The 140674-nt window shown below is 41.4% G+C and overlaps 5 protein-coding genes across 5 annotated transcripts; all 5 read right to left on the reverse strand.

Moving 5' to 3' along the window:
• Nucleotides 1–57846: 57846 nt before the first annotated feature.
• LOC133440398 (zinc finger protein 665-like) lies at nucleotides 57847–71086 on the reverse strand. The gene is made up of 3 exons (XM_061717657.1): nucleotides 71024–71086; nucleotides 70158–70414; nucleotides 57847–60357 (listed from the first exon to the last, which is right to left on the reverse strand). Exons 2-3 carry the CDS (start codon nucleotides 70341–70343, stop codon nucleotides 58975–58977), a joined length of 1569 nt encoding a protein of 522 aa, XP_061573641.1. The 5' UTR covers nucleotides 70344–70414; nucleotides 71024–71086; the 3' UTR covers nucleotides 57847–58974.
• Nucleotides 71087–75700: 4614 nt separating this feature from the next.
• LOC133440754 (zinc finger protein 432-like) lies at nucleotides 75701–82705 on the reverse strand. The gene is made up of 4 exons (XM_061718071.1): nucleotides 82646–82705; nucleotides 81058–81120; nucleotides 80812–80917; nucleotides 75701–77397 (listed from the first exon to the last, which is right to left on the reverse strand). Exons 1-4 carry the CDS (start codon nucleotides 82703–82705, stop codon nucleotides 76364–76366), a joined length of 1263 nt encoding a protein of 420 aa, XP_061574055.1. The 3' UTR covers nucleotides 75701–76363.
• A 5480-nt stretch (nucleotides 82706–88185) lies between these two features.
• LOC133441184 (zinc finger protein 10-like) lies at nucleotides 88186–88764 on the reverse strand (the record flags this gene model as incomplete). Its single annotated transcript, XM_061718584.1, has 1 exon — nucleotides 88186–88764. A coding segment is annotated over one exon (579 nt), but the record flags the coding sequence as incomplete, so codon positions are not given.
• A 12262-nt stretch (nucleotides 88765–101026) lies between these two features.
• On the reverse strand, nucleotides 101027–121200 carry LOC133440396 (zinc finger protein 37-like). Its single transcript, XM_061717656.1, has 6 exons — nucleotides 120981–121200; nucleotides 110070–110500; nucleotides 109638–109712; nucleotides 108464–108526; nucleotides 108217–108322; nucleotides 101027–102467 (listed from the first exon to the last, which is right to left on the reverse strand). Exons 1-6 carry the CDS (start codon nucleotides 121150–121152, stop codon nucleotides 101518–101520), a joined length of 1797 nt encoding a protein of 598 aa, XP_061573640.1. The 5' UTR covers nucleotides 121153–121200; the 3' UTR covers nucleotides 101027–101517.
• Nucleotides 121201–127210: 6010 nt separating this feature from the next.
• On the reverse strand, nucleotides 127211–134526 carry LOC133440755 (NLR family CARD domain-containing protein 3-like). The gene is made up of 6 exons (XM_061718072.1): nucleotides 134340–134526; nucleotides 131955–133737; nucleotides 129826–129999; nucleotides 129348–129521; nucleotides 127936–127982; nucleotides 127211–127805 (listed from the first exon to the last, which is right to left on the reverse strand). Exons 1-6 carry the CDS (start codon nucleotides 134524–134526, stop codon nucleotides 127279–127281), a joined length of 2892 nt encoding a protein of 963 aa, XP_061574056.1. The 3' UTR covers nucleotides 127211–127278.
• Between the last annotated feature and the right edge of the window lie 6148 nt (nucleotides 134527–140674).

The raw sequence follows: 140674 nt of genomic DNA on the forward strand, positions 1-140674 counted from the left end.
GACCAGTTAACAGTTTGTCTTTGGACAAATCCCCAGGGAGTGATGGTCTTACTGCAACTTTTTATAAACATTTCTGGGATTTATTAAAGGAACCATTCTCTCCTCTCTTCCTCCCACCAGAAAATGTTTGTAAGGTGGAGGAGGACGGGGTTTTCAGTGACCAGCACCTGGATAACCTGGAGAGGATCTGCAGCCCGGACCAGGAGGAACCAGGGCATCCACAGACTACAGAACTGGAGGAAGACTCCAGCGGTCAGGAGATGAAGCACGAGGACGTAGAGGTGGATGTCTCATTGGTCAATGTCCCTGATGTGAAAGTTGAAAATGGTGAACCAGGACCAAACTGTGGCCAGCTGCTGTTGCACACTTCTCCTGAAGCTCAAAACAAAGATGAGGAAGGGACTGAAAGTTTACGCTCAGACTCCAGTAAAACTGCAGATCCGGAGCCAATGAGACGACACGGTGACCACGAAGATGCTGCTGTCCCGTCAGACAGCAACTGTAAATCAAAGATGACCAGGACCCACACGGGGAAGAAGGTATTTTCTTGCAGCACTTGCAGGAAAGAGTTCAGTAAAAGTTGTAATTTAATGGATCACATGAAGATCCACACTGGTGAAAGGCCGTACCTGTGCAACATCTGCGGAAAATCCTTTACTGAATCATCAGCTCTTAAACGGCACATAACCACGCACACAAACATTATTTTTGGAAGATTCTAGGTTTCAAAGACTGTAATAATTTACCTTGTTGACTAATTAAGAAACATTTTGAGTGGATTTCTTTCCCTCAAACACTCAGAAACACAGCCGTGATACCGTTTGCATAATGTTACACAGGGAACAACCTGCCATCAAGACATTTCTGAAAATATCTATATTTTTCCGTTTTGCAGGTTTCTACTGAGGAAATGCCTCCAGAAGATTCTGGTGTTACAAAGTCTTCCTCCACAATTGAAGATTTGGAACAGGTATATATTGATACTTTTAATAAACATTGTACATTATCTGACTATGAAATACTATTTTCTGAATGAATAGCAGCGGGGTGCAAAAAAGATTACTGTAGGTTTTAATCTTAACTCGCACACTGTGCTCGTAAATTATTTCTTCCAGTTCGCACATATCCATTTTTTGGGGCAAGTGAAATTCTCGCTCTGTAGAGCCCTGCAGTAACGTCACATTGGACTACCAAAACAGCCAAATCACTGACCAAGTGCAACACTATTAAAATATGCTCCGTTATGTCCATAGTAAAGCAATGCCAGAATAATATGGAATACATCATATATGTGCCCTCAGAAATATGCACATATTTCAAAATAAATTATAAATATTTGATAGTTTTACAGTGCATATAAAATAATAAAGTGTTATCAATAGCCACATAAAGTGTTGATGGCTATGCACAATGTCAAAACAAGTTATGACCAAATACATTTTGTCCACAAAATGGATGTCATACGGTGTGACACTAAAATGTGTATTTTGAACGGGCAATAATTTGGACATCTTAATGATGACTAGGACCACGCCCAACCAGGAAGTTACAGTAACATCTCTGGAGTGACCAGCCCAGCCCCCGGGTCTGGCAGTCAGAAGGCGCGCCGATTTTTTCCAGTGGTCAGCCGCGGTACTGCAACAAAAAATCCCATGCGGCCCAGAAAGCTTTTTTCCCATAGACCGCAATCAGAATCAGAATCAGAATCAGAATCAGCTTTATTGAGTCAGTTTAGAAAACTGTTATTGACTTCGGATACACCGGCGGCGGCACTGATGGAATTATGCGCCTGTTTTCCAAAGGGTATCCCAAACACTGGGATAGGGGGGGAGGAGAAAAAAAATACATCTTCACATTGAATATCATACAATATCAAGTTGCAAAAAAACACCTCGCAGACACGAAGCACAGACATCACAGGACTTGCATGTGGGTGATTGGGGGTGGGCAAGTCGGGGGGGTGGTCCCGGCACAGTTCATCCAAGTGAGGGCCGGGTTGCTGGCGCTCAAACCCGGACGTCCTTGTCGGGAGGGGCTGATAAGAGAGGGAGCCAGGAAGGCGGTTGGATGGGGAGAGGGAGGTGTGTGTGTGTCAGTGTGTATGTGAGAGTCTGTAACGCGGTAAGACCGACGACCTACCCACGTTTTCTGTTCAGCACTGTAGCCAGGCTGACAAAGAGTCACAACTCTGTTGAGCCGTGCATTCCTGCAGCTCTCAGTAGTGAGGACTTTATGGGCTTCTTCAACAGTAAAATCGCGAGAATTAGAGAAGAAATCAACCAGCCGGTTGTAGGTGTTTCTTCAGCTTTGGCGACTTCCCTAGGCTCTGACTTGTCTCTAGACTGTTTTGATCCTATAGACCTCCCTGAGCTGACTTCACTCGTTAATGGAGCTAGGTCAACCACATGTATGTTAGACCCCATCCCGACTCGTCTATTCAAACATGTTTTTTCTCTTATTGGTACGACAATACTGGACCAAATTAACCTATCCCTAAGTTTAGGATATGTACCACAGGTTTTCAAAGTCGCAGTAATTAAACCTTTACTTAAAAAACCTTCTCTTGACCCAGACACCTTAGCTAATTATAGACCAATTTCCAACCTTCCATTTGTGTCTAAAATTCTGGAAAAGGCAGTTTCAAGCCAGTTATGTGACTATTTGTATAGAAATGATCTGTTTGAAGTCTTTCAGTCAGGGTTCAGAATGCATCATAGCACAGAGACAGCACTTGTTCGAGTCACGAATGACCTCCTTATGGCCTCAGATAAGGGATTAGTGTCCATACTGGTTCTACTGGACCTCAGTGCTGCTTTTGACACTATAGATCATGGCATTTTACTGCACAGGTTAGAGCATGTTGTTGGGATTAAAGGGACAGCTCTATGTTGGTTTAAATCATATCTATCTGACAGGTTCCAGTTTGTTCATGTACATGAGGTTTCTTCAGAACAGTCAAGGGTCTGTTATGGTGTTCCGCAGGGTTCAGTGCTAGGGCCAATCTTGTTCAGTTTATACATGCAGCCGTTGGGAAGTATAATCCAGAATCACGGCATACACTTTCATTGTTATGCTGATGATACGCAGCTCTATTTGTCTATGAAGCCGGATGAAACAGAACCGTTAGTTAAACTTCAGGCATGTCTTAGGGACATCAAGGACTGGATGTCCAGAAATTTCCTGCTTCTAAATTCAGATAAAACAGAGGTTATCATTCTTGGTCCAGAGCATCTTAGGAAGGGATTAGATGGTGTTGCGATGGCTTCCAGTGCAACTGTGAGAAATCTTGGTGTTATTTTCGATCAGGATTTGTCGTTTAAACCATATGTCAATCAGGTTTGTAAAATAGCCTTTTTCCATCTCCGTAATATTGCAAAGATTAGGAAAATCCTCTCACAGAGTGATGCAGAAAAACTAGTTCATGCGTTTGTATCTTCTAGACTAGATTACTGTAATGTGTTGTTAGCAGGATGTCCAAGTAATTTGCTGAATAGGCTCCAGCTGATCCAAAATGCAGCAGCACGAGTACTGACAGGAATTAGCAGGAGAGACCACGTCTCTCCAGTGTTAGCGTCGCTCCATTGGTTACCCGTAAAATTCAGAATCCAATTTAAAATTTTATTACTTGCGTATAAAGCCCAAAACGGCTTAGCTCCGCATTATTTGCAAGACCTGATAGTGCCTTATGTTCCTGTCAGAGCTCTCCGTTCTCAGAGTGCAGGTTTACTCGTAGTTCCTAGAGTATCTAAATGTAGATTTGGAGGGCGGGCGTTCTGCTATCAGGCACCATTACTTTGGAACCAACTTCCAATCTGGGTTAAGGAGGCTGACTCCACCTCCACCTTTAAAACTAAACTTAAAACCTTTCTGTTTAGTAAAGCCTATAGTTAGTGTTTAGTAAACCTCTAGCTGGCGTTGGTAAATCTCTAGGTAGTGTAAACTTTAGTGTGTCAGAGTCGCTCCTGTAGTTTCTTGTGCTGGCCCCCCCTTCTCCTCCCTTTTCTCTCTTTTGTCCATGTTGCAGCATCCTTTGCCGGACACCGGAACCTGCAGATGGTCGTGGGTGGCTTGTAGCTTGCATTACGGAGCACAAGTCTTTCCCTGACCCTGCACCCCAACCTGGGACTTGCTGATTGGGCCGGAGCTTCGGGAGCTGTGTGCTGGCCTGCGGTCCCCACCCCCGGTCATCCCGTTGCTGCTTCCACCTGCCTGCTGTGCTGTTGCCGTCCCTGACCCACCAGTCTGGCCCTCGGCAGGAGGGTCCCCCCTGATGAGCCTGGTCCTGCTCAAGGTTTCTTCCCTCCTAAAGGGGAGTTTTTCCTTGCCACTGTTTGGCTTAAGGTTTTTCTCCCACTAGGGGAGTTTTTTACCTGCCATTGTTTATGTAATATCTGCTCGGGGGTCATGTTCTGGGTATGGGTCTCTGTAAAGCGTCTAGAGACAACTCTGTTGTATTAGACGCTATATAAATAAAATTGAATTGAATTGAATTGAATTGACCTTTCTCCCCGAGAGTAGCCAAGCGTCCTTGATGTTATCGAACAGCGGTACAGTTCTGGGAGTCAGGATCCTCAGATGTTTTGGAAAGGGGGAGGGTTAGGTTGGGTGCAGAGCGTCATGTTTACATTCCTCCCGGGAGATTATAGCGGAGAGGCTTGCCAGCCACTCCTTCAAGGCCAAAAACTAATCAACAATTTGCAGGCAGCTCGGTAATTTTCCGTCTGCTTTTTCTTCTGGATCCTGGATAAAAGAGAAGCCTCTAAAACTGTTCACAGGAACCTCCAGCTGTAATCACCGGCAATTACTAATCTTTGTATTCTATATTTTTAAGTCATGGACTTTATATCCGTCAAAAATGTTTTATAACGGCCAGAAAAGTCAAAGAAAAGTCTCTTTCTGGGCGTGACGTCACGGCTGACATCACAGCCGTGTCCGTGCATTCCACAGATGTTTTATATTAATATATATTATGTAATTATATTATATTAATACATTAATAATATATGTAATACTATACATGTAATAATATACATTAATTTATATATTATATTAATACATATTATATTAATCCTCGCGTCATTGCCCCGGGGCATGATGGGAGGCCCCAGAGCATCATGGGAGGTGACTCAACTGCGCATGCTCTATGGGCCGCATAACGCGGAAGTAAACCCGGAAGTCAGAGATTTTTTCGGCGTAAGCGCTGGCTGAGCAGAATGCATTAAAATGAATGGGCGGCCATTTTTGACGTCCCATCCAGTTATATAATAGATCCATGGACCAGCCCCCCAGTCTGGCGCTCAGAAGGTGTGCCAATTTTTTCCAGTGTCCAGCCGCGGTACTGCAACAAAAAATCCCATGGGGCCCAGAAAGCTTTTTTCCCATAGACCGCAATAGTAAAAGAGAAGCCTCTAAAACTGTTCACAGGAACCTCCAGCTGTAATCACCGGCAATTACTAATCTTTGTATTCTATATTTTTAAGTCATGGACTTCATATCCGTCAAAAATGTTTTATAACGGCCAGAAAAGTCAAAGAAATGTCTCTTTCTGGGCGTGACGTCACGGCCGTGTCGGTGCCATTGATGTTGCCCCGGGGCATGATGGGAGGTGACTCAACTGCGCATGCTCTATGGGCCCGTGTACACGGAAGTAAACCAGGAAGTCCGAGATTTTTTCGGCACATGCGCTGGCTGAGCAGAATGCATTGAAATGAATGGGCGGCCATTTTTGGCACTGTATCCAGTTATATAATACATCCATGGGAGTGACTTGCAAATTCATGAGGTGAGGTCTGTTTTTTTATGTTTAGTTAAAAACCTGTGAATCTGACAAAACCAATAGTGGTAAATATTTTGTGTCTTACGGTGTGACAGTATTTGCATAGAAAAAATAATATTTTTCTCAGATTTTACTCATTAATTCTTAATAATCACTGCTGCTATGTGGCTAATTACATGCTAGCTATAGGCTAGCAGTTTTTAGTTTGCTAATAAATTAGCTAAACTGATCAAGATGTCATACGGTGTGACAATGTGTCATGTGGTGTGACAGGTTTTCCAAGTCACACCATATGACATGCCTGTCACACCGTATGACATTCACTTTATTTTACATGAATATTTGGTAACTTTACAATAAGGGTCCTTAATGCTAGTTAATACATTATTAAGCATTAATTAACATTTAAAAATATATTAAAAATCATTATGTATTAGTAAGCAATTAATTCATGTTTATTACTAAAAGCTAGTTCATAAATTATTAAGCATAATAATGTAATTAGTTATCATTATGTATGCATTACTCTTAATTAGTTATTATTAATTATACATTAGTTAATATATTAATGCTTAATAATGTGCTAACTAACATTAATTAAAGAACCCTTATTGTAAAGTGTTACCGAATATTTATATATTTAAAATGTTTGAGAGAAAAAAATATTATCTATATGATGAATAATATACTTTACAAGTTTATATTTAATGCAACCATGTTTTACAGTTGTCCATACTGTTCTAAAAGATTTTTTTCCTGCATTTCTTGTCAGAGTGAGGCAGATATGTCCAGCAAGGAAAGGACACGCAAGTACAGGGAAAGACTGAATGCAGACCCTGTGACGAGAGAGGATATCCTCAGGGAAAGAAGAAAAAAGTAAATAGATTATGCCAGTTCACATAGGACAGACACAGGAGAGGTTGAAGGTCTCTAGGCCACAACCAGCATAGTAATAGCATAGTAATATTGTGATTACTATTACAACTACTTACTACAGTATGATATTGAATCTGAAATTAAATGTTAAAAAATCTTAGTCATTGTATATTTTCCTTTAACAGGTATGAAGAGAAGAAACAAAAAGGAAAAAATGACCCTCGCAGTGTCAAATCACTTCCTCCTTCTAAGCAAGACACATTGAGGGAGAAATGGAGAAATGCACAAAGGACACACAGAAAAAGAAAACATGAGCTTGATGCTGTAATGAACTTGACCCCTCCATCTCTTGAGGTTTCACTAAATGAAGATGACATTGCACCACCAATAAAAAGCTCCACACCTCCAGAGCCTTCTGTCTCTTCACATCCCTCCACCACTCCTCCTGCAAAGCCCCCTTTGATGGAAAGTGCTCTATAAATTAAAATTATTATTTCTATTATTACAAAACAAATTTTAAATGTCATGATTGATGTGATTAATGTATAAATTTGACATTCTAATTAACTGTTTGCTACAAAGGTGTCACTGTCATTCATAGCTCAGTGTTGTTCTGTTAATTCATTCATACACACTATTTTTTATGTTCATTCATGATTGATGTGATTAATGTATGAATTTTACATTATTATTGAACCATTATTTGGAATTCATATGTAGCCTGTTTCCACAGTTGTTTTGTTTTTGTATTGAATACATATAAAACACTTTTTGAATTGACATATTGTGGTGTGGTGCAGTTTATCATGTGTGTGACAATCATGTCATTTGGTGTGACACTCATGTCATTTGGTGTGACGTTCACAATTTTGAAAAAAAACCCCAGCTTTGTTAGTGATAAATCATGAAAATATCAATAGAACACAAGGGAATTAGTATCAGCAAGACTCTCAAGCATTTTCTTACAGTTGTCAAAAGGTTTACCAGAATTAATCTAAAGTATCTTGAAATATTGAGGAGTGATGTCCTCCTTTACATGATGGTATAGAAAAATAAACCAAAATATACAAAATTCTCACAAGGAAATGTTAAATATCAAAGCAGTAATGATTAAAATGTTTGATGAATTGAATTAGAAAAAATATAAGTACTCCATTTTCATTTTATATGAAATAACTTTCACATCACACCGCATGACAGTTTAAGGCACAGATATAGCGAATTCATGAAAAAAAATGCATATTTCAACACTAATCTAAAAGAACACATATATATTTGGAAAGTTAAGAGTTATAACGACACAAAAAAATAATTTTCAGGGATAATATTTGAAGTTTTTGAAAAAATACTTTTTTTTGGCTTATTCGTCAACCACCCATATATATATATATATATATATATATATATATATATATATATATATATATATATATATATATATATATATATATATATTATATATATATATATATATATATATATATATATATATATATATATATATATAATCATTCAAAAAGGTGTACTTGAAAACAGGGTTTTGTTTCTGTAAATCATATTTGTTTGTATCTGTAACCGTAGTTTTGTAAACTTGTACATAGTAGTAGCTATTAAATATTTAGCTGTATGAAAGTGAGCTTGCAAGTGTCTGAATGCACAGACTTGTAAAACGGAGTTTGCACACATGTAGAAGTTTACGAAACTAAGCTTACAGATAAATGCTTGTACTTAAATGTACAAGTTTGCAAAACTATAGTTACATGTACAAACATAAATGCACAGCTTTACAAAACTATAGTTACAGATACAAAACCCTGTTTTCAAGCACTCCTTTCTGAATGATACAAAAAAGGTGCAACCAAATCATGTGCTGGTGCAACCAACTTTCTCAGTTGTCGCACCAGTGGACAAGTTAGTCTGGAGCCTGTGCAAAACATTTTTGACCTTCTAAAGCTGTATTTCCACACTTATTTTCATCCTGTCACTTAATGGAAATGAACAAATGAACACAGACAGACCACGGTGTGAATTTTGAACACATCTGCTCTTGTTCTCTATCTTAGATGGACACGGAGAATCAGTTCTGCAGTCCAACTGAAATGGAGACAGTTGTCAACAGTGAGAGGGTAAGTTGAATGTAATGTAGACATTTGATGGAAATGTGTTTGTTTTTTTAATACTTTTAAGATAAATACATATGATTCTGAAATGTCTTGCTGCTCAAACTGTCTGGTAACAATAAATGTTACAATAAAAACATTCCAACAGTGTCAGAAACATAGCCTGGTGTGTGCAACTGTCTCCCCCTTGGACAAGTGTCTCCAGTGTGTGGGACCTGTGTCCTCCCTCAAGTGGCTTGGCTATAAATGCAGAGGTGAGATATTAAATGAATTGGCACTGTCTGGTGAAAGGTAGTAGGTGTATGTGCTGTGTTCTGTGGTACGATTAACCCCTCTATTAACACCTATGGAGAATGATCCTGGTACAGCATAGGCTACTGTACCTACTATTGTTTCAGTTTAACTATGGTGTCATTATCAAATTGAAGACAGCTACCGTACTTCACTTTCAGTTTAACCCTTGTACTGTCTTCGGGTCAAAATGACCTAATTCTCCTGTTCCTTCCTTCCTTCCTTCCTTCCTTCCTTCCTTCCTTCCTTCCTTCCTTCCTTCCTTCCTTCCTTCCTTCCTTCCTTCCTTCCTTCCTTCCTTCTTTCCTTCCTCCCTTCCTTTTTCCCTTCCTTCCTTCCTTCCTTCCTTCCTTCTTTTTTCCCTTCCAGCCTTCTTTCCTTCCTCCCTTCCTTCCTTTTTCCCTTCCTTCTTTCCCTCTGCTCTCTCCTTCCTTCCTTCCTTCCTTCCTTCCTTCCTTCCTTCCTTCCTTCCTTCCTTCCTTCCTTCCTTCCTTCCTTCCTTCCTTCCTTCCTTCCTTCCTTCCTTCCTTCCTTCCTTCTTTTTTCCCTTCCAGCCTTCTTTCCTTCCTCCCTTCCTTCCTTTTTCCCTTCCTTCTTTCCCTCTGCTCTCTCCTTCCTTCCTTCCTTCCTTCCTTCCTTCCTTCCTTCCTTCCTTCCTTCCTTCCTTCCTTTTTCCCTTCCTTCCCCCTGCTCTCTCATTCCTTCCTTCCTCCTTTCCATCCTTCCATCCATCCTTCTTTTCTCCCTTCCTTCCTCCTTTCTTTCCTTTTCATTCTTCCTTCCTTCCTTCTTTCCTCCTGCTCTCTCCTTCCTTCCTTCCTTCCTTCCTTCTCTTCCTCCTTCCTTGACCTGAACACAGCACAAAGGTTAACTATGGTGTCATTATGAAATTACAGACAGCTACCTTACTTTATTAGAGTGAGATTGATTGCAGTGTGTGTCATATATGTCATCTAATTCAGATTACATAAAGATGTTTCATTCTGCCTTATTGGCACTGACCAGTTCTGCGAGGGTCGTACTGTAGGTTTTCCTCAATCCACCTTGTTCTCCACTTGGATGTGCGAACATTTACATCAATAAGTGTCAGTCAGTACGTTTACATGCAGCAAAGAGATGGGATTTCTGATCGTATCAGATAACGACATGCAGAAGACCGGATCACTGGTCTGAGTTTACATGCTGTTCAGAGATCGGATAAATGGCCAGAGCATGGCTGACTCCGTGACGCTAGGTGGCGCTGTAACCATGGTAACCATTTCAACAAAGATCCACCTCCGGTTGACCTCCACTTAACAACAACAAGAAAAGACGTCGTACGACGACCGGGTCTGATTTGTTGTTCCGAGTTTGTTCCCTTTGCTGCCGCTAACCTTGCGAGTGGCGCAAAAGCCACAATAACAGAAAATTTACCTGAAACAGGTGCAAATTGTCACATTTTTCTGGTGTTATTTTTCTGGTGATGACTCTAAATGTTGAAATAGCAGTAAAACCACATTCATTGATGAAATGACATACGTTTTCAGTTGTAAGAGCTTCCTTCATTTTTTTTGCTGTAACACACACTTGTATTTCATGCCACGAATAAAGTCATTTCATTTGTAGTTATGTGTTTCACTTTTATTACAAACAAAGAGCTAGATATTAGTGTTGGTGTGTTACATTTATTATGAACAGATACAAAATGGTATACAAATCTTAAACAAAATATCAACATGTACAAATTTGAAAAGGGTTTACAAATTTTAAACATTTGTATGTGCAAATTGTAGAGGTATCAAAAGCTGAACTAAAAGGAAATATCTTCCCATGTGTAGAGGTTGCGGTAGACAGGCTTGTGGTTGGAGGTGATTGGCCGTGAGGGGCTGGATGGCGACATCGCCTCTTTGCCCCTGCCGCCTCCAACCAGGTCTCTGGGCACTTGTCTCTGAAGACAGAATTGGTGTAAAACTTATTACATGTCCTAACGTGGGCATATGTTTAAACATAAAGAAGCATTGGTTGTTGCAGCCAGCATATTGCAGAACTTACCTGGTAACTCAGAGTTCCTCTGCAGCGGGGAACTGCTCTACCATCGCTGCTGTTGACTCTCCCCCATCTCTGTTGCTGCTTCTGCAGAGGGTTACACAAATGAAAAACGATTTATAGCTTATTCATTTTATCTCAGATATATGGATTTATTTTGTCTAGTGGTCAGAATAATCACATTATTGGTTCCATATTAGGTTCTTTGCAAATATAATCATGACTACTTTCATTAAACTGTGTTTTAGGTACTTTGATTTATAAACAGTCACACCGGGTTCATTTTGACCCAGGAAAACAGCTGTGATTGGTTTTAAATCAGTATTCTGATTAAACCTGATCAGTGTGTTATTATATAAACGCATTTTCATTAAAGTCAGACAATAATGCCCAAAAATGTACTGTAAAGTTGGAACGCAGTTGGATAATAACACATTTAACACAGAATTAGGTTATAATTTATGTAATGTGTTATTGGTAGTCAAACCTAACACACCTAACCCCTCACCCCCGCCCGCTTGACGGTTAAATGTAAATGTACAAGTAAATCGTTATTTAGCAGACGCTTTTATCCAAAGCGACGTGCATAACATACAGAACAAAACATTCTTTGAACAAAGGCAACAAGTTTTAGCAACTAAGTAACGCACCGTTATTTTGATCTGCTCCGGTGTCCCCGGCCTCCGTCCCCCTTTCACTTCCGGGTGAATCCCCCCCAGAGGAAATTCTCGAGCATGCGCAGACTGCAATATCCGATCCCCCGTATACATGGCGTTAACATTCCAACTGCAAACCGGTTATCTAGGTGCTGCAACCTGATTACTAAATGTCCGACATAGGTCCGAAGTAGATCGGGTTCAGGTGTTTACATGCAGTTTAAAAGTCCGAACAATCAGAAACCTGCATGTAAACGTACTGAGTGAGTCGGTGAGGTGCTCAAACTCGCAGTGTTTCACTTTGTTTTTTAAATCAGTCACATATGCAGCAACAGTCTCTGATATTCCTTGCACTTGAATAAAGAACAGGTGCCTCAAATACGTCACACTGGCACACCTTGGCTCACAATGTTGGCGGAAAAGTTCTTTCAATGTATCATAGTCATCTACGTCTTCATCAAAGTCGAAAGTGTTGTATACCTTTTAATTGCTTCGTCCCCAGCCACATATAGGAACGTGGCTCTTTTCACTGATTCAGACTTTTCGTCGATTCCGCTGGCGACAAGAAACAGTTCAAATCTCTGCATCCAGACTCCAATTTTCTGCTAGATTTCCTACAGTCACAGTGCCACCTAATGGTCACACAGAGTAATGCACTTGTTTTCAAATATACTACATAGCTGAAGGGGAAGACAGAAGGTTCAGGACAAACTTTAAACCTCACAAATACAACCAAACAATCAACAGTGGGAAACACTTTTGACTTGTTAAAGTCCTGTCTTTTTGTAATTCCAGAACTCCCACAAGAAAATGTTTGTAAGGTGGAGGAGGACGGGGTTTTCAGTGACCAGCACCTGGATAACCTGGAGAGGAGCTGCAGCCCGGACCAGGAGGAACCAGGGCATCCACAGACTACAGAACTGGAGGAAGACTCCAGCGGTCAGGAGATGAAGCACGAGGACGTAGAGGTGGATGTCTCATTGGTCAATGTCGCTGATGTGAAAGTTGAAAATGGTGAACCAGGACCAAACTGTGTCCAGCTGCTGTTGCACACTTCTCCTGAAGCTCAAAACAAAGATGAGGAAGGGACTGAAAGTTTACGCTCAGACTCCAGTAAAACTGCAGATCCGGAGCCAATGAGACGACACGGTGACCACGAAGATGCTGCTGTCCCGTCAGACAGCAACTGTAAATCAAAGCTGACCAGGACCCACACGGGGAAGAAGGCGGTTTCTTGCAGCACTTGCAGGAAAGAGTTCAGTAAAAGTTGTAATTTAATGGATCACATGAAGATCCACACTGGCGAAAGGCCGTACCTGTGCAACATCTGCGGCAACGCCTTTATTAATTTATCACGTCTTAAAAACCACATAACCACGCACACGGGCGAGAAGCCCTACATCTGCAAAACATGTGGAAAGAGTTACAAGCAACGTTATCACCTGGTGATTCACTCCAGGACCCACACTGGCGAAAGGCCGTACCTGTGCAACACGTGCGGAAAAACCTTTACTAATTTACCCGTTCTTAACCGCCACATAGCCACGCACACGGGCGAGAAGCCCTACATCTGCAAAATATGTGGAAAGAGTTACAAGCAACGTTCCAGCCTGGTGATTCACTCCAGGACCCACTCCGGCGAAAGGCCGTACCTGTGCAACACCTGTGGAAAAACCTTTACTAATTTATCGGATCTTAAACGCCACATAACCACGCACACGGGCGAGAAGCGGTATTTGTGCAAGACATGCAACAAAGGTTTTAGCCGCAGAATTTATTTGCTGAGTCACATGAAAAATCACCCGGAGGAGAAGTCTGGTGACTCGTGACAAATGAAGTTCATGTTGTCGTCCTCCGGGGGCAGCTGTCCACTCCTGTCTGACCCACAGAAGAAGAACCTGCAGAAGTCCAACCACCACCTCCTGTGGCTGATGAGCCTAATCCCCTCCCCACAAGGGTTGCAGGTTCAACCCGGATTTATGCTTCTCCGTCAACTTGACGCAGAGTGAACAATGTGGTTGTGTACTTTTTTTTAAAAAGTTCTTTATTGAGGTTGTTTGAATCCCTGTTCCTTCTTAAAATCGTTATTATTTATTGCTGTTGGTAACTTGCCGTCTCCACGGTGCAAATAAAGAGCTGTTAGTATTTGCTGAAGTTTCTTTAAACGTGACCGTTTATTTTTCTTCATCTACAAAGCCTCTCTCATGTCCTTTTTCCCCGTCTGTTTCTTCTTCACTCACATTCTCTTTGTAAAGTTAATCTGCAGCTCCATGTTGTTAAACTCTCTCCATCTACTCCGTTCAGAGGTTGTATATTGTGATGTTATACATAGTTTGGTGAAAACTGTAAAAGGCTTTATACATTTTAAAATCTGAGCTGCGCGTACATCAGATTATCGTGATAATTCATGGGACAAACTAAGTCAAAACTTGTAATTCAAATGATCCATGTTGTGTTATTGTAACTATAAGTTACAACATATTTGTGTACGTTTTTCATATTATTTAAATAATATGAAATTAACAATATTATTTAATCACATGTATTAAATCAAGTTGTACTAGATTTACAACTCGTCTGACACATGATTTATTATAAAGCTGATGTTGAGATCCGTGTTGAAGCTGCAGATCTGCAGGTTGGAGAGCAGGAAGAAGAGGGAGGATCATCGGGATCAGATTCCAGGAAGAGGACAGACTTTGGATTTAACCCTTTTATATCAGACATCCGTTTAGGAGTAAATGTCTTTTTACCTCAACTCATATTTAGTCAGAAATAATCATGAAAATGAAATTAAGTTTTCATTTTAGATGGATGAATCATTTTATTGCTTATAATTCTGGAATATAACACTCTCCATATGTAGAAAGAGCAGCAGTGCCCCCTGGTGGTGAGTTATAAAATCTCTACATAAACCCAAGAGTGAACAATCTATCGTAATAATAATAATAATAATAAAAACAAAAAAGACTTTACACTGCAAAAACTCAAAATCTTAACAAGAATATTTCCAGTTAAAATGTCTCATTTTTGGTAAAAAAAAAATCTCATTACACTTAAAACAAGACTGATCATTGGAAAAAACAACAATTTTCACCTGTTTCAAGTAGATTTTCACTTAAAATAAGTGCAAAAAACTGCCAGTGGAACAAGATTTTTTTGCTTGTAATGAGAAGATAAATTTTGTCCCACTGGCAGATTTTTCTACTTATTTCAAGTGAAAATTTACTTGAAACAGGTGAAAATTGTCAAATAAGTATTTTTTCTGGTAATGACTATTGTTTTAATTGTAATGAGATTTTCTGACTAAAAATGAGACATTTTAACTAGAAATAAGACAAATATTCTTGTTAAGATTTTGAGTTTTTGCAGTGTAGTGCAGCAACAAGAGGAAAGTTGTCAGTGACGCAGATTATTGGTACAGCCTGATCAGTACAACCAGCATTTAGCTCAGAAAACAATGTAGGAGCTCTCCATGGTTCTGATGAAGCTCTCTATGGTTCTGATGGAACTCTCCATGGTTCTGATGAAGCTCTCCCGGGTTCTGATGGAGCTCTCCCGGGTTCTGATGGAGCTCTCCAGGGTTCTGATGGAGCTCTCCATGGTTCTGATGGAGCTCTCCATGGTTCTGATGGAGCTCTCTATGGTTCTGATGAAGCTCTCTATGGTTCTGATGGAGCTCTCCCGGGTTCTGATGGAGCTCTCCCGGGTTCTGATGGAGCTCTCCATGGTTCTGATGGAGCTCTCCAGGGTTCTGATGGAGCTCTCCAGGGTTCTGATGGAGCTCTCCATGGTTCTGATGGAGCTCTCCAGGGTTCTGATGGAGCTCTCCATGGTTCTGATGGAGCTCTCCAGGGTTCTGATGGAACTCTCCAGGGTTCTGATGGATCTCTCCAGGGTTCTGATGGAGCTCTCCAGGGTTCTGATGGAGCTCTCCAGGGTTCTGATGGAGCTCTCCAGGGTTTTGATGGAGCTCTCCATGGTTCTGATGGAGCTCTCCATGGTTCTGATGGAGCTCTCTATGGTTCTGATGGAGCTCTCCATGGTTCTGATGGAGCTCTCCAGGGTTCTGATGGAGCTCTCCATGGTTCTGATGGAGCTCTCCAGGGTTCTGATGGAGCTCTCCAGGGTTCTGATGGAACTCTCCAGGGTTCTGATTAGGGATGGGTACCGAAACCCGGTTCCAATTTTGGAACCGGAACCGAAATCCAAAAATTCGATATTCGTTTAAAAATGCGCATTTCGAATCTTCATTTCGAATCCTGGGAGTTTGTTTTTTTTTTTCTCTCTCTCTCTCTCTCTCCCCCCGCCCCCCGCGCGCGCTCTGAGTACTACGTGACATCCGCGGCTGCGCTGTAAGTGGCGGGGCCTTCGTCCTGCGGCGTCCCCGCTTCGTCGGGCGGGGTTTTCGCGGGGCGGTGTCCGGCACCGCGCGGAAGGCGGACCGGTGGGGGGAGAGGTCGGATACGGCGGTCGGCCGCCGACGCGCGCTCTGGACGCGCGCCGGGCCCTTCTCACGGATCTCCCCAGCCGCAACGCCCGTCGGGGACCCGTTAACGCGGCCCCCCGGCAGGTCGCCTCTAGGGTTACCACCTTTCAGAAATAGAAATAATGAACGCCTGATTTCAGCAGTGCAGGCGCCAAAAAGGGACATCCCCAAAACTTCTAAACTGCATAGAAATGTATTTATTTTATATAAAAAAAACTAAATGCTTTGATTTAAAGTGCTTTAATAGCTTTGAACTGGCACGACTGTACAGACAGACAGCCATATAGCAACTGAAATATCCTCTGCTGCTATCTGTACGTCCACATCAGCCCAGATGTAGAATATAGCTACAGGCAGTACTCGAGTAGAGGGGGGATGAGGGGGGATGGCATCCCCCCTGAAATAAAAACGGTCTAAATCATCCCCCCCTGAAATAAAAACGGTCCAAATCATCCCCCTGAAATAAAAACGGTCTAAATCATCCCCCCCTGAAATAAAAACGGTCCAAATCATCCCCCCTGTAAAACTTCCATCCCCCCTTTCCATCCATTAGTAATTTCATCAATGAATGTGGTTTTACTGCTATTTCAACATTTAGAGTCATCACCAGAAAAATAACTTGACAATTTTCACCTGTTTCAAGTAAATTTTCACTTGAAATAAGTAGAAAAATCTGTCAGTGGGACAAGATTTATCTTCTTATTACAAGCAAAAAAATCTTGTTTTTTCTACTTATTTCAAGTGAAAATCTACTTGAAACAGGTGAAAATGGTTGTTTTTTCCAGTGATGAGTCTTGTTTTAAGTGTAATGAGATTTTTTTTACTAAAATGAGACATTTTAACTAGAAATAAGACAAATATTCTTGTTAAGATTGTGAGTTTTTGCAGTGATCCATTTTACTTATCCTGTGAAGGACAGAGTCATATTGATAAGTTCAGAAAAGTGTTTTTTATTGTTGTGTTTTGATGTATTTGATGTAAGCCCAGTGGATATTTAAAGCTTACAGAAGGCTGCATTTAACTGCTGCTATGTCATTCCTGCAGTATTTCTGCAGGTGTTTTGGTCACTGCTATTTTTTGTAATATATTATATTATTTGTAATCAGCACAGGCAGGCTGAGGGGAGACCACTTTATATATGTTAAAGCAAGAAAAAACCTGGTTTTCACAATAAGTGCAGTGCATAGATGACGGGGGAATATGAACTGGCCTGAAAAAAAAATTTCAGGCCAGTTTTTTAATCCCTGGTATCGGAATCGGTATTCGAAAAGAATCGGAATCGAAATGAGGATTCGAAATAGGAATCGGATTCGATGAAAATGCAAACGATACCCATCCCTAGTTCTGATGGAGCTCTCCAGGGCTCTGACAGTCTCATGAAGGGGGTGGGAGACATTGTCCATGATGGAGGACAGCTTAGCCACCATCCTCCTCTCCCCCACCACCTCCACCGGGTCCAGACTGCAGCCCAGGACAGAGCCGGCTTTCCTCACCACCTTGTCCAGTCTCTTCCTCTCTGCTGCAGTGATGCTGCAGTGATGCTGCTGCTCTAGCAGACACACCATAAAAGATGGCCGGAACACGTGAGCAGTGATTCCCATCCTGCTAAAGCCATCCTGGAGGACTGTTGGGAACATAATAAATCAAATATTATGAGTTTTGCGTGGGTAGGAAACACAAGCAGAACAAGCAGGTTTAGGTCATATACACTTCAGTCCGACAGTCCCATATTCACGTACTCCTCCCTGGGTATTCATAGAACCGTCAGTAAACTTTGACATACAGCAACAATTGAAGAAAAGGAACAGCCAGATTTCCGAGGGAAGGGTAGCTGAAAGTTATCTGGCAAAACACTTTTCAGACAAAATATTAATTTTCACTGATGGGTCAAAGGACCCTGATACTGGAAGAACAGGAGCTGCAGTTTTCATTCCACACTACAAAACACATATCAAGAAAAGAACCACAGACCATTTATCAGTATATACATTTTAGCTTGCAGCTATCATTTTAGGCTTGGAATGGATAGAAGAAAACAACCATAACAAAACAGCAATAGCATCAGACAGTTGGGCAGCTCTTACAAGTATTAAAACCATGAAGTCATGTAGGCAAGATCTTATATATAAAATACATAATCTACTTCACTGAATGCACAAGAGGGGGTTGACAGTTTGCTTCATTTGGGTTCCTGACCCTTGTAGGGATAGAAGGGAATGAAGGAGTGGATATTCTGGCCAAACAAACACTCAAATCACACACTGTAGATACAGAAATTCCATTATGTAGGGCAGAGGGTAAATCAATAATCAAGAAACATGTGGGGAAAGTGTGGCAAGAATACTGGGACATCCAAGACACGGGAAGACACATTTACAATATACAGAAAACAGTTGGGTTGGGAAGAAGGAGGATCAGGAACCAGAGGGAAGAGGCAATCATTACACGACTCAGGATAGGGCACACAGGACTTAACAATACACTGCACAAAATAGGAAAACACCCTGATGGCAGATGTGACCAATGTGGGCAGGCTGAATGTGTTCAGCATGTGTTGTTGGATTGTGGAGGATATGAGGTGGAAAGAAGGACATTAGCAGCAGCAGCAGAGGAACCAGGACGGCTTTAAATGTGGGGAACTTGCTAGGAGCAGAGTCAGGAGTTATGCTCAAGCATTTGATGATATCTGAAAGATACAGGGCTACTGGAGAGGATTTGATTTCCTTATTTAGTTGTTGTTTTATTTTATTCATTTATTTTATTTTGTATTTTTCTTTTCTTATTTATTTTCTTTATTTTGTCTGCTAGAACATTACATGTCTGTGTGAGAACAGCCTTTTTACAGTTAGTCCTACTCTGAATTAGGTAAACTAGTTTTACTTAACTTATAAACTATAAGCATACTATAATTTTAAAATTGTAAAATTTAATTTGTGTCTGAGGTTTGGCCCGTGGGGGGGCGATTAGTTCCTACAAGAACTTTATCCTACTGTAAATAAAGAAACACAGCTGTTTCCAGCAGTATTTGTTACCTGAACTCATCACCAGGTGGAGGAGCAGAAACCCCGACATCAGCTGGAGAACAAACATATTTATTACACTGCTGGTAAAAACCCGACCGTCTGTTTCTGAGTTTTTACTTTCAGTTTTGCAGATGAAAACACACGAAGACCCACGAAGACCCACGAAGACCCACGCAACAGCAGCGGAACTGATGAGCAGAGTCTGGTTCCTGACGGACGGACAGAGGAGGAGGACGGACGGTTCTGTTGTTTCCTTTCTTTTTCCTCTTCAACAATGTCTAAGGTGAATCATCTGAGAGAGTTTATCGGTCAGCGACTAACAGCAGCTGCTGTAGAAATATTGTCAGTGTTTGAAAAAAGCATCTTGGAGTATGAAGAAGAGCTCGACCGTCAGCGCAGACTGTTGGACCTCGCCTGGAAACCTGAAATCAGACTCCACAGAGTCGGTACGTAACCCTGGAAAGTTGAATGAATGAACACATGAGTATGACTCCTACAAGATCCCTTTGTTTCCAGTTAAAAGCCGTGGTGATGAAGCAAACCAACTAAATGGGAAACTCCCCAGCTCAAGCAGCTGCTGATGTGGGATTCGGAAACATCCCGAACTAACTTGTTGTTCTGTTTACTTGGTGCTGCCTTTCATGCTCCATTCACACTCTGGACCAGACTGAGATTTCACACTTTATGAATGAATGAGTTAATTTTTATTTCGAACATGTATATAAAAAATAAACATTAACATCTTCATATTCACATATGTTGGAAAAAAGGAGTAGGAAGAAGTCTACACTTTTTCCTAGTTCCTACCCCTTTATAACTCTATGAATTTACATTATTGCTATTATTATATCTACACAATATCCATATAAATATAGTCTATATAAATACTATGTAAAACAAGCCTATTACTACATAATTATCCATATAAGTATATAGAAAATATAAATATTACAGGAATATTATATCAATATATAGAAAATACAAATATTTTATAAATCTATATAAATATACACTATATAACATATATATATAACACATAAATATCCCTATAAATATATATATGCTACATACCTAATAAATATATAACATATATTACATAATTATAACTATCCCTCTCAACATATAATATATAAACTTAAACTTAAACTTTATTTATTTGTATAGCGCCAAATCATACAATATAAAATGCAACACATGGTGCTTTACATGCAGAATAAAATAACAATAAAAAACACAATTTAAAACATTCCATACGACCCCACCCCCCACGCGTACACACACACTCACTCACACTCATATACATGTGCACACACTCACACGCCCACACACACACACACACACACACACACACACACACACACACACACACACACACACACACAATAAGTGGACTGGTGACATGGCTTAGCACTAACGAGCCAGGTGAGGAAAACACTACCTATGGGTGGCCGTCCACACCGAGAGGCATCACCGACCACGACCACAAGGAGCATCGCCACAGAGACCCCCCCAACCCGGACAGACCGGGGCAGACCCACACAGAAGGTGGAGCCCCCCCCCAGCTACCCAGGCCTGAGGGATCCCCATGACGACACCCCCATGGGCGGAGCAGGCACACCTCCCAGTGTGAACGACCCCCCTGAGGAAACACTGGAGCTAAAAACTAAAAGATTAAAAGAAAGTAAGAAATGCCTAAAAGTGTAAAATTTTAGAGAAATATATATAAAACTTAAGATGAATAATAAATAACATAAAGTAAAAAGTCACTAAAATGGATTAAAGTTTTAGAGATGATAAAAGAGCTAAAGAAGTACACACAATACATAGCTAAAAACACTAGGTAAATGAGATCAGATAAAAGCCAAACTAAAAAGGTGTGTCTTGAGCCTCCTTTTAAAAATATCAACATTCTCTGCGGTCCTGAGGTTCTCTGGCAGGCTGTTCCATAAAGAGGGGCCATAATGGCTGAATGCAGCCTCACCGTGGGTTTTGGTCGCGGTTCGGGGAATGGTTAAAAGGCCGGTGCCAGAGGACCTCAGGGTCCGTGAGGGTTGATACAGTAAAAGCAGATCAGATAAATAAGATGGCCCAAGACCGTTAAGACACTTAAAAACCAGTAAAAGAACCTTAAAATCAATCCTGAAACGGACGGGGAGCCAATGCAGCGATTTTAAAACAGGTGTAATGTGCTCCCGCCCTCTGGTCCTCGTCAGCACGCGAGCGGCTGAGTTCTGTAATAGCTGTAGGTTCTTAATACTCTTTTTAGGAAGACCAGAGAGCAGGGCATTACAATAATCTAAACGACTAGAGATAAAAGCATGCATTAGCACCTCCGTGCTGGCCTGAGAGAGAAACGGGCGGACTCTGGCTATGTTCTTAAGATGGTAAAAACCTATTTTCGTAATATTCTTTATGTGTGGAATAAAAGTGAGCTCAGAGTCAAAAATAACACCCAGGTTCTTTACACGTTGCGAAGGTTTAAAATCTTGTAGTTTTGGTAAAAGTTTCTCTCTCTGGCCTTCAGGACCAATAACTAAAACCTCTGTTTTGTCCTGGTTGAGCTGTAGGAAATTATCTGCCATCCATGACTTAATATCTAAAATACAGTTAAAAAGCTCATATACTACATAAATATCCACATAAATATCTAAACATATCTTAAGAAAGTATAATATACAATTTTTCCCTATTTTATTTGTTTCTCACACTCATTACCCCATTTCCTCTTCCATACACCTGTTTATAGATATTTTTTTGTATCTCTTTTTAAACAGATTTATGTTAGTACTTTTTCATTTCCAGCTCCAAACTGTTCCACAGAGTCTCCACAGTTCCATATGCACATGCTGCACATTGTTGTTCCTACTTTGTTTTCTTTATGTTTACTTTATTTCACAAAAACATGAAGTTTACAAATTATATATCTGAAACAGAACATAGAAATCACATTTCATGCCAGGGGGGATACGAGTGGTGCTGCCTTTCATGGTCCATTCAGACTCTGGACCAGACTGGTATTTCATACTTAAACTTAATCCTTTATTTAGTAGAAAAGATGCAGATCACAGTGGCTCCGTGTAGATTTTTTTTTTTTATTCATTAATTCAGCACAGTATAAAAAACAGAACAAGTAACATACAAATGTAAAAAAAAAAGATTGGTAATGTGCTAGGCTGAGGCAAAAAGCCCAAGGGGCTTATACGAGGCCTCTACCTGTAAAATACAGCAAAATATTGTACAAAGATTTAAAATATGCAGAATACATGATTGCAGTCTAAAAACAAAGACAAAGCAAATAAACAGCAGCATGAATAGAATACATGGTATCTACATGATTAAAGAAAAAAATAACAAATCTAGAAATATCATTAGGTAATTTGATCAATTAAGTGTGTCCTGAGCTTCTGTTTAAAATGATTGAATGAAGTAGAGGTAGACGAGATTGCTGTAGGTGTTCCATAACTGTATCTGATGGAGAACTGACACAAACCAGTACGGAACTTCAGGAGATTTAAATGATTAGCCTGTCTTGTATTAAAATGGTGCATATCACTGTTGAACTGAAAAAATCTTTGCATGGCAAAGAAAATGAAAGTGGAAGGAACAATACTTTGAAAATAAATTGCAGGTTTGATATGTATTTAACTTAAAGATGGGTAAAATATTGAGTTGTTTCAAAAGAGGGGCATAATGAGCAGACCAATTACTGTGTGTGGCAATCCCACAGAATCTTTTTTACAACATATGAAGTTTATGAAGATCTGTGTTGTAGCTAGCTCCCCCAAATAATATTACAGTAAATGAGATGGATATATCAAGCTATAATAAAGAGTTGGGAGACAATTTTCATTCACCAAACAACGGAATTTGCCAATAATACCAATAGATTTAGATATTTTTTACAGACATGGTTGATGTGGTTTTTCCAGCTTAAACTTTCATTGATAATTACACCAAGGAAGGTTGTTGATGTAACCTGAGTGAGTGGGTCGTCTCCTATAGGACAGGACCGGTGTTAGATTTACATATTTAATAATATACTCTCTTAATACCGACCAGTTTTCTTGGTCACAAATATGCTTAAATACGTTTACTATGACTAAAAACCCAAACTTACAACTTATACAGTACAAAGTTCTTCATAGAATACATTATACTGGACAAAGGATGTTCCAGATGGGCTTTGTCACCTCTAATATGTGTTTACAGTGCACAGAGAACACCCCAGATAATTATATGCATGCTTTATGGTTCTGGTACACCGGTACAGAGTTCTGGAAGGAGATTTGTGAGGATTTATCCACATGGATCAACTACAAAATCCCAGTGTGCTCCACGGTATGTATATTAAGTCAACTGGGGAGACATTCAAATAGAACCTAATTGGACAAACCGGGTCCTCACTGCCTTATGTATCGCAAAGAAAACCTAGTAAATTGGAAACAAAAATCCAGTTTATGTATCAACTATTTTAGGTTAAATCTTTTATCAGATCATATTAGTAGTGAGATAATGTCTGCCTCCACTGAACAACATTCGGCTGAATTGAACTCTCTCTGGTCCCCGATTATTGGCTTCGTTACCTAGTGGGGGCGGGGGGGGGTGGTGATCTCGTGGCCCTTGGGGTTGGGGGTCGGCTTGGGGGATCTGGGGCGCGGGCCTCTGGTGGCCCCTGGGGGGCGGTGGGTTGGGCGGTGGGGGCCTGTCCCTGGCCGGTGGGGGGCCTTGGGGGCCTATGGGGGGGGGGGTTACCTCATGGCGGTGGGGGGGGGCTCGGGCGGGGGGCTGTGGCTAGGGCGTCCCCGGGTCTCCCGGGGGGGGGCTGGGGCCGTGGACGTGGGGGGTCCCACTCGGAGGGCCTGGCCCTGCCTGGGTGGGGGGTGGCTGTCTGCGCTGGGGGGGGCATTGCTGCCTTGGTCCTCCTTAGCTGGGCGGGGGGCCGCGTGCCCCTGCGGATGTGGGGACTCCGTGACCCTTGGGGTGTCCGCCGGGGTGGCCCCGGGGGGGGGGGTGGTGGGGCCGGGTCCGGGGATCGGGGCCTCCCCTGACCGGGGGGTGCACGGCGGGGCGCGGCGGCGGGGTGGCACATTCCCAGGTGGTCTATGTCTTATGTTGTCAGTATGGATGGGGGGATGTTGGGCCGTTTCCCCCTCCGTCTGGGGGCTCCAGCGGCGCCGAGGGCGCCCGTTGGAGGTACGGTGGGGCCCTGGCCCGGCTCGGAGGGCCGGCCCCCATCTACTGGATGGCCGGTGGGGGGGGCGCGGGTGTTTGGTACCAGGGCCGGCTTTGCTGGTCCTGCTTCCTGGCTTCGGCCTCCGCTCCCCCTCCTTCCCCCCTACACGATTCATACGCACATAGGCGAGGGGCGGGGGATCTGGGTCGTAGGGGGCATTGTTCCGTGTGGCCCGGCACTCCCGCCTCACGGTTTTAACAGCAAAGTAGACACTGCACATTCAACACTTAATAAATACATTTGACAATGACAGTCGTAGTTCGGGAGGTGGGGGGGGGGGGGGGGGGGGGGGGGTCGATGTCAAATCGTCTTTTGTTTGTGGGTTTTTTGTTGCAGATTTCCAGAGCTTGACGTGTGTTTCCGTGTGTTCCTTCTTCCTGGATTGGCAGTGGATGTCGTCCCCCCACCCCCCGCCCCCCCAAAAAAAAAAAAAAAAAATGACTGGGTTTGTATGTGTATATTTATGTATGTGTACGAATATGTATGCTTATATATATGTATATATATTAAATATAGTAATAATGCACATTATATATACCTTTGGTTTCTACCGTCATGGTATCAATCATTAATATGTGTGCAGACAAGGTAAAAAAAAAAAAAAAAAAAAAAAAAAGATTTACAATATCCTTTTTTTTTTTTGATGCAAGTATAATGAAATTAGATTTTTTTTATATTCAGTGATTTTTGTTAATATTAAACCATTTTGAAATGTTTTGTAAATCATGGTTGGCCTTTCCCATTAGAGATGAAAATCATTATGTGAAATAAATAAGTTTCTATCATCGGCAAAAAGTACAGGAAACAAGGAGTACAAGGCTGCAGCCAAATCATTTATATGAATCTAAAACAACAGGGGCCCTAGTATAGACCCCTGCGGGACCCCGCATTTTAAGGTGGCCCTCTCTGATGATTTACGGTCAATGATGACAAATTACTGACGGTTATGAATATAATTGAAAAGCCACACATGAATGATTCCAGCAAATTCATAGTGTAGTAATTTTTGAAGAAGAATATCAAAATTAACTGTGTCAAAAGCTTTGGATAAATCAAGAAAGATTCCCAAAGTGTATTCATTTTTATTGATTGCAGTGTGAATTTTATCAACCAATTGAAGTAAAGCCATTTCTGTAGAAGGATTTTTCCTAAATCCATATTGGTGTTTATACAGTATATTACAGTCTTGCAAATGTTTCATCATTCTGTTATAGACCAATTTCTCCAGGATCTTTGAGAAACACGAGGGAACAAAAATAGGCCGGTAGTTACTAAATACACTATGGTCTCCAGATTTGTAAACAGGGACTACTTTGGCCATTTTGAGGTCATTGGATATTATTCCAGTTTCTAGAGATTTGGTGAAAATATGGGTGAAAGGCTTAGCAATTGAATGTCTAGTTTTCATAATTAAGTTAGATCTGACCTCATCATGACCAGCAGCAGAGTCTTTCAGGCACATCATTATGTCCAAGATTTCCTTCTCTGTAGGAGGCTTGAAGCTCTGAATAGAAGGATGGGAACCTGTCAGAAACTCAGATGGAGACCCGGCTATAGGAGTTATCCTTTCTGAAAGAACTGTACCAATATTGACAAAATAATTGTTAAAAACATATGCAATGTCAGATGGGTCAGAGTAGACTCAACAAATTGAGATGGAAGAGTGGCTGTAGACTTATCCATATTTAGAAGTGGTTAATGACTCCCTAGGTAGTTTTTATGTTATTAGAAGCCTCATTGAATTTGTCGGAAAGGTACTTTTTCTTGGCAGTTCTAACAAGTTGATTATAATTGTTACGAAATGTCTTATAATTTTCTATATTAATTGGGGATGAATTACTGGTGAATTTCTTATACAATCTATTCTTAGCTTTCAGAGACTTATGGAGATCTGGTGTAAACCAGGGTTTTCTAAATGCAGAGACCTTGTTTGCTTTTGGAAGGAAGAGGAAAGCACCTGTTGAATACAGAGTTGAAAGACTTGAAAAATAACTGATATGCTTGTTCAACATCATCATGGGTGTATCCATCATCCCATAGGATGTCATCAACCTGCTTCTCAAACCGGTCAACATTTATTTTGTTATACACTCTATACCTTAGAACTAGAACTAGTAAGATGTGAGATGACACTGGCAAAAAACACGACGGTTGGAGGATGTTCATATAGGTGTTCTTTTGCAGTACTTGTAGTTAGATCGTTATATATGACGCGGAAGAAGCCATTTCTAGAACAACAACTTTATTCTTCAACTGTCTCGATACCAACGCAGTAACACAAGAGTACAGTCACAGTGCCGCCTAATGGTCACACAGAGTAATGCACTTGTTTTCAAATATATACTACATAGATGAAGGGGAAGACCGAAGATTCAGGACAAACTTTAAACCTCACAAATACAACCAAACAATCAACACTGGGAAACACTTTTGACTTGTTAAAAGCCTATCTTTTTGTCCCTTTTTGTAATTCCAGACCCCCCACAAGAAAATGTTTGTAAGGTGGAGGAGGACGGGGTTTTCAGTGACCAGCACCTCGATAACCTGGAGAGGAGCTGCAGCCCGGACCAGGAGGAACCAGGGCATCCACAGACTACAGAACTGGAGGAAGACTCCAGCGGTCAGGAGATGAAGCACGAGGACGTAGAGGTGGATGTCTCATTGGTCAATGTCGCTGATGTGAAAGTTGAAAATGGTGAACCAGGACCAAACTGTGACCAGCTGCTGTTGCACACTTCTCCTGAAGCTCAAAACAAAGATGAGGAAGGGACTGAAAGTTTACGCTCAGACTCCAGTAAAACTGCAGATCCGGAACCAATGAGACGACACGGTGACCACGAAGATGCTGCTGTCCCGTCAGACAGCAACTGTAAATCAAAGCTGACCATGACCCACACGGGGAAGAAGGTATTTTCTTGCAGCACCTGCAGGAAAGAGTTTGGTAGAAAGAGTATTTTAATAGAACATATGAAGATCCACACTGGCGAAAGGCCGTACCTGTGCAACACCTGCGGAAAATCGTTTAGACAATCATCAACGCTCAAGAACCATAAAATGATCCACACGGGCGAGAAGCCGTACCTGTGCAACACCTGCGGAAAATCGTTTAGAAACTCAGCAACGCTCAAGGAACATAAAATGATCCACACGGGCGAGAAGGCCTACATCTGCAAAATATGTGGAAAAAGTTACAGGCAACGTACCAGCCTGGTGGTTCACTCGAGGACCCACACCGGCGAAAGGCCGTACCTGTGCAACATCTGCAGAAAAACCTTTACTAATTTATCGTATCTTAAACGGCACATAACCAAGCACACGGGCGAGAAGCCCTACATCTGCAAAACATGTGGAAAAAGTTACACAGAACGTTCCACCCTGGTGGTTCACTCGAGGATCCACACCGGCGAAAGGCCGTACCTGTGCAACACCTGCGGAAAAACCTTTACTGAATCATCAGTTCTTAAACGGCACATAACCACGCACACGGGCGAGAAGCGATTTTTGTGCAAGACGTGCAACAAAGGTTTTAGCCGCAGAATTGATTTGCTGAGTCACATGAAAAATCACCCGGAGTAGAAGTCTGGTGACTCGTGACAAATGACGTTCATGTTGTCGTCCTCCGGGGGCAGCTGTCCACTCCTGTCTGACCCACAGAAGAAGAACCCGCAGAAGTCCAACCACCACCTCCTGTGGCTGATGATCCTAATCCCCTCCCCCCAAGGGTTGCAGGTTCAACCCGGATTTATGCTTCTCCGTCAACTTGACGCAGAGGGAACGATGTGGTCGTGTACTTTTTTTAAAGTTCTGCATTGAGTTTGTTTGAATTTCTGTTCCTTCTTAAAATCGTATTATTTGTTGCTGTTGGTAACTTGCCATCTCCACGGTGCAAATAAAGAGCTGTTAGTATGTGCTGAAGTTTCTTTAAACGTGACAGTTTATTTCGTTCATCTACAAAGCCTCTCACACACGCCCTTTTTCCCGTCTGTTTCTTCTTCACTCGCATTCTCTTTGTAAAGTTAATCTGCAGCTCCATGTTGTTAAACTCTCTCCATCTACTCCGTTCAGAGGTTAGTCCAAGTTTGATATATTTACATGTTCAGTTTTTACAACGTTCCTCTGAAAAACATGAAGAAACTTCAGAGAAACGAGGACAAAAGAAGAAACGCAACCATCAACACGTCAGAAACAGAACAGCCAACCATCTGTCACCATTTTATAAACTTTGATGTCTGCAGCATTAAACAAAAAACCTTGAAGATTTCAGAAGTCAGTGCAGTCAGATACGGTTTGCTTTTATTTCCCTTTTAAAATGTTTTTATTGATTTAGAAAACAAGAACATTTGGTTTTCAAATGAATGAGGAAATGAGTGTGATGTGGGATACACATCACGATACTTGAGTCACGATACAATACGATATTGCGGTATCCAAATTTTGCGATATATTGCGATGTTATACATAGTTTGCTGAAAACTGTAAAAGGCTTTATGTATTTTAAAATCTGAGCTGCACGTACATCAGATTATCGTTTAATTCATGGGACAAACTAAGCAATTCAAATGATCCATGCTGTTTTATTCTAACTATACAAGCTAAAGTTACAACATATTTATGTATGTTTTTCATATTATTTACATAATATGAAATTAACAATATTATTTAATCACATGTATAAAATCAAGTTGTACTAGATTTACAACTTGTCTGACACATGATTTATTCTAAAGCTGATGTTGAGATCCGTGTTGAAGCTGCAGATCTGCAGGTTGGAGAGCAGGAAGAAGAGGGAGGATCATCGGGATCAGATTCCAGGAAGAGGACAGACTTTGGATTTAACCCTTTTATATCAGACATCCGTTTAAAAGTAAATGTCTTATTACCTCAACTCATATTTAGTCAGAAATAATCATGAAAATCTAATTACGTTTTCATTTTAGATGGATGAATCATTTTATTGTTTATAATTCTGGAATATTACACTCTCCATATGTAGAAAGAGCAGCAGTGCCCCCTGGTGGTGAGTTATAAAAGTTCAACATAAACCAAAGAGTGAACAATCTATCTTAATGATAATAAAAACACAAATAAAAAAAGACTTCAGTGCATCAACAAGAGGAAAGTTGTCAGTGATGCAGATTATTGGTACAGCGTGATCAGTACAACCAGCATTTAGCTCAGAAAACAATGTGGAAAGAGAAATGTCATCAAATGAAGTTGAAAAATGGAGATGCACTTTTGTCCTTTATCCTCAACTTCCTCAATCACGTCATTTTGATTCAGTTTGTTATTTCACTGGTCTTGGCTTCATCAAATGACACATCCAGGGACAGAAGCCGTGCATAGGTGTTCATCCTGTCCAGGTGTTGGAAGGTGAAGTGAAGCCGAAGCCATCGCTTCATCCACTGATCTGTTGGCACGGTAGGAAAACTGATAGGAATCCACTGTGTCAGGAACCATGGAGTTGATGTGGGTTAAAAAAAGATGATCTGCTCTGTTGGTCTCTGGAGAAGGTTTAATGAAAATGTCTCTCCATGAATAAGCACTAAAAATAACGTAAAAGTTCAAGACTGACTAATTATCCACAATATTTAACCAATAACAATGAAGTCATTAATGATATGAATGAGGTGGTTAATAATTTTAACAGGTATTTTGTGAGTTTTGGACCAAAGCTGGCAGAACAATGTGTGATCCTGGATCAGCTGATGGATGGAAGGAAACATTAATAAGTAGTGTAGCTGCCATCACTATTGCTGCCATCAGAATTAAAAGTTCATTTTTTATAAATAAGTAGAGTGCATAAATACATAAGTTAAGAAGTTCATAATATTTCTGGTTTGGCCACATTTCATGTTCTTATTTTCTTTCTGTATTGTCATTGTAAGAGGATATCACTTTAAGTTCATATGTGCTGCTGTATAAGTTACACGTGTGTGCCCCTTTAAGGAGCTGCGTGGTACATGTTAGGGCATGCCCGACTGCCGTAAGTGAAAGTGTGGAAGGAGGGGCCCTCATTACTCTGCTGTGCAGCAAAGAGAGAGCATTGCTCCTGTCAATTAAGAGCAAGATGGATGCAGTTTAAGCATTACAGTCAAGCTTTAATTTACTGTGTGCTGTCAAGAGTCACGTTTAAAGAAGAGAAGTTTCATTCCCCCTAAAGTTGATGCGGCCAATGAGGTATTTGTTTGCACTGTGTTTGTTTGTATGTTTTCTCAAGATTATTGTCGTTTAAGAATATGTAACTATTTGTTGTTTATGTTTATTTATTCAGTTCTCACGGCATTTGTTTATAATAAATGTCTGTACACACCAAGAACATCTTGTGTCTGAATCGATCAACCGGAGGGGGCTACAGTGAGAACTCAGCCTGCTCGACACGAGGTGAAGAGACAGCGCCCGTCTGTGCCTGCCGTCGACCGAGCTGGAAGCAAGTTCCATGGTCTACCTACAGTGACTTCAGCGTCGTACAGATAAGACTGTGCTTACATTAGTATCCCAGCAAGTAGAGTCGGGAGCTTTGCGTGGTTAAGCCAACAAGAAATATTGCATTTAAAACAAGTTAAATGTTGTTTAAGTGGAGTAGCCTCGCCAATTGCTTTAAAGGACTCATTAAGTGCTACAAAGGGACATGTTTGCACGTGTTTTCTATGCTCAAGTGTTGCTGATTTCACCACAGTCATTTACTACTAGTAAAACGCCTGAGGGCAAGAAACGACCTCGCTGTAGTTTGAAGTGTAAATGACATCTTAAAGACTCTTATGTGCTAAAAAGAGTGAAATAAGTTACTAAGGGTTAAAAGGAGTGTTCTCAATTCATTGGGTTATTTCATTTTAAATTCAAGAGTATTGTGATATGATACATAAGTCATTCTGAAGCACAGTTGGACATTCTATAACCTACTTTTCCAATTCATTGCAAGTGAAAACAAGTTAATTTGTTTGTAAAAGGGTGTTTCATACATTTAAGTCATTCTAAGGACATTGTTTGGTGAAACTATAATCTAAGTTAATTACTATAAGTGACGGTGTAATTTTGATCACAATGATGTTTAAGTTAAGCCAGTTAATTTAACTGTTGTTTTTTGTGGTTTAGGCTCAAAGCTACTAAATAAGAAAGCTCATAGGCAATTTGAATAATTTTAAAGATGTCTGAGCAAGAAGTCAAAGAAACTACTTTAACCAGTAACATTAATGTTGAACCATCAGTTCACCAGTCTGAAACCACTAATAACGCACCTTTATACACTAACACACACATGGAAACTGAGGTACGAGAAGAGGCCCACGGTGCTACAGAAGAGAACCAAGATGACACAGAAGAATTACGACGAAGTCGGAGAACCCGAACCCTTACTGAAAAGGGTCAAGCACTCGAAGACAGCAAAATAAGAAATGCTAAGCATCGCTTCACAACTTCCTATGAGAAATGGAAATCTCTTGCCAAGGAAGCGAAGAAAGCGCTTAGTGGACCTTTGGGAAGTGACACACTACAAGATATTTTGACCAAGATCATCTGTGCTCAGGCAGATGTAACACATGCTTATGGAGAGTTACGCCGGCACATTACCCCTGATAATCAGCACCGCCGTCGTGTAGACACTTGTGTAGAGGTGTCAGAAAAGATTCTGAAACGTGCATCTAATCGCAAAGAGAACAAACAAGATGATTTGAGTGAGGGTAGCTCAAAACTCACATTCAGTACAAGAGAAAGTTCAGTGTCTGCAAGTAGGCAAACTGTAAGGTCAAGATTCTCAGACCTGTCCGCTGCAAGGAAACAAGAAGCAGCAGCAGAGCTAGCTGCAACTCAAGCCACTTTGGAAGTTCTAGATCTAATGGAATATGAGAAACAACAGCTTGAAACTCTTGAAGTTGAGAACAGACAAAGGCTTGCAACCATTGAAGAAGAGAACAGGCAAAGGCTTACACAGCAAGAAGCGGAAATTGCTGCAAGACAAAGTGCTTTAGAAGAAAAGCGCAGACAGCTAGAGCGCTTAAAAGCAGTTAAGAAAATGAATGCTGCAAAGGCAAGACTACAAGTGTATGAACAAGAAGTGGGCTCAGATGACGAGATAGCAGAGTTGCTCCAAGACAACAAATCTCAGCAACGGACATCCCCACCTAAGTCAAAACCTATTCCAGAGAAACGAGCAGCTTTACCTCAACATGACACTGCTTCTGATGCACAGCAAGAGGATAGTGCTGCAGCAATCGCCAGAGCAATTGCAGAGTCCATCAATGCAAGCCGTCTCCCTGTACCAGAGCCTTCAGTTTTCAGTGGAGATCCACTAAGGTACAAGGATTGGAAAATGTCATTTCAAACGTTGATTGGCAGAAAGAACATTCCAGTAAATGAGAAAGTCTACTACCTCCGCAAGTATGTCGGTGGACCTGCAAAGAAAGCCATAGAAGGTTATTTCCTGTTAGGCACAGAAGCAGCCTATCACTCAGCGTGGGACATACTTGAAGAGAGATATGGAAGCTCATTCGTGATCGCTAAAGCCTTCAGGGATAAACTTACGTCATGGCCAAAGATAGGACCCAGAGACAGCATTGAACTACGAGAGTTCGCAGACTTCCTGCAAGGCTGTCAATCAGCGATGTCACAGATTAAAGGCCTTGAAGTCCTAAGTGATTGTGCTGAAAACCAGAAAATACTTACCAAGCTTCCTGATTGGCTAACAGCCAGTTGGAACAGAAAAGTCATGGAGAATCTAGAGGAGTTTGAGGAATTCCCTAGCTTCAAACAATTTGTGAAGTTTGTCGCAAAAGAAGCCAAGATCGCTTGCAATCCAGTGACCTCTCTTCATGCTCTGAAGTCGAATGATGGTGAGAAGGGGAAGGCACCACCAAAGACAAGAAGTGTTGGTGCAAAGGTACTGGCAAGCACATCTGAAGAGAAAGCAGATGTTAAAGGCTGTGTTTTTTGTGGAAAGTCAAACCATGGTATTCACACATGTCGACAGTTCATGGCCAAGACAGTTGCCGAACGAGTGAAGTTTGTGCAGACTAACAGATTATGTTTTGGATGCCTGAAAACAGGTCACCATTCAAAGAACTGTGAAAACAAGAGTGTCTGTGACACATGTAAGAAGAAGCATCCCACCTGTTTACATGAAGATCGTGCCAAGGACGATGGAAGGAAAGAACAGAAGGATGACAAACGAAAAGAGAGTGAGAAGCACTCAAAGGACAAAGAAAGGTTTAAACAGACAGATGAAACAGCAAAGGAAGCAATATCCAACCGTGTAGTGCAAGACATGAGCACCACTTGCACTTCCACAGTTGTTCCAGTGTGGTTATCTACTACAAGTAATCCAGAGAATGAAGTTCTCGTATATGCACTACTGGACAACCAAAGTGATACCACCTTCATCTTGCAAGAGAAAGCTGACACTCTGGACACACAGAAGGTGTCGGTGCAGCTGAAACTATCCACGTTGGCATCCAAAAGTACTGTCATTTCAAGTCAGAAGATAACTGGGCTGCAAGTCAGAGGGTTTTATTCATCCAAGAAAATCCCTCTCCCAGTCACCTATTCAAGAGAGTTCATTCCTGCCAATCTCAGTCATATTCCTACACCCAAGACCGCACGAGCATGGTCTCACCTAGAGTACCTTGCTGAAGAGATCGCACCTTTGATCGACTGTGACATTGGTCTGCTTATTGGCTATAATTGTTCCCAGGCCCTGTTACCAAGAGAAGTGGTGTCAGGCAAAGACAGTGAGCCATTTGCACAAAGAACAGACCTCGGCTGGAGTATAGTCGGTTGTGTTGATCCCTGCGTCGACTATGGTGATGTGATTGGTAGCAGTCACAGGATTGTTGTCAAAGAAGTGACACCAGATCTTCACACACCTGATCATCTAACAAGTGAAGTCCGATACATCTGCCGTACACAAGTCAAAGAAGTAGTCACTCCGCCAGATGTGATAAGAGTGCTGGAATCAGATTTCAACGAGAGAATGGCAGAAGATGCTCATTTCTCCCAAGAGGATCTACGTTTCATAACCACTATGGAAGATGGAATCAATATCAAGGAAGACGGTTACTGTGAAATGCCGTTGCCGTTTAAAGAAGAGAGACCGAGTCTACCAGACAACAGAGTATGCGCAAATCACCGTCTCAAGTGTCTGAGAAAGAGATTCGAGAAAAACCCAGCAGATCATGTGTCAAGAGGCCTTAAAGCAAAGGATCTCATTGCGTCCAATTGGTTTACTGGTCCAGATTTTCTCTGGTGTGAAGAGCTTCAAAGCAGAGATGTTAAGGTGGGAGACATAGCAGTTGAAGACCCTGAAGTTCGTAAGATTGTGCATAAGACCATGGCAAAAGAAGTTAAATTGCTCAATTGTTTCCTGAAGTTCTCCAGCTGGACACGTTTGGTCAAAGCCATTGCCAGACTTAAGCGATATGTCAAGGAGCTTAAAGGGTTGACATCAAGAACCAATGAAGCCACAAGTCTCGAAGAGAGAAAGGATGCTGAACTAACCATCATAGGCATTGTCCAAAGAGCAAACTTCTCTGAGGAAATCCAGAGTCTTCAACACAAGAAGGAGATAAGTAAGGATAAGACCTTCAGACTCCATCGTCTGAATCCCTTTGTGGATGAGCAAGGTATCCTCAGGGTGGGAGGACGACTAGAACATGCTGATTTGCATCCTCATATCAAGCATCCAGCAATCTTGCCAAAGACCAGCCACATATCAAGGTTATTGATCGACCACTGCCATCAAAGGGTGGAACACCAAGGGCGAGGCATAACAATGAATGAGCTGAGATCAAGCGGCATATGGATCCTTGGATGTAGTCAAGCTGTGTCCTCCTACATCTACAAATGTGTCAAGTGTAGGAAGTTCAGAAGGTGTACAGAAGATCAAAGAATGGCAGATTTGCCCCATGAACGCTTGGAAACAACTCCTCCTTTTACCTATTGCGGTATGGACTGCTTTGGTCCGTTCCATGTCAAAGATGGAAGAAGGGAGCTCAAGCGCTATGGCCTAATACTTACCTGTCTTTGCTCTCGTGCTGTGCACATTGAACTCCTTGATGATATGACGACCGATGCATTAATTAATGCATTCCGTTCCTTCATTGCCCTACGTGGAAATGTACGTCAACTACGGTCTGATCAGGGTACTAACTTTGTTGGTGCAAAACGTGAGTTCCTGGAGGCTGTGAAGGACATGGATCAAGAATCCCTAAAGCAACTAGGCTGTGAATTTGTCATGAACCCTCCATCCGCCAGCCATATGGGTGGAGCCTGGGAAAGGCAAATTAGGACAATAAGGAGTGTGTTGACATCCATCCTGGATAAGTCATCCCAAAGACTTGACAGTTCATCGTTGCGAACTTACCTGTACAAAGTTATGGCAATCATAAACAGCAGGCCTTTAACAGCACACTTACTCAGTGACCCGGCTGGGCCACAGCCTCTCACGCCTAACCACATCCTGACGATGAAGTCTTCAATAGTCTTGCCACCACCTGGGGACTTTGTGAAGGAAGACCTTTATCTTCGCATAAGATGGCGGAGAGTTCAATATCTAGCCAACGAGTTTTGGTCTAGGTGGAAGAAGGAGTACCTGTTGAACCTGCAACAGAGGCAAAAATGGCATAAGACCCGCAGAAATGCAAAGATCAATGATATAGTAATCATGAAAGACGACACTGTACCAAGAAATGAGTGGAAACTAGCCAAGGTCACGGATGTGTATCTTGGTGAAGACGGATGTGTGAGGAAGTTACAATTGCTGATTGGAAATACAGCACTGGATGGCCACGGCAAGAGACTCTCCAAGCCAGTCTACCTAGAGAGGCCTATCCATAAGACGGTTACCCTGATTGAAGCCGATTAGGCCGACCGGTAGCTTTTTGCATATGTTCACACACTCATAACGCATTAATGACATTCTGATTTAAAAGGTTGATTATAAAAAATGTTAAAGTTCATTAAAGAAATCACAAGTGAGTTCGGTGGGAGTGTAGCTGCCATCACTATTGCTGCCATCAGAATTAAAAGTTCATTTTTTATAAATAAGTAGAGTGCATAAATACATAAGTTAAGAAGTTCATAATATTTCTGGTTTGGCCACATTTCATGTTCTTATTTTCTTTCTGTATTGTCATTGTAAGAGGATATCACTTTAAGTTCATATGTGCTGCTGTATAAGTTACACGTGTGTGCCCCTTTAAGGAGCTGCGTGGTACATGTTAGGGCATGCCCGACTGCCGTAAGTGAAAGTGTGGAAGGAGGGGCCCTCATTACTCTGCTGTGCAGCAAAGAGAGAGCATTGCTCCTGTCAATTAAGAGCAAGATGGATGCAGTTTAAGCATTACAGTCAAGCTTTAATTTACTGTGTGCTGTCAAGAGTCACGTTTAAAGAAGAGAAGTTTCATTCCCCCTAAAGTTGATGCGGCCAATGAGGTATTTGTTTGCACTGTGTTTGTTTGTATGTTTTCTCAAGATTATTGTCGTTTAAGAATATGTAACTATTTGTTGTTTATGTTTATTTATTCAGTTCTCACGGCATTTGTTTATAATAAATGTCTGTACACACCAAGAACATCTTGTGTCTGAATCGATCAACCGGAGGGGGCTACAAGTAGAAATCCAGATTCAATGTTTCTCACAGCTGTGGAGGAGAGAGAAATCATAGATATTGTAAGTAAATGTAAAAACAAGGTGTCAACTGACTGTGGTGATATGACAATAGTCAAAAAGGTTATTGATGGATTGTTAACTGACATACAGCTGTAATCAGTCGCTCAGAACTGGGACATTTACAAAAAAAAAATGAAAACTGCAAAAGTCATCCCACTGTACAGAACTGGAGACAGACACCAATTCACTAATTACAGGCCTGATTCTTTACTCCCAACATTTTCTAAGATCTTAGAAAAAGTATTTATTTACAGGTTGGACAAATTAATGTCAATCAAAAGGCCACGCCCCTAATTACGCATTAAACTTCTTGCTTTATATAATTCCAACCTGCCACAATACGAGGAAAAAGAGGCTTCAAACCCCTGCAGAAAACCTGTGGGTGATTCATGCATGAATGAACCGTCATTCTGAGTTTGGGGGTTAGTTTGGGATCTTTATTCCCTCTAGTGGTTAAATGTTGGAAACTGCAGCTTTAAATGAGTCTTGTATATCTATATATTTCACACTAAAATCATGTTAATTGATCCTCATTTCCTTCCCTGTGTTCCCTCTGGTCGTACCATCCGAAGTTTACCTTCCCTCTGACTTAACTTACTTTTTTATTTTAATGCCAAACGGTGACTCATGAGTCCTGCATGTGCACGTCAATAATAAATCCACCGACTGGAAGCGCTGAACTAAACTAAGTTGGATATTTAGATGTTTTAATGTCTCAAAGACTTACCATGTGTATTATTTTGAAGCCCATTGCAATAAAAGTTTCTTAACAACATAAATGTTTTATGACAAATAATAAAGAACACATGAATTAAAAAATATTTTTCTTTTATATATTGATATTAACAATCAGAAGCTTATCATATAAATTGTGTCAGAAAAAATAAAACTCTTTCTAAACCTTCTTGCTTGTGTTGTTTTCTCAGATGTAAATCACTTTGGATAAAAGCGTCTGCTAAATGACAGAAGTCGTAGTAAACCAGTGATGAAAAGAATGTTGTATGCATTTTGTTCTAATTACTTTCGTTGGTAAATGAAATACTTACTGTAACTGCGAGAAGGAACTATGTCATTTGTTCAGACTCCACTGCAGCCCTTCAGAGTTTGACTTCAAATAAAACAATAAGAGAAGATCTAGTGTTGGAAATATTAATGGTGTTGTGGAGGTTATGCAGAACTGGAATTACTGTGCAGTTTTGTTGGGTTCCTGCCCACATGGGTGTTGATGGCAATGAGAAAGCAGACAATATTGCTAAAAGAGCATTGAAATTGAGTAGTGAGGTAATTATGGAAATTCCTTTTGGTAAAGGTGAAGCAAAATCATGAATTAGAAAGACAGTGAGGGATTCATGGCAGAAGGTGTGGGACAACGGTGTAAAAGGGAGACATTTTTATAACATACAGAAGTCAATTAACGTGAAGGTTTTCAAAGGAAAGTGTAGGAGAGAGGAAGTCATCATTTCTAGATTAAGATTAGGTCATACTAGTTTAAAATCAACTCTGTATTTAATGTCAAAGTCCGTGTGTGATAAATGTGATGAGTGTGATGTCACAGAGAATGTAGAGCATGTGATTCTTAAATGTGGCAAGTATGAGGTAGAAAGGAACGCTTTAAGAGACAGGATGTACGAGCTGGGACGGGAATGGAGTTTAGTAGGTTATTAGGGAGGAGTGAGGTGATGAGGGATTGTTATAAGGAAATCCTTGTCTTTCTTAAAGATGCAGGGATAGATAATAAGATTTAAATGTGGTTATCTTATTTTATTTAGGTATTTCTTTTTTCCCCCCTTTAAGTTAGACTGTAACCTGGTGTAATAATGATCCTGATGTTACACACTCCGGTACAGCAGGTGGCGGTAGAACCTAATAACGTTGGTTGTGATCCGCCATTAAACCTAGAGAAGAAGAAGGAGAGGACGGTTCTGTTGTTTCCTTTCTTTTTCCTCTTCAACAATGTCTAAGGTGAATCATCTGAGAGAGTTTATCGGTCAGCGACTAACAGCAGCTGCTGTAGAAATATTGTCAGTGTTTGAAAAAAGCATCTTGGAGTATGAAGAAGAGCTCGACCGTCAGCGCAGACTGTTGGACCTCGCCTGGAAACCTGAAATCAGACTCCACAGAGTCGGTACGTAACCCTGGAAAGTTGAATGAATGAACACATGAGTATGACTCCTACAAGATCCCTTTGTTTCCAGTTAAAAGCCGTGGTGATGAAGCAAACCAACTAAATGGGAAACTCCCCAGCTCAAGCAGCTGCTGATGTGGGATTCGGAAACATCCCGAACTAACTTGTTGTTCTGTTTACTTGGTGCTGCCTTTCATGCTCCATTCAGACTCTGGACCAGACTGAGATTTCACACTTTACACTTAATCCTTTATTTAGTAGAAAAGATGCAGATCACCGTTTTTTTTAGATTCATTAATTCAGTACAGTATAAAAAACAGAACAAGTAACATACAAATGTAAAGAGAGATTGGTAATGTGCTAGGCTGAGGCAAAAAGCCCAAGGGGCTTATACGAGGCCTCTACCTGTAAAATACAGCAAAAGATTAAAGATTTAAAATATGCAGAATACATGATTGCAGTCTAAAAACACACAAAGCAAATAAACAGCAGCATGAATAGAATACATGGTATCTACATGATTAAAGAAGAAAATAACAAATCTAGAAATATCATGAGGTAATCTGATCAATTAAATGTGTCCTGAGTTTATGTTTAAAATGATTGAATGAAGTAGAGGTAGACGAGATTGCTGTAGGTGTTCCATAACTGTATCTGATGGAGAACTGACACAAACCAGTACGGAACTTCAGGAGATTTAAATGATTAGCCTGTCTTGTATTAAAATGGTGCATATCACTGTTGAACTGGAAACAATCTTTACATGGCAAAGAAAATGAAACTGGCAGGAACAATACTTTGAAAATAAAATTGCAGGTTTGATATGTATTTAATCCATCGTAGGAACAAAGGTTACTGGAAATTTAACTTTAAGTTTATTGAAATGCCAGGCCTTTCATGATGGAATCGAAATCTTAATCTCAGATGTAAAGTGTGATGAATCAATAATATCTTATGTTGCTAAATGGGAATTCTTAAAATGTAAAATTCTAGAATTTGCTATTACTTTTGGAAAATCACGTAACAGAAGTAACAAATTATCAGACATTATTAAAGAAATAAACTCCTACTGCAATAAAATTTCACAGACTGATGAGGATAAACAAAAATTACAAATTTAGCAAATTAAGCTTGATGAAATCTATCTCAGGAGAGCCGAAGGTTCTTATATAAGATCAAGAGCAAAATGGATAGAGGAAGGAGAAAAAAGCACATCATACTTTTGTCGATTATAAAAAAGAAGACGGGAAAGAAATTCAATCAAATCACTGGTGATTAAAGATCAAACTGTCACAGATCCAGCTGTGATTGTCAGAGAAATAGTTTCCTTCTACAGTAAGTTTTATTCCTCATCTTTCTCTAGAGATGATGCTGACAACTTTTTTAACTATATCAAAGATCTTATTCCAACTATAGAAAAAGAGATTTATGTGTTGCTGATATTTCTTCTGTTGAACTTGACCAGTTAACAGTTTGTCTTTGGACAAATCCCCAGGGAGTGATGGTCTTACTGCAACTTTTTATAAACATTTCTGGGATTTATTAAAGGAACCATTCTCTCCTCTCTTCCTCCCACAAGAAAATGTTTGTAAGGTGGAGGAGGACGGGGTTTTCAGTGACCAGCACCTGGATAACCTGGAGAGGAGCTGCAGCCCGGACCAGGAGGAACCAGGGCATCCACAGACTACAGAACTGGAGGAAGACTCCAGCGGTCAGGAGATGAAGCAGGAGGACGTAGAGGTGGATGTCTCATTGGTCAATGTTGCTGATGTGAAAGTTGAAAATGGTGAACCAGGACCAAACTGTGTCCAGCTGCTGTTGCACACTTCTCCTGAAGCTCAAAACAAAGATGAGGAAGGGACTGAAAGTTTACGCTCAGACTCCAGTAAAACTGTAGATCCGGAGCCAATGAGACGACACGGTGACCACGAAGATGCTGCTGTCCCGTCAGACAGCAACTGTAAATCAAAGCTGACCAGGACCCACACGGGGAAGAAGGTATTTTCTTGTAGCACTTGCAGGAAAGAGTTCAGTAAAAGTAGTAATTTAATGGATCACATGAAGATCCACACTGGTGAAAGGCCGTACCTGTGCAACACCTGCGGAAAAACCTTTACTGAATCATCAGCTCTTAAGCGGCACATAACCACGCACAAGGATATTATTTTGGGAAGATTCTAGGTTTCAAAGACTGTAATAATTTTCCTTGTTGACTAATTAAGAAACATTTTGAGTGGATTTCTTTCCCTAAAAACACTCAGAAACACAGCCATGAAACCTTTTACATAATGTTACACAGGGAACAACCTGCCATCAAGACATTTATGAAAATATCTATATTTTTCCATTTTGCAGGTTTCTACTGAGGAAATGCCTCCAGAAGATTCTGGTGTTACAAAGTCTTCCTCCACAATTGAAGATTTGGAACAGGTATATATTGATACTTTTTTTTTTAATCAAAGTCTTTTTATTAAAGGTTTTGCATATCACACATAACAAAGACAAAACAAGTAGAACACGAAACCCACTACCCACCCCGGCCCACCAGACCTAAACCTCTCAAGAGTAAGTGTTTCTTGAGATGAGAAACAATTAGACAGTGCAAAAGTATACAGATACATGTAAAATTAGATAAATAATGCTACTAATTATGGGGTTACAGTCCTTGATTCCATATTGTTGACAAATGTCATGAAAGGCTGCCAAGTTGCATCGAACTTCGAGAGAGATCCTTGAAGAGAGTATCTTATCTTCTCTAACTTGAGATGTTGCATTACCTCCTTGATCCACTGGGAATGTGTAGGGGGGAGAGGATCTATCCACTTGAAAAGTACAAGTCGCCTGGCCAACAAAGTGCAAAAAGCCAGCATGTTGCGCCCATAGCTGTCCAGATGTACATCATCTGGTGTAACACCAAAAATGGCAATGAAAGGGGATGGATGGATCGGCTCCTCAAGCACCTTAGAAAAGGTATCAAAAATAGACTTCCAGAATGTATATAAACTTGGACATGTCCAGAACATGTGAAACAGGCTAGCGGGGGCTTGCTTACATCTATCGCATGTAGGGTCCAGCTCTGGTCTAATTTTGGACAGCCTAACCTTTGACCAATGGAGTCGGTGTACAATCTTAAATTGTACGACAGTATGCCGTTGACAAATGGATGATGAGTAAATCCTCCTAATAATCTTCTGCCAAACTGCACCTGAAATTTCCTCACTTAGATCCTCTTCCCATTTACTCTTAAGGTTATCCAAAGCTGCCATGTTATGATGATTGAGAAGATGATAGATCTTACCTATAGCCTGTTTTAGATTTGTCCTCAATTTGAAAATAGTATCTACCAAGGAATCGGGAGGATATGAAGGAAAACAGTCGGAATGTGAAGTTATAAAATTGCGTAGTTGGAAATATCTAAAGGAGTGGGACCAAGGGAGACCAAAACGGTTTACCAGCTGAACAAACGATGCAAAATTGTTGTCTATATATAGGTCTCGCAATGATTTAATTCCCTTCTTATGCCATATACCAAAGGCCCCATCTATCATTGAGGGAATAAACATGTGATTTTTGACTATCGGGGCAGAAAAGGATAGATTACGGAGAGCAAATGATCTCCTGAACTGATTCCAAATTCTTATTGACTGTGCAACAATGGGGTTAGCGGTAAAGTGAAAAATGGGCTTTTCTAGTGGGAGTTCGGAGCACAGTAGGGCTGATAAGGAGGCATGACTACAGGACATGTTTTCCAGAACGAGCCATTTAGGGGCGTCAGAATCTCCTGTGCCGCTCATCCAATACATCAGGGCCCTAATATTGGCTGCCCAGTAGTAGTATAGAAGGTTTGGGAGTGCCATACCGCCTTGGAGACGGGGCCTCTGCAAAACAGATTTTTTAATACGTGGGGGTTTTTTGTTCCAGATGAACGATGATATGAGGTTATCTACAGAACTAAAGAAGAATTTGGTCAGGAAAACAGGAAGGCATTGAAATAAATAAAGGAACCTAGGTAATACATTCATTTTAATAGTATTAATCCTCCCGCTCAAGGAGAGGGACAGCAAATCCCAACGTTTAATATCTTGTTTCAAACAGTCTATCAGGGGCAGAAAGTTGGCTTTGTAGAGGTCTTTGTGGTTGCACGTAACCCAGATACCCAGATATTTGAATTTGTTTATGTTAACTTTAAAAGGGGTTGAATTAAAGGGCACGTTCTTGGCCGCTGCGTTAATTGGTATAAGTTCGCTTTTTTGAAGATTTGTTTTATAGCCAGATATTTCGCCAAACCTCTTCAGTGTGTCTAATAATCCAGGAAGGCTTGACAAGGGATCCGACATGTACAATAATAAGTCATCAGCATAAAGCGAAACTTTACATTCCTGACCTCCTCGGCTGATTCCCTTAATATTAACATTTTGCCGTAAAGCCAGTGCTAGCGGTTCGATAGCAACCGCAAACAGGAGCGGAGACAACGGACACCCTTGTCTCGTGCCTCTCTGTAAATTAAAGTAGGCAGAGAGGTTGTTGTTCGTACGCACCGCGGCCATCGGAGAGGAATAGAGAACTTTAATCCAGGATTGAAACTTTGGGCCAAAACCAAATTTTTCGAGTGCATGAAAGAGATAATCCCACTCCACCCGATCAAACGCCTTCTCAGCGTCGAGTGATAGCAAGATCTCCGGCGTATCGGGTGAAGTGGGACCATAAAGAATATTCAAGAGCTGTCTAATATTAAAAAATGAGTACCGGTTCTTCATGAAGCCTGTTTGGTCTATTGAGATAATTGAGGGGAGAGAAGTTTCGATGCGCCGGGCCAAAAGCTTTGCGAGAATCTTGACATCCGTATTAAGGAGAGATATTGGGCGGTACGAGCTGCATTGAAGAGGATTTTTATCCTTCTTTAAAATAAGCGAAATGGTTGCCTCGCGCATAGTTGAGGGGAGAGAATTCGAAGAGAGCGATTCTGTAAAAACAGAAAGAAGAAGTGGGGCGAGTAATGATGAAAATGCTTTAAAAAATTCGGTCGGGTAGCCATCGGGCCCTGGAGACTTACCGCTTTGCATACTACTAACAGCCTCCAGAACCTCTTTGGTGGAGATATCATCTTCTAATTCTGCCGCCAGCACTGGATCTACTCTGGGAACATCTAGACCGTGAAAAAAGTCATCTAGAGCAGACTTATCGTCTGGTGGCTCTGAAGTGTAGAGGCAGGAGTAATAGCGGTGAAAGCAGGAATTTATTTTCAAATGATCTGTGTGCTTTAAACCTTGTTCATCTCTAATTATAGGTATGCACTGGGTCGCAGTCTTCTGGCGCAGCTGATGGGCTAGAATTTTCCCCGCCTTCTCACCATGTTCATAGAAACGATGCCGCGACTTTAGAATAAGATTTTCAGCTTGACGTGTCGAAAGGAGGTCAAATTCCATTTTAAGCGTCAGACGTTGTTTAAGTATGTCGTCTGAAGGTGAATGACTGTATGCTATATCTAGTTTTAAAATGTTATCCGTAAGCTGTTTGAGGCGCTCGGTATTAGCTTTCTTTCGCATTGCACTGAAGGAAATAACCTGCCCCCTTAAGTATGCCTTTAGTGCTTCCCAGACCGTTGAGGACGGCATTCCTGGGGTCTGATTTTTGGAAAGAAAAAACTCAATTTCAGATCTAATGAACTTCACAAATGTCTCTTCTGAGAGAAGCAGGGGGTTAAATCTCCACGGCCGATATACAGAATCTGCACCAGGGATGCGTAACCCCATAGTCAAGGGACCGTGATCGGAGATGACGATGGACTGATACTCACAGGCAGCTACCATTGGAAGAAGGTTTTTGTCGATAAAGAAATAATCTATTCGTGAAAATGTTTTATGAACCGGGGAAAAAAAGGAGTAGGCCCTAGATGTAGGGTTATGGAAACGCCAAACATCAATTACGCCAAATTCCTGAAGAAAAAGTTTGATAGATTGTGCTGATTTCGACTCATATGCGGCCTTAGAAGAGCTACGATCTAATTTTGGAGAGAGCACACAGTTTACATCGCCACCAAGGATGAGGTGGTGTGTATTCATATTAGGGAGTCGGGAAAATATATTAGTGAAAAAGGCGTCGTCGTCCCAATTTGGGGCGTAGATGTTTGCTAAAATGACAGGAAATCCATACATTTGGCCGACTACGATAACATAACGTCCCATAGGATCAGATTCAACGCTAGACATAACAAATGGAACATTCTTACCAATAAGGATTGCTGTCCCCCTCGCCTTGGAGCCAAAATTGGAATGATATGATTGCCCTATCCATCCACCTTGCAATCTAGGTTGGTCAACTGTGCGGAGATGTGTCTCCTGAAGAAATGCAACATCAGCTTTGAGATGGTTAAGATGCGTAAGTACCTTTCTGCGTTTCACAGGGTGATTTAAGGACTTGACATTCCAGTTCACGAAGTTAACTAGGCAGCCCATTATCCCTCCTAACTTACTTGCATCTGTCATTGGGAATCATAGCAGAAAATAAACCGTAAGTGTACCCCAAAACATCAACATAAATTAATTCAAAACTAGTAGCACATTCAAAAAAATAGACAAATAATATAGGTCTGGTAGGCCCCCAACCCCTGTCACCAACATGAACATGGTGACTAAAACACCCTAGGTAGTCAAAACCACACATTAAGTGTGAGCAGTGGGGAACAACTAGGTGTCCAAGTGGCCGGCTCCTGCCAAACCCCCCATTCTTAAACAGAAAAAAAGCCGAAATCAAAGGCGCTTTGAGCTAATAAAACAGCCGATATTGCCAGTGGAGCACACACGATTTGTGCATAAGTGGACGGCAAACAGAACTTCACAGTGGAATTAGCAGGAACTGTGCATAAGTAAACTGGGGAATAAAAAAAAAAAAAAAAAAAAAAAAAAAAAAAAAGGAAAAAAAAAAGGGGGGGGGGGGATAAAAACAAATAAACCGACAATTTAAAAAAAAAAATAAAAAAAAAATAATAAAAATAAAAAATAAAATAATTTAGATTAAAAGAAACAAAAAAAAAAATAATAAAATAAACACCCTCACATCTAGGCAGTCATCTACAAATAAACTGGATGCATTTGTGGGTGTTCTCCAGTTACATAAAATATACATTTTCCTTTTTTCTTTTTCTTCCTCCCTCTCCCCCCGCCCTCCCCTTTAAACCGGGTCTGTACATGGTACTGTTCTAGCATGAGAAGTCCATACACTGGCCCACCCCCACACACACACACAAGCACGCGCGCACACACACACACACACACACACATACTCACACACACACACACACACACACACACTCACACACTCACCCTTCGATGGGGGGGGGGGGCGGGGCGTGATATCTTGATGACGCAAACAAAATACAAATTAAGTAACTTAAAGTAAATAACCAGTCCTGTAGGTGGGAATGTATATAATCAGTCATCGCATCCTCCACGAGGAGACCTCCTCCCAAAGGAAAAAAAGAATCATGATCAATACAGGGTTAGATCAAAGTTAATGCTCCGGCGCTTCAGCTGGACTGATAGCGCGCTTCACATACGCCATAGCCTTTTCTGGATCCAGGAATTCCTTGGTATCCCCGCCGTATGAAATGCGGAGGCGGGCCGGGAACAATATTCCATAGCGTACATCTCGCCGACCCCGAAGAAGATTCCTGACGCCATTGAACGCAGCACGGGCTTTGGCGACGCTCGCTGTGTAATCCGGAAAGATGGATATCGGCTCTCCCATGTACCGAAGCGGTCCTCGTTCTCGGGCGCGGCGCAGTACATCCACACAGTCCTGATAATAATGCAGTTTTGCGACAATAACCCGGGGTTTCCCGCCAGGCTTTCTCGGTGCGAGGCCTCTGTGTGACCGGTCAACCAGGATATCATATATTGATACTTTTAATAAACTTTGTACATTATCTGACTATGAAATACTATTTTCTGAATGAATAGCAGCGGGGTGCAAAAAACATTACTGTAGGTTTTAATCTTAACTCGCACACTGTGCTCGTAAATTATTTCTTCCAGTTCACACATTTCCATTTTTAGGGGCAAGTGAAATTCTCGCTCTGTAGAGCCCTGCAGTAACGTCACATTGGACGACCAAAACAGCCAAATCCCTGACCAAGTGCAACACTATTAAATCATTCAAAAAGGTGTACTTGAAAACAGGTTTTTGTTTCTGTAACTCATATTTGTTTGTATCTGTCACCGTAGTTTTGTAAACTTGTACATGTTAGTAGCCAGTGTTGGTCAAGTTACTTTAAAAAAGTAATTAGTTACTGATTACTGAACCAAAAAAGTAATCCCGTTACTTTACTGATTACTTATTTTCGAAAGTAATCAGTTACATTACTAGTTACTTTACTTAGTTACTTTTCAAAAACATGATGCACAACCTGAATACACTTTACTGGAACAATATAAAACAATATAACTTTCAGTTTAATTCTATTCTTTGTGCATATTCCACCATATAAAATTAAATGACAGTAAGTAAATGAAACGGTCTATTTTTAAACTTGTTTTTATTATTTTTAGTCTTAAATTTATGCACATTGCGTGGGGCAAAATACAGCTCTCTCTGACTTGAACTACAATATAACCTGTGACAAGCTTCTTCAATTCAGCTGCACTAAGTCCCGTTGGGTGGGGTCGTATGGGATGTTTTAAATTGTGTTTTTGATTGTTATTTTATTTTGTATGTAACGCACCATGTGTTGCATTTATATTGCATGATTTGGTGCTATATAAATAAATAAAGTTTGAGTTTGAGCATGAGGCAGCCGGCACTGCAGCCCCAGTGGGGGAGGAGGAATCCGGGGGTCTCGCAACGAGCTTCCTCCCACACAGACTTTACAGCGGACGAGAATGTTTTTATCACTTTTGACCGAGTCAAACTCAAAATAATGTCTGTAATTCCAGGCGTTAAACGCCGCATGCTCCTCTCTCTCAACACTCCATGTCGTCTCTGGTTTACCACTGAAGGCTGATTTATGGTTCCGCGCACCGACGCAGAGCCTACGGCGTAGGGTACGCGGCGACGCTCACCGTACGGCGCGCGTCGCCCAGTACCCTACGCCGTACCCTACGCCGTACCCTACGCCGTACCCTACGCCGTACCCTACGCCGTATGCTCTGCGTCGATTTAACGCGGAACCATAATTCAGGCTTGACGTATGAGATATTTTCACAAAACAAATAGTGCATTTAGTAACGCAGTAACGCAGGCTTCTTTCAGAAAAGTAAAGGTAATCTAATTACTGTTTTTGCAATTGTAATCCCTTACTTTACTTGTTACTTGAAAAAAGTAATCGGATTACAGTAACGCGTTACTTCTAACGCGTTACTGCCCATCACTGTTAGTAGCTATTAAATATTTAGCTGTATGAAAGTGACCTTGCAAGTGTCTGAATGCACAGACTTGTAAAATGGAGTTTATACACATGTAGAAGTTTACGAAACTAAGCTTACAGATAAATGCTTGTACTTAAATGTTTAAGTTTGCAAAACTATAGTTACAGGTACAAGGGTCAAAGACGAGACGTGTAAATTTGGTGCCCGAGGGCCATTCATTTAACATAAACAGGCATCAGATTCTTCCGCTGATCCGCGGATTTCGGTCTCAGCAAAAAATTTCTGCGGGTTCCGCGGAAAGGGGGAAAAAAAAAAAAAAACCCCAATCAACGGACTCGAAAACGCGATGTGCATTTTCCGCGAGAATTACCTCCCTTGCATTTCTGCTGCCATTCTTGTCAGCCATTCTTACATGTGCGGATGCATTTTTACATGTGCTCAACAGAAGAAAATAAAGATGAGATTACTAACGGAAGACGACGCGTTAAGATGCAAGGAAGTGGATGCAAAGATAAAAAATCGATGGTGCTGGAAGTGGATGGAGGAAATCATCACTTCGAAAATAAATGATGTGGAGAAAACGTATGCACTTAGCGAGTGTGTGAAAAAGATCGACGAACCAGGCAGAGCAATGTGCGAGTGGTGTCGCGACGTGATCAATTACGGCCCGAGGGGAAAGGTTGCACTCGTGGAACACACGAAAACTAAAAAGCACCTGAACCACCTGACGACAAGATCTACAAATTATTCGCTCGGATCAATTGCACCCCAGACGGTAATTATTCTTTATTGATATTGTAATTGTTGTTGATATTAGGGCTTTCCACAAGCGCCGGCTGCACAAATTACTCTGATCTGGTGTGCTTCTCATTGAAATGACTGGAGGCAATACGTTGCAGCAGTGAGTGAAGCCTGAATTATGGTTCTGCGTTAAATCGACGCAGAGTACGGCGCGCGTCGCCGCGTACACTACGCCGTAGGCTCTGCGTTGGTGTAACGCGGGACCATATCAGCCTTAAGTCCCTTTAGGCTAATACTGTGAGAAATAACCTCTCATAATAGCGGTACTACAGTTGATAAATGTAATAAATGCTCCTACTGCCGTTTCTGCTGGCTACTGAGTCCTGTAAGTGGCGAGTGAGTTTTAACTCCTTCATTACTAACCAGCGTCAGAGTCACGCACAGTAAACAATCTGTGATGTTAGAGAGCCACCTTTTGGTCAATTTAAGCAACAGCACAGTTTACTGTTTTTGTTGTTAATAATGTCATTGCAATTTTATCTATGCAATTGTGGAAAAAATGGCCTTAGTGGAAAGCCCTGCTTGAAGTAAAAAGATATGACTGATTTTGAGAAAAAATAAATAAAAAACCAACAAACAGTTTGTTGGTTTTTTAAAATCTGATCTCAGTTTGAAACTGTGATCAGATTTTTTTCCGGTGTTAACACTGTTACTCTTCTTAGTTCTCTGTTCCATTTTTCTATAATATTTAATGTAGCCTACATTTCAACTCATTTGTCTGAGATTTCAATTTTCCACTTTTTAATTTTTGATTTATGGTAATACATTTTGTTACAATATAAACTCATAAATTAGCCTAAAAACCCCCAACAGAGCTGAATCATATTCATAATAGTTAATATGCAAATATATGTCAGTGTTATATCCTCTGGTGATTCATGTTACTTTTTGCCCAATTCCAGAGCAAGAAGGTATTCCCCATCTTTGGGTTATGCAGACCAAAAGCTCATGAAGCGTCAACATCCGAAACACCACAACCAGAGCCTGTGAAGCCAACTGTCCCCATATCTGACAGAACTGCTAACTTGGAAGTAAGTATCCTTATGATCAAATATATATATAACACCCCCACCCCCCCCTTTTTTTTTTTAAATGCTACTACTGCTCCTGCTGCGACTACTACTTCTACTACAACTACGACTACTGCGGCAACGACAATAATGATAATAATATAGATCGGCAACGACGATAATGATAATGTAGATCAAGCTGGGGAACCAAAATCTGTGCCGCACACTGAAGCCCGAGATTTCCAGGTGTTTCTCCCCATGCCTGCAAGTCCATTAATTACATGAGAGAGCGATTACGAATCTGACCTAAACGGTCACTCCTTAAACTTTAAACCCGTTGACTATTTTTTGACTAAATTTCATGAGCATCGGTCGTCTAATAAAGTCTGTACGCTTGGTACGAGTTATTTTATGATATTAGATTTACATTAAGTTCCTTACAGTTGTCAATTGAATATAAATCAGAAATCAAAATTTAAGATGGTGTCTATTTCCCGCAGTCTTTTGTGTTGGGTACTCTTGCGGAACACTCCCTGCCATTCACTACTGCAGACATCATCGTGCGAGTGGCCAAGGAACTGGCAAAAGACCCCAAGGCATTGGAGAATGTGCACCTTGAAGCAAGCACAGCTTCCTACAAAATGCGTTTCGGATTGCAGAAGACCTTCACCGAGAAAACTGTGGAGGCCATCCAGTCGTCTCCATTTTCTCTCAATTTGGATGAAGCGACGACAGCCAGCAACAAAAAGGTCGTGACCTTCCTAGTGAGTTACTTCTCACAGGAGCAGCAGGAAGTCGTTGTTGAACACCTGGACACCGTGGAGCTGAAGAAAGCCACGTCTCAGTCATTGTTTGATGCTCTGGGTGATGTATTTGAGCGTATGAACATTCCATGGAGGAACCTAGTGTCTGTCTTAATGGATTCCTGTAGTGTCATGCGTGGATGGAAGAATGGCTTGGAGGCGAAGATCAGAGAGAAGATTCCACATCTCCTGAACATCGATGGCGACAGCTGTCACCACATCCACAACTGTGCCAAAGAATTCTGTAAGCCGTTTGGGATGTGGTTAGAAGTTTTGTTCAATGATCTTCACACCGATTTTAAATGGACACCAGAGTTTAAAGATTGTCTACGAGAGATCGCTGCGATGTTCAACCAGACCTTCACCGCTCCAGAGAGATTCATCCCTCACAGGTGGCTAAGCGCATATGACGTTGCTCTGAGCACAGCCCGACTTCTCAAACCAATGCAGGTACTTACATTTTAAAATATCATATATAATCTCTTTCTACCAAAGATAAACTTTTTACAGAATTAGTCTCAAATCTTTATGCATACAAGTCGATAGGTTCATGGTTGTAATTCCTTGCATTCTATTTTGTGAAAGTTTGCAGTTATATTTGAAAACTCATTTTCTGTGAAATACTGTGGCCGAAGAGCAGCATGATACATGATTATTCCCTGAGCATTACCTTTTTCCTGTTGATGTGGTTTGATATAGAAATATGGCCCATTCTTTTCAGGTCTTCTACTACAGCTTCTTGAAGCCTGACGACAAGGAGCTGTATGAGGAACCCATGGAGGCCATACTGAACCACAATGAAATATGCCCAATTGACAGGAACAGGATTGGGGAGATACAAAGGCGCCTAGCTTCCAAAACAGGCATGACAGAAAATGGAAAAAACAGAAAGAAAAGAATAGTGAACTGTCTTTTCTTCAAGCAGAAGAAAACTGTCCTTCAGCTGAATTTGTACTTGTCAGTTCTTCCCCTTCTGAAGGAGTACGTCATGGTATTTCAGACACAAAGCCTCATGATACACAAGTTGCATGACCGTCAGGAAGCAGTCTTCAGAAAGTTCCTCGCATGTTATGTCCGCCCTGAGAAGTTTGCTTCATTGCATGGCAGAGAACTGAAAGAGATGGATATCTCAACTGACAAGGGACAGTTCCTGCCAACGAACAAAGTCTTCGTGAATGAAACCATCCGCACCATCGTGAGAGCATCCTCTGATGTCATCAGCGAAGAATTTCTTCACCAGATGGCAACAGCATACAAAATGTGTGGCAAGAAGATGCAGGAGAAGTTGCCTCTCCACAACAAAGTGCTCCGTACTTTCTCTGCAACAGATCCTGAGTGTTGTCCTTCAACTGCTGTGATTACAAGCCTGAAGCACCTCTGCAGCTGCTTGAAGGATGTGAGCCCATCGCAGTATGAGGCAGCATGTCAGCAGTGCCACCATTTTGTTGCTGATAAAGATCTGCCAGCATTCGCTGCTGATGATCGAGCTGACATATGGTGGGGCTTGGTTACAAAAAAATACCCTGACTTAGGACACTTTGTTCTGGCAGCCTACACCTGTTTCCGTGGCCCCCAGGTGGAGAGCTCGTTCAGCTCTATGAAAGGCATCATGAACGAGAGGACAGGGCAAATGAACGTTAAAACCCTTAGCGCGTACCAGACTGGGAGGTACGGACTGAAGGCACACAAGGCCAGTGCCATAAGCATGTTTGGGCGAAAAAACATCCTCCATGAGCCCATTCCAGTCCAACTGTGCAGGAACATCAGAAGTGCAGCAGCTGCCTACAGAGCAGAGAAGGAGGAGAAAAGACAGACATCACAGGCTCAAACCACCATCTTGCTGACTAAAGCCAAGGCGAGGGAACTAAGAGAGAAAGCCATGAAAACGGCAAGAAAAAAGCATGCTAAAAAACGCTTGGCAGAATCAGAACACAGTCGTCATTCTCCTGCCAAAAGACCCAAATTGTAGATTCGTTAGGGGCGGAGGGGGTGGGATGGGTTATTTGAGTTGTAGAGGAACATGAAGTAATGTGGACTGTGAGCTGGTGAAGAGCGCAAGGGATTTGGCTTGACATTTAGTTTTTTTTCTCCCTGGGGTGGAATGGGGGTGAGTTTCATTTCATTTCAAGATTTATTCATGCATGAACGAATTACCCATGATGATGAATGCGTGTTATTATGTTATCAAAATACATCATTCTTTGCAAAAATTCAGATTTTTTGTGTGTATTCTTGCATTGATAAAAGATGTGATTATGGAGCTTTGAGACCACCAGAATGCACCATTTTGAGTCTATTTTTCAAAATTTTTACGGGGGGGCATGCCCCCGGACCCCCCTAGAGGGTTCGGGCGCGTTGCGCTCTCACTCTTCCACGTCGAGAATTTTCCTCTTTTTTTATGACAAGCCATTCTGATGCCTGCATTTTAGATGGATGAATTATTTTATTGTTTATAATTCTGGAATATTACACTCTCCGTATGTAGAAAGAGCAGCAGTGCCCCCTGGTGGTGAGTTATAAAAGCTCAACATAAACCCAAGAATGAACAATCTATCGTAATAATAATAATAAAAACACAAATAAAAAAAGACTTTATTGCATCAACAAGAGGAAAGTTGTCAGTTATTCAGATTATTGGTACAGCGTGATCAGTACAACCAGCATTTAGCTCAGAAAACAATGTTGAAAGAGAAATGTCATCAAATGAAGTTGAAAAGTGGAGATGCACTTTTGTCCTTTATCCTCAACTTCCTCAATCACGTCATTTTGATCCAGTTTGTTATTTCACTGGTCTTGGCTTCATCAAATGACACATCCAGGGACAGAAGCCGTGCATAGGTGTTCATCCTGTCCAGGTGTTGGAAGGTGAAGTGAAGCCGAAGCCATCGCTTCATCCACTGATCTGTTGTCACGGTAGGAAAACTGATAGGAATCCACTGTGTCAGGAACCATGGAGTTGATGTGAGTTAAAAAAAGATGATCTGCTCTGTTGGTCTCTGGAGAAGGTTTAATGAAAATGTTTCTCCATGAATAAGCACTAAAAATAACGTAAAGGTTCAAGACAGACTAATTATCCACAATATTTAACCAATAACGATGACGTCATTAATGATATGAATGAGGTTGTTAATAATTTTAACAGGTATTGTGTGAGTGTTGGACCAAAGCTGGCAGAAAAATGTGTAATCCTGGATCAGCTGATGGATGGAAGGAAACATTAATAAGTAGAAATCCAGATTCAATGTTTCTCACAGCTGTGGAGGAGAGAGAAATCATAGATATTGTAAGTAAATGTAAAAACAAGGTGTCGACTGACTGTGGTGATATGACAATAGTCAGAAAGGTTATTGATGGATTGTTAACTGACATACAGCTGTAATCAGTCGCTCAGAACTGGGACATTTCCAAAAAAAATGAAAACTGCAAAAGTCATCCCACTGTACAGGGGCCTCATTTATAAAACTCGCTTGCGCACAAAACAGGGCTTGAAAGATGCGCAAGCCACCTTCTATGCAAAGGCTGGGATTTAAAAAGAAAAAACGTACTGAAAAATGTGCGTATCCCTACACCAACCCTGACCCTCCCGTAGGAACAGTCTTAAGATATGGGGAACTGGCAACGCAGGCGGTGAGGTGGTGAAATGAAGCCAGATTCATGTCATACTCTTAATGTCATCACATAGCAGACTTATAATATAATAGCGCTGATCGTGTCCCTCTGTGAGGGACACGATCACAGAGGCTCTGTGTGTGAAGCTCAGCGTCAGTCAGGACCACCCGGTTCAAATGCTATCAGTCCACTGAATAGGAATGTATCATGTGTAATCAGAGCCTTGAATGGTGTGATTAGATGGGATACTGTCTACCCGGTAGATTTTTGTCATTAAATCCAGGCCCGGCCACCGGGACGCCCGCCCCAGTCCGACGAGGGAACGCAGTTTATGTGGGCCAGATTTGACAATGACCTCCCCCTCCAAGACGCTAAGTATTCTTGTTAAGTGTATTTATTAAATGTTGAGTGTGCAGTGTCTACGGTGTTATTAAAATCGTGGGGCGGGGAGTACCAGGGCACACGGGACAGTGTCCCCCACGCCCCCTCAGACCTACAGTATGTGTGTGTGAGTCGAGCGGAGGCTGAAGCCAGGAGGCAGAGCAGAGCTGCAGAGCTGGCCCTGATAGGCTCCCACACTTCCCCTGCCAGCTATCCAGGTCGACGGGGGCCGGCCCACCGAGCCGGGCCAGGGCCCCACCGCACCTCCATGAGTCCCCCTGGCGCTGCTGGAGCCCCCAGGCGGAGGGGGAAATAGCCCAACATCCATCCATTCATACTGACGACATAAGACATAGACACCTGAGAATGACTCCACCCCGCCGCCGCGCCTGCCCGCGCACCCCCTGGCCAGGTGAGGCCCGGACCCGGACAGGTGAGTGTTTTAACTTAATAACATCCAGACTGTCAGTTTGAATCCTCCTCATCAACTGTGAGTGAAATGCTGTTAAAAACTTGTGAGGATTTGTCAGCGACATGAACGACTGGTCTGTTTGGGATCCTCCTCAACATGATGGATCCTCTCAGAGGAACTGGACCACAAACACCTGAAGTTTATTTACATGTTTAAATATTTGATGTTTCCATCAGACAATCACTCAGTAAAACTGGATCAGTAAAATTAGGAGTTTCTCTTTTTCAAGTGGCTGAAATAACAGTTATTTGTCTTCTTTCAGTCACTCCATCTCCAGCAGATGTGGATCCAGGAAGGGATGGAGATGTGACATTAAACTGTTCCCTGAAGAGTTATTTCGCTCCCTGTGAGCAGAACAGCATCATCTGGTGGATGAGACAGGAAGTGTGCTGCTTGGTGAAGGTGATGGGTTTGTGTCTGGAGGACAGAACAACTGTGTTTCTGATCTGATGGTGAAACATCAGAGAGGCTCCAAGAGAAGATTCACCTGCCAGGTTGTTGAAGGAGACAGAGTGAAGATAGATACACGCTGGACTTTACAGGTAAGACACCCTGAAATCATGAAGATCAGGAAACTAGGTGAACTGGAATAGTTTGACCGAACGTGTTTTCTAGGTGTAGGTTATCACTTTTAACCTTCAACTGCCAGCCAATCAGAATCAAGTATTCACACAGACCGTGGTGTAAATATACCAGTTGTACAAGTTCTCCCACTTAAAAAGATGAGAGGCCTGTAATTTTTGTCACAGGTATATCTCAACAATGAGAGACAAAATGAAAAAAGAAATATCCAGAAAATCACATTGTCTGATTTTTAAAAAGAATTTATTTGCAAATTAAGTGGAAAATAAGTATTTGGTTGATAACAAAAGTTCTTCAATACTTTGTTATATAACCTTTGTTGGCAATGACAGAAGTCAAATATTTTCTGTAAGTCTTCACAAGGTTTTTACACACTGTTGCTGGTATTTTGGCCCATTCCTCCATGCAGATCTGCTCTAGAGCTGATGTTTTGGGGCTGTCGCTTGTCAACACGGACATTCAACTCCTTCCAAAGACTTTCTATGGGGTTGAGATCTGGAGACTGGCTCGGCCACTCCAGGACCTTGAAATGTTTCTTACGAAGCCATTCCTTCTTTATTGGGCGGTGTGTTTGGGATCATTGTCATGCTGAAAGACCCAGCCACGTTTCATCTTCAATGCCCCTGCTGATGGAAGAAGGTTTTCACTCAAAATCTCACCATACAGGGGACTTTCGGAGGTAAGATGTAGTAGAAGGACGCGTGCGGAGAGGCTGCCCAGCGCACATTCAATAACTTTAATTGAGGACTCTAGCAGAAAGTGAATATCTAAATCAGGGGTCGGCAACCCAAAATGTTGAAAGAGCCATATTGGACCAAAAACACAAAAAAACAATATGTCTGGAGCCGCAAAAAATGAAAAGTTTTGTATAAGCCTTAGAATGAAGACAACACATGCTGCATGTATCTATATTAGTTATAACTGGGGGAAGTTTTTTTTTTTCATTATGCACTTCGAGAAAAAAGTCGAAATGTCGAGAAAAATGTTGAAATGTCGAGAAAAAAGTTGAAATATCGAGATTAAAAAGGAAAGGAAAAAGATAGAAAAAACAGAAAAAAAGGAAAAAAAGAAGAAAAAAGATAAAAAAGAAAATAGAAGAAAAAAAGGAAAACAAAGATCAAACATTTTTGAAAAAGCTCCAGGAGCCACTAGGGCGGCGCTAAAGAGCCGCATGCGGCTCTAGAGCCGCGGGTTGCCGACCCCTAATCTAGATAGACAAAAAAAGCAGAAACAAAAAGACCAAACGGACAATGGCCACAATGTCGAAAACTCAAGATAAAAACAGCTCTGCTACCAAAGATAGCAAAATAGCATCACCATCTAGCGGCAGCTCATGTGGAGCTATAGGACACCCCAGAACGAGCATAACGCCGGGAGACCTACTTGAAGCGATAAAAGATTTAAAATCTGAGATGAAGGGGAAAAACGACAACTTGAGAAAGGACATTAACTCACTTCATACAGAAATGAGCGGTAAACTTGATTGTTTGGCCGAGGAGATGCAGGGGCTGAAGGCGCGAATAGGTGAAATGGAGACACGAGTGGGGCAAGTGGAGGACTTGGCCGTGGAAATGACCGAAGCGCTCACAGCAACTATAAAATGCCAGAAAGCTCTGCAACAGAACCTCAAAGAAAAACTTCTGTTTAAATAATTCAGCTGTAAACAAATTTGTTTTATTTTAAAGTCTATTCTCTGAGGTACAGGGAGCCCGTGTAAAGATCTGGACACGTAGTGATGTGGTCCACTTTTTTATTTCTGGTGAGCACCCGGGCAGCATGCATTCGGAATTAGCTGTAGCCGTCTCATAGACTTGTTAGGCCTATGAACACATCAACTAGATCTACACACTGTGGATAGAACCCCACAGGCCAAGTAGGCATAGTACCTGGTGTGGAAGATCCTCATGAGGAAAAAGCACTGGAGTTAACATATGAAAAAGTAAAAACATTGAAATAAACTTAACAAAATTAAAAAAAAAAGTTAATACAAAAGTACATAATAAAATAATTAAAAAATAAGTATTTAAAATAAGAAATAACTAAAGCTGCAAGCAGCGATGAAAGGGCCCTCGCGCGTGCAATTTTCACCAATAGCCAAGAGACTTTTCTTTAAGTTGCGACATGATACAGGTGTGTACCGATTTTCGTGCATATACGTCAAACCGTATTGTGGGGCTTGAGGCACGAAGTTTTCTAGGGGGCGCTGTTGAGCCATTAGGCCACACCCATTAATGCAAACCATGAAATATCAAATGTTTCGACAGGCCTGGCTTGCGTTCAAAATTTGGTGACTTTTGGGGCACGTTTAGGGGGGCAAAAAGGCCCTCATTTCGTCGGAACCAAATAACTTTATTTCTCTCTATATCTCCATTAACAATGACAAAACTGGTGAAAAAATGTATTTTATAATATACAAATAGTACAAAAAAGTTACTAATTTGCCAAGAGAAGCAGAACCATTTTCAAAAAGCTAACATAAAACTGAACTTATTAGAATTATACCTTCAGATTTCTTTCTCTCAGAATAACAGATTAAACACATTTCTATCACTGTTTTTTTTCTAACATGTCTGTGCCATTTTAATGAACACTTCTAGAAAAAGCTGCCACAAACTCATACACACATTTTACACAATATGAATACAATTGTGACTTCTTAAACTAAAAAGCTGCCCCACACTGATCACATGTACGGCTTCTCTCCGTTGTGAACACGTTGGTGCTTCGTTAAAGCACCTGATTGAGTAAAAGCTGCCCCACACTGATCACATCTGTACGGCTTCTCTCCAGTATGAACACGTTGGTGATTCGTTAAAGCCCCTGATTGAGTAAAAGCTGCCCCACACTGATCACACCTGTACGGCTTCTCCCCACTGTGAACAAGTTGGTGACTTCTTAAATGACACGATTCAGTAAAAGCGGCCCCACACTGATCACATCTGTACGGCTTCTCCCCACTGTGAACACGTTGGTGACTTCTTAAATTACCCAATTGAGTAAAAGCTGCCCCACACTGATCACATCTGTACGGCTTCTCCCCACTGTGAACACGTTGGTGACGTCTTAAATTACCCAATTTAGTAAAAGCTGCCCCACACTGATCACATCTGTACAGCTTCTCCCCACTGTGAACACGTTGGTGACTTCTTAAAGTACCCAATTGAGTAAAAGCTGCCCCACACTGATCACATCTGTACGGCTTGTCTCCAGTGTGAATACGTTGGTGACTTCTTAAATTACCTGATGTGGTAAAAGCTGCCCCACACTGATCACATCTGTACGGCTTCTCTCCACTGTGAACACGTTGGTGCCTCGTTAAAGCAACCGATTCAATAAAAGCTGCCCCACACTGATCACATCTGTACAGCTTCTCTCCAGTGTGAACACGTTGGTGACGTCTTAAGTTACCTGATGTGGTAAAAGCTACCCCACACTGATCACATTTGTACGGCTTCTCTCCAGTGTGAACACGTTGGTGACTTCTTAAATTACACGATTCAGTAAAAGCTGCCCCACACTGATCACATCTGTAAGGCTTCTCTCCACTGTGAATGCGTTGGTGACTTCTTAAATGACCCGATTCAGTAAAAGCTGCCCCACACTGATCACATCTGTACGGCTTCTCTCCACTGTGAACACGTTGGTGACTTCTTAAAGTACCCAAATTAGTAAAAGCTGCCCCACACTGATCACATTTGTACGGCTTCTCTCCAGTGTGAATACGTTGGTGACTTCTTAAAGTACCTGATGTGGTAAAAGCTGCCCCACACTGATCACATCTGTATGGCTTCTCTCCAGTGTGAATACATTGGTGACTTCTTAAAGTACCTGATTCAGTAAAAGCTGCCCCACATTGGTCACATTTGTACGGCTTCTCTCCAGTGTGAATACGTTGGTGACCTATTAAAGTACCCGATTCAGTAAAAGCTGCCCCACATTGATCACATTTGTACGGCTTCTCTCCAGTGTGAATCCTCTTATGGCTCTTCAAGGATGATGAAGTGGTGAGGACTTTCTCACACTGATCACACGGGTAACCTGTGGGCTTCTCTTTGCCTTTACGTTTCTGTAAAGAAAGAAAGAGACTTAGATCCTGTTGTCGGTTGACCTGTCAAAAGTTTATTCAGTTGTATTTAATAGCTTTCTATCATGGTGATTGCAGTGAAACAAAGAATCATTTTCTAGGGGTCATATTAACCATGTCCTGTAACAACTATTTCTTTACAGACAAAAACATTCAAATAAAAACATCTCGGAAGGTCAGAACAAAAAGCAAGTGGTGAAAGCTGCTGAAACAAAAACCCTTAGAACACATTCATCAACTGTTTACCGAAGCCACTTGAGATGACCGATCTCAAACTCTCATTAGAAATGTTGTCTTTAAAACAATTTTGTAGTGCAGCCGTCTCACAGCAAGAAGGTCCTGGGTTCAATTCCCGCCGGGGACGCTGTGGGCGCTGAAGTGCGTGTTAGTTCCCCCATGACTTCAGCACCCACACCCTGGATTGGGTTGGCGAAAGGGCCTTTCTGTGTGGAGTTCGCATGTTCTCCCCGTGTTCCCTTGGTGGCTAATGTGAGCTACCCCCCACAAAAACATGCTCTGGGCTACACATGCCCCCTCTGGCCAGCAGGGGCGCCAGATGGGGTGGGGGGGGGGGGGGGTATCTGGCCGGAATAACGTGATCCTTCCACGCGCTACGTCCGGCCAGAGAAGCCCCATCCTGTCTGGTGAAAACTTGAGAAACTTCAGAACTTGATGTGCAGAACTTCAGTTTTATTACCTGTCAAAAACAAGTCCTCATCAAGATAGAGATGTCATAAAAAGGAACAATTTCAGCTATAAACGAGCCCCTAAACAAGCGACACGAGACAAAAACAACATTTCAGCAACCTGAATTTATTTGTTGCTACTTTCAATGAACATACATGACAAGTAGCATGAAGTCCTGTGGTCTTATGTTAAATATGATTTAATTCACTCAGCTCAATTAAAAACAAATAAATTAAATTCATTGGGCATTAAAATTATGAAATTAAATTTATAAAATTGAAAGTTTAAAGTCCCTATAAGGCCCAAATAGCTCACAGATGACCATTTGGCAACTGAACATAAACGGTGCAATAAAAAAAATTCATTGGGAGTTATGCGAATGTGTGAGTAATAATAAAGAAATTATTTCACTCAGTTATTTGAAAACACTAGTGTGGAGAAATCTTGTAGTTGTTAATGAACAGGATCAGTGTAGGTTTTTATTAAATACAAAGTTATCTGAGTGCATTACTTTTTTTTTGCCAAGGTGTTTTTTTGTAATATCACACTGTGTCCTCTGACAGGACATAGTGTAGGAGATGCTTTTTTCAGCCCTTCTTTCCTCATGTCATCTTTTTCTTACCTAATGAAAGGGCAGTGCTGACCCATTGAAAGAAACTTTAACTTTTATTTATTTATATAGCACTTTTCAAATGGCATTCAGTCCAATTTTTTTACTCTAGCCCGTGGCACCAGACAGGGGTGTCCCCTCTCTCCCCTATTATTCGCACTAGCTATAGAGCCCCTGTCAATCTTTCTGAGGTCCTCCCCCACTTTTACTGGGATCTCCCGATTGGGAACAGAATATAAGCTGTCACTTTACGCTGATGACTTACTGTTATATGTCTCGGATCCTGTCCTCTCCATTCCTTCAATTTTATCTGCTTTCCAGAGATTCGGGTCTTTCTCAGGCTATAAAGTGAACGTATCTAAAAGTGAATGCTATCCCATTAATGACTCAGCAACACAGCTTGTACAGTCAGATATCCCTTTTAAGATTAGTCCTTCCGGCTTTAGGTATCTTGGGATCAACGTAACCAGAACGTTAAGCTCTCTTTTTTCTGCTAATCTCTCACCTTTAATGTCTACAATTAAATCTGACCTCCATAGATGGAAAAGCTTACCTCTTTCATTAATTGGAAGAATTAACGCAGTTAAAATGAATATTTTGCCCAAATTTCTATTTCTGTTCCATTGTCTTCCACTTTTCTTACCAAAACACTTTTTTAAAATAATTGATCAAACTATTTCTGACTTCTTATGGTGTGGGAAGGCTCCTAGAATCCGCAAATCCACACTTCAGAGATGTAAATTCAATGGCGGACTGGCACTTCCCAATTTCCAACTGTATTATTGGGCAGCACATATTCAAAAAATTTCATTTTGGTTCAAATCGGTGAATATGCCATGGTGTAAATTGGAGGCACAGTCATGCATTTCATCCTCTTTACCTGCTCTACTTACCTCATCTATTCCATCCAACCTCTCTGTCTTTACAAATAATCAAGTGGTTCACTCCACACTTAAAATTTGGTATCAATTTAGGAAACACTTCAAATTTAAGTCAGCATCTACTTTAGCTCCATTACTGAACAATCATTTATTTCGACCTCCGCTTACAGATTCAACCTTTCTCATATGGCATAATAAGGGCCTGAAAAGTTTTGGAGATCTTTACAAGGATGGTATCTTTCGCAGCTTTGCAGATCTCTCAGGTGAATTTAATCTCCCGCCTTCTCATCTCTTTCGATACTTTCAGATTAGACACTGCGCTAAAGCTTTGTTTCCAGTTTTTCCATCCTCTCCGCCGACTCTACAGTGGGAGGTGCTTTTAAACCATGATCCACTTCAAAAATCACTGATCTCTAAGGTTTACGATGACCTTCTGTCTTTCGATCTCTCTCCAGTTATTAAAGTTAGGGCTGCCTGGGAAGATGAACTGGATCTAAATTTGGAGGATGACTGGTGGGACGCTGCTCTTAAAAAAATTTACACAAGTTCATCCTGCGCTCGTCTTACACTTATACAGTTTAAAGTACTGTTTAGAGTCCACTTTTCTAAAGCTCGACTCTCACAGATCTATCCCAGTGTCACTGACGAATGCGACAAATGTCATGCCTCGTCCTGCAATTTAACCCATATGTTTTACTCTTGCCCACTACTTTCTCGCTTTTGGTCGAATTATTTTGACACCATGTCAAAAATACTCTCGGTGAATATAAAAGTCTCCCCCCATGTTGCCATATTCGGGCTCCCAGAGGACCATGGCCGGTTTACTTCAAACCAAAAAGACATTTTGGCTTTTACTTCCTTACTGGCAAGACGCCACCTTCTTCTCCACTGGAAGTCGACTAAGGCTCCTTCTAGTACCCAGTGGCTCAACGACACCATGTTTTTTCTGAAGCTGGAAAAGATTAAATATTCACTGAAGGGTAGTTGCAACAAATTTTATAATAAGTGGCTTCCCTTTCTTACATTCTTCCACTCTCTCCAGTCCCTGCCTCCTGATTGACGGATCCCCCCCCTCCCTCTCTTCTCTCATTCCTTTCTTTCTTCCTCCTTTTTATTTATCTTTTTATTTACTTTTCTTTTGTTTTTGGGTTTTTTTTTTTTTTTTTTTTTCCCCCTTTTTATTCATCTATTTTTTTAATTCATACTGTTTAGCTTAAATACTTAAATATTACTTGTATATAAGAATATAATAATTTTCGTGTATTTGTCATTGTTTTGTGTGGATTTTTTGTTCTGTTCTTAATTCCAAAAAAAAAAAAAAAAAAAAAAGGAGGTAGACTGTATATCTTTTTTTTGTTTATCCCTGTTCAACTGTGCCTTACCCCCTAATAAAAATATCAAAAAGCACTTTTCATGCAGGTTAAGTGCAACACAAAGTGCTTTACATTAAAAAGTGAAAAGGGGGCACATCCAGGTCACGAATGGAATAGACGTAAAGCGCCTTCGCTCCCGCAACATTTCTTTTCAACCTAATATTTAAGACAGTCTTTTCTCTTACAACACGGCATTTGTCGTGCCTGTTCATTTTTGATCACTTTTACTAAGACTCGGTGACCAAATGGCATCTAAGTCGACCAGGAGGGAGGGGAAAAAAGACGATGAGTCAGCGGCAGTTAGCATGGCGGCTATGACCAAGCTACTTGAAGAGCACAGAATAGCCCTCTCCGCTGAGATTAAAATCGGCCTTGGCATCCCTCAAAACCAAACTAGACAGTGTTCAAACATCCATCGCTGACCACGGACACCGACTGACTTCTCTGGAAGACAACGCGAATGAAGTCAGCGACCGTTTAGAGGCGGTGGAAGCTAGATGCAATGCTCTGGAACAGGGGTTTTCAATTCCGGTTCTCGGGCCTCCCTGCCCTGCATGTTTTAGATGTTGCCTTGCATCAACACACCTGATTCTAATTAATGGTCCTCATTAGTTTGTCATCGAGGTCTGTACAACTCTGTTGATGACACAGCTCCTTGTATCATGGTGTGCTGAAAGCAGGGTAGCATCTAAAACAAGCAGGGCAGGGGGGCCTGAGGACAGGAATTGAAAACCCCTGCTCTGGAGGATTGCGTCAGCAAGCTAAAAGCTAAGACCATTGATCTGGAATCCCGCAGCCGACGTAACAACATACGGATAGCGGGAGTGCTGGAGTCTGCAGAAGGCACACAGCCCACTACCTTCTTCTCTAATCTCCTGCTCGAAATACTCGGCGATGAGGTTCTGAGTTCGCCCCCGGAGCTGGACCGAGCCCACAGAGCCCTGACCGCTAAGCTGCCCAGGCGTAGGCCAAGACTGGTTATTGCACAGATTCACAACTACAGGGTTAAGGAAAAGATCATCCAAGAAGCTCGCAAGAACTATCCTACCAGGGGAACCCGGTGGCGATCTTTGAGGACTACTGCCCTGAGATTATGGAACAGCGCACAGCTTATCGGGAGGTGATGTTCGCACTCTACCAGTGGGGACCCAAGCCATCGCTGCTGTACCAAGCGATGCTGAGAATCACGACCAAAGACGGTGGGAGCAAATACCTCGCTTCGGTGAAGGATGCTAAGGACTTTTTGGGGTTACTAAACTGAACTAAATGTAATGTAGGGTAATTATGGGAGGCGCGTTAAACGTTCTCTTTGATGTGTAGCATCTGTGTTTTAGCCACGAGCTACGGCAGCTTTATAGCAGCGTTGCTGTGCAACGTATTATACGCGAGGCCTGGAGCTGTCGGTACACTACGCCAGGGGTTCTTAACCTTTCTGACCAGGGGGCCCAATTTTTTCAGTACAGAGTGGCCTGGGGCCCATTAAATATAAACACTGTATAGCAGGGGTATTCAACTAAAACTTTAAGAGGTCCATTTAGAGAAAATTAACTCAAGCGAAGGTCCAGAACATCATAATAAATATATATATATATATATATATATATATATATATATATATATATATATATATATATATATATATATATGTGTGTGTATTCAAGTAGCCTCATACTTGTATCAACATCTGCATCTGACTGTTATATTAAAAAAAGTACATATTTGCCAATTAACATGTTTAACTTGAATTAAACATTTTTTTCTCTTAAAAATAAAGTAGATTTTATTTTATTTTTCAAATGCTATCTTATTTTATTTCTCTACCAGCAGTTTGAATTTCCCCTTTTCTTTGTTAATTGTCTCAACACATTTTTATACTAAATTAATATAAACACATCTTAACAATGTAACAGTTTTGCAGTTTTTCTTTCTTCCCCTCTTATAATCTTATGCCCCCACTTTCTGTCGTTCAGTGAGAGAACTGAGCTCTAATTTCTCCTGTCAGGACTTTAAATCTGGGCTGGATGGTGTCAGGTTCTCATATGCATGTGGAGGTGCTCATTGATGAGCCTGAAACGATATTTAGTTTTAATTATGTTCACTGTGGAGAAAGCTGCTTCACAGCTGTATCTGGACCCAAACATGGGCAGGATGTTTTAAGATGGTCAGTTTATTTTCTGTGACTTCAGTTCAGACTTGAGTGGATATGTTTGATGAAAAACTTTGTGTTTTGTTTCAGTGGCGTTTCACATTCGCACTTTGAACGCCACGGTCTCTGAACGTATGAGACACTGGTTTTGTCCCAGTGGGAAGACTGAACAGGATGAATTTGTCCATTCCGGGTTGCATATTTAAAAATACAGCGAAGACAAAACTTAGTTTGATTTTACTTTAAGTTATTTACATTAATAAGTGGTCAGGACTGAGTGTGTCGGGTTCATCCGACCCTGATCAGCTGCGACGGGCACAGCCCGCACCGCAGCTCTCTGGTCGCGCTGCAGCAGTTACTTTCCGATGCTTTTTCGAAAGCCTGAACAGTCCAGTCCAGCAGACACGACAGCCTACGCATCTACATCTACCATCCTTCAGCAGTAACGACGGAGCCCACCGCCCGAGCGGCAGCCTCAGCCGACCTCCCCGGCCGCGGGGACGCGCCGGGTTAAATGATCACGCCGCGCTTGCTCGCTCTGGGCGCAGACCCAATTAATCGATCCCTAATCCTGGCGGATCTAAACCTACTCTGTGCAAAATGAAGGATTTTCTCTGTAAAGACACACCATTTCTCTTACCATTACACGTACAGCTAGCTGAGTGTCTTCTTCTCCTCATTTGGTTGGGAGTTGCTATGCAGTCCCGCGGCCCTCGCGGCCCACACGTACAAAACTGAATTTTTTTTGGCGGCCCACTAGATGGCGCTCGCGGCCCAAGTGTGGGCCGCGGCCCTATGGTTAAGAATCACTGCACTACGCCATGTTCCAAGGTTGTATTTGTTAATGGTGATTAATGTCAGTTTTATTTTCTTGGCTTCTGAAACTTTGAGGTGAATTAGTGACTTCGTAGCCATGTTCTTTGCCTTTCTATATGCTACCGTGCAATGTTTACAGGTCAAAGGGTGCGGGATGTGACGCTCCAGTTACAATGTTAAATTTTACATTTTTTTTCTTCTTTATATTATTTATCATATTTATTTATTTATTTTTTTTAACTTAGTTATTTTCTAAATTGTCCATACCTTTCTTCTTGATATATATTTTTTTAATTTTTTTATTATTATTTCAGAAACTCTCAATTCAGAGGGAGGAGATAATACCCAGAGAAGTATATGTATGGGAAAGTAATCAGGAAGAGTTTGCGATTGCAGTTTGAATTGGCTGCAAATGGGGACGTGTTGAGGTGTTTTTTTGTTGTTTTTTGTAAGTTTTGAAGGGTTATGGGAGGGGATGGCAATGTACATATTTTCTAACTGCAGGCACACATTTAAGATTATCTGTTTCTTTTCTTTTTCTAAATGGCAATGGCTAAACAGGCTAATATACTGAGCTGGAATGTCAAGGGTCTGAACAATATTGTTAAGAGGAAGAAAGTGCTCACTCATCTTAAACAACTAAAGGCAGATATTGTTTTTTTTTTACAGGAAACCCACTTACGGTCTTCCGAGCATTCTAAATCTCTATATGGGTGGGCGGGGCGGTGTTTTCATTCTACCTTATATCAAGAGACGTACCGTTCGAACCTACCCATATCATAGCCGATGGCAATGGCAGGTTTGTAATTGTATCAGGGAAACTTTTTGATACAAATGTTGTCATGGTTAACATTTATGCTCCAAATGTGGATGATGTTGCCTTTTTTGAACGGGTATTCTCCAAGCTCCCTGACCTAGAGTCGCGTTTTTTTATTCTGGTGGGAGACTTGAACTGCTGGTTCGACCCAGAACTAGATTGCTCTTCTACCAAACCAGCCACGAGGAGTAAGGCCCTGTCCCAATACTCTCACTACCCCTCGTTTTCATCCCTACCCCTAAATTTTGCGCGTTCCCGTGAGGGTAATGGTGTCCCAATTCCTCTTTCCACCTAGGGGTAGTGACGATAAGTAGTGTAGTTGCTATGAATCTCTCCCTACGGACGTAGGGATTTCCGATGCTCACTAGTTGATCTAGGGACAGAAAAATTTCCCAGAATGCTTTTCGTCGTCATTTGCGGACTGAATCCAAAAAAAAAAAACATGGCAGACATTTCTTATTTTTTAGTGAATAAAATCAATATTTTGAGTTAGTTTCTGCATAAAAATGCGTTTTGATTACATTTCTAGCGAGAAATGTATATTTTACTTTCATAATATTCACTCAGTGAATGTACATAATCACTAGTTTGCCCGTTTGCCGAGGATCACGCCAGAATAAAGGCTGATTTGTGGTTCCACGTTACACCAACGCAGAGCCTACGGCGTAGGTTACGTAACCTACGCCGTAAGCTCTGTGTCAATGTTACGCGGCGACGCGTAGGGTACACCGTACCCTACGTCGTAGGCTCCGAGTTGATTTAACGCGGACCCATAAATCAGTTCCGGAGACGGCAGGCAGAAATCTCAAAATTTTCGGAGTAAATTTCTTAACAGGCGTAGCTACAGCTGTTAGATTTCATCTATTAAACCAACATTTATCTTCCTAAATTATTTATTTCAGCCAGCGGTAATTCTCAACAGAGCTGCAGGTTTCTCCCCCAGGACGACGGCACAGGGCGATCACGTCTGTACTCCGACTGCTGCTGCTGCTGCGCCCCGGACCGGCGGCTCTTTTCATCTCCGAAAACATCGGGTCAAATTTCTTTTTTTTTCTTTTTTTATAATATTTTCATCCCGGTTTTTTCCCCATTTTATCACCCAGTGCTCCTACCTAGCAGTCCTGGGCATTGCCATCCTCTACCAACCCTGGGAGGGCCCCGCACTGAGCACAGGTCTCCTCCTTAACCTGAGGAGTGAGCAGGCCGCATCTTTTCACCAGACAGGGTGGGGTTTCTCCGGCCGGACGTAGCGCGTGGAAGGATCACGTTATTCCGGCCGGATCCTCCCCACCCCATCTGGCGCCCCGGCTGGCCAGAGGGGGCATGTGTAGCCCAGGACTGTGTGCATGTTTTTGTGCTACCCCGGGTCAAATTTCTTAACAGGCGTTATTTGGGTAAACTGAGCCCAGGTTGGGGATCTTAACGGTAAAGTAACCCCTGAAAAAATATTAAAACTTAATAAAGTGGCATATTAACAGCACTACAGCTGAAATTAAAACCGCTTTTGGCTCTCAGCTTCCTCATTTTAGGGGTGGTGCTGAAAGTAGGAGTAGTGGGAGTACTGGGACAGGCCCCTGGGAAGATTTCAAGTGACCTAAAATCTGTCCCTTCATTTTTAGGGGTAGTGAAGTAAAGTAGGGCTAGTGAAAGAAATCAGGGCTAGTGAAAGAAAGTAGGGGGAGTATTGGGATTGGGCCTAAGTCAGCCTCATATATCCAATCCTTTCTGTCAAACTGTGGAACAGCCTGCCGGAGGATCTGAGAGGAGCTGCAAATGTGGACATTTTTAAACGTAGACTAAAAACTCATCTCTTTGGTCTGGCTTTTTATGTAGCATCAAATTTTACAATTTTATTCTCTTTAACATTTTTTTAAGAGGCATTTGTTTTATTTATTTATCTATTTCTTGTAATGTTTTTATTATTATTATTATATTTTATTGTTGTGGACTGATTATTTTTTTAGCCTTAATTCTTGAACTTTTATCATTATTTCATTTTAATTAACTATATGAATAGCCTACTTTATTATTACAGACTCAAAAGGTTCCATATAAAATACATAATAAAAATTACAGGTCACACATTAAAATACATGCAAACATCTGTTCCAATGTTTCCATAGTCCAGATGTGAACCTTGTATCACTCCGTCTGATGTTAGTGAGTGCAGTTAATAAGTATGTCATGACATATTGTATCTCAGTGTGCATTGGTCTCCCAGTTTTTATTTTTATGCTTATTTTTCAGTCAAAATGTTAAGCACTTTGGATTTCATGTACCTGGATGAAAGGTGTTATACAAATAAAATGTCATTGATTGATTGATTGATTGATTGATTGATTGATTGATTGAATGAGCAAACGCTCTCCATGCGTCTCTACGATTCTGGTTCGGTTCGTCAGCAGGAAACAGACGGACCGAGAACGAGCGGGTTCTGGACCTGAACACTGACCTGCAGACCAGCAGCTTTAGTCCTGCTGGATGAGGAGTCCTGGTCCTGGTCCTGGTTCTGGTCCTGGTCCTGGTCCTGGTTCTGGTTCATCTCCTGGTCCTGGTTCTGGTTCATCTCCTGGTCCTGGTCCTGGTTCTGGTCCATCTCCTGGTCCTGGTTCTGGTTCATCTCCTGGTTCTGGTCCATCTCCTGGTTCTGGTCCTGGTTCTGGTCCCGGTCTGTCTCCAAACACGTGGCCTCCACTCGAGCGTTGCCTGCTGGAAAATGTGGGATTTTATTTTATTTATTTTATTTATTTAAAGGTTTAGTTATCAGGGACCATGCACATTAATAATACATTTAAACAAATGTTAAATATGCCAGAATTAGCCAAAAAGGCTATTTTGCATCTGCTGTCCCTGGACTGGTGTAAAATAGTCAACCTAAAAGAAAAATTATTAAGATATAATCAATTAAACATTTCCAAATAAGAAGGCTACATCAGAAGAAAGATTAATAAGAGACTAAGCTAAAATAAATACACATACAGATTAACATAAGCTCAACAACAGACAATTGCTACAAACGAAAACAGAAACAACATGAAGCTATTATTAGTTTTATAGTAGGTAGGTAGTTTTATATAGTAGTAGGATTAAAGTAAGCAGAGACATAAAATCATCGTAAACCCGTCAAAACCAAAATGACAAGTCCATCGGTAACAGCGGGTAAAGCCTGATTTATGGTTCCGCGTTAAAACGACGCAGAGTATACGCCGTAGGGCACGGCGCAGCCTACGGCGTAAGGTACGCGGCGAAGCGCACCGTACACGTAGGCTCTGCGTTGGTGTAACGCGGAACCATAAATCAGCCTTAACAGGCACTCACGGCTCGGTTTCGTCGTTAAATCTTCTCTCGGACTTCCAGACAAACTGAAGCGTCTCGTCGTCTTCTTCTTCTTGTTCTCTGTTTTCTTCTTCTTCTTCTTCTTCTTCTTCTTCTTCTTTTTTCTTCTTCAATGGTGTTTATTGGCGGTTGGTAAACCAACTTGAAGGTGAATTACCGCCACCTACTGGACTGGAGTGTGGAACAGTAGACTAGCAGACAAAATAATAATAAAAAACAAATAAGAAAAGAACAATACAAATAAAATAAATAGATAAAATAAAACTAAAACTAAATAAGGAAATCAAATCCTCTCCAGTATCCCTGTATCTTTCAGATATGCCATCAAATGCTTGAGCATAATTCCTGACTCTGCTCCGAGCAAGTTCCCCACATTTAAAGCCATCCTGGTTCCTCTGCTGCTGCTGCTAATGTCCTTCTTTCCACCTCATATCCTCCACAATCCAACAACACATGCTGAACACATCCAGCCTGCCCACATTGGTCACATCTGCCATCAGGGTGTTTTCCTATTTTGTGCAGTGTATTGTTCAGTCCTGTGTGCCCTATCCTGAGTCGTGTAATGATTGCCTCTTCCCTCCGGTTCCTGCCCCTCCTTCTTCCCAACCCAACTGTTTTCTGTATATTGTAAAGGTGTCTTCCCGTGTCTTGGATGTCCCAGTATTCTTGCCACACTTTCCCCACATGTTTCTTGATTATTGATTTACCCTCTGCCCTACATAATGGAATTTCTGTATCTACAGTGTGTGATTTGAGTGTTTGTTTGGCCAGAATATCCACTCCTTCATTCCCTTCTATCCCTACATGGGCAGGAACCCAAATGAAGCAAACTGTCAACCCCCTCTTGTGCATTCTGTGAAGTAGATTATGTATTTTATATATGAGATCTTGCCTACATGACTTCATGGTTTTAATACTTGTAAGAGCTGCCCAACTGTCTGATGCTATTGCTGTTTTGTTATGGTTGTTTTCTTCTATCCATTCCAAGCCTAAAATGATAGCTGCAAGTTCAACTGTATATACTGATAAATGGTCTGTGGTTCTTTTCTTGATATGTGTTTTGTAGTGTGGAATGAAAACTGCAGCTCCTGTTCTTCCAGTATCAGGGTCCTTTGACCCATCAGTGAAAATTAATATTTTGTCTGAAAAGTGTTCTTCCAGATAACTTTCAGCTACCCTTCCCTCGGAAATCTGCCTGTTCATTTTCTTCAATTGTTGCTGTATGTCAAAGTTTACTGACGGTTCTATGAATACCCAGGGAGGAGTACATGAATATGGGACTGTCGGACTGAAGTGTATATGACCTAAACCTGCTTGTACTGCTTTTATGTTTCCTACCCACCCACAACTCATAATATTTGATTTATTATGTTCCCAACAGTCCTCCAGGATGGCTCTAGCAGGATGGGAATCACTGCTCACGTGTTCCGTTCGCTCAAAACGTCCGACCTTCCGCCGGGTGTTACAATCTGGAGTTCCGATAGAGCTCACGGTTCTACGGATAGTTCCTTCTCGCAGTTACAGTAAATATTTAATTTACCAACGAAAATAATTAGAACAAAATGCATGCAACATTTTTTTCATCACTGGTTTACTACTACTTCTGTCATTTAGCAGACGCTTATATCCTTACTAAACGACCTGTTAACACTCAGGCTCTCTACAAGAAGGGTCAAAGCCGACTCCACCTGCTGCGCAGACTGAGGTCCTGGAGTGAGGGACGGCCTCCTGAGAACCTTCTATGACTCTGTGGTGGCGTCGGCCATCTTTTATGGTGTGTCTGCTGGAGCAGCAGCATCACTGCAGCAGAGAGGAAGAGACTGGACAAGGTGGTGAGGAAACCCGGCTCTGTCCTGGGCTGCAGTCTGGACCCGGTGGAGGTGGTGGGGGAGAGGAGGATGGTGGCTAAGCTGTCCTCCATCATGGACAATGTCTCCCACCCCCTTCATGAGACTGTCAGAACCCTGGAGAGCTCCATCAGAACCCTGGAGAGCTCCATCAGAACCATGGAGAGCTCCATCAGAACCATGGAGAGCTCCATCAGAACCCTAGAGAGCTCCATCAGAACCATGGAGAGCTCCATCAGAACCCTGGAGAGCTCCATCAGAACCCCGGAGAGCTCCATCAGAACCCCGGAGAGCTCCATCAGAACCTTGGAGAGCTCCATCAGAACCATGAAGAGCTCCATCAGAACCCTGGAAAGCTCCATCAGAACCCCGGAGAGATCCATCAGAATCCTGGAGAGCTCCATCAGAACCCTGGAGGTTCCATCAGAACCCTGGAGAGCTCCATCAGAACCCTGGAGAGCTCCATCAGAACCCTGGAGAGTTCCATCAGAACCCTGGAGAGCTCCATCAGAACCCCGGAGAGCTCCATCAGAACCCTGGAGAGATCCATCAGAACCCTGGAGAGCTCCATCAAAAATCTGGAGAACTCCATCAGAACCCTGGAGAGCTCCATCAGAACCCTGGAGAGTTCCATCAGAACCCCGGAGAACTCCATCAGAACCCCGGAGAGATCCATCAGAACCCCGGAGAGATCCATCAGAACCCCGGAGAACTCCATCAGAACCCTGGAGAGCTCCTACATCAGGGGTGGGCAATTCCGGTCCTGGAGGGCCGGTGTCCTGCAGGTTTTAGATGTTTCCCTGCTTCATTGCACCGTGATACAAGTGACTGTGTCATTAACAGAATTGTGCAGCCCTGGATGACAAGCTGATGACAATGATTAATTAGAATCAGGTGTGTTAAAGCAGGGAAACATCTAAAACATGCAGGACACCAGCCCTCGAGGACCGGAATTGCCCACCCCTGTCCTACATTGTTTTTTTGAGCTAAATGCTGGTTGTACTGATCACGTTGTACCAATAATCTGCGTCACTGACAACTTTCCTCTTGTTGCTGCACTACACTGCAAAAACTCAAAATCTTAACAAGAATATTTGTCTTATTTCTAGTTAAAATGTCTCATTTTTAGTCAGAAAATCTCATTACAATTAAAACAAGAGTCATTACCAGAAAAATAACTTATTTGACAATTTTCACCTGTTTCAAGTACATTTTCAGTTGAAATAAGTAGAAAAATCTGCCAGTGGGACAAGATTTATCTTCTCATTACAAGCAAAAAAATCTTGTTCCACTGGCAGTTTTTTGTACTTATTTTATACTTATTTTAAGTGAAAATCTACTTGAAATAGGTGAAATTTGTTGTTTTTTCCAATGATGAGTCTTGTTTTAAGTGTAATGAGATTTTTTTTTTTTTTTTTACCAAAAATGAGACATTTTAACTGGAAATAAAACAAATATTCTTGTTAAAATTTTGAGTTTTTGCAGTGTAAAGTCTTTTTTGTTTTTATTATTACAATAGATTGTTCACTCTTGGGTTTATGTTGAGCTTTTATAACTCACCACCAGGGGGCACTGCTGCTCTTTCCACATATGGAGATATTTATAATATTTCCACATATTCCAGAATTATAAACAATAAAATGATTCATCCATCTAAAACGAAAACTTAACTACATTTTCATGATTATTTCTGACTAAATATGAGTTGAGGTAAAAAGACATTTACTCCTAAACGGATGTCTGATATAAAAGGGTTAAATCCAAAGTCTGTCCTCTTCCTGGAGTCTGATCCCGATGATCCTCCCTCTTCTTCCTGCTCTCCAACCTGCAGATCTGCAGCTTCAACACGGATCTCAACATCAGCTTTAGAATAAATCATGTGTCAAACGAGTTGTAAATTTAGTACAACTTGATTTTATACATGTGATTAAATAATACTGTTAATTTCATATTATGTAAATAATATGGAAAAACATACACAAATATGTTGTAACTTTAGCTTGTATAGTTACAATAACAGCATGGATCATTTGAACTGAGTTGTTTTGACTTAATTTGTCCGATGAATTATCAAAATAATCTGATGTACGTGCAGCTCAGATTTTAAAATGCATAAAGCCTTTTACAGTTTTCAGCGAACTAATTTGGATACCGCAATGTCGTATTGTATCGTGACTCAAGTATCGTGATGTGTGTCCCACATCACACTCATTTCCTCATTCATTTGCAAACCAAATGTTCTTGTTTTCTAAATCATAAAAACATTTTAGGGGAAATAAAAGCAAACCGTATCTGACTGCACCGACTTCTGAAATCTTCAAGGTTTTTTGTTTAATGCTGCAGACATTAAAGTTTATAAAATGGCGACAGATGGTTGGCTGTTCTGTTTCTGACGTGTTAATGGTTGCGTTTCTTCTTTTGTCCTCGTTTCTCTGAAGTTTCTTCATGTTTTTCAGAGGGACGTTGTAAAAACTGAACATGTAAATATATCACACTTGGACTAACCTCTGAACGGAGTAGATGGAGAGAGTTTAACAACATGGAGCTGCAGATTAACTTTACAAAAGAGAATGTGAGTGGAGAAGAAACAGACGGGAAAAAGGACGTGTGAGAGAGGCTTTGTAGATGAACGAAATAAACTGTCATGTTTAAAGAAACTTCAGCACATACTAACAGCTCTTTATTTGCACCGTGGAGACGGCAAGTTACCAACAGCAACAAATAATACGATTTTAAGAAGGAACAGGGATTCACACAAACTCAATGCAGAACTTTTAAAAAAAGTACACGACCACATCGTTCCCTCTGCGTCAAGTTGACGGAGAAGCATAAATCCGGGTTGAACCTGCAACCCTTGTGGGGAGGGGATTAGGCTCATCAGCCACAGGAGGTGGTGGTTGGACTTCTGCGGGTTCTTCTTCTGTGGGTCAGACAGGAGTGGACAGCTGCCCCCGGAGGACTACAACATTCAATTTCAATTCAATTCAATTTTATTTATATAGCGTCTAATACAACAGAGTTGTCTCTAGACGCTTTCCAGAGACCCATACCCAGAACATGACCCCCGAGCAGTTATTACATAAACAATGGCAGGTAAAAACTCCCCTAGTGGGAGAAAAACCTTAAGCCAAACAGTGGCAAGGAAAAACTCCCCTTTAGGAGGGAAGAAACCTTGAGCAGGACCAGGCTCGTAAGGGGGGACCCTCCTGCCGAGGGCCAGACTGGTGGGTCAGGGACGGCAACAGCACAGCAGGCAGGTGGAAGCAGCAACGGGATGACCAGGGGTGGGGACCGCAGGCCAGCACGCAGCTCCCGAAGCTCCGGCCCAATCAGCAAGTCCCAGGTTGGGGTGCAGGGTCAGGGAAAGGTTGAAAAGGGGGAGGGCCAGGGAGAGGAGTCTTGAGGGACGAACCTTCTCCCCCGCCCAAAAGGGGCTGTTACCCTGCCCCCCTCACTCCCACATGAGCTTCATTTGTCACGAGTCACCAGACTTCTCCTCCGGGTGAATTTTCATGTGACTCAGCAAATCAATTCTGCGGCTAAAACCTTTGTTGCACGTCTTGCACAAATACGGCTTCTCGTCCATGTGCGTGGTTATGTGCTGTTTAAGAGATGATAATTGAGTAAAGGTTTTGCTGCAGGTGTTGCACAGGTACGGCCTTTCGCCCGTGTGGATCCTCGAGTGAATCACCAGGGTTGAACGTTCTGTGTAACTTTTTCCACATGTTTTGCAGATGTAGGGCTTCTCGCCCGTGTGCGTGTATATGTGGCTTTTAAGATGTGATGATTTAGTAAAGGTTTTGCTGCAAGTGTTGCACAGGTATGGCTTTTCGCCGGTGTGGGTCCTCGAGTGAACCAGCAGGCTGGAACGATCTGTGTAACTTTTTCCACATGTTTTGCAAATGTAGGGCTTCTCGCCCGTGTGTGTGGTTATGTGCCGTTTAAGATTTGATAATGTAGTAAAGGTTTTGTCGCAGGTGTTGCACAGGTACGGCCTTTCGCCAGTGTGGATCTTCACGTGATCCATTAAATTACAACCTTTACTGAACTCTTTCCTGCAAGTGCTGCAAGAAAACGCCTTCTTCCCCGTGTGGGTCCTGATCAGCTTTGATTTACAGTTGCTGTCTGACGGAACAGCAGCATCTTCGTGGTCACTGTGTCGTCTCATTGGCTCCGGATCTGCAGTTTTACTGGAGTCTGAGCGTAAACTTTCAGAACCTTCCTCATCTGTGTATTGAGCTTCAGGAGAAGTGTGCAACAGCAGCTGGCCACAGTTTGGTCCTGGTTCACCATTTTCAACTTTCACATCAGCGACATTGACCAATGAGACATCCACCTCTACGTCCTCGTGCTTCATCTCCTGACCGCTGGAGTCTTCCTCCAGTTCTGTAGTCTGTGGATGCCCTGGTTCCTCCTGGTCCAGGCTGCATCTCCTCTCCAGGTTATCCAGGTGCTGGTCACTGAAAACCCCGTCCTCCTCCACCTTACAAACATTTTCTTGTGGGAGTTCTGGAATTACAAAAAGGGACAAAAAGACAGGATTTTAACAAGTCAAAAGTGCTTCCCAGTGTTGATTGTATTTGTGAGGTTTAAAATTTGTCCTGAACCTTCTGTCTTCCCCTTCAGCTATGTAGTATATTTGAAAACAAGTGCATTACTCTGTGTGACCATTAGGGGGCACTGTGACTGTAGGAAATCTAGCAGAAAATTGGAGTCCGGATCCAGAGATTTGAACTGTTTCTTGTCGCCAGCGGAATCGACGAAAAGTCTGATTCAGTGAAAAGAGCCACGTTCCTATATGTGGCCGGGGACGAAGCAATTAAAGGTATATAACACTTTTGACTTTGATGAAGACGTAGATGACTATGATACATTGAAAGAACTTTTCCGCAAACACTGTGAGCCAAGGAAAAATGTGACGTATTTGAGGCTCCTGTTCTTTATTCAAGTGCAAGGAAAATCAGAGACTGTTGATGCATATGTGACTGATTTAAAAAAAAAAGTGAAACACTACGAGTTTGAGCACCTCACTGAAACGTATTGATGTAAATGTTCGCACATTTGAGCTGATCGACTGATCAGCTGTCAGTCGATCACCTGATGGCGCTGCTCTGCTGGCGACATGGAGGAGGGCTCCTGCTGCATTTTGTATGGATGTCTGTGGCGTCTCCGTTTATTGTTCTGTTTATTGTTTTGAATCGGCTGGCACAACATGCACTTGACAAGAGTGCTGGTCTGAACTGCAAGCTGCGTCCAAATGTGCTGAACTGGAGGAGATTGGAGTGGCTGCTGGTGGCATGTTATACCTGTCTGGCTGAGCTGCCGGGTGTGCGCTCGCTGATCAGCTGTCATACAGCGGGAGCGAGCTTCTACACCTGCGGGAATGCGGAGTGTCACCACCGCCAAACCTGCTGAGCAACATCCCCAGGGAGCTATTGAGGCAACCCGGACCGGCATCTCGCCTTGCTCGGAAGGCCAGGAAGCGGGGCAAGAGAGGCGGCGTCAGGCAGCGGGCTCGGAGAGCCACCAAACTTCAACTGCCTCCGATACTACTCTGCAATGCTCGTTCATTGAAAAACAAGCTGGATGAACTACGCTCCCATGCCGGAGCTTACTACGAATACCGTGAGTCTGGCTTAATGGTTTTCACTGAAACATGGTTCCGAAATGACGTGCCGGACAGTTTTATACAGATCGATGGGTTTTCACATATACGCTCGGATAGGGATGTAAACTCAGAAAAAGAAGCCCATGGCTGCCCACAACGAAAGCGTGAGGGAAAATGAACGGAATGACTTCTTTATGCGCTTTGAGACAGACACCTCTAAAGAATGCAGTGATATTTTAAATGCAATAACTTTTAATGTGGGTGATGACAGAATGGTTATAGACGAAGACTCTGTGACCAAGGTTTTTAAAACCATACGCACTAATAAAGCGACAGGACCAGACGGCATGTCTGCTTTTCTTTTAAAATCCTTTGCTGAGGAGCTCACACCAGCCTGGCATCGCCTTTTCCAGCTCTCTATGGATACACACACTGTGCCAGAGCTCTGGAAAAAGTCGATCATAATCCCAGTCCCCAAGAAAGCCCACCCCCTAGAGAATAATGATTACAGGCCAGTGGCCCTAACCTCAAATGTAGTCAAGTCACTAGAGAGGATTGTAACAGAGGAGCTCTGAAGGGAGGTGGAGCCATCTCTAGATCAGTTTCAGTTTGCGTATACTAGAGACCGCAGCACCAGTGACGCGGCCTCTACCTTACTGCACTTTATGTTGAAGCATCTTGAGAGTCCAGCTGCATATGCCAGACTGCTCTTCATTGATTTTAGCTCTGCTTTTAACACAATCCATCCAGACATCCTTCTTAGAAAATTAGTTAAGTTGAACGCAAATCCCTATTTAACTAAGTGGTATTTCTCATTTTTATCAGACAGGCCACAACAGGTGAGATTCAACTCTGCACTTTCAGACACAACAGTAAGCAGCACTGGGGCCCCCCAGGGATCTGTCAGTTCCTCCTTTCTGTTTACTCTGTACACAAATGACTGTGTCAGCTCCCAACCCGACCAGTATGTGGTCAAATTCTCTGATGATACTGATCCTCAGCTTACTTACAAGCAGCTCTGACATCAGCAGCCATACAGCTGGAGTGGACAGGTTTGTGGGCTGGTGTGATGAACACCACCTGCAGATCAATATTAAGAAAACCGAGGAGATTGTGGTGGACCCAAAGTCAGTTGGGGATCACAGCACAACGATCATACATGGCCATAACATCAAGCAGGTCACGTCCTATAAATACCTGCAATACCATATTGACAAGGATCTTAGCTGGAGCACGCATGTGACAAATGTCTGTGTTAGGATCCACCGGCGCCTCCATTTTTTACGCAGGCTCAGAGTGTTTGGGGTCTGCAAAAACATCATGCTGATTTTTTATAGAGCGACGATAGAGTCCATCGTACGCGATGGCATCACCAGCTGGTTTGGGAACCTAACGGTCAAATCTAAATCCCAGATTGTTGGCCTGGCCAAAACGGCAGGGAAGATCATGGGAATGACCCCCCCCATGACCCTCCAAGAAATCTTTGAACAATCCACCATTCAGCAGGCCAACAAGATCCTGTCTGACCCATCCCATGTGCTGAACCCTGAGTATGAGCTGATGAACTCTGGTAGGAGATACAAGCTCCTGTTGTACAAGTACAACAGGTACAAGCACTCCTTCATTCCACAATCAGTCAAACTTATTAATAAGCTCCCCCGAATGGTTGGGGGGGAAGATAAGAGGCTGAGAGAAGCCGGCCCATGTGGATTGATTAACAACTGATTATGTGATCTTGTGCAGCAAAGCTAAAAAGACTGATGATGCTAGCATCATCTTTTAACAATTTGCAAGTGTTTGTTGATTTATACAGTGCTGTTGCAAGTGCTGCACATGCCTTTGTTAATGTTGATGGTGTTGTTGATGTTGTTAATGTGCCGTCTGTGTCTGTCTGTACTGCAGCTTTGTGGCCTCTACTCCGAGACCAATTTCTCCCGTGGGAGATTAATAAAGTAAACCTTGACCTTGACCTTGACCTCCAAGTGGAGAACAAGGTGGATTGAGGAAAACCTACAGTACGACCCTCGCAGAACTGGTCAGTGCCAATAAGGCAGAATGAAACATCTTTATGTAATCTGAATTAGATGACATATATGACACACACTGCAATCAATCTCACTCTAATAAAGTAAGGTAGCTGTCTTCAATTTGATAATGACACCATAGTTAAACTGAAACAGTAGTAGGTACAGTAGCCTATGCTGTACCAGGATCATTCTCCATAGGTGTTAATAGAGGGGTTAATCGTACCACAGAACACAGCACATACACCTACTACCTTTCACCAGACAGAGCCAATTCATTTAATATCTCACCTCTGCATTTATAGCCAAGCCACTTGAGGGAGGACACAGGTCCCACACACTGGAGACACTTGTCCAAGGGGGAGACAGTTGCACACACCAGGCTATGTTTCTGACACTGTTGGAATGTTTTTATTGTAACATTTATTGTTACCAGACAGTTTGAGCAGCAAGACATTTCAGAATCATATGTATTTATCTTAAAAGTATCTAAAAAAAACAAATGTCCATCAAATGTCTACATTACATTCAACTTACCCTCTCACTGTTGACAACTGTCTCCATTTCAGTTGGACTGCAGAACTGATTCTCCGTGTCCATCTAAGATAGAGAACAAGAGCAGATGTGTTCAAAATTAACACCGTGGTCTGCCTGTGTTCATTTGTTCATTTCCATTAAGTGACAGGATGAAAATAGGTGTGGAAATACAGCTTTAGAAGGTCAAAAATGTCTTGCACAGGCTCCAGACTAACTTGTCCACTGGTGCGACCGTCTGAGAAAGTTTGCACCCTTTTTTATGGAATATTGTATCAGTCAGAAAGGAGTGCTTGAAAACAGGGTTTTGTATCTGTAACTATAGATTTGCAAACTTGTACATTTAAGTACAAGCATTTATCTGTAAGCTTAGTTTCGTAAACTTCTACATGTTTGCAAACTCCATTTTACAAGTCTGTGCATTCAGACACTTGCAAGCTCACTTTCATACAGCTAAATATTTAATAGCTACTACTATGTACAAGTTTACAAAACTACTACTACTACTGTTTCAAGTACACCTTTTTGAATGATATATATATATATATATATATATATATCGTTAATCTGTTACAAAAATCACCGATCCGACCGGGTCTCAAGCAGCCGTGGGGCCCCGCGTCGAGGCAAGTCAAATGATGATGAGGCAGGGGAAGGTATCCAGTATTTTGCTAATTGGAGAGTTAAAATTGCGCTGCGCTCTTTTCTGCAAATGGTATAAGAGACTCGACGTACTTCGATGGTAATTCATTTCAAATCGACAGTACAGGCATATAACTTTAGACTTGTCCAGCGAACCATCTGGCATCTTTTTGAAAGTGAACTAACCGTTCAAAAGTCCCTTTTAATTCTCCATCTTTCAATCCACCATACTTTTCCTCAGGCTGTGGGTGCCGTCGACCGCCAGAAATGATATCATGCCTTTTTTTTTTTTTAATCGTGCGTTAAAAAAATTGTCAGCGTTGAGACGACGTTAAGAGGACATGAAGTTAACGCGTTATCTTGGACAGCTCTAATATATATATATATATATATATATATATATATATATATATATATATATATTAATAGTGTTGCACTTGGTCAGTGGATCTGGCTGTTTTGGTCGTCCAATGTGACGTTACTGCAGGGCTCTACAGTGCGAGTATTTCACTTGCCCCTAAAAATGGAAATGTGCTGTGGCAGGGTGGAGAAGCTGCAGACACTCAGGCTGACGGGACACAGGTGTGGCCCGTCAGCCTCTCCACCCGGCCAGCCTTATAAGGGAGAGACAGAGAAGCTGCAAGGAGGACTGGGAAGCTGCTGCTGCTGCTGCTGGGAGAAAGTTCTGCTGCGCACGTGTGTCTTGAGGTTCCGGTGGATTAAATAAAGGGTTCTGCACTAAACTCTGTGTCCTCTCTATCCTGTCGGTCGGGCCCTGTAGCACTCGCCGTGCTACAGTGCGAACTGGAATAAATAATTTACGAGCACAGTGTGCGGGTTAAGATTACAACCTACAGTAATCTTTTTTGCACCCCGCTGCTATTCATTCAGAAAATAGTATTTCATACTCAGATAATGTACAATGTTTATTAAAAGTATCAATATATACCTGTTCCAAATCTTCAATTGTGGAGGAAGACTTTGTAACACCAGAATCTTCTGGAGGCATTTCCTCAGTAGAAACCTGCAAAACGGAAAAATATAGATATTTTCATAAATGTCTTGATGGCAGGATGTTCTATGTGTAACATTATGTAAAAGGTTTCATGGCTGTGTTTCTGAGTGTTTTGAGGGAAAGAAATCCACTCAAAATGTTTCTTAACTAGTCAACAAGGAAAATTATTACAGTCTTTGAAACCTAGAATCTTCCAAAAATAATGTTTGTGTGTGTGGTTATGTGCCGCTTAAGATCTGATGATTCAGTAAAGGATTTTCCGCAGGTGTTGCACAGGTACGGCCTTTCACCAGTGTGGATCTTCATGTGATCCATTAAATTACTACTTTTACTGAACTCTTTCCTGCAAGTGCTGCAAGAAAATACCTTTTTCCCCGTGTGGGTCCTGGTCAGCTTTGGTTTACAGTTGCTGTCTGACGGGACAGCAGCATCTTCGTGGTCACCGTGTCGTCTCATTGGTTCCGGATCTGCAGTTTTACTGGAGTCTGAGCGTAAACTTTCAGTCCCTTCCTCATCTTTGTTTTGAGCTTCAGGAGAAGTGTGCAACAGCAGCTGGACACAGTTTGGTCCTGGTTCACCATTTTCAACTTTCACATCAGCGACATTGACCAATGAGACATCCACCTCTACGTCCTTGTGCTTCATCTCCTGACCGCTGGAGTCTTCCTCCAGTTGTGTAGTCTGTGGATGCCCTGGTTCCTCCTGGTCCGGGCTGCAGCTCCTCTCCAGGTTATCCAGGTGCTGGTCACTGAAAACCCCGTCCTCCTCCACCTTACAAACATTTTCTTGTGGGAGTTCTGGGGCCTGTACTACGAAGCGGGATTTGGGGTTAGCGAGGTAACTTCAGGTTTAACCCTGGGTTTTCAGGACTACGACGGTGGTTCACTTCTTAGCGGGGCACATCGCCATGGTAACTTATGCTGAACAGCTAACCTGCTCCGGAGCAGGTTATGTTCGAGATACAGATCGCCGGGTGTAAAAGCACCGCCCACTGACCAATCAGCTCTCTTGGAAAATGGCATGCCCTTTCGAAGAGAATCTAGTGGAGCTTGGTGCGCGGATCGTGAGGGGATCCCTCCGAAGAGAACGCGTATTCAGGGACCAGCAAAACCCCTTTGCTTTCCCTGATGAGTAGCCTACCTGTATGAACGATCCAAAAAAAAAGGAAAAAAAGAAAAAAGAGGTGGAGGAGAAAATAAAAAATAAATCAATCAATGAATAAATAAAACAAATCATCACCCAAAATCCGATGTACAGTCAATCCAAAACTAATACCAATTAAATAAATAAATCAAGAAGAAATGAAAAAGAAGATGCATTTGTAAGGGGATAGCAAAAAAGGGATTTTCAATTTCGTCCCTCGAACATTCTGAGAAGTCACTTTAAAATACTAAATACCCCCCTCCTGAAAAAATAAAAAATTAAATAAAATAAATAAAAAAACCCAATTCTTTGGTACAGCATCAGCACAAGTTATCGGTCAACAACAATAGTTATAGAACCAATATATACAGACTGTCTCAGAAAATTAGAATATTGTGATTTTCTGTAATGCAAACACAAAAACAAAAAAAATGTCATACATTCTGGATTCATTACAAATCAACTGAAATATTGCAAGCCTTTTATTATTTTAATATTGCTGATCATGGTTTACAGTTTAAGATTAAGATTCCCAGAATATTCAAATATATGTTTATATCCCTATGAATTTACGCATTTATACAGTCAGCGATCTTTTGCCAGCTGTCTTTCCTGCATTTTGCAGCTGCAACTGTGTTGCTTTTTGCCTGTATTATATGCCTATACTCATCATATTTCCGTAAAATTATTGTTTGCTCTTCGCTACTGAAATAAGCGGCTGACAGCGGACTTCTCCATGCTTGCGATTGGTCATGCGCTGAAAACACTGCCCCTTTTATGTGCACGCGCTCATATCCAGATTGGAGGAACCTGGGTTGATATACCGAGTTGATAACCGCCGTCGTGTGACCGCTTAGCGTGATTGCAATTGTCCCGCTTAGTGAATCTGGATAAGGAAAAGATATCCTGGATATGTTGAACTTGCTTCGTAGTACAGGCCCCTGGAATTACAAAAAGGGACAAAACAATAGGATTTTAACAAGTCAAAAATTTTTCCCAGTCTTGATTGTTTGGTTGTATTTGTGAGGTTTAAACTTTGTCCTGAACCTTCGGTCTTCCCCTTCATCTATGTAGTATATTTGAAAACAAGTGCATTACTCTGTGTGACCATTAGGCGGCCATATTTTCACCAAATCTCTAGAAACTGGAATAATACCCAATGACCTCAAAATGGCCAAAGTAGTCCCTGTTTACAAATCTGGAGACCATAGTGTATTTAGAAACTACCGGCCCATTTCTGTTCTCCCATGTTTCTCAAAGATCCTGGAGAAATTGTTCTATAACAGAATGATGAAACATTTGCAGGACTGTAATATACTGTATAAACACCAATATGGATTTAGGAAAAATCCTTCTACAGAAATGGCTATAATTCAATTGTTGATAAAATTCACACTGCAATCAATAATAATGAATACGCTTTGGGAATCTTTCTTGATTTATCCAAAGCTTTTGACACAGTTCATTTTGTTATTATTCTTCCAATGTGGATTTGCTCTAAAAAAAAAAGAGAAAATCTACACGGAGCCAGTGTGATCTGCATCTTTTCTACAGAATAAAGGATTAAGTGTAAAGTGTGAAATATGAGTCTGGTCCAGAGTGTGAATGGAGCATGAAAGGCAGCACCAAGTAAACAGAACAACAAGTTAGTTCGGGATGTTTCCGAATCCCACATCAGCAGCTGCTTGAGCTGGGGAGTTTCCCATTTAGTTGGTTTGCTTCATCACCACGGCTTTTAACTGGAAACAAAGGGATCTTGTAGGAGTCATACTCATGTGTTCATTCATTCAACTTTCCAGGGTTACGTACCGACTCTGTGGAGTCTGATTTCAGGTTTCCAGGCGAGGTCCAACAGTCTGCGCTGACGGTCGAGCTCTTCTTCATACTCCAAGATGCTTTTTTCAAACACTGACAATATTTCTACAGCAGCTGCTGTTAGTCGCTGACCGATAAACTCTCTCAGATGATTCACCTTAGACATTGTTGAAGAGGAAAAAGAAAGGAAACAACAGAACCGTCCTCTCCTTCTTCTTCTCTAGGTTTAATGGCAGATCACAACCAACGTTATTAGGTTCTACCGCCACCTGCTGTACCGGAGTGTGTAACATCAGGATCATTATTACACCAGGTTACAGTCTAACTTAAAGGGGGAAAAAAGGAAATACCTAAATAAAATAAGATAACCACATTTAAATCTTATTATCTATCCCTGCATCTTTAAGAAAGACAAGGATTTCCTTATAACAATCCCTCATCACCTCACTCCTCCCTAATAACCTACTAAACTCCATTCCCGTCCCAGCTCGTACATCCTGTCTCTTAAAGCGTTCCTTTCTACCTCATACTTGCCACATTTAAGAATCACATGCTCTACATTCTCTGTGACATCACACTCATCACATTTATCACACACGGACTTTGACATTAAATACAGAGTTGATTCTAAACTAGTATGACCTAATCTTAATCTAGAAATGATGACTTCCTCTCTCCTACACTTTCCTTTGAAAACCTTCACGTTAATTGACTTGTGTATGTTATAAAAATGTCTCCCTTTTACACCGTTGTCCCACACCTTCTGCCATGAATCCCTCACTGCCTTTCTAATTCATGATTTTGCTTCACCTTTACCAAAAGGAATTTCCATAATTACCTCACTACTCAATTTCAATGCTCTTTTAGCAATATTGTCTGCTTTCTCATTGCCATCAACACCCATGTGGGCAGGAACCCAACAAAACTGCACAGTAATTCCAGTTCTGCATAACCTCCACAACACCATTAATATTTCCAACACTAGATCTTCTCTTATTGTTTTATTTGAAGTCAAACTTTGAAGGGCTGCAGTGGAGTCTGAACAAATGACATAGTTCCTTCTCGCAGTTACAGTCAGTATTTCATTCACCAACGAAAGTAATTAGAACAAAATGCATACAACATTCTTTTCATCACTGGTTTACTACGACTTCTGTCATTTAGCAGACGCTTTTATCCAAAGTGATTTACATCTGAGAAAACAACACAAGCAAGAAGGTTTAGAAAGAGTTTTATTGTTTCTGACACAATGAGAGCTGACACAATTTATATGATAAGCTTCTGATTGTTAATATCAATATATAAAATAAAAATAATTTTTAATTCATTTGTACTTTATTATTTGTCATAAAAAATGTATGTTGTTAAGAAACTTTTATAGCAATGGACCTCAAAATAATACACATGGTAAGTCTTTGAGACATTAAAACATTTAAATATCAAACTGATCAAACTATCAAACTATCAAACTGATTTTGGTGTGAAATATATAGATATACAAGACACATTTAAAGCTGCAGTTTCCAACATTTAACCACTAGAGGGAATAAAGATCCCAAACTAACCCCCAAACTCAGAATGACGGTTCATTCATGCATGAATCACCCACAGGTTTTCTGCAGGGGTTTGAAGCCTCTTTTTCCTCGTATTGTGGCAGGTTGGAATTATATGAAGCAAGAAGTTTAATGCGTAATTAGGGGCGTGGCCTTTTGATTGGCATTAATTTGTCCAACCTGTAAATAAATACTTTTTCTACGATCTTAGAAAATGTTGGGAGTAAAGAATCAGGCCTGTAATTAGTGAATTGGTGTCTGTCTCCAGTTCTGTACAGTGGGATGACTTTTGCAGTTTTTTCGTTTGTTTTTTGTAAATGTCCCAGTTCTGAGCGACTGATTACAGCTGTATGTCAGTTAACAATCCATCAATAACCTTTTTGACTATTGTCATATCACCACAGTCAGTTGACACCTTGTTTTTACATTTACTTACAATATCTATCATTTCTCTCTCCTCCACAGCTGTGAGAAACATTGAATCTGGATTTCTACTTATTAATGTTTCCTTCCATCCATCAGCTGATCCAGGATCACACATTTTTCTGCCAGCTTTGGTCCAACACTCACAAAATACCTGTTAAAATGATTAACCACCTCATTCATATCATTAATGACTTCATTGTTATTGGTTACATATTGTGGATAATTAGTCTGTCTTGAACTTTTACGTTATTTTTAGTTTCAACACGGATCTCAAAATCAGCTTTATAATAAATCATGCTTCTGTGGGTCAGACAGGAGTGGACAGCTGCCCCCGGAGGACGACAACATGAGCTTCATTTGTCACGAGTCACCAGACTTCTCCTCCGGGTGATTTTTCATGTGACTCAGCAAATAAATTCTGCGGCTAAAACCTTTGTTGCACGTCTTGCACAAATATTGCTTCTTGCCCGTGTGCGTGGTTATGTGCTGTTTAAGAGCTGATAATTGAATAAAGGTTTTGCTGCAGGTGTTGCACAGGTACGGCCTTTCACCGGTGTGGATCCTCGAGTGAACCACCAGGGTAGAACGTTCTCTGTAACTTTTTCCACATGTTTTGCAAATGTAGGGCTTCTCGCCCGTGTGCGTGTATATGTGGCTTTTAAGATGTGTTGATTTAGTAAAGGTTTTTCCGCAAGTGTTGCACAGGTACGGCCTTTCGCCGGTGTGGGTCCTCAAGTGAACCACCAGGTGGCAACGTAGCCTGTAACTTTTTCCACATGTTTTGCAGATGTAGGGCTTCTCGCCCGTGTGCGTGGTTATGTGGCGTTTAAGATCTGATAATTTAGTAAAGGTTTTGTTGCAGGTGTTGCACATGTTCAGCTTATTGCCAGTGTGGGTCCTTGAGTGAGCCACCAAGCTGGAACGTTCTGTGTAACTGTTTCCACATGTTTTGCAAATGTAAGGCTTCTCGCCCGTGTGCGTGGTTATGTGCCGTTTAAGATTTGATAATGTAGTAAAGGTTTTGTCACAGGTGCTGCACAGGTACGGCCTTTCGCCAGTGTGGATCTTCATGTGATCCATTAAAATACTACTTTTACTGAACTCTTTCCTGCAAGTGCTGCAAGAAAACGCCTTCTTCCCCGTGTGAGTCCTGGTCAGCTTTGATTTACAGTTGCTGTCTGACGGGACAGCAGCATCTTCGTGGTCACCGTGTCGTCTCATTGGCTCCGGATCTGCAGTTTTACTGGAGTCTGAGCGTAAACTTTCAGTCCCTTCCTCATCTTTGTTTTGAGCTTCAGGAGAAGTGTGCAACAGCAGCTGGCCACAGTTTGGTCCTGGTTCATCATTTTCAACTTTCACATCAGCGACATTGACCAATGAGACATCCACCTCTACGTCCTCGTGCTTCATCTCCTGACCGCTGGAGTCTTCCTCCAGTTCTGTAGTCTGTGGATGCCCTGGTTCCTCCTGGTCCGGGCTGCAGCTCCTCTCCAGGTTATCCAGGTGCTGGTCACTGAAAACCCCGTCCTCCTCCACCTTACAAACATTTTCTTGAGGGAGTTCTGGAATTACAAAAAGGGACAAAAAGATAGGATTATAACAAGTCAAAAGTGCTTCCCAGTGTTGATTGTTTGGTTGTATTTGTGAGGTTTAAACTTTGTCCTGAACCTTCGGTCTTCCCCTTCATCTATGTAGTATATTTGTAAACAAGTGCATTACTCTGTGTGACCATTAGGCGGCCATATTTTCACCAAATCTCTAGAAACTGGAATAATACCCAATGACCTCAAAATCACCAAAGTAGTCCCTGTTTACAAATCTGGAGACCATAGTGTATTTAGTAACTACCGGCCCATTTCTGTTCTCCCATGTTTCTCAAAGATCCTGGAGAAATTGGTCTATAACAGAATGATGACACATTTGCAGGACTGTAATATACTGTATAAACACCAATATGGATTTAGGAAAAATCATTCTACAGAAATGGCTTTACTTCAATTGTTGATAAAATTCACACTGCAATCAATAATAATGAATACACTTTGGAAAACTTTCTTGATTTATCCAAAACTTTTTTTTTTTATATTCTTCTTCTAAAATTATTACACTATGAATTTGCTCTAAAAAAATCTACACGGAACCACTGTGATCTGCATCTTTTCTACAGAATAAAGGATTAAGTGTAAAGTGTGAAATATCAGTCTGGACCAGAGTGCGAATGGAGCATGAAAGGCAGCACCAAGTAAACAGAACAACAAGTTAGTTCGGGATGTTTCCGAATCCCACATCAGCAGCTGCTTGAGCTGGGGAGTTTCCCATTTAGTTGGTTTGCTTCATCACCACGGCTTTTAACTGGAAACAAAGGGATCTTGTAGGAGTCATACTCATGTGTTCATTCATTCAACTTTCCAGGGTTACGTACCGACTCTGTGGAGTCTGATTTCAGGTTTCCAGGCGAGGTCCAACAGTCTGCGCTGACGGTCGAGCTCTTCTTCATACTCCAAGATGCTTTTTTCAAACACTGACAATATTTCTACAGCAGCTGCTGTTAGTCGCTGACCGATAAACTCTCTCAGATGATTCACCTTAGACATTGTTGAAGAGGAAAAAGAAAGGAAACAACAGAACCGTCCTCTCCTTCTTCTTCTCTAGGTTTAATGGCGGATCACAACCAACGTTATTAGGTTCTACCGCCACCTGCTGTACCGGAGTGTGTAACATCAGGATCATTATTACACCAGGTTACAGTCTAACTTAAAGGGGGGAAAAAAGGAAGTACCTAAATAAAATAAGATAATCACATTTAAATCTTATTATCTATCCCTGCATCTTTAAGAAAGACAAGGATTTCCTTATAACAATCCCTCATCACCTCACTCCTCCCTAATAACCTACTAAACTCCATTCCCGTCCCAGCTCGTACATCCTGTCTCTTAAAGCGTTCCTTTCTACCTCATACTTGCCACATTTAAGAATCACATGCTCTACATTCTCTGTGACATCACACTCATCACATTTATCACACACGGACTTTGGCCGGGTTTCCCAGATCAGTTAAGTAGTTCTTAACAGCGAAAGACTTCTTTCAAACCTTCTTAAGGAGCCTGTGAAAGAAAATCGCGTTTCCCAGAGTTGCTCTTAGCTTAAGAATCTCTTTCATTAAGAAGGAAATGAAAGATGCTGCTGACCCAGTCTTTACAACCATCTTAGTGAACAAAGACTCACAGATCCAGCCGCGTCAGGCAAATCAATATTACACCAAGCAATGAGATATTAAAACAATGCACCCTGCACAAATTTTGATCTATTTTATACTTTAGATTTATATTGTTTAGCATTTATTGGTGACAGCAAAGGGGGGAAAAAAAGAAAAATAAGGAATAACAAGTGTGTTCCTGTATATGCTTTATGCATTACGCACAAATAAAACGATCATCATGAATATCATTTATTTGATAATTTGGCTGCTATACAGCATGTTCTCGCTGCAAATCAACCGCGTCGCCGTGCGCGAAGCAGAACTGTTTTTATGAACGCATTCGTGCGTCAGCACTTCAATCCCCTGGACGTGCTGTCGGACCGGGCTGTCAGACCGGGACACCTGCGCCGAGCCCGAGCCCGAGCGCCTACATGTGTGATGACAGGGAAGCAGCAGCTGAAAGAACGGGATCCTTTGATGAATCGTTCATTACAGTCTCAAATATAATCAATGGTGTCGGTTTATATTAAAGAATCTTTTTGCCCAGAAGAAAAAAGAGCGAAGACAACGACCCATAACTATTTTCTTCTCTTGAAAAAACCCACCTGCCGACTCGCGCTGTATGGATGCAGCATCATTCAGAAGAGGAGGAATACGTGCGAGGCGGGGATGATCTCTGCAATCTGAAGCCCTCTATAATTGTAAAAAGAATTTCACTTATCACGGGTTCTTTTTGGAACATAACCCCTGCGAAAAACCAGGGTTTGCTGTAATTCCACGTTGCGATTTGCGAAACTCGCCTTCTCTTGGCTCATGTTTTTGAACGCACACACACGCCCACCCCGTTTACTCCCGGTCTCCGTGTGTGGGGAAAAAAAGCCTCACTGTAGCCAGAAATAACGGAGTAACGCACCGTTTGGATGAAAAAGGGTCATTGAATTATATTTATCATCTTAATTCTTTATTATAACGCACAGGCAGCAGTGAATTAGTGCGTTAGGCAGCAGTTGCTGCGTGTGAAAATGCGCTGATAGTGATCGGTGATCGATTTGCCTGGCATCGATTCATTTGGTTTCAGAACCGGACAGCTGCTCCAAAGAGCTTCTGAAAGAGCGAAACTAAAGGACGGTGTTAAGAAGTCATCTGGGAAACACCCGTATCTTAGGATTCTCTCTTAGTTCAAACCTTCTTTGAAGCTCTCTTAAATCCTTAAGAGAGGTTGGATCTGGGAAACCCGGCCATTGTTTAAACATAAATCCCTATTTATTGAGTACTGGTTTAATAACAACATTGTATATGTAGCTCAGTTGTTTAACAGGGACGGTCTTCTCTACTCCTATAATGAGTTTCTAGCAGAATACAATATTCCTGTGTCACCTGGAGACTTTGCAAAAGTATTTGGAGCAATCCCTTCTGGTGTTTGCATGTTTTTTAGATCTTAACCAAGAGTGGAAACCCAACAATTATCCCTGTTATCATTGACTGATACTCCAATTGGCAAAATCTGTTTGTCCTGTAACTGTGGTAAGAACAATAAGTTGATTAGATTCTTGTTTAGACAGGATGTCACCACAGTTCCTTATGTGGTCTCACACTGGAATAGGTACATGAATCATATTGGCTGGAAAAAGGTCTGGCTCTTACCCAACCGATACCTGTTGACCTACAAAGTTAGAGAAATATTGTTTAAAATAATTAATAGATTTTATCCTTCTAATGATCATATTGTTAAAAGGTTTAAAATAGACATTGATGTGAAATGTGCTTTCTGTTCTGTAAATATTGAAACAATTACTCATTTATTTTGGCTCTGCCCCATTGTCCAAAACCTCTGGATTGATATATGTAATTTTATTGTGAACAATATTGAAGAAGAATTTAAGTTGTTTTGGAGGGATGTGCTGTTTGGACTCTATGACTTTGACAGGATTAAGGCAAAACCCAATGAAACATTCATTATTAACCTCGTCATACTGTTGGCAAAATTTCACATTCACAAATGTAAATTTACACATAGAAAACCCTCTTTTGTTGCTTATTACAATGAGCTCAAACATCGACTGCATTACATTTTCTCTTCATCAAAAGGCGATCAAAACTATTAATATCTGTGCTCATTTTAATGTTTTCTTGTAAACTCTTATCCCCCCTGGCATGAAATGTGATTTCTATGTTCTGTTGAAGATATATAATTCGTAAACTTCATGTTTTTGTGAAATAAAGTTTTTGGAAAAAAATAAAATAAAAAAAAGTAACAATCTAACTACAAGTCCTGCATATGAACTCCTACATGAACATCCTCCAACGATCGGGTTTTTTGCCAGTGTCATCTCACATCTTACACGGAGCCACTGTGATCTGCATCTTTTCTACTAAATAAACGATTAAGTCTAAAGAAATGTATGGATCTGGTTAAATACAAAACAGCGCAAATAATGTTCAAAGCGAGCAATAATCTACTAGCATCTAATTTTAGAAAACATAAAGTAGGAACAACAATGTGCAGCATGTGCATATGGAACTGTGGAGACTCTGTGGAACAGTTTGGAGCTGGAAATGAAAAAGTACTAACATAAATCTGTTTAAAAAGAGATACAAACAATTATTTATAAACAGGTATATGGAAGAGGAAATGGGGTAACGAGTTTAAAAAACAAATAAAATAGGGAAAAATGGTATATTATACTTGCTTAAGATATGTTTAGATATTTATGTGGATATTTATGTAGTATATATTATATGTTGAGAGGGATAGTTATAATTATGTAATATATATATATATATATATATATATATATATATATATATATATATATATATATATATACATACATATAGGGATATTTATGTAGTTATATAGTGTATATTTATATAATATTTGTATTTTCTATATATTGATATAGAAAATACATGTAATATTAATGTAATATTTACATTTTCTATATACTTATATGGATAATTATGTGGTAATAGGCATGTTTTACATAGTATTTATATAGACTATATTTATATGGACATTGTGTAGATATAATAATAGCAATAATGTAAATTCATAGAGTTATAAAGGGGTAGGAACTAGGAAAAAGTGTAGACTTCTTCCTACTCCTTTTTTCCAACATATGTGAATATGAAGATTTAACTGTTTATTTTTTATTTTGTATATACATGTTCGAAATAAAAATTGATTCATTCATTCATTCATTCATTCATTGATAAAGTGTGAAATCTCAGTCTGGTCCAGAGTGTGAATGGAGCATGAAAGGCAGCACCAAGTAAACAGAACAACAAGTTAGTTCGGGATGTTTCCGAATCCCACATCAGCAGCTGCTTGAGCTGGGGAGTTTCCCATTTAGTTGGTTTGCTTCATCACCACGGCTTTTAACTGGAAACAAAGGGATCTTGTAGGAGTCATACTCATGTGTTCATTCATTCAACTTTCCAGGGTTACGTACCGACTCTGTGGAGTCTGATTTCAGGTTTCCAGGCGAGGTCCAACAGTCTGCGCTGACGGTCGAGCTCTTCTTCATACTCCAAGATGCTTTTTTCAAACACTGACAATATTTCTACAGCAGCTGCTGTTAGTCGCTGACCGATAAACTCTCTCAGATGATTCACCTTAGACATTGTTGAAGAGGAAAAAGAAAGGAAACAACAGAACCGTCCTCTCCTTCTTCTTCTCTAGGTTTAATGGCGGATCACAACCAACGTTATTAGGTTCTACCGCCACCTGCTGTACCGGAGTGTGTAACATCAGGATCATTATTACACCAGGTTACAGTCTAACTTAAAGGGGGGGGAAAAAAGGAAATACCTAAATAAAATAAGATAACCACATTTAAATCTTATTATCTATCCCTGCATCTTTAAGAAAGACAAGGATTTCCTTATAACAATCCCTCATCACCTCACTCCTCCCTAATAACCTACTAAACTCCATTCCCGTCCCAGCTCGTACATCCTGTCTCTTAAAGCGTTCCTTTCTACCTCATACTTGCCACATTTAAGAATCACATGCTCTACATTCTCTGTGACATCACACTCATCACATTTATCACACACGGACTTTGACATTAAATACAGAGTTGATTTTAAACTAGTATGACCTAATCTTAATCTAGAAATGATGACTTCCTCTCTCCTACACTTTCCTTTGAAAACCTTCACGTTAATTGACTTCTGTATGTTATAAAAATGTCTCTCTTTTACACCGTTGTCCCACACCTTCTGCCATGAATCCCTCACTGCCTTTCTAATTCATGATTTTGCTTCACCTTTACCAAAAGGAATTTCCATAATTACCTCACTACTCAATTTCAATGCTCTTTTAGCAATACTGTCTGCTTTCTCATTGCCATCAACACCCATGTGGGCAGGAACCCAACAAAACTGCACAGTAATTCCAGTTCTGCATAACCTCCACAACACCATTAATATTTCCAACACTAGATCTTCTCTTGTTGTTTTATTTGAAGTCAAACTCTGAAGGGCTGCAGTGGAGTCTGAACAAATGACATAGTTCCTTCTCGCAGTTACAGTCAGTATTTCATTTACCAACGAAAGTAATTAGAACAAAATGCATACAACATTCTTTTCATCACTGGTTTACTACTACTTCTGTCATTTAGCAGACGCTTTTATCCAAAGTGATTTACATCTGAGAAAACAACACAAGCAAGAAGGTTTAGAAAGAGTTTTATTTTTTCTGACACAATGAGAGCTGACGCAATTTATATGATAAGCTTCTGATTGTTAATATCAATATGTAAAAGAAAATAATTTTTTAATTCATGTGTACTTTATTATTTTTCATAAAACATTTATGTTGTTAAGAAACTTTTATTGCAATGGGCTTCAAAATAATACACATGGTAAGTCTTTGAGACATAAAAACATTTAAATATCCAACTTAGTTTAGTTCAGCGCTTCCAGTCGGTGGATTTATTATTGACGTGCACATGCAGGACTCATGAGTCACCGTTTGGCATTAAAATAAAAAGTAAGTTAAGTCAGAGGGAAGGTAAACTTCGGATGGTACGACCAGAGGGAACACAGGGAAGGAAATGAGGATCAATTAACATGATTTTGGTGTGAAATATATAGATATACAAGACTCATTTAAAGCTGCAGTTTCCAACATTTAACCACTAGAGGGAATAAAGATCCCAAACTAACCCCCAAACTCAGAATGACGGTTCATTCATGCATGAATCACCCACAGGTTTTCTGCAGGGGTTTGAAGCCTCTTTTTCCTCGTATTGTGGCAGGTTGGAATTATATAAAGCAAGAAGTTTAATGCGTAATTAGGGGCGTGGCCTTTTGATTGGCATTAATTTGTCCAACCTGTAAATAAATACTTTTTCTAGGATCTTAGAAAATGTTGGGAGTAAAGAATCAGGCCTGTAATGAGTGAATTGGTGTCTGTCTCCAGTTCTGTACAGTGGGATGACTTTTGCAGTTTTCTTTTTTTTTTGTAAATGTCCCAGTTCTGAGCGACTGATTACAGCTGTATGTCAGTTAACAATCCATCAATAACCTTTTTGGCCCGGTTTCCCAGATCAGTTAAGTAGTTCTTAACAGCGAAAGACTTCTTTCAAACCTTCTTAAGGAGCCTGTGAAAGAAAATCGCGTTTCCCAGAGTTGCTCTTAGCTTAAGAATCTCTTTCATTAAGAAGGAAATGAAAGATGCTGCTGACCCAGTCTTTACAACCATCTTAGTGAACAAAGACTCACAGATCCAGCCGCGTCAGGCAAATCAATATCACACCAAGCAATGAGATATTAAAACAATGCACCCCGCACAAATTTTGATCTATTTTATACTTCAGATTTATATTGTTTAGCATTTATTGGTGACAGCAAAGGGGGAAAAAAAAGAAAAATAAGGAATAACAAGTGTGTTCCTGTATATGCTTTATGCATTACGCACAAATAAAACGATCATCATGAATATCATGTATTTGATAATTTGGCTGCTATACAGCATGTTCTCGCTGCAAATCAACCGTGTGAAGCAGAACTGTTTTTATGAACGAAGCAGAACTGTTTTTATGAACGCATTCGTGCATCAGCACTTCAATCCCCTGGACGTGCTGTCCGATCAGGCTGTCCAGGCAGCCGTGACACCGATCCAGGGTCGGCGTCATGGGGGGGTCATCCGCGGGCCATGCCCCCCCAAATGAGTTATTGTGCCCCCCTCCACTCGCCCACAAGCAGGCCAAGCCTTTGTGCCAAACTTTGTATTTTATTGATTACTTATCTTATTGAACGTGAAATCATCCTTCGTAAATTACATTTAATTAAAACCCGTGCTTATTAATCACAAAACACAGGTTAAACATCATGACCAAATCCGCTCCGACCCGGTGTGTCAGGATCAGCGCAGACAGACTGCAGCTTCGCCTGAATTATGGTTCCGCGTTAAATCGACGGCGTAGGGTCGCGGTGCGGTGTGCGTCGCCGCGTACCCTACGCCGTCGGTTCTGCGTTGGTGTGACGCGGAACCATAAATCAGCCACCGGGAGCAAGGGGTTGGGGGAGCTGGGTTGATGTTGATCCGCGGACCAAACTTGTTAAGGAGCATCAAACTCACTCTTATCTACGCGGAAATAACGCTAAAATATAAAGAAGGCTTCCCAAAGTGTGATCTATTTAAAAAAAAAATTAAGATGTGCAACTCTTCTAAAGGTGAGACATGCATTTAATTGACTTCATGGCGCCAGCCTTGGCGTTTATTATTACGCAAATGTGGAATGTTTGGGTCTGTCTAATTTCGTCAAATTAAATTTGGAGATTCACCGTTCACATTTTTATGTGTATGCGTTGTATGAGAGAGAGATGGAGAGGGCGAGGGAGGGAGGGAGAGACGTGGGCTGTACGTCGTTGTTTTTTGTTTTTTTGCAGTTTGGGTGCACAATACACTTGTGTGTGTGTATTAAAAAGAGATTTTGCAGTATGTTGTGTAATTGAAGCTGGTTTGCTGTGATCGTTGATGGCAAACTCATTAAGCATTTACATCATATTGCGTTCTTGAACGGCAGTTTGTGCCCCCCCGCTGGTTATTATGTGCCCCCCAATTAGATCTGTTCTGCTGCCGACTCTGCACCGATCCTCCTGCGCCGTGCCCGAGCACCTATATGTGTGATGACAGGGAATCAGTGCATTGAGGAGCAGCGCTGCGTCTCCACCAGTGTTGTGCTAGTTACTGAAAAATAGTAACTAGTTACCGTTACTAGTTACTTCATTAAAAAGTAACTCAGTAACTCAGCTACTTAGACCAAAAAGTAATGCGTTACTATGAAAAGTAACTTTTTAGTTACTTTAAATAAAAACATTATTTTAAATGCTCCCATTAATGCCCCTCTAGCCTTCATTTCAGCAGGTACTGTATGGATTTGCATTGTGCATCGTGTTCTGCATTCTAAACAGTCTCCCCGCTTCTTCACTTCCTGTATCAATAACGTTGGTTGCTTAGCAACAAGCTGAGAACAGCCAATGAGCTTCAGCAGCAGCTGAAGAACAGGAGCCTTTGATGAATCGTTCATTACAGTCCTCAAATATAATAACCAATGGTAGCATGTTGGTTTATAAGAATCTTTTTGCCCAGAAGAAAAAAAGAGCGAAGACAACAACCCATAACTATTTTCTTCTCTTGAAAAAACCCACCTGCACCGCGGGATTTAGGATAAAAAGACGCTACAGAGTCAGGATGCAGCGGCTCAGAAGAGCAGTGAAATACGTGCGAGGCTGATCTCTGCAATTTGAAGCCCTCTAGAATTGTAAAAAGAATTTCACTTATCACAGGTTCTTTTTGGAACATAACCCCTGCGAAAAACCAGGGATTGCTGTAATTCCACGTTGCGAAACTCGCCTTCTTTTGGCTCTTGACCGCTCATGTTTTTGAACGCACACACTACGTTTCCTCTGGTCTCCACGTGTGGGGAAAAAAAGCTTCAATGTAGCCAGAAATAACGGAGTAACGCACCGTTTGGTAGCGGTAATTGCGTGACTGAATTTAAAAAGTAATGCGTTAGAGTATTAGTTACCGCAAAACTAACGGCGTTACTGTCATAACCCTGGCTCAAAGGCCATGACAAAAGAAGGGGAAAGGACGCAACGTACTAGTAAATTAAGATATTTATTAAGGTAAATCAATAATCACAAATAAGATAAGGAATGGGATGTGTAAAGTCAGTAAAATCAGTAGTATGCATGTGGATGTGTGTAAATGTGCTGTATGGTGTTGTGTGTGCAAAAGGCTCAACAAAACCAAAAGGAGTGCTGCCAGGATGAAAAGAGAGAGAGCGAGAAAGACTGAAGCCCCAGCCTTTTCTCTTCCTGAGGAGCACCCAACCCAGGTGCTCCAGATCTAACAATCAGCTGGCTCCACCTCGAAGAGGAAAACAGAGAGAGAGGGACTGAGACACAATATAACATAGGCCATCACAGTTACTGTAACCCGTTACTAAATAACGTTAGTCCCAACACTGGTGTCTCCACACCCGCTGTGTCTCCACACATCCGCAAATACAACGTTGATGAATGCAATGGTGAAAACGGTCAAGCAGCTAAGTAAACTTCAGAATATTTTTTTGAGGTGAAGGATTCTGTTTTACTAGTCAGGAGGATACAATGTGGTCCTATATGCTGAATGATCGTTAAGTTAATTTCTCCTTTTGTCCATCTTTCACATTTAATAAAAACAATACATTTCCTCATTATTCTCTTACCAAGACTACTTCTTATTTAGTTGCAGTCTTGTTTTCATCTTGAAAAAGGGTCATTGAATTATATTAATCATCTTAATTTTTAATTATAACGCACAGGGAGCAGGGAATAAGTGTGTTAGGTAGCAGTGATGCGTGTTAAAATGTGCTGATAGTGATCGGTGATCGATTTGCCTGGCATCGATTGATTTGGTTTCAGAACCGGACAGCTCCTCCAAAGAGCTTCTGAAAGAGAGAAACAAAAGGACGGTGTTAAGAAGTCATCTGGGAAACACCCGTATCTTAGGGTACCTTCTTAGTTGAAACCTTCTCAGTTGAAACCTTCTTTGAACCTCTCTTAAATCCTTAAGAGAGGTTGGATCTGGGAAACCCGGCCATTTTCATTAAACCTTCTCCAGAGACCAACAGAGCAGATCATCTTTTTTTAACCCACATCAACTCCATGGTTCCTGACACAGTGGATTCCTATCAGTTTTCCTACCGTGCCAACAGATCAGTGGATGAAGCGATGGCTTCGGCTTCACTTCACCTTCCAACACCTGGACAGGATGAACACCTATGCACGGCTTCTGTCCCTGGATGTGTCATTTGATGAAGCCAAGACCAGTGAAATAACAATTTGGATAAATATGACGTGATTGAGGAAGTTGAGGATAAAGGACAAAAGTGCATCTCCACTTTTCAACTTCATTTGATGACATTTCTCTTTCGACATTGTTTTCTGAGCTAAATGCTGGTTGTACTGATCACGCTGTACCAATAATCTGCATCACTGACAACTTTCCTCTTGTTGATGCACTAAAGTCTTTTTTTTTATTTGTGTTTTTATTATTACGATAGATTGTTCACTCTTGGGTTTATGTTGAGCTTTTATAACTCACCACCAGGGGGCACTGCTGCTCTTTCTACATATGGAGAGTGTAATATTCCAGAATTATAAACAATAAAATGATTCATCCATCTAAAATGAAAACTTAATTACATTTTTCATGATTATTTCTGACTAAATATGAGTTGAGGTAAAAAGACATTTACTTCTAAACGGATGTCTGATATAAAAGGGTTAAATCCAAAGTCTGTCCTCTTCCTGGAATCTGATCCCGATGATCCTCCCTCTTCTTCCTGCTCTCCAACCTGCAGATCTGCAGCTTCAAGACGGATCTCAACATCAGCTTTATAATAAATAATGAGTCAGACGAGTTGTAAATCTAGTACACCTTGATTTTATACATGCGATTAAATAATATTGTTAATTTCATATTATTTAAATAATATGAAAAACATACACAAATATGTTGTAATTTATAGTTACAATAACACAGCATGGCTCATTTGAATAACATTGTTTTGAGTTCGTCATGAATTATCACCATAATCTGATGTACGTGCAGCTCAGATTTAAAAAAGGTATACAGCCTTTTACAGTTTTCACCAAACTATGTATAACATCACAATATATAACCTCTGAACGGAGTAGAAGGAGAGAGTTTAACAACATGGAGCTGCAGATTAACTTTACAAAAGAGAATGTGAGTGAAGAAGAAACAGACGGGAAAAAGGATGTGAGAGAGGCTTTGTAGATGAACGAAATAAACTGTCAAATTTAAAGAAACTTTAGCACATACTAACAGCTCTTTATTTGCACCGTGGAGATGGCAAGTTACCAACAGCAACAAATAATAACGATTTTAAGAAGGAACAGGGATTCAAACAAACTCAATGCAGAACTTAAAAAAAAAAAACCTCATCGCAACACAACCTCATCGTTCCCTCTGCGTCAAGTTGACGAAGAAGCATAAATCCGGGTTGAACCTGCAACTCTTGTGGGGAGGGGATTAGGCTCATCAGCCACAGGAGGTGGTGGTTGGACTTCTGCGGGTTCTTCTTCTGTGGGTCAGACAGGAGTGGACAGCTGCCCCCGGAGGACGACAACATGAGCTTCATTTGTCACGAGTCACCAGACTTCTCCTCCGGGTGATATATCATGTGTCTCAGCAAATCAATTCTGCGGTCAAAACCTTTGTTGCACGTGTTGCACAAATATCGCTTCTCGACCGTGTGCGTGTATATGTGCCGTTTAAGAGCTGATGAATCAGTAAAGGTTTTTCCGCAGGTGTTGCACAGGTACGGCCTTTCACCGGTGTGGATCCTCGAGTGAATCACCAGGTTGGAACGTTGCCTGTAACCTTTTCCACATGTTTTGCAGATGTAGGGCTTCTCGTCCATGTGGATCACTGTATGGTCCTTGAGCGTTGCTGAGTTTCTAAACGACTTTCCGCAGGTGTTGCACAGGTACGGCTTCTCGCCCATGTGGATCATTTTATGGTTCTTGAGCGTTGATGATTGTCTAAACGATTTTCCGCAGGTGTTGCACAGGTATGGCCTTTCACCAGTGTGGATCTTCATGTGATCCACTAAAATACTACGTTTACTGAACTCTTTCCTGCAAGTGCTGCAAGAAAACGCCTTCTTCCCCGTGTGGGTCCTGGTCAGCTTTGATTTACAGTTGCTGTCTGATGGGACAGCAGCATCTTCGTGGTCACCGTGTCGTCTCATTGGCTCCGGATCTGCAGTTTTACTGGAGTCTGAGCGTAAACTTTCAGTCCCTTCCTCATCTTTGTTTTGAGCTTCAGGAGAAGTGTGCAGCAGCAGCTGGCCACAGTTTGGTCCTGGTTCACCATTTTCAACTTTCACATCAGCGACATTGACCAATGAGACATCCACCTCTACGTCCTTGTGCTTAATCTCCTGACCGCTGGAGTCTTCCTCCAGTTCTGTAGTCTGTTGATGCCCTGGTTCCTCCTGGTCCGGGCTGCAGCTCCTCTCCAGGTTATCCAGGTGCTGGTCACTGAAAACCCCGTCCTCCTCCACCTTACAAACATTTTCCTGTGGGAGTTCTGGAATCACAAAAAGGGACAAAAAGATAGGAATTTAACAAGTCAAAAGTGCTTCCCAGTGTTGATTGTTTGGTTGTATTTGTGTGGTTTAAAGTTTGTCCTGAACCTTCTGTCTTCCCTTTCAGCTATGTAGTATATTTGAAAACAAGTGCATTACTCTGTGTGACCATTAGGTGGCACTGTGACTGTAGGAAACCTAGCAGAAAATTGGAGAGTCTGGATCCAGAGATTTAAACTGTTTCTCGTCACCAGCGGAATCGACGAAAAGTCTGATTCAGTGAAAAGAGCCACGTTCCTACATGTGGCCGGGGACGAAGCAATTAAAAGGTATACAACACTTTTGACTTTGATGAAGACGTAGATGACTATGATACATTGAAAGAACTTTTCCGCCAACATTGTGAGCCAAGGCAAATGTGACGTATTTGAGGCACCTGTTCTTTTTTCAAGTGCAAGGAATATCAGAGACTGTTGATGCATATGTGACTGATTTAAAAAACAAAGTGAAAGATTGCGAGTTTGAGCACCTCACCGACTCACTCAGTACGTTTACATGCAGGTTTCTGATCGTTCGGACTTTTAAACTGCATGTAAACACCTGAACCCGATCTACTTCGGACCTATTTCGGACATTTAGTAATCGGGTTGCAGCACCTAGATAACCGGTTCGCAGTTGGAATGTTAACGCCATGTATACGGGGGATCGGATATTGCAGTCTGCGCATGCTCGAGAATTTCCTCTGGGGGGGGTTCACCCGGAAGTGAAAGGGGGACGGAGGCCGGGGACACCGGAGCAGATCAAAATAACGGTGCGTTACTTAGTTGCTAAAACTTGTTGCCTTTGTTCAAAGAATGTTTTGTTCTGTATGTTCTGTAATGTTATGCACGTCGCTTTGGATAAAAGCGTCTGCTAAATAACGATTTACTTGTACATTTAATTTAACCGTCAAGCGGGCGGGGGTGAGGGGTTAGGTGTGTTAGGTTTGACTACCAATAACACATTACATAAATTATAACCTAATTCTGTGTTAAATGTGTTATTATCCAACTACGTTCCAACTTTACAGTACTGTTTTGGGCATTATTGTCTGACTTTAATGAAAATGCGTTTATATTATAACACACTGATCAGGTTTAATCAGAATACTGATTTAAAACCAATCACAGCTGTTTTCCTGGGTCAAAATGAACCCGGTGTGACTGTTTATAAATCAAAGTACCTAAAACACAGTTTAATGAAAGTAGTCATGATTATATTTGCAAATAACATAAGATGGAACCAATAATGTGATTATTTTGACAACTAGACAAAATAAATCCATATGTCTGAGATAAAATGAATAAGATATAAATAATTTTTCATTTGTGTAACCCTCTGCAGAAGCAGCAACAGAGATGGGGGAGAGTCAACAGCAGCGATGGTAGAGCAGTTCCCCGCTGCAGAGGAACTCTGAGTTACCAGGTAAGTTCTGCAATATGCTGGCTGCAACAACCAATGCTTCTTTATGTTTAAACATATGCCCACGTTAGGACATGTAATAAGTTTTACACCAATTCTGTCTTCAGAGACAAGTGCCCAGAGACCTCGTTGGAGGCGGCAGGGGCAAAGAGGCGATGTCGCCATCCAGCCCCTCACGGCCAATCACCTCCAACCACAAGCCTGTCTACCGCAACCTCTACACATGGGAAGATATTTCCTTTTAGTTCAGCTTTTGATACCTCTACAATTTGCACATATTAATGTTTAAAATTTGTAAACCTTTTTCAAACTTGTACATGTTGATATTTTGTTTAAGATTTGTATACCATTCTGTATCTGTTCATAATAAATGTAACACACCAACACTAATATTTAGCTCTTTGTTTGTAATAAAAGTGAAACACATAACTACAAATGAATGAATGAATGATTGTTTATTTCGTTCAGCAGCAACATCATAAAAAAGAACAAACATGAACAAAACAAAACAGAAAAAATAAATTAAACTATGGCTGAACGAAAAGGGTTTGGCAGAAGCATAGCTTTTAGGCGCCAAACCCTTGAAAATTCAAATGAAATGACTTTATTCGTGGCATGAAATACAAGTGTGTGTTACAGCAAAAAAAATGAAGGAAGCTCTTACAACTGAAAACGTATGTTATTTCATCAATGAATGTGGTTTTACTGCTATTTCAACACTTAGAGTCATCACCAGAAAAATGACACCAGAAAAATGTGACAATTTTCACCTTCATTCATTCATTCATTATCTTACCCGCTTTATCCCTTGCGGGGTCACGGGGGTCTGCTGGAGCCTATCCCAGCTCATTTTAGGTGAGAGGCAGGGGTTACACCCTGGACAGGTCACCAGTCCATCGCAGGGCCACATAGACACACAAACCATGCTCACAATCACAATCACACTCACACCTACGGGCAATTTAGAATCATCAATTAACCTAATATGCATGTTTTTGGACTGTGGGAGGAAGCCGGAGTACCCGGAGAAAACCCACGCAAGCACGGGGAGAACATGCAAACTCCACACAGAAAGGCCCCTGCCGGGCCTGGGAGTCGAACCGGGGACCTTCTTGCTGTGAGGCAACAGTGCTAACCACTAAGCCACCGTGCTGCCAAACTGCTAAAAATTGCTGAAACAATTTTCACCTGTTTCAGGTAAATTTTCATTTGAAATAAGTAGGAAAATCTGCCAGTGGGACAAGATTTATCTTCTTATTACAAGCAAAAAAATCTGTAGATTGTGAAAATCTACTTGAAACAGGTGAAAATTGTTGTTTTTTCCAGTGATGAGTCTTGTTTTAAGTGTAATGAGATTTGTTTTACTAAAATGAGACATTTTAACTAGAAATAATACAAATATTCTTGTTTTTGCAGTGATCAATTTTATTTATCCTGTGAAGGACAGAGTGATATTGATAAGTTCAGAAAAGTGTTTTTTATTGTTGTGTTTTGATGTATTTGATGTAAGCCCAGTGGATATTTAAAGCTTACAGAAGGCTGCATTTAACTGCTGCTATGTCATTCCTGCAGTATTTCTGCAGGTGTTTTGGTCAGTGCTATTATTTGTAATATATTATATTATTTGTAATCAGCACAAAATCCACCATCCCCCCTGATTTTTTTTTACAACTCGAGTACTGGTTATAAGGGCAGGTAAAACTCAGACAGGCTAATTAATTGGCGGAATTATTGATTAGCAACTATTTAATTCAGTAAAGGACAATATTTACATACATATATCACTTCCACTATTTATTTATTTTTTATTTTCAAAACACCTACAGTGCAACAGTTGAACAATAAGAGAGAGGAAAGAACCTGGCTGGCCCTCCTAACTTGTGTCTCAAGTCCAGTCCTCTTTCCCTAATAACGACACAATTGTCCAGTAGAAAACTTGTGACTTGTTTCCACTCAAGTCCAGTCTCCCGTTTTTGCTGGGAAACTACCGTATTTTACTCCTCTTTCCCACCGTCCTCCCGTATTCGTATTTTCCGGTAAATTTCACGTTTTATAATATAATAATTTTTAAAAAGGGTTATTGTGGCTTTTGTGCCTCTTGCAAGGTTAGTGGCAGCAAAGGGAACAAACTCGGAGGAACAAATCAGACCCGGTCGTCGTACGACGTCTTTTCTTGTTGTTGTTGTTGTTGTTGTTGTTAAGTGGAGGTCAACCGGAGGTGGATCTTTGTTGAAATGGTTACCATGGTTACAGCGCCACCTAGCGTCACGGAGTCAGCCATGCTCTTGCCATTTATCCGATCTCTGAACAGCATGTAAACTCAGACCAGTGATCCGGTCTTCTGCATGTCGTTATCTGATACGATCAGAAACGTACTGACTGACACTTACTAGGTACGTGCACATGCAGCGATTCAACCTGGTTGCAGATCTGATCAGATAATGACATGCAGAAGATTGGATCAACTTGTCTGATCACACATGCTGTTCTGAGATCAGACTGAATCAGATTGAATAAACCACTGTAACCAGAGCATGGCTGAATCCGTGACGCTAGGTGGCGCTGTACCCGAGGTAACCATGGTAACCATTTCAACAAAGAGCCACTTCCGGTTGACCTCCGTTTAACAACAAGGAAAGGAAAAAGTGCATTCTAACTGCTTTCCTATTAATAATCTGTCTAAAGCAGCCTTTCTCAACCTTTTTTCATTCATGACACCTTTCAAAAGTGAATAAAATCTCACGACACCCCAGAGTAAAATATAATTAAAAACCGCACTGCATCGCTCTGACTGTAAATGCATAAGTCCAGTTTATTTTGTAGCAATAACTTGAACACGATAACTGCACCAGAGTAGAAGTCATCGTTCCCTGCTGTGCTTGGTTGCCACGCTGATGGACAGAAACTATGGTGACTTTTAAAAGAAAGACTTTGCCTAAAGACTTTTCCAGCCGGCTTCACGCCGGCTGGAAAAGTGAAGCCTGATTTATGGCTCCGCGTTAAATCGACGCAGAGCCTACGCCGTAACGTACGCGGCGAAGCGCACCGTACGTGTGCGTTGCCGCATAACCTACGGCGTAATCTCTGCGTTGGTTAACGCAGAACCATAAATCAGACAGGCTGCAGCGGCGTGAGAGCGACGGATGACTGGGGGAGAAGAGTTTCTCCAGGAGTGAAGCAGCGCCGGGCGAATTATGCCACAGTTTGCAGATGGATTGTAGATGCTAACATGGGCTAACGTGTCTGCTGGGATTATTTTGCTAGCTTTTGCAAAAGCGTGCATTTCGAGGCGCCGCACGGCACGGAACGTGACTCTGACAGCGAGGAATCCGGACTGGTAGCTGATTTAGCGGAGCTCTTTAATGCAGAAACAGAGGATGAGACTTAATGGGTTTGATTAATGTAAAAACTGAAATAAAGTAGCCTACAATCAAACAAAGTTTTGCTCCCGCTGTATTTTTAAATACGCACACGTGTGTGTGTGCGCCGTGTGTGTTTTAAATACAGAAATGACACAAGACTGAGGCTATGCCTCTCCACACGGCGCCCGTATGGTCGCGAAAATACAGTATTTATATATGAAATGTCAGAATAGGAAATATTTTGACGACACTGCTGCTACTACGACGTGCTACTACTGATCAGCGTCGCGTCGTCTCCTTTCACTTCTGGGTGAATCCCCTCCCCCGGGGGAAAACCCCACCCGGGGGAAAATCTCGAGCATGCGCAGACTGTAATATCCATGTCCCCGTACACATGGCATTAACAAGGCGGTTGCGACTGGCTTATCTAGGTGCTGCAAACGGGTTGATGAATCCGGTCTGATCAGATTGACTTGACTGACTTATGGTGTTCACATGCAGTTTAAAAGTCAGTACGATGTGTGCAAATGATCTCCAACCAGCTTGAATCGCTGCATGTGCACGTACTGACTGATGTAAATGTTCGCACATCCAAGTGGAGAACAAGGTGGATTGAGGAAAACCTACAGTACGACCCTCGCAGAACTGGTCAGTGCCAATAAGGCAGAATGAAACATCTTTATGTAATCTGAATTAGATGACATGTATGACACACACTGCAATCAATCTCACTCTAATAAAGTAAGGTAGCTGTCTTCAATTTGATAATGACACCATAGTTAAACTGAAACAATAGTAGGTACAGTAGCCTATGCTGTACCAGGATCATTCTCCATAGGTGTTAATAGAGGGGTTAATCGTACCACAGAACACAGCACATACACCTACTACCTTTCACCAGACAGTGCCAATTCATTTAATATCTCACCTCTGCATTTATAGCCAAGCCACTTGAGGGAGGACACAGGTCCCACACACTGGAGACACTTGTCCAAGGGGGAGACAGTTGCACACACCAGGCTATGTTTCTGACACTGTTGGAATGTTTTTATTGTAACATTTATTGTTACCAGACAGTTTGAGCAGCAAGACATTTCAGAATCATAAGTATTTATTTTAAAAGTATTTTAAAAAAAACAAATGTCCATCAAATGTCTACATTACATTCTACTTACCCTCTCACTGTTGACAACTGTCTCCATTTCAGTTGGACTGCAGAACTGATTCTCCGTGTCCATCTAAGATAGAGAACAAGAGCAGATGTGTTCAAAATTAACACCGTGGTCTGCCTGTGTTCATTTGTTTAAGTTTAAGTTAAGTGACAGGATCAAAATAAGTGTGGAAATACAGCTTTAGAAGGTCAAAAATGTCTTGCACAGGCTCCAGACTAACTCGTCCACTGGTGCGACAACTGAGAAAGTTGGTTGCACCTGCACATGATTTGGTTGCAGCTTTTTTATGGAATATTGTATCATTCAGAAAGGAGTGCTTGAAAACAGGGTTTTGTATCTGTAACCATAGTTTTGTAAAGCTGTGCATTTATGTTTGTACCTGTAACTATAGTTTTGCAAACTTTTAAGTACAAGCATTTATCTGTAAGCTTAGTTTCGTAAACTTCTACATGTGTGCAAACTCCGTTTTACAAGTCTGTGCATTCAGACACTTGCAAGCTCACTTTCATACAGCTAAATATTTAATAGCTACTACTATGTACAAGTTTACAAAACTACGGTTACAGATACAAACAAATATGAGTTACAGAAACAAAACTCTGTTTTCAAGTACACCTTTTTGAATGATAGACTCATATATATATATATATATATATATATATATATATATATATATATATATATATATATATATATATATATATATATATATGTATGTATGTATACATATATACATTATATATATATATATATATATATATATATATATATATATATATATATATATATATATATATATATATATATATATATATATATATATATATATATATATATATATATATATATGTGTGTGTGTGTGTATAGATGATATATTCCATATTATTTTCATATCGCTTTACTATGGATATAACGGAGCATATTTTAATAGTGTTGCACTTGGTCAGTGATTTGGCTGTTTTGTTCGTCCAATGTGACGTTACTGCAGGGCTCTACAGAGCGAGAATTTCACTTGCCCCTAAAAATGGAAATGTGCAAACTGGAAGAAATAATTTACGAGCACAGTGTGCCTACAGTAATCTACAGTAATCTTTTTGCACCCCGCTGCTATTCATTCATAAAATAGTATTTCATACTCAGATAATGTACAATGTTTATTAAAAGTATCAATATATACCTGTTCCAAATCTTCAATTGTGGAGGAAGACTTTGTAACACCAGAATCTTCTGGAGGCATTTCCTCAGTAGAAACCTGCAAAACGGAAAAATATAGATATTTTCATAAATGTCTTGATGGCAGGTTGTTCTCTGTGTAACATTATGCAAAAGGTTTCATGGCTGTGTTTCTGAGTGTTTTGAGGGAAAGAAATCCACTCAAAATGTTTCTTAATTAGTCAACAAGGAAAATTATTACAGTCTTTGAAACCTAGAATCTTCCCAAAATAATGTTTGTGTGCGTGGTTATGTGCCGCTTAAGAGCTGATGATTCAGTAAAGATTTTTCCGCAGGTGTTGCACAGGTACGGCCTTTCGCCAGTGTGGATCTTCATGCGATCCATTAAAATACTACTTTTACTGAACTCTTTCCTGCAAGTGCTGCAAGAAAATACCTTCTTCCTCGTGTAGGTCCTGATCAGCTTTGGTTTACAGTTGCTGTCTGACGGGACAGCAGCATCTTCGTGGTCACCGTGTCGTCTCATTGGCTCCGGATCTGCAGTTTTACTGGAGTCTGAGCGTAAACTTTCAGTCCCTTCCTCATCTTTGTTTTGAGCTTCAGGAGAAGTGTGCAACAGCAGCTGGCCACAGTTTGGTCCTGGTTCACAATTTTCAACTTTCTCATGAGCAACATTGACCAATGAGACATCCACCTCTACGTCCTCGTGCTTCATCTCCTGACCACTGGAGTCTTCCTCCAGTTCTGTAGTCTGTGGGTGCCCTGGTTCCTCCTGGTCCGGGCTGCAGCTCCTCTCCGGGTTATCCAGGTGCTGGTCCCTGAAAACCCCGTCCTCCTCCACCTTACAAACATTTTCTTGTGGGAGTTCTGGAATTACAAAAAGGGACAAAAATATAGGATTTTAACAAGTCAAAAGTGCTTCCCAGTGTTGATTGTTTGGTTGTATGTGTGAGGTTTAAACTTTGTCCTGAACCTTCGGTCTTCCCATTCATCTATGTAGTATATATTTGAAAACAAGTGCATTACTCTGTGTGACCATTAGGCGGCACTGTGACTATACTCTTGTGTTACTGCGTTGGTATCAAGACAGTTGAAGAATAAAGTTGTTGTTCTAGAAATGGCTTCTTCTGCGTCATATATAACGATCTAACTACAAGTCCTGCATATGAACCCTTATATGAACATCCTCCAACCGTCGTGTTTTTTGCCAGTGTCATCTCACATCTTACAAGTTCTAGTTCTAAGGTATAGAGTGTATAACAAAATAAATGTTGACCGGTTTGAGATGCAGGTTGATGACATCCTATGGGATGATGGATACACCCATGATGATGTTGAACAAGCATATCAGTCATTTTTCAAGTCTTTCAACTCTGTATTCAACAGGTGATTTCCTCTTGTCAGCAAAAAAGCAAACAAGGTCTCTGCATTTAGAAAACCCTGGTTTACACCAGATCTCCATAAGTCTCTGAAAGCTAAGAATAGATTGTATAAGAAATTCATCAGTAATTCATCCCCAATTAATAAAGCAAATTATAAGACATTTCGTAACAATTATAATCATCTTGTTAGAATTGCCAAGAAAAAGTACTTTTCCGACAAATTCAATGAGGCTTCTAATAACATAAAAACTACCTGGGGAGTCATTAACCAGCTTCTAAATATGAATAATTCTACAGCCAATCTTCCATCTTAATTTTTAATGAAAATCGAGTCTACTCTGACCCATCTGACATTGCATATGTTTTTAACAATTATTTTGTCAATATTGGTACAGTTCTTTCAGAAAGGATAACTCCTATAGCCGGGTCTCCATCTGAGTTTCTGACAGGTTCCCATCCTTCTATTCAGAGCTTCAAGCCTCCTACAGAGAAGGAAATCTTGGACATAATTATGTGCCTGAAAGACTCAGCTGCTGGTCATGATGAGGTCAGATTTAACTTAATTATGAAAACTAGACATTCAATTGCTAAGCCTTCTACCCATATTTTCACCAAATCTCTAGAAACTGGAATAATATCCAATGACCTCAAAATTGCCAGAATTTGTAAAGTACATAGGAAAACAAATAGAGTAGTTCAAAATTAACACTACACAGACAACAGCAAGTATAAGGTGGGAAGCATTTAAAGCCTTTCTCAGAGGACATATAATAAGCTATACGGGTTCAAAGTCAAAAAAGGCACAAGAAGAGAGATTAATTTGGAAAAAAAAAAGAAAACTCTTCAAGAAAAAGTTTATGAAAAAAACAACACAACTGGAAAAAGAATTACTAATTTTGAGGTCTGAATATGACAAACAATCTGCTTTTAGAGCCGCATCTAGTCTTCTAAGATTAAAACAGTCAGTCATTCTATGAACAAGGTGATACATCTGGAAAACTATTAGCATGGCAAATAAAACAATTAGAGACCAGAACTGCTATTACAATCATAACATCCAACGGGAATGTTGTGGTGAACCCTACAGAAATAAATTATGATTTCAGAGATTATTATAAAAAAATTATATGGTACAACTAACTCTATTAATGTACAAAATATGAATAGATTTTTAGATGGATTACCTATTCCTTGTACCCCAGATTAATATAAACAAGATTTAAATACAGATATTACCAAAGAAGAAATCTGTAACGCCATAGATAATTTGAAATCAGGAAAAAGAGCAGGACCAGATGGTCTCCCGATTGACTTGTACAAAACATTTAAAAACATATTGCTAACACCCCATTTAGAAATGTTTCTCGAGGCATTTCGGAGTGGCAATCTTCCATCTTCGATGAATAAAGCTCTAATTATTTTACTGCCAAAACCAGGCAAAACCCCTAATAAGTGTGAAAATCTGAGACCAATAAGCCTCCTAAACTCGGACCTTAAAATATTATGTAAGCTTCTAGAAATTAGATTACAGAGAATTCTGCCAAAAATTGTAAATAGGGACCAAAATGGATTCATATCAGGAAGACAAGGTTTCCATAATGTCAGAAGAATACTGAATATAATTCACTATAAAAAAGATAAACCAGATACAGCCCTATTATTATTAGATGCCAAAAAGGCCTTTGATATAGGGCTGGGCGATATGGCAAAAAAAGTGATCACGATTTTTTTTCCCACATTGAATGATCTCGATTTTTAATCACGATTTTTTTTAAATCAGAAGATCCCCCCTCCCTTCTGGAATAAAATAGAAAGAAACCAGAGATTAGTTGTTTTTTTATTAACAAATAAAGCAAATAGCATGTTTTAACAAGAATCCAGAATGCTACCAGTGGTACCCACCGAAAAAACTAGGGATGCACCAAAATGAAAATTTGAGGCCGAAACTGAAGCGGAATAAAATTTAAAGACTTGGCTGAATACTGAGTACTGAATAGCCTACGGAATGCGGTTGTTCACAGTTTTTCATTTATTTTGCCATTTTTTTCACAATTGCATAGATAAAATTGCAATGACATTATTAAAAACAAAAACAGTAAACTAATATGAGTTGAGCCACTGTCAAGCAGCTGGCGATGCTGTTGCTTAAATTGACCAAAAGGTGGCTCTCTAACATCACAGTTTGTTTACTGTGCGTGACTCTGACGCTGGTTGGTAATTAAGGAGTTAAAACTCACTCTCCACTTACAGGACTCCAGCAGAAACGGCAGTTTTATTACATTTATTAACTGTAGTACCGCTATTATGAGAGGTTATTTCTCACAGTATTAGCCTAAAGGGACTTAAGGCTGATTTATGGTCCCACGTTACACCAACGCAGAGCCTACGGCGTCATCTGCGGAGCTCTGCTTGTTGCCTCCGCGCTCCGACACAATCACTCCGCTGAGCGCACACACGCGCACGCACACACACACGCACGCACGCACACACCCATGTCGGGGCCGCGGAGTTTCTGAAGTCGGCGGTGATGAGTAATTTGTGGTACAAGCAGAGCGAATCACAACTTTAATAAGTGCGGTTCGAATACACAATACATCCATCACGAAGGGCATTTTGTGAATCCATCACACCCTCCTCCTGTACGCTCGGAAGAGGTTGTCCGGCGAAATAAATAAATAAATAACCGCTAACCGTGAGTCCCGGTCGGCTCGAAGCTAAGCTAACGCTAGCCTGCGGTTGTTGTCTTGTAGTTTTATTCTCTCTGGTCACGCTTGCTCCCACCAGTGCAGGGGAGGCAGATGTGACTACTTTACTGGCTATGGTCATGCAACTTGCTGCGGCATGTAATGCATGATCAATTAATGCAGACAGCGCGGTGCCAGGAAAGCGGGTTATGATTGGTTGTCGTGCACTTTGCTGGAGCATGTTTTGCACGTGATCGAGAAAGTAGACCCACAGCTGATCACCGTGATCGAACTTAATTTGATCGCGATCACAAATCGAGATCGTATAATCGCCCAGCCCTACTTTGATAGGGTCGAATGGCCTTATCTTTTCAATTTTTTAGAAAGATTTGGTTGTGGAAATATCTTTATTAAATGGGTGCAGGTCATATACAATAACTCTACAGCAGAAATTCTACGAACAGAAATATTTCAAAACCAATAAATGTTAACAAAGGATGTCGACAGGGCTGCCCTCTCTCACCCTTGTTATTCACATTAGCAATAGAACCGTTTGCAATAGCAAAACGTTCTCATCCACAGTTTTGCGGAATTACAGTAGGACCAGTAGAGCACAGAATTGACCTTTACGCGGACGATGTAATCTTATTTATGTCCTGTTTAAGGAAATCAATCCCAGATCTGATACAGCTGATAAGAGCGTTTGGCGATATCTCAGGGTATAAAGTGAATCATACCAAATCCTCTATATTACTACTTAAAGGTGACCTATTATGAAAAACACGTTTTTTCTTGTTTTAACATATATAAAGTGGTCTCCCCTCACCCTGCCAGCACAGGGGAGACAAAATACCATGAATTTCTGCAAGCTCTCTGACCCCCGCCGAGTCCCCAGTGTCACGTGGCCTTTTTTTGAGCCATTCTGAATCTGCGCCTAGGGTGACGTCACCATAGGCGCTCATTTCCATAGGTTCAGCCTCCGCTGCTGAAACCACGCCCACAACCAGCTCTCTGGCTCTGGCTGGAGCGGTCCATCCTTCAGCCAGTCGGACGCGGCGCCGCAGCGCCGCGGATCCAGGTTAAATCATGCAGGTTCCCGGGTGATTTGGGAGCTGGGTCCTCGGGGGTCTGTCCCAGGCTGGACCAGCTTCACCCTTCGAGATTTTCAGCGAAATCTGTCGGTTTGATCCCCGATAACGGGCGATGCACCGCGGATGCGCTCCGGAGCGGATCTGTGCGCCCGCCGTGGAGTTGCGGAGCCCGTCGCGCAGCATCCGCCGGGCAGATCCGGCTGAAATTCCGCTGGTCGGTCCCCGGGAGTCCCTGCTACCAGTCCAGGCGGGTTCCTGCGGTCCCGGCCGGTGGGAACCGGTCATATTTCCCGGTTAAAGCCGCGGTGATGCGCGCTGATCCAGCAGCGCTGCTCCCGGGCGCCTGGCTTGGCTCCGCGGCCAGCGTTCAGACTCCGCCGGGCAGATCCGGCTTAAATAGTGCATAAATGTTATTTATATACAACTCATATTTTATTTTTTTAACAATAAAGTTGCCATTTGTGAAAATTCAGTGTTGTATTTATTTACAGGCTCGGGCTGCTCTGGCGGAGCAGGTTTATTCTCCTCCCCTGCTACACGTCATTCAGGGAGCCAATCAGCACAGAGCCTCATTATCATACCCCCCCCCTTCCCTAAAAATGAGGCGCAGAAAAAGAGGTTAGAAGCGGTAAAACTAGTGACAGGGCCCACAGGCTGGATTTATGATTTATGTAGAAAAAACAAGCTTTAGATTGTTTTTAAGACATTCAAGGCCTGTTTAAAATATACATTAAATGCCATAATAGGTCTCCTTTAATTCAAATGAGAGGAAAAATCCAATAGCTGATGCAATTCAGTTCAATGTTGTGGACCAATTTAAATATTTGGGAATACGCATTGAAGTGAATTAATACTTAAACGAACCACAATCACTATCGCAATATACCCCAATTTGGGGTAATCAGTTCTTTGTACCAGGCAGGGCAGATGCAACATTCCAATTGTGGTTAACTAAGGGACTAAAAACAATTAAAAATCTATACACAACAAACTCAGATGATATGATGTCCTTAGAAGAACTAGTAGCTAAATATAATCTTAATAGAAAACATTTCTTCAAGTACCTTCAGCTTAGAAATTATGTCAAAATAAATCCAAGCAATGTACTTTCTAAACCCTGTAGCACAGAACTAGAAAAAATTGTAACAAAGAATTGTCTGAGAAAGGGTGCAATATCAGACATCTACAATTTGTTGATATCATTTTCAAGTGAGAACTCAACATATACCGGTAAGCTAAGGGCCTGGAAGGAAAACATCCAAACAGATATTACCAAGGAAGAGTGGGAAGCCGCATGTGCCAACGCTCATTCTGGATCCATAAATGCACGCCTTAGAATAATACAATATAAATGGTTAATGCGGATGTATGTGACACCGATGGATTTGAATAGATATGACCCGAATATACCAGACATATGCACAAAATGTACAGAAGATAGAGGAACACTATTTCACTGCCTTTGGCAGTGTAGAATAAATGGGGGCACCACGGGACACAGACGATGCAGCGTCTAAATAACACATGATTGCCGCGAAACTCTTTATTTCTTTTATGAATCACTAGATCTGCTTCCAGGACCTGTTGTCTTCATCCGGGGCTGTGTGTATAACAAATAAATCAGTTTGTAAACAAGACCTCTGAACTCATGACGTCATCTCATCTCATCTCTCCTAATATCTTCCGAAGGACTCCAAATGACACCAAACACCTCCGGGTGAGTATACGACCATAAAAAATGCCAGAAATAAGGTCCAGGTTGTAAAAAAACGAACTTTCCCTTTAAGCTTGTTAAATGCCAAAAAATGTATTGCACTACTATGGAAAAGAAGGCATTAACCAAGTACCAGTCAATGGTTAAGACAAATGTTATCAACCCTACCGTTGGAAAGAATTACTTATATTCTGAAAGCCAAACAGCATGTATTTGAAGGTACATGGAAGACATTTATTGAATATGTCAAGAACTCAGACTTAACAGAAAACCAAAATGATCACTAATTGTGGGTATGGTGTGTTTGTATGTATGTATGTATGTATGTATGTATGTATGTATGTATGTATGTATGTATGTATGTATGTATGTATGTATGTATGTATTAATTAATTTATTTATTTTTTCTCTGTTACTTTTAAAGCGCGTAGCTTATCATTATTATTACTATTATTTCACAATCCATTACATTGTGTTCATAATCTGTCTAATAACAAGAGAAGCATATTGTTCATTTTGTGTTTTTATTGTGATTGTTTTGTTTTAAGCTGTTTTTTTTTGTTGCTATATTTGGCAGCTAATCTATAAGAAAAGACATGGCCATGACTAGACTATACATGACATGATTGTTTTTACTGTGATTGGCCGGGTTTCCCAGATCCAACCTCTCTTAAGGATTTAAGAGAGGTTCAAAGAAGGTTTGAACTAAGAGAGAACCCTAAGATATGGGTGTTTCCCAGATGACTTCTTAACACCGTTCTTTAGTTTCGCTCTTTCAGAAGCTCTTTGGAGCAGCTGTCCGGTTCTGAAACCAAATCAATCGATGCCAGGCAAATCGATCACCGATCACTATCAGCGCATTTTCACACGCAGCACTGCTGCCTAACGCACTAATTCACTGCTGCCTGTGCGTTATAATGAAAAATTAAGATGATAAATATAATTCAATGACCCTTTTTCATCCAAACGGTGCGTTACTCCGTTATTTCTGGCTACAGTGAGGCTTTTTTTCCCCACACGCAGAAACCGGGAGGAAACGTGGTGGGCGGGTGTGTGCGTTCAAAAACATGAGCCAAGAGAAGGCGAGTTTCGCAAATCGCAACGTGGAATTACAGCAATCCCTGGTTTTTCGCAGGGGTTATGTTCCAAAAAGAACCCGTGATAAGTGAAATTCTTTTTACAATTATAGAGGGCTTCAGATTGCAGAGATCATCCCCGCCACGCACGTATTCCTGCTCTTCTGATGCTGCTGCATCCCGCAGGTGGGTTTTTTCAAGAGAAGAAAATAGTTATGGGTCGTTGTCTTCGCTCTTTTTTCTTCTGGGCAAAAAGATTCTTTAATATAAACCGACACCATTGATTATATTTGAGACTGTAATGAACGATTCATCAAAGGATCCCGTTGATCAGCTGCTGCTTCCCTGTCATCACATAGATGCGCTCGGGCTCGGCGCAGGAGGATCGGTGTCCCGGCTGCCTGGACAGCCCGGTCCGACACACGTCCAGGGGACTGAAGTGCTGACGCACGAATGCGTTCATAAAAACAGTTCTGCTTCGCGCGCGGTGACGCGGTTGATTTGCAGCGAGAACATGATGTATAGCAGCCAAATCATCAAATAAATGATATTCATGATGATCGTTTTATTTGTGCGTAATGCATAAAGCATATACAGGAACACACTTGTTATTCCTTATTTTTCTTTTTTTTCCCCCCCTTTGCTGTCACCAATAAATGCTAAACAATATAAATCTAAAGTATAAAATAGATCAAAACTTGTGCGGGGTGCATTGTTTTAATATCTCATTGCTTGGTGTAATATTGTTTTGCCTGACGCGGCTGGATCTGTGAGTCTTTGTTCACTAAGATGGTTGTAAAGACTGGGTCAGCAGCATCTTTCATTTCCTTCTTAATGAAAGAGATACTTAAGCTAAGAGCGACTCTGGGAAACGCGATTTTCTTTCACAGGCTCCTTAAGAAGGTTTGAAAGAAGTCTTTCGCTGTTAAGAGCTACTTAACTGATCTGGGAAACCCGGCCATTGTCTTGTGCTGCTATAAAACTCAAATAAAGATATTGTGGAAAAAATAAATTAATAAAATATATTGTAAATCTAACAGCGGTCTGTCTATAGGAGATGACCCGCTCACTCAGGTTACATCAACAACCTTCCTTGGTGTAATTATCCATGAAAGTTTAAGCTGGAAAAAACACATCAACCATGTCTGTAAAAAATATCTAAATCTATTGGTATTATTGGCAAATTCCGTAGTTTGGTGAATTAAAATTGTCTCCCAACTCTTTATTATAGCTTTATATATCCATATCTTATTTACTGTAATAGTATTTGGGGAGCTACCTACAACACACATCTTCATAAACTTCACATGTAAAAAAAGATTCTGCAGGATTGCCACACACAGTAATTGGTCTGCTCATTCTGCCCCTCTTTTCAAACAACTCAATACTTTACCCAACTTTAAGTTAAATACATATCAAACCTGCAATTTTGTTTTCAAAGTATTGTTCCTGCCAGTTTCATTTTCTTTGCCATGTAAAGATTGTTTTCAGTTCAACAGTGATATGCACCATTTTAATACAAGACAGGCTAATCATTTAAATCTCCTGAAGTTCCGTACTGGTTTGTGTCAGTTCTCCATCAGATACAGTTATGGAACACCTACAGCAATCTCGTCTACCTCTACTTCATTCAATCATTTTAAACATAAACTCAGGACACATTTAATTGATCACATTACCTAATGATATTTCTGCAATCATGTTTTCTGCATATTTTAAATCTTTGTACAATATTTTGCTGTATTTTACAGGTAGAGGCCTCGTATAAGCCCCTTGGGCTTTTTGCCTTAACTGAGCACTACTGCTGTCAAATCAGCCGCTCCTAAATGTTCATGTGCTCCTATTTCAGCCTTTACGGTAAATGAATGAACGCGGCTCAGAAACAGAAATATATGAAGTTCTGAGTTTGAGATAATGCAGATATGTTTTTTTCATATACCCATACTTCCACTGTAATATTTACACGCTATTACTGTAAAAGAAAAGGATGAAAACCTTTTCTTTTAGATCTAAACTTCAAACACCTTTTCTAAAAAGGTCAGTCTCCTTTTTTGCTTAAGGTTCTGTTTTGCAGAGACTATAAAAATGAATTCTCCCATAATTTCACCCAATACCTCATATAGCCCTCGTCACAACTACAATCACTACAGGCACAGTGAATTTCACTGTGGAAAAATAGAAATATTAACATCTAAACTTCAAACACCTTACTTTAAAAAAAAAAAAGTAATTTGCCTTTTTTGCTTCAGGTTCTGTTTTTGCAGACACTATAAAAATGAATTCTCCCATAATTTCACCCAATGCCTCACATACCTCTCTTCACAACTGCAGTCACTACAAGTATGCTTAATTTCAAACAATTTTACTGTACAAATATTGAAATATTAAGGTGTAAACTTCAAACACTACTTTTCTACAAAGGTCAGTTGCCTTTGTTGCAGAGACTGTAAAAATGAATTATTCCATAATTTCAGCTAATACCTCATAAACCTCTCTTCAGGACTACAATCACTGCAAGTATGCTTAATTTCAAACAATTTTACTGTAGAAATATTGAAATATTAAGGTGTAAACTTCAAACTTTTCACTACAGGTCTGCTCAATTTCACATTCACTGTACTTTTACAATCCACACAGAATCACATTCTCACATTCGCATGCGTGTGTGTATATGTTAAATGTACTGCTGCTAACACAGGAGTTTCCCCATTGAGGGAATAATAAAGGATTATCTTATCTTATCTTTTAAAAGTCTCTGCAAAACAGAACCTGAAGTAAAAAAAAAAGATTGTACAGTAAGGGTGTGTAAATATTACGGTGGAAGTTTGGGTGTAATCAAGGTAATGGAAAAAAATATATGAAAAAAACATATCTGCATTATCTCAAACTCAGAACTTCATATCTTTCCGTTTCTGAGCCGCGTTCATTCAGTTACCGTAAAGGCGGAAATAGGAGCACATGAACATTTAGGAGCGGCTGATTTGACCGTAAATACGAATGACGGCTGGCTGGACCGGAGTCGAGCACTTTAACAATCTCTCTTTTACATTTGTATGTTACTTGTTCTGTTTTTTATACTGTGCTGAATAAATAAATCTAAAAAAAAATCTACACGGAGCCACTGTGATCTGCATCTTTTTTACAGAATAAAGGATTAAGTGTAAAGTGTGAAATACCAGTCTGGTCCAGAGTCTGAATGGAGCATGAAAGGCAGCACCAAGTAAACAGAACAACAAGTTAGTTCGGGATGTTTCCGAATCCCACATCAGCAGCTGCTTGAGCTGGGGAGTTTCCCATTGAGTTGGTTTGCTTCATCACCACGGCTTTTAACTGGAAACAAAGGGATCTTGTAGGAGTCATACTCATGTGTTCATTCATTCAACTTTCCAGGGTTACGTACCGACTCTGTGGAGTCTGATTTCAGGTTTCCAGGCGAGGTCCAACAGTCTGCGCTGACGGTCGAGCTCTTCTTCATACTCCAAGATGCTTTTTTCAAACACTGACAATATTTCTACAGCAGCTGCTGTTAGTCGCTGACCGATAAACTCTCTCAGATGATTCACCTTAGACATTGTTGAAGAGGAAAAAGAAAGGAAACAACAGAACCGTCCTCTCCTTCTTCTTCTCTAGGTTTAATGGCGGATCACAACCAACGATATTAGGTTCTACCGCCACCTGCTGTACCGGAGTGTGTAACATCAGGATCATTATTACACCAGGTTACAGTCTAACTTAAAGGGGGGAAAAGGAAATACCTAAATAAAATAAGATAACCACATTTAAATCTTATTATCTATCCCTGCATCTTTAAGAAAGACAAGGATTTCCTTATAACAATCCCTCATCACCTCACTCCTCCCTAATAACCTACTAAACTCCATTCCCGTCCCAGCTCGTACATCCTGTCTCTTAAAGCGTTCCTTTCTACCTCATACTTGCCACATTTAAGAATCACATGCTCTACATTCTCTGTGACATCACACTCATCACATTTATCACACACGGACTTTGACATTAAATACAGAGTTGATTTTAAGATAAGATAAGATAAGAAATCCTTTAATAGTCCCACAGAGGGGAAATTTCCAGATTACAGCAGCAAAGGGGATAGTGCAAAACACAAGAGGCATCAATATCACACAGTAATAATAATAATAATAATAATAATAATAATAATAATAATAATAATAATAATAATAATAATAATAATAATAATAATAATAATAATAATAAACACTATAAACAGTATATACAATAATAATAATAAGAAGAAGGAGAATAAAGATAGTAATACAAAAAAAAACAAAAAAAAAACTAGTATATAAAAAGAATAAAAAGAATAACAGATGGATAATTACAGATGTTATTTACATAATTGCACGTTGCAGAGAATGGTATTGCACATTATTTCCCTTATGTATATTTATTGTCAGGTTGTATGTGGTCTACTGTGAGCAGTGCTGGTTGTGTAGTCTCACAGCTGCAGGGAGGAAGGACCTTCTGTAGCTCCTTCACACACCTAGGGTGAAGGAGCCTGTCGCTGAAGAGCTCTCCAGCGCTCTGAAGGTCCTTCATGGGGTGGGAGTCCTTCTCCATCATGGATGACAGCTTAGCCATCATCCTCCTCTCTCCCACCACCTGCACTGTGTCCAGAGAGCAGCCCACGACAGAGCCGGCCCTAGTATGACCTAAGTATGACCTGAGGTCAACTAGTATGACCTAATCTTAATCTAGAAATGATGACTTCCTCTCTCCTACACTTTCCTTTGAAAACCTTCACGTTAATTGACTTCTGTATGTTATAAAAATGTCTCCCTTTTACACCTTCTGCCATGAATCCCTCACTGCCTTTCTAATTCATGATTTTGCTTCACCTTTACCAAAAGGAATTTCCATAATTACCTCACTACTCAATTTCAATGCTCTTTTAGCAATATTGTCTGCTTTCTCATTGCCATCAACACCCATGTGGGCAGGAACCCAACAAAACTGCACAGTAATTCCAGTTCTGTATAACCTCCACAATACCATTAATATTTCCAACACTAGATCTTCTCTTATTGTTTTATTTGAAGTCAAACTCTGAAGGGCTGCAGTGGAGTCTGAACAAATGACATAGTTCCTTCTCGCAGTTACAGTAAGTATTTCATTTACCAACGAAAGTAATTAGAACAAAATGCATACATTCTTTTCATCACTGGTTTACTACGACTTCTGTCATTTAGCAGACGCTTTTATCCAAAGTGATTTACATCTGAGAAAACAACACAAGTAAGAAGGTTTAGAAAGAGTTTTATTTTTTCCGACACAATGAGAGCTGACACAATTTATATGATAAACTTCTGATTGTTATTATCAATATATAAAATAAAAATATTTTTTAATTAATGTGTTCTTTATTATTTGTCATAAAACATTTATGTTGTTAAGAAACTTTTATTGCAATGGGCCTCAAAATAATACACATGGTAAGTCTTTGAGACATTTAAACATTTAAATATCAAACTGATCAAACTATCAAACTATCAAACTGATTTTGGTGTGAAATATATAGATATACAAGACTCATTTAAAGCTGCAGTTTCCATCATTTAACCACTAGAGGGAATAAAGATCCCAAACTAACCCCCAAACTCAGAATGACGGTTCATTCATGCATGAATCACCCACAGGTTTTCTGCAGGGGTTTGAAGCCTCTTTTTCCTCGTATTGTGGCAGGTTGGAATTATATAAAGCAAGAAGTTTAATGTGTAATTAGGGGCGTGGTCTTTTGATTGGCATTAATTTGTCCAACCTGTAAATAAATACATTTTCTAAGATCTTAGAAAATGTTGGGAGTAAAGAATCAGGCCTGTAATTAGTGAATTGGTGTCTGTCTCCAGTTCTGTACAGTGGGATGACTTTTGCAGTTTTCTTTTTTTTTTGGAAATGTCCCAGTTCTGAGTGACTGATTACAGCTGTATGTCAGTTAACAATCCATCAATAACCTTTTTGACTATTGTCATATCACCACAGTCAGTTGACACCTTGTTTTTACATGTACTTACAATATCTATGATTTCTCTCTCCTCCACAGCTGTGAGAAACATTGAATCTGGATTTCTACTTATTAATGTTTCCTTCCATCCATCAGCTGATCCAGGATCACACATTTTTCTGCCAGCTTTGGTCCAACACTCACAAAATACCTGTTAAAATTATTAACAACCTCATTCATATCATTAATGACTTCATCGTTATTGGTTAAATATTGTGGATAATTAGTCTGTCTTGAACTTTTCCTAATGGCATTCAATATATTCCAAATACCTTTAATGTTATTTTTAGTCCTTATTCATGAAGGAATTCATGTCCCTCTCCATGAAGGCAAGTGGTCTCAGCCCTGAAACAGCAAAGTCCTCCCTCCATTATCATATTATTATTATTATGGCCCGAGCACTGAAAGTGCGAAGGCCCTATTGTATCTGTAGGAATTTTTCTTTATTTTTCTTTCTTCTGACGAAAGGAAGGCCTTTTTGCCCCCCTAAACGTGCCCAAAAAGTCACCAAATTTTGCACGCAAGCCAGGTCTGGCGAAAAATTTGATATTTAATGGTTTGCATTAATGGGTGTGGCAAAATGGCTCAACAGCGCCCCCTAGAAAACTTTGTGCCTCAAGCCCCACAATACGGTTTGACGTACATGCACGAAAATCGGTACACCCCTGTGTCATGGCTCAACTTAAAGAAAAGTCTCTTGGCGCCATGGCTGAAACCGAACAGGAAGTCGCCCATTATGAATTAATCGTGTCTTTTTTTACAAAATTGATGCCATTCCTTCGGCAGTTAATACGGCCCGAACCGTAATGTGCACCCAGGTATCTTACACATCAAAATGTGCGTCTCCATCCTGCGACAACACGCATTACTTTTCTCTTTCAAAAGCGTTACCGTAGCGGCGCTAGACGCCCAAAAGCGCGCCCACCCTTCATCTGATTGGTTCAGACAAAAAAAACTTTGCGCCTCAAGCCCCACAATACGGTGTGACGTACATGAACGAAAATCGCTACACACCTGTATCATCTCACAACTTAAAGAAAAGTCTCTTGGCGCCATGGCGGAAACCGAACAGGAAGTCGGCCATTTTGAACATTCTGAATTAATCGCGTAATTTTGGAGCAATTTATGCCATTCCTTCGACAGTTAATACGACCCGAACCATAACGTACACCCACGTGTGTTATACATCAAAATATGTCTCCATCCTGCGACCACGCGCATTACTTGTCTCCTTCAAAAGTGTTACCGTGGCGACGCTAGACGCCAAAAAGCGCCCCCCCTTCATCTGATTGGTCCATATTTGATAGTTCCCCAAAAGTCACCAAATTTTGCACGCAAGCCAGGCCTGGTGATAAATTTGATATTTCATGGTTTGCATTAATGGGCGTGGCCTAACGGCTCAACAGCGCCCCCTAGAAATCTTTTCTTTACCATAACCTTTGAATGGTTTGACATAAAGAGTCGTGGGTGGTGTCATCGGACTCGGTATTGAGTCCTTGAGCTTCATTGGCCTGAATTAGCCCCGCCCCTTCTTCTGATTGGTTGTTCCTATTTCCTGCTTTAACCTTTGAATGGTTTGACATAGGAAGTCTTGGGTGGTGTCATTTCTGATATGCTTATGGGGGACGGTGGCCATGAGTGCGAGGGCCCGTTCATCGCTGCTTGCAGCTTTAATTATTATTATTATATGTCCAGTGTTGGGGAAGTTACTTTTAAAAAGTAACTAGTTATAGTTATAGTTAGTGCTGAGAAAATGTAATTAGTTACTTTACTAGTTGCTCAATTATAAAAGTAACTAGTAACTAAGTTACTTTACTTTACTTTATATACAAATATTTTTTTTTATGTAGTGGAACAATAAAACACAAGAGATATGTTTAGAAATCTTGACAGGAATATTTATTGTAGCCTCAACTTGGCCTTCAAAACAAACAGTGTAGTTAGACAGTCACAGTAGTGCTGTGCAATATGAAATAAGATGTCTACACTAATTATTAGCAGCATAGTGTTAACTTAACTATACTTTTTATTTCCCTTTCTCAGTGTAACAAATATGTAAGCAGCAACTGCTCTCATTTGGGTATGTAACAAATAAATAACAACTCCACTATTTTAACAGTGTAACAATTATATGAAAAAATAAAATAAAATAAAAAATAAAATAAACTGTCAGATTGCAGCTCCTGTGCTGACCTGTTCTGACATCATAGTGACTCAGTCATGAATGATGACTCTACCCACTCACTCATTTCACCACAATGTTTTTACCGTCCTTTATCTCAATGAATTCAAAATAATGTTTATACTTCCATCCTGCAAAGCACCCGATGTCATTGTCACTGCTTCCATTGTAGCTACGCTTGGTGTCTGTTCGCCGCTCGCCGTCATCATGCACCGTTATTAGTTTGACTTCGTTTAGTGTTGTTTATGTGTGGCGGGCGGTGTGTGCGCTTGGGTCGGGTGCATGCTGTGTGTGCAGCCACTTCCTGAAAGGCAAAGGCCCGCCCAACTCTGTTTCTGATTGGCTTACCCACGGAAGTTACCCAGTGTGTTAACCAATCATCATCACTTTCTCTGTAAGATTCATGTTAGTCTGAGAGCTCACTTCCACGCTCTTTTGCTGCTGCTTGTTTTGGTAGGACTAGGAGGAGGAATCGGATTGTAAAGAAACTACCGAAAATAACGGAACTAACGCAACTAACGGACCAATTTAATTCATAATAACGATAACGCCCCTACCAAATGGGAAAAGTAATGCGTTACGTTAGAATTTAGAGAGAAAACTAATTTCGTTACTAACGTAACGGGAAAATACTCGTTAGGTCCCAACACTGTATATGTCCCACTGGAAAAGCTGTTGTCGGTGACAACAGACGTCATTCAGGCTTCCTCACCCACTGCAGAGGTGACAATGACCTTCCTAAGTTACTTCATTACCACTGCATCATCCGCCAGCAGGCAATATGTGCAAAAGTTGTGAATCTCATCAACAGCATCCGCTGGAGCGTGCTCATTCCTGCCAGGCCGAAGATTCACCTCATGAAAGGCCTTGATGTGTTTCCCTTTGTATGTCTTGCATAGAACTCTCAACCTACACTGGGCGGCCTGGTGATTGCGGCCACAACGCCAGGTGAGGGGTGTCATCTCGACAAATCCCTCTCCATACCTCCATTCAGTCTCCTCTATCATAGCAGGGGGGCCTGCAGGGTAACTGACAGCCTGTGGGAGGGTGCACCCTTCATAATCTTCCATCCATCTTGATTGTTGCATTCGTCGGTGTGGACACTTGGGGGAACATAAGCCATTATCACTTTGTAATGACCTTATCCGTCTCCAAGGACCATATGTTTTGGAGGCTTAATGATTAACAGTTGTACACTGGCTTTCTCTGTATTTTAATCGTGAAGCGCGTGTCAAGACTTAAAGAGGCAGGCGGTTGTCAGTTGTATTTACAGTTCTTTAATCAAGTCTAGAGAGTGCACTTACAGATGTGGTGGGTGTGTTTGGTTCTGGAATAAACCATAGAATTATATAAATCAATAAACAGCAATAAACATATGGTGCAGGGGTTCTGATGGAAACAGTGACAGACATGTACAGACTCAACTATCAGTCCAACAGAGACAGTTTCTCTGACAGGAGGAGACTCTTGAGACTGAACTCAACACAGAGACACTGAAGAACCAGAACAGAATGCGAACCCAGGATAGAGAGGTTCAGTGAATGTGGTGTTGACGGTGTGGAGGTAGATCAGTCTGTCAGAGGAGATGCTGTAGAAGGACAGAGTTCCAGCAGGAACGTCCACATACACTGCTATTCTGTCAGAGACTGAGGAAGAGGAGGAGGAAGATGTTAGTCTGTTATTGTGCCAGACACGGTACCGACCATCATCAGAACAGTCCAGACTCCAGGAATGATCGTTCTCTCCAAACCTACAGTCTCTACAGTATCCTTTCCTTCTGATTCTTCTGTAACTCACTGATATCTCAACTCTTCCTCTCCACTGGAACTCCCAGTAACAGCGACCCGTCAGAACTTCTCTACACAGCAGCTGACAACAGTAATCAAACCTGTCTGGATGATCAGGATATGACTGATAGACCTCCACATACATCATCTTCCTGTTGTTGTCAGACAGTTGGATTTTTTTGTTGACTGTGTTTGTGTCAATGGTGAGTTGACAGGAATCTGAAGGAGAGAACAAACAACCCAGCTGCAGTTATTATTGATCTGTGATTGATCATTGATGGACTCATGAATGAGTGACGTGTCAGTGTGAAGATGGATGAATGTGTGAATGAAATAGAAACACACTTACACTTCCTCAGACCTGGTGTCAACCATCGTTGTCCAGCAGGCTCCACCCTGAAAGGAGGAGGGGGGTCAGACCAGCACAGTCTCTTCGGGCAAACATGGACATTAAATGGCTCTCACACACTGATGAAGGAACAGTCCAACACTTGGACAGATGCACTCGAATGCAGCATCTCTGAAGCCTGCCATGTGGTCGTCACGTTCCAGCACAGTTTGAACACATTCTTTTCATTGAATTTCATCTTTGCTGATTCAGGAGCAGGAGGAGACCATGTCATGGATGAGTGAAGGTGCAGTTGTTATTGTGCTGTGATGGGCCTGAAAACCACACTGCTGTGGTTCTGGGATGTTTACTGGGTCAAGAACGGCTCAGAGTTGTGAACTGCATCTATCAGTTCTGCTGCAGCACCAGATGAGCTGCAGCAGCTCCATGAGCTGAAAGATCTCTGCTCAAAGTTTCATGGAAAGAATCAGACATATGGTTTGTAACAAAAGGCCAACAGCTGTAAGGAACAGGGTGGGAAGAGGGATGTATAAAACATGTGTCACAAGTTAAAACCTACTAGCTCGTGAAATAGGAAATAACCCTGACCTGAAAGGTATGTGTGTGTGTGTGTGTGTGTGCGTGCGTGTGTGCGTGCGTGCGTGCGTGCGTGCGTGCGTGAATGCGTGCGTGTGTGTGTCAAACTAAAACAAACAACAAAAAACACCGGCACCGTTCAACAATAACAGAACCTGTCCACTCACCTGCTGGCAACGGCCAGCATGGTCGTTGGCCGGTACAGCCGAAGTGAGGTGCTGGTTAGGTTCAGTTCAGGTGCGGGTATCCAATCCCGCTCCGGATTCTTTTTATTACGTTGTCAGTTTTATGCTTTTTTTCTTCCCGTAGGTGTTTTTATATGTCCATATCTATGTCGCTGCACATCTCCGACGCCGCACGCGTCTCAATCAATAACATTCCACAATACACGAAGCTCTGCTCCTCTCAATACGTTCACAACTATCAGCTACCGAGAGACAGCGCTATCCCACGGCAACCCATCTCCTGACGCTCCGGTTAAGTATTGGCCTCCGTAATGTACCGTCGTTAGTGACTCCCGAACCGCATACCACACAAACACGCCAGACGCCACCTGGTTCAAACAATTGTCCTGCACCTTCGTCGCCATGCGATGACGTCATATAGCCGCGCGACGTTGTGACGTATAGATACAGTGCCAAAATAATAACTGAAAATAAACAAACAGTGTATGCAGGGTGTGTGAAGATAGGTGTGAGCCCTATAATGCCCAATATCCTAACACATGTAAATGCAGATGAAAGTGTCAAATATCTTTTGTAATGAGAGCCACAAAGATGATGTCCACAACAACTCCATGAAGAGTCCAGCACACTGATGACGTTCTGTCTTCATACCTGAGAGTGTCCAGTCTCCAGCAGGGATCCTTCAGTCCAGCAGACAAAAGCTTCACTGCTGTCGCTCCTGGATGGTTGTAGCTCAGGTCCAGATCTCTCAGGTGGGAGGGGTTGGAGGTCAGAGCTGAGACCAAAGAAGCACAGCCTTCCTCTGAGATCAGACAGCCTGACAGCCTGCAGACACACAACACACACACACACACACACACACACACACACACACACACACACACACACACACACACACACACACACACACACACACACACACACACACACACACACACACACACACACACACACACACATGCAGAAACTCTGAGAGAACTGCTCTGAGACTAAAGCTGACTCTGTCCTCGTGTTCACCTGATGATGGTGCTGAAGGAAAAGTCAGAGGATCAGCAGAAACACATCAACAATCTTTCAATATCAACCACAGTTCTAACGGTCAACAGTTGAACACTTGGTGGATTCTGACCTGAGAGACTCCAGGTGACAGTGTGGACTCTCCAGTCCAGGACACAGCTTCTTCAGTCCTGAATCCTGCAGGTGGTTGTTACTCAGGTCCAGTTCTGTCAGACTGGAGGACTGAGAGCTGAGAACTGAGGACAGATCTGCACAGATGTCCTCTGAGAGGTTACAGTCACTCAATCTGCAGATGAGATTAAAGAAAAATGATTAGGTTATTAAAAGTTGATTGTCATTTAACAAAGAAATAAACGATATAGTAACAATGAATACTGATTATTTCAACTAATTATCAATAAGTATTGATCCTAGTGATCTCTGCAGTTCTCTTCTAACGTTTCCTGAGATTAATCATTGATGGGAACTGGTTCCACATGAACCTGAACTTAGTTGAATAGTGAATTTAACGGGTTTCCTCTGTTGTGCCACCACTCATGTGTTCATGTGAACTCTGAACCTATAAATGTTTATGAACATTTTGTGAACATGGTATTCAACTTTAAAGTCGGTTCAACCCAAAATCCGCTTTAATGTGCCTCTTAAAATGGCCGCCTTGACAACTACAAGACCAGCGTGCCTTGGAGGGGGGGGTGCCTGAAGCGGCGCGCGTCCAATCACTGGCTGGCGCTGGATACGTCACGCAGCTCCGCTTCTCCCACAGCTTCACTCTCTTCTCCTCAACCTTTCATCTGAGCAGCTGGCCCCCTCTTGGCTCCGCGCCAAAGACCACGTCCCCCCCCCCCTGCAGATCCAGAGCGCCTCTCCGGCTCTCACCTCCCACTAACTCTCTTTCCCAGTCCAGCGACCAGGACAGACACGTGTCGACCAGCGCATCTGGACCACCTCTCCCAAGTTTCCTGAGAGCTGGAAAGGGGGGGAGCCGCTTCGAAGCCTGGAGTGTCCAGCGGAGCATAAGACCCGTTACCACGGAGCGCACTGCGCTCCTGAGCTTCCTCTCTTTCTAACTTCCCTCTCCGCTCTGAGTTTCTCTTGCAAGGGAACCGCATCCTCCGGTCAGCCTGCCCAGCTCAGACCGAGACGCATCCCGCCGCCCGATGTCCGTGACGCCCACGCGCTAATCAGCCCAGATGGGAGCCCGCACGTCCGACGAAGTGGACCAGCCCTGCGCGCACCGAGACGACGTGACTAGGCTCCGTGACCGGGAGGGGGACCACCGGCTGCTGCCACGCTGCACCACCGTCCTTTTTTTAAATTTCAGAGTCGGAAGGAGAAGAGAGAGAGACGGAATACCGCTTGGACTGAAAGCTCCGACGGAAAGAACCCCGGCAGAAACCCTGATCAGCACCCGGCGACCCAGAGGAGACGTGAGGTTTTATGAGTTCTGGGGATCAGTGTAGTCTAGAGCGGTTCAGAGCTAAATTTATGTTTGATGAAATTATTGTATGCATATTACTGTTGTTTGTTCATTTTGTGGCGCCGTTTCGCCAGTTGATCACGGTTTAAATACCGTGATCGCCATCCTGTCTGATTGCACGTGGTGTGACGAGAGCCCCGCCATCTTTAAATACCGGCCACGTGCAGCCAAATGTTTTGAACCGTAGATGATTGTTGGATCGTGTTTATTATCGTTTTGATTTCTTTTACATTCCATGCATTTAAGTTTCATTTTTATTGTTGTGGTTTTTCTTGTTAGTGACGATTTTATGTTATCGTAGTGTGCCATCGGAATTTATTTGGGTATCGCTTTACATCTGCTTGGTACCCGTATGTAAATAAATTCTGATTGATTTTAATGAGAAGTTGTTTTTTTTTTCATACTAAATTTTGGTCACAATGGCTGTTTGACAGAGCTAGAGCCGAAATAACGCCTTCAATCTATATTCTGTAAGTGATAATAGTAAGATTTGCTATTCTGCAGAATAATTTCTATTTCTGAGACTGATTCCTGCTGTTAAAAGTTATCATCTTTTCTGGTTAAGGCCCAGATGGTGCCCTTGCAAATTTAAATCATTTTGATAACTCAATTTGATAGTCTACTTTATTAATTATTAATAATTGTTGAATAAAATTATTAATAACCTTTTGATAACGGAACAGCCCGCTACCCTGTGGCACAACACCTCCTAGAACACAACATGTGATTGTAATTAAAACAGATGTGTCCGTGTTCGTCCTTACACAACTTTCTTGGAGGCTTTGACCACCGGCAGCAGCCTCCGGAGAACCTCCTCTGAAGCTGAGTATTTCTTCAGGTCAAACACCTCCAGATCTTCTGATGACAGTAAGATGAAACCCAGAGCCGACCACTGAGCAGGAGACAGTTTATCTGTGGAGAAACGTCCTGACCTCAGGTACCATTGGACCTCCTTCACCAGAGAACCAGCGTTCAGTTCATTCAGACAGTGGAACAGGTTGATGCTTTTCTCTGCAGACAGATCCTTACTGATCTTCTTCTTGATGTATTTATCTATTTCCTGATTGTTCTGTGAACTTCTTTGTTTTGGTTCCAACAGACCTTGTAGGAGAGTCTGATTGGTCTCCAGTGAAAGACCCAGGAGGAAGCGGAGGAACAAGTCCAGGTGTCCATTTGGACTCTGTAAGGCCTTGTCCACAGCACTCTGATGGAGGTCAGTCTCTGCTCTTGTTTTAAACCACCAGGAGGTGTTCTTTTGTTCCTCCAGCAGGTTGACTCCAGACTTGATGAAGGTCTGATGGACATGAAGAGCAGCCAGAAACTCCTGAACACTCAGATGGATGAAGCAGAAGACCCGGTCCTGGTACAGGGTGCTCTCCTCTCTAAAGATCTGGGTGAACACTCCTGAGTACAGTGAAGCCTCTCTGACATCGATGCCACACTCTCTCAGGTCTGATTCATAGAAGATTAGGTTTCCTTTCTTCAGCTGCTCAAAAGCCAGTTTTGCCAGAGACTCCATCATCTTCCTGCTCTCTGGACTCCAGTGTGGATCCGTCCCAGCTCCTCCATCATATTTGATCTTCTTCAGTTTGGCCTGGACCACCAGGAAGTGGATGTACATCTCAGTCAGGGTCTTGGGCAGCTCCCCTCCCTCTCTGGTCTCCAGGACTTTCTCCAGGACCGTAGCAGTGATCCAGCAGAAGACTGGGATGTGGCACATGATGTGGAGGCTTCGTGATGTCTTGATGTGGGAGATGATCCTGTTGGTCTGCTTCTCTTCTCTGAACCTCTTCCTGAAGTAGTCCTCCTTCTGTGGGTCAGTGAATCCTCTGACCTCTGTCACCATGGAGACACACTCAGGAGGGATCTGATTGGCTGCTGCGGGTCGTGTGGTGATCCAGAGACGAGCAGAAGGAAGCAGGTTCCCCCTGATGAGGTTTGTCAGCAGCACATCCACTGAGGTGGACTCTGTAACATCAGTCAGGACCTCATTGTTGTGGAAGTCCAGAGGAAGTCGACTCTCATCCAGACCGTCAAAGATGAACAAGAGCTGGAACTCTTCAAAGCTGCAGATTTCTCTGGTTTCAGTGAAGAAGTGATGAACAAGTTCCACCAAGCTGAACTTTCTCTCTTTCAGCACATTCAGCTCTCTGAAGGTGAATGGAAGCAGGAACTGGATGTCCTGGTTGGCTTTGCCTTCAGCCCAGTCCAGAGTGAACTTCTGTGTTAGGACTGTTTTCCCGATGCCGGCCACTCCCTTCGTCATCACTGTTCTGATTGGTTCATCTCTTCCAGGTGGGAGTTTAAAGATGTCTTCCTGTCTGATGGTTGTTTCTGCTCTGTGTGGTTTCCTGGATGCTGCTTCAATCTGTCTGACTTCATGTTCATCGTTGACGTCTCCAGTCCCTCCCTCTGTGATGTAGAGCTCTGTGTAGATCTGCTTCAGAAGGGTTGGGTTTCCTGCTTTAACAATCCCCTCAAACACACACCGGCACTTCTTCTTCAGCTTAGACTTCAGCCGCTTTTTACAAACTGCAGCAAAAGAACCTTAATAAAAGTGGAAAACAAAATGCAATTCGTTTTTATACAGTTCATCTTAATTCTCCTAAAGAATCAGGATGTGAACCGACACTGATCAACTCTAACATTACGATGAGCTGTACAATATTGAGTAGAATCACTTTTACCACCAAAACACCTCTGAACATTCAGGACGTGGAAGTGACAAGAACATCTGGGGGTCCTGGAGTTCCTAGTACCAGGATGTTAGCAGTACAGCCCTGACGGGTCATGGGTTTGTGGGTTGTTGTGTTCTAGTTATTGTTGTGGTGTCTGTGAAGTGGATTTTCCAGGTTTAGGACTTGAAAACACCAGTTGATCTGATCAACTAATCTGTAGAACCATCAAGACAGTCTGGAACTCAACAGGATTCCTGGAAGAGGAAAACCAGGACTAAAATCTTCCAGTTATCTTGTGGTGTTGATCGTTTAAACATATTTATGCTGTCCTGTACAGGGAGGGTTCTACTCTAGGGGGGGGTGATACCATGTGGGGGCAAATGTTATGGCTGATCTGTGAATGTTGTTAATCTCCTGAGGCATTCTGGGTCATTTATCCAGAAGCTTTAATGTTCAGAGAAATCCTCTTACTTCTCTGCAGACGCTCAGCCAGCTCCTCCTGCTTCATTCTCCTCAGGAAGTTCACTGTGATCTTCACAAACGCCTCTCTGCTGCTCCTCTGCTCTTCATCCTCACCCTCAAACAGATGCCCTAGGGATTCTGGGTAATCTGGACTCAGACCCCTCTGGAGCTTCTTCAGCTCGTTCTTCACAAACATGACAATGTTGTCCTCCAGCAGCTGGAACAGAAGACCACATGAAGGACACAATCAGACTGAAACCACTGAGACAAACATCAGACCCATGTTGGACAGACTGACAGTCCTCTGGTCTCCAGAGACCAGCATGGAGACAAACATCAGACTCATGTTGGACGGACTGACAGTCCCCTGGTCTCCAGAGACCAGCGTGGAGACAACCATCAGACCCATGTTGGACAGACTGACAGTCCACTGGTCTCCAGAGACCAGCATGGAGACAAACATCAGATCCATGTTGGACAGACTGACAGTCCACTGGTCTCCAGAGACCAGCATGGAGACAAACATCAGATCCATGTTGGACAGACTGACAGTCCACTGGTCTCCAGAGACCAGCATGGAGACAAACATCAACAGAACAGGTGGAGAAGCAGTTGTTGTTCATGTACAGACCAGAAATATGGAGTCCAGCTGTGTCTGATGCTGCTGGACAGACGGACCGCTGGGAGAGTCTGAGCTCTGTTGATCCACTCTGTGGAGGAACCAGGAATAATTAGCTCACATCATGTCTGTCCTCACAGAGACAAACACAAGCTGAAGGTCCATGAAGTCCTGTTTGGATGAGGACAGTCCATCAGAGGACTGGTGGTGGTGAATGTTTACTAGTCCTGCTGATCCACCGAGAACGTACATGTGACCTCAGGTAGAGCTCTGCTCATTCACATATTCACAAGATCCAGTTCTGCTCCAAGAAAAGTTACGAGATCAAGAAGACGGACAACTGTTGGAGACATAAAGCAGCTGATGAACTCTGGATCATCATCAGTATCAGTCCTATGGAAGGTAAGACCTCCAGATGTGTCGACCAGAGGAAAAAACTCATGACAGGAGATGAAGATCTATGAGGAGGAAGCTCAGATCACCATCAGGTGATGGAGGACCACAGGGGTCCAGGACTACATGGATCTAGTCAGGAAGAAACATGTGGACATTTCCTAACATGAGGACTGATCTAAATACATTGAATGCGTTTAAACACATCTCACCTCTCTGAAGAAGAATGTTGGTCTCCTTTAAAGTTAATTACCCAGTCCCTTGACCGGTCGCTCTTCAAGGACAAACAGCTGGATTCATGTTCAAGAGAGTCTCCTTTCTGATGGATCCTGATAGAAGACAAAAGTTCAAAATGTACATATTCTATTTATATGAAAAAGAAGTTGTACAGATCAAAATATTTAGTCTTTTTAAAAAGTATTAAACAGAAATCATTGGCAGAGTTTGGATATACTCACCTATTTACAGCAGAACGTTGCTCTCCTTTAAAGAGAATTCTCAAGTCTTTTGATCGGTCACTCTTCAAGGACACACAGCTGGGTCCAGGTCCAGGTCCAGGTCCAGGTCCAGGTCCAGGTCCAGGTCCAGGTCCAGGTCCAGGTCTAGGTCCAGGTCCAGGTTGATTCCTGTAATAATGAGGTTTGGTGATGTGAGTCTTGATCTCTGACATGCAGAAGAGTCAGGGACAGTTAGAGATGCTCATCTCACCTCTGAGCTTTGCTCCGACTCTCATGTTCCCCACACAGAGAGGTTTTAGAGGGAGGAACTCCCTCCTCTCCGTCCTCACACTGATCCATTCTGCTGAATTCACGTCCACATCAGCTCACACACACACCTTCATCTGCAGAGGAAACACACATCACTGGTGCTGCACACAGATCAACTGATCCTGCTCTGGTTTGTTCCTCTCTTTTGTTCTTTTTTGCTTCTACTGAGCAGTAGAGGTCACTTGGCGCTATTTTAATTTTAGTGTCTTTCGTATCCTTCAAATGTTGGAAAGGATCCCCAAGTAATCAGCCTGTCCTCCACCAAGTCAGTCCACCAGGATTTACATAACATGACGTCGTCACATCAGATGTTGGCTACGCCCACTGATAGTAATCAACAGGCTAACAACTTTACATCAGTTGGGCCGGAGGATAGCATACTGTTGACGTCTGCAGCGGCCTCAATTTTAGATCGTATTACAGCCTCAAATTTTTTCTCCCTTCTTTTTCAACACATCAATGTGTCATGAAGTCACAGCCAAAGAAAATATTAAATTAAGTTAACAGCTATGAGACAAAACTTGCGGATTCTCACACACACACATTCAGCATTTCTCAGTCATTACAAGATTTAAAAATAAAGGCAAATTATTTTGACAATTTCTATTAAGATGTGGAACCGTTCGTTGCAGCCCAAACGTAAATTTCACTTTAAATAAATCCGTTCAGGCTGCAGTGGAAGCGCTTGTATGACTTGCATGTAGATTCTTCAGGTCTGGACATTTAGCAGATGACACCACCCACGACTCTCTATATCAAACCATTCAAAAGTTATGGCAGAAAGTAGGAACTATCAGATATCGACCAATCAGATGAAGGGGCAGGGCTAATTTGCAGCAATTATGTTCAAGGACTCAAAACTGAGTCTGATGACACCACACACGAGTCTATGTCAAACCATTCAAAAGTTATTGCAGAAAATCGGAACTATCACATATCGACCAATCAGAAGAAGCGGCGGGGCTAATTCATGCCAATGAAGGTCAAGTACTCAATACCGAGTCAGATGACACCACCCATGACTCTTTAAATCACACCATTCAAAAGTGATGGCAGAAAGTAGGAACTATCAAATATGGACCAACCAGATCAAGAAGAAGAGAACATGACTTAAAGTGATTATAGAATCTTAAGACTAACATCAGTTGGCCTGCTACTCAGAAATGTGTTCCAAAATAAAATGATAAACTAATAGCGTTAATAGAGTTCATATCATAAGTGCTTGTCTGATTATGAAAAAGCGACGTATAAAGTGTGTTGACAGGACATTGTTTCAGCATTGCTGACAATGCTTGATCCATCATGTGGATGGGGGGGGTTCGCAGACTACAATGTACGTTAAATTGGAGGCCGCGATTCAAAAAGGTTGAGAACCACTGGTCTACAACACCATCTAGTGCCCACACAGAAAATAAGACATGCAATACAGACACACTGTACACACCGGCCCCTAATCGGAAGGAGAAACAAACATGACAATCCTCAAATGGATATTACAAAGGAGACAAACACCTTCATGTGGCTCAGTCACTTGGACCCCTGATTCCATGTAAAGCTTAGAGATGGGTCTCTCAATAATACTGGACTTAGTTTTCAATCTCACAGATCTTCCAAGATTATATGGAAATATTTCCAAACCTTTCCAAATATATCTGTAACAGATGCAGCGTAGAAGAGGTGGAATAGTCCTCTTCAGCTGGGATGTCAGATTTACATTTAATTCATGGACGACTTCTAGCTCCCGCTGTTTCAGTGTTTTATTATGTCAGACATATTAATGGTTAGCATGCTCCACATGATCTTTGATGTTGCACACGCTGACCAAAACAATGTCATGACTGTTCATTTAAATGTGATATCTTTTCTCTTGGTTAGAAGTAAGAGCCAACAAAGTTCTACTCTGGCTGTCTTAGCTTTGTTCATCAGATTAGTTTACTAAATTAATGCTCATCACAATGTTTTAATCAGCTAAGTATAAGAAAAACATAGAGCCTTACCTGGTTATTCCTGACATCAGGTCTCGGTGGTACAGGTTCCTAGAAAAGTATGTTTTAACATTCAGAACACAGTCGTCCCGGGAGAAGTCTTATCAGTCTGTGTGTCTTGTGTTAAAATACCTGCGGTGTTAACGCAGGTGGAATGAGGAAGCGTCTTAGGACAAAACTTGACTTGCCTGTTAGTCAACTACAGAAGACACTTCCTCTTTCTGAGTGTGTGATTCAAAAAGATAGACATAGAATCTCCTCACCCGTTCATATATCATTACATGAAGTAATTTAAAAGATCCTACTGAGCCTACTGTTATTGGTCTTTTGTTAGTTTTGAATTTATGGTTGTCATTCAAAATAAAACCTCCCTTCACAGGGAAGTCCACAGCAGCCTGGAAAGGAAAAAAACTCCAACCACGGCAGACAACATCAGTTCTGTTAAAGAGTTTCAAAGGGTTTCTGTAGAAGAATAAATTATGGTTCTTGAGATTCTTTTTGTTTATTTTTTAAATAATTAAAAAGTTTGGAGTTTTGTGAGATTAGATACGTATTCTATTTGTTTTGTTCTTTATTTTCATTATTAAAGTTTTAGAAAGAGAGAATGAAGAAAAGAGAGAGGAGAGACACTGATGTTCTTTACTGTCTTTGGTTTGGATTCAGCCCCTAGTGGTCAGCAGCTGAACTGCAAGTCTTTCCTGATTAGCCTCCATTCAAATATCTAGATTGTGTGGAGGTTTTGCTAAAAACTATATCGCATTCACGGCATTTATCAGCCTATTGTCTTCAGAAAATGTCCTCAATTTAACTTTATGTTTCAAATATGAACTCAAAAGTCTCTGTTTTTCTTTCTCAGTGTTGGTGGTCGATTGTTGATGTCTGGTGCGTCGTTGCACCCGACTCAAAAGTCTGTATTTGTCCCCGGAAACTCTGATTTCCTCAATTCAAGATTTGTTTTGTTTCTTTGACTCCGAGATAATATTTTAAGTCTGAGTTTGTTGAAATTTCTAAAATAGGTCACTGTTTGGGTTTGGCTGGAGCGCAGCCACGTAATCACCGGCTGACGGACACTGAAACAACCGTTTAACCGAATTTATCCTCACATGTGATTGTTGGAGGTTGGTCGATATTTCTCCTCGTTTTAACGATGAAACATATAATAAAAAAGAACACATGTTGAACTAATTTCACGGCTTTAAGGGCAGTTTGTCGTTACCCAGTTAGCTTAGCTTAACCCTGCTGTTCTAGTATTTAGTTGACATTAGCATCTATTAATAATCAATAACAGCAGTATCGACATTAATATCATCCTATTAATAATCAATAACAACAGTAATTTTTTAATGTGGTTTCTGTGGGGCACCGCGAATACCTACCTCTGAGGGTACACTTAATTGTTTAATTTATGCTATAAAAAAAGAAAAACCCTGCAGTGGCCATTGTCTCTTCACAATATTCATGCTATATTAAATAATTTGTCTTTGTGATGTACAACAATAATGATTGAACAGCAGTGGGCTCATTCTGCTTCAAACAACCAAACAAACAAACAAAAAAAGATTTTATAAAAAAAAACTAATTTAGCTGCAAACGGGTCCGATGAACGGTGGCTGTTATTCTGTCCCTGTGTTTGTTTGTGTGTGTGTGTTTTAAGAGTGATGTGTCCTGTAGCCGCCCCGAGCCCACTACTCCACGCCAAAGAGGAAAAAAGAAAGTGTTCTGATTAAAATAAGAAAAGTTGGACTATATAACAATTGCGTTCATAAGGATAACGTTTTTAAAAAAATAAAAATTAAAGAAATAGTCTCTTCGCCATGCAAAGGGCGCCGTGCCCTTTGCATGGCGACCACTGCTACTAGTTCAACTAGAAAATGGGTCAAATGCAGAGAAAAAGAATTTCCCCATTGTGGGACTCTAAGGGAAAAAATTATTATTAATTATTATTATTTATTCTCCCCCTGCCTGTCATGCCGGGTACGTGCGTGCATGTTGTGTTTACTTTTAAGCCTGAATTATGGTTCTGCGTTACACCAACGCAGAGCCTACGCCGTAGGGTCCGGCGTACCGTGCGCGTCGCCGCGTACCCTACGCTGTAGGCTCTGTGTTGGTGTGACGCAGAACCATAAATCAGCCTACAGCAGCACTGAGGGGAGACGGGAGGGAGGAGGGGGAGCGGGTCCGTCCTGTCTTCGCATTACTTTCGCACAGAGAGTCTTAATGATTTGCAATCACAGGCTGAGCCTACCGTTAGTTTTTTAACTGTAAAAAGTGGGGGGGACAAATACATGATTTTGAAAAGTGGGGGGGACGTGTCCCCCCTGTTCCCAGTGGAAATTGCGTTGTGGCATTCATGGGAAGCAACGGCGTGCTGCCACTCACTAGCTTTATTTTATACTATTTGTATATACTTATTCTAATTTTTACTGTGACCACCAAATGATGTCGTTTTCCTGGCCTCCACCTCATCCACAACATCTAGATCTAAGTCTCCGTGAAAGTCAGTGTCACGGTGGCTGGACACGACGTCTCTTTCATTCTGACGCCAAACAGGCTGCAGGAAGCCACTGCGCATGCTCAGCA

The sequence above is a fragment of the Cololabis saira genome, chromosome 3, assembly GCF_033807715.1.
Source record: "Cololabis saira isolate AMF1-May2022 chromosome 3, fColSai1.1, whole genome shotgun sequence".
Classification (NCBI taxonomy): Eukaryota; Metazoa; Chordata; class Actinopteri; order Beloniformes; family Belonidae; genus Cololabis; species Cololabis saira.

What these genes read in the sequence shown, in the direction of transcription:
- LOC133440398 (XM_061717657.1), bottom strand. Translation starts at nt 70,343, where the DNA reads ATGGACCAGAACCAGGAGATGAACCAGAACCAGGACCAGGAGATGGAC. An exon ending in CTAAAGCTGCTGGTCTGCAG is followed by an intron (nt 60,358 to 70,157) that starts GTCAGTGTTCAG and finishes CTTTCTTTACAG; the next exon opens with AAACGTAAAGGCAAAGAGAA.
- LOC133440754 (XM_061718071.1), bottom strand. Translation starts at nt 82,705, where the DNA reads ATGCCTCCAGAAGATTCTGGTGTTACAAAGTCTTCCTCCACAATTGAA. An exon ending in CAATTGAAGATTTGGAACAG is followed by an intron (nt 81,121 to 82,645) that starts GTATATATTGAT and finishes TCTCTATCTTAG; the next exon opens with ATGGACACGGAGAATCAGTT. An exon ending in CAGTTGTCAACAGTGAGAGG is followed by an intron (nt 80,918 to 81,057) that starts GTAAGTTGAATG and finishes ACATTCCAACAG; the next exon opens with TGTCAGAAACATAGCCTGGT.
- LOC133440396 (XM_061717656.1), bottom strand. Translation starts at nt 121,152, where the DNA reads ATGTCTAAGGTGAATCATCTGAGAGAGTTTATCGGTCAGCGACTAACA. An exon ending in AATCAGACTCCACAGAGTCG is followed by an intron (nt 110,501 to 120,980) that starts GTACGTAACCCT and finishes TTGTAATTCCAG; the next exon opens with AACTCCCACAAGAAAATGTT. An exon ending in CAATTGAAGATTTGGAACAG is followed by an intron (nt 108,527 to 109,637) that starts GTATATATTGAT and finishes TCTCTATCTTAG; the next exon opens with ATGGACACGGAGAATCAGTT.
- LOC133440755 (XM_061718072.1), bottom strand. Translation starts at nt 134,526, where the DNA reads ATGTTTGTGAAGAACGAGCTGAAGAAGCTCCAGAGGGGTCTGAGTCCA. An exon ending in AAAGCCTCCAAGAAAGTTGT is followed by an intron (nt 130,000 to 131,954) that starts GTAAGGACGAAC and finishes TCTCATCTGCAG; the next exon opens with ATTGAGTGACTGTAACCTCT. An exon ending in GACACCAGGTCTGAGGAAGT is followed by an intron (nt 127,806 to 127,935) that starts GTAAGTGTGTTT and finishes TCTCTCCTTCAG; the next exon opens with ATTCCTGTCAACTCACCATT.